This window comes from Coptis chinensis, chromosome 8 (genome assembly GCF_015680905.1).
Source record: "Coptis chinensis isolate HL-2020 chromosome 8, ASM1568090v1, whole genome shotgun sequence".
Taxonomy (NCBI): domain Eukaryota; kingdom Viridiplantae; phylum Streptophyta; class Magnoliopsida; order Ranunculales; family Ranunculaceae; genus Coptis; species Coptis chinensis.
In genome coordinates this window covers 79,563,021-79,682,357 of record NC_141463.1, presented here as the reverse complement: position 1 = coordinate 79,682,357, position 119,337 = coordinate 79,563,021, and the positions used below count along the sequence as shown (strand labels likewise).

Below are 119,337 nucleotides of genomic sequence, written 5' to 3'. Positions count from 1 at the left end.
TATATGCAAGAGCTACAGGTTGAACAAATGAAATGTTTTAAGGAATGGGGGTCAAGATGAAGTAGCGCGCCTCGTATTAATTTTTCTTTAACTGCTGACCTAATGGCACCTAAGCAGAAACCCATTACTTCTGATTGTACGTACTAACAAAATATTTGTAGATAACAGCAGGACTAGTGGACTACCAACCATGGATTAAGATATCCTGATTTGAGAAATTTAAATGAATCATACTTGAAACCAGAACAGATGAGACTGCTTTCAAACAAGAGTTTTACTTCTTCAATATTTATTCTTGATACAGAATGGATAACATCATTTCTAACGTGCAGGAAAGCAGAGTGGAAAGCTAAATGAGAAAACAAAAACATGAATGTGTATATATTAATTCGCTAATAGTAGTCCCCTATAATCCAACTTCTACATGTTCATTGAAGAGTTTATTTGTGACAGGAGTTGATCCATGTAAATTAGAACAGTCAAATCTAATTCTGTGGACTTTACTAGAAGAACCAGAATACAAATATTAAGGTAAGATCACATTATGCAATACGCATGAAATATTTTGAACTGCTAGAATTGATTTCAACTGTTGATGAACAACAGGCCAACAGTACACCTAACACGCTCATACAAACACGGAAATAGAACAGGATATTGTGTAAAACATATTGATGAAGGGGAGATAACCCAGGACAGACTGTCAGAGTCATTTAGATGAGGGAAGCACAAGGGAAACCAAATGGAAACAAAATTAAGAAAAAAAAAAATTGCCACAATGTTTACATCATCATGCATGGAAATCTCAAAGACAACTGTCAAAGCAGATTCAAATTATTTCCCGCCTATCTTCAATTATCTAACTGCTACAACCATCCACAGTCAACAAAAAACTAAAAGAAATCCAACCATCATCTTCCAAAAGGAGGAGTTTATAAACCACAACACAGTACGAAACTTGATAAAGAAAATATGCTCTTACTTAAACTAACCAGCCATTGGGTGGTTAGAGATGTATTCAATAGCAAGGGTACAGGAGTCAATCTTGTCGGCCTCTTTGTCCGGAATCTCCAACTTGAATTCCTCTTCGAGAGCCATTACTATCTCAACATTGTCCAAACTATCCAAGCCTAGATCTTTCTGAAAATGGACATCTGTAGTCACCTGCAAGTTAAAGAAGTCATTGTCAATGAAAATGGACAGAGCGCAGATGAGCAGGCAGGATCGGAAATAGGTAGACACTATCATTTGATATTTGAAACCTGCCCCCAGGATAAAGAAATCATGAACTACTGAGTTTAAGAAATATTATGGGAAGATCATTATGTGAAAGGGAGTTGACAAAAATTAGGATTTACAATCAGACATTCTGCAAATAATACACCAGCTTTGCTCCAAACATTGCATGTACCCTTTGGTATTTTGCAAAGTAGAATCATACCAGCATCAGAAATCTATTTATATTAACAAGGAAATTCTTAAAGCTATTTCATGTTGACACATTGAAGTGGATCAGTGGATATACATTTTAACACTTTATACACATTAGGAGAAGTCAAAGACTTTGTGTCTAATAACTAGTCTGTTCCATCAGTTCCATCCTCCAATAATTGGAAGTAAACACTAATGTGGTTAAAAAGAAAACTGGGCTTGGAATCATCTAATGGGCCTCTGCTTATAACAATTCCAGTGGTAGTCCAACACTCTTAGAAATTAGAGTTGATTTTAAAGTGGCCCATATGTCCAGCCCAATTAGCAATTACAGCTGATTTAAAACTGGCCCATGTTTCACTTTAAATAAGCCCATTAACTTGTGTGAAACTATTAAGGAGAGAAACCCGAAAGCAGCAGCCACCTCCTTCACCAAAACAGCTAGAGAATAGAAGAAAGTCAGTGAAGACGAGAAGACAGATCGAAGAAGAAGATAGATCGAAGAAGAAATCACACTTTTTCTTCCTTCTCTTTCTTTCAACTTACTTTAGGTCGAAATTCTTAGGCAGATTCAGTATTTCTTCTCATCCATCTCTATTTTCTTTTAAGATTATGTGGGAACACCCTGTACAGCCATACCGGGCCCGTATCTGTATCGGTATTGTACCCGTGTCACACGGGTACAAGGCATACCGTGCATCATAGCTTTCTTCCTTTTTCTCTCCATTTTAATATTTTCATAACTACTTTAGGATGACCACATCACCTTATTCCAAATTTTGGGATCAGCTCAACAGTCCAAGTAATATTAACAGATGTCTTTGCCAGAGCACTCTCCTATCCATGATCTCTAACTTTTTAAATAAGAATCAAAGAATCTTGAGTCATCAAGGCCTACTACTTATACCACGAAGAGCAGATAAATCATTCTGCTACTCTCAAAGGTCTTCAAAATATAATCATCGAAAGCTGTCCCACTCCACTCCTTGAGATGCCTAACCCACAAAAAAAAATGGTTTTTTATCACGATGACCTCATGCATCTCAAAAAAAAATTCTCAATATGTTGCTTCTTTCTTTATTCTGATGGGGCCAAAAGAAAACCAAACCTCTAAGAGAAAGCCCAATGAGGCCCAAGATGCTATATTCTCTTGTGCAAACCAAATACACGTAAGCACACTTTGTGTCACAAAAGGGTTGTCACAGATCGTGCCAAAAGGGGGGCTAGGTCATCGGTAACAGTAACCCAATCATTTTGGTTTCCTTGACTTCAAAGTTCCAGGACGGATTTCATTTATTATAATCTCCTTGAAGAGACGTCAGTAATTGATACAGATAGCAAATCCCTACTTTACGTCACTAATCCTTGCCATTGCAAGGGCAATAGCATCTATCACCCAATCTTTTAGATTCCTTCAAACCAAAGGTCCCAAAATGGATTGATATTGTTTTTGAATAATTATATTGACGATATGCTATTTCGTACAAAAACTAGAAAACAGAGATGGGTATCCAATGTCAGGAGATTCACCTGACCAAGTTTCCACCAAAGACAGAAGCATGTCACTCCTACAAAATCCAACTCCATTGAAGACCAGCAACACTTACAATACTAATAGCAATAAAGAATTCTGACCTGACCACTCAGCAACCAAGGTTGCTAGACCGAAATCAAGACACTGCAACCCTTCTTCCAAGGGCACTGCCTTTACTTGCCAAAAAACACTCTATGCAGTGTTTAAAAAACGCATAGAGATGCACGCCTAGGGGCCCTTCTTTGGTCGAAAAAAGCCTTGAGGCTACACCCTCAGAGGCAAAATAATTCAAGACCCTTAAAACTACTTATTAGAGTCAATTCTACTTTTTTCCCCTCCCAAAATGAAATGGACTACAAGTTCCGGGTAGAAAAGTCGATTATCTTAAAAACTAGTTCCCATCACCTGGACACACAATTATAACCCCCGATTTTCCGTCCATCTATAGACTTCCTCAGAATTGCTAGATAGAATTATAACATATAAATCCATGTGATGCCTCCCTGTGACGTCTACATCTACAATGCTTTTGATACACAGGTAGTATGCCCATAGACCAGAATGGTCTATTGGTCTCTAAAATTAAATTATCCAAATTGCCCAACTCCACTCCTTGAAATGCCAAACCCACAGAATTACAAATTCTTGATCACAACGATCTCATGCATCTCAACAAAAATTCCACATGTTGCTTGTTTCTTTGTTCTGATGGAGCCAAAAGAAAACCAAATTTCTAAGAGAAATGACAATGAGGACCCAGGTGTCGACTAGCAAAGTCGGTAAAACCTTTGGGTGATGATACTAGAGGTCTGGGGCTCGAACCATGCCAGCATCAAAGAGTTACTGATCTCATTTTGGTATCTTTGACTCCAAAGTTCCAAGACGGATTTTCATTAATTATAATCTCCTAGAAGAGACGTCTAAATAGCAAATCCCTATTTACATCACTAATCCTTGCCATGGAAGAGGCTATAGCATCTATCACCTAATATTTTTATGTGCATTCCAAGCATGGTGAAAAAGTAAACAATGAAGAAACAATTAGCACTACAACTAGATCTGAAATTTAGTTACAGAGACAGACCTGAGATGGGTCAACTTTGGGGAAACTTTTAACAACAGAAAGAACTCTATCAATTACTTCTTCTCTGTCGAGATGATCGTCATGTGATGACATCCAACGGTTCAATCTGCTCTTCGTCACATTCTGTTTTGTTACAGCTGGTAATACTCGAATGTGCCCCAGTATCGCTGCTCTCAACGCCATCCGCACACACTCTTTCTCCTATTTCTCTCTCGTTTGAAACAAATTATTTATGTCATTCCAATATACCGGCATGCCAACATTGTTAAAGTATCGTCCCGGGTCACGATATTTATGATGTTACCAGCTAGACCACTTTCGAGTCCTAAGAGTAAGTCCAATGGGAGGGCTGCTAAAAGGTGCCACATAGGCCTTTTAGCAGGCCCAGCCATATTTAGCAGCCCAAAACAAAAAAAACTATTCTAATCACACATTTTAGCACGTGTTAAATTCGGGAGACAGACGACAGAGACTCTGCCATCTGTATAGGGCAGTTACTAAAAACGCGAATTTTTTTCTCTTTTCCACTCTTCCACTCCTCTACCACTCAAACAAATCCTCACTCCTCTACTCAAACAAATCTCTCTCTTTCTCACTCACTCGGCCTCCTCACTCAAAGGTAATATTAAAATGACAATTTTCATTCTTGAATTGTTAATTATTTATTGAATGTTTGAATTGAATTGTTAAGTGTTTATTGAATGCTTGAATGTTAGAATGTTGAATGTTAAATTGGAATTGATGTTAGAATGGTTGAATGTTGAATTGGAATTGATGTTAGAATGGATGTTAGAATGTTAGAATGTTGAATTGGAATTGATGTTAGAATGTTAGTTTGAAATGGTTTGAAATTATGTGTGATTGGAATTGATATTAAAATGTTAGAAGTGTTGTTTGAATTGAAGTTAAGAGGATATTGTTGATTAAATTGCAGGTGCCATGCAAAATGAGTAACAAGGGTAAACGATTTTTCGGTCGAAAATCAGTTACTAGATTGACAAATGAGTCGACGTCAACACTAAACGCCGATGAGAATGAAAACGAAGGCTATAATTTGGAAAACCCTCCAGTAATTGAATTTCCGGACCCAGTCGATCTACTAACACATGTTACATTGGTTAGAAACCCAGAAACTCACATCTCTCATCGTGTAAATATGGTAAGCATTTGATCGTTAAATTTGATTTCTTTAACATCATAATTTGTATTTACTTTAATTTTAATGAGTAAATATTTTGAATAAATGTTTAGGGAGGGAGGGGGGAGATGAAATTACAATGTTGTTGGGCATCCGTGAACAATTGGTGGAAGATAATGATTGCCAAAGGAGATTGTTTTGAAGGCATAAGAAATGAAATTTTACAATCTCCGTTTGGGTTATTGTTTCGATGTGGTTATCAAAACGCCGACCTTGGTTTGATATACGCTTTGATCGAGCGGTGGTGAGACACAACTTACACTTTCCACTTTCCACAAGGCAAGATAGGCATCACTCCAATGGATGTTACTATGCTCACGGGAATGAGTGTAGGAAGGGGAAAGACCATTATATTTAGAGAAGGTCGGTTCGTGACTTTTGATTATGCCCAACTAAAATGGCCGAATATAAGGCCGGAGCATTGGGCTAAAGGTGGTATCAAACCTTCCTTTTTTGTGAATGAGTTCATGGAGAAGACGAAAGAGAGTGACGAAGGTTGGTGCCCGACGGGTAATGATCGGGAGAGATATTTGAGAGCATTCTATTTTTAGTTAATCACGCAGTGTTTCTTCCCCACGGGTGATAGTTCATTGAGATTAGGTTGGATAGAGTGTTTGGTTTGGTTAGATTACATGCATCAGTATGATTGGGGTGGTGCTATGTTTGGACCTTTGATTTACGTATTGGATCAAGCGTGCCGAGTCACAGCTAATGTTGCGGATGGTCAATGTGGTGGCTTCACCCCTCTTTTACAAGTAAGTTTTAAATTTTTAGTATTATAACTTTATGATAATATTATAATTTTTAAATTTCGAACAAGTTTGATTTTGATATTTGTTTTTATAATAGTATTGGTGGCATGAGTACGTACCTACCATGGCTCCTCTTCTGAGACCGAACATGGACTATAATATCGTCCCACAGATTAGAGCATGGATGAATGAATTTAAAGATCGCTGAAGTGGTCAAGGACCTACAACATTCACTTAGATTGTAACCAACTCGAGACTAGGTTGACATTGGCGATACAGTGGACACCATGGTTTCATACTCGATATATGCAATTAAATGTTGATGATGTGGAGGGAGATACCATGGATGATGTTTGGTTACGTGAGGCAATTCACCATGTATGTCGTTCGTATAATCTTACAATGCGCCGAATCATCTTTGAGTTTGGAGATATCATCGTGTGGTACCTGGGCGATAGGTGTTGGCACCAAATCGTTGGAACACCTTTCATCCCAAAATGAGCCAGTCAGTGGAGGTCCTATCTTAGAATGCATTAAGACTTGTGGCCACACGCTTCTCTATATTTAGATGTGAATGGTGACTATGATAGCTACTGGGATCGCGTCTCAAGTGGTCCTATATTACCTGCTAACATGTATAGAGCTGCTAACATGAACTTTGTGGGATATAAGGCTATTAGAAGTGATTTGCATCCCACACCCTGTTGAGCCCTACTCTTCATCTCAAGGTCCTTACGAGGCTCTTGTTCCAACTCCTTCTGATCCGGATAACCCATGGAGCTATGGCATAGTTACATCTCAAGGAATGCATGTCGCCATACCTATACCTCATGTTGATCAAAGTTATCTTCCGAACCTTGTCCCGGATTTTGACACTGTAGATGAGGTTAGTATTTGGTTTATATTTTGAAACTTGAATTATATTTGGTTTATAGTGATGATTTTTCTTAAAGTTTTTGATTTTTTTGTAGGCAACACTTAGAGCTGATGTGCCGAAATCACAACTAATGATGCATGGGATATGCGATTTGGTTATGACTACGACCGACGAATACTATCATTATTTGGTGGCCGAGCGAGAAGAGAAGCAAAAGTCACATGATAGAGTCGCAGAGTTAGAAGCGCAGATTCTAGAAATGACATTGCGAGAATCACGGCGAAGGAGTAAATCAAAGAAGAGGCAACCTGGCGAGGGTTCGAGTCGAAATTAGTTTTTTTTTTTTTTTTTAATGTTTGTATTGATTGATGTTTGTATGGATTATATTTAATGAATGAATTGAATTATGTTTGTTTAATGAATGAATTTTGGTTATTTAAATGGATGTGTGGATTGTTGAGTTGTGAAATGAATGATAATGGATTGTGGAGTGAGTGGAATAGAATGAATGGAGTGGAATGGATATGAATTTGTATATGAAAAGAAGAACAAAATTTCTCAGTTTTTGCGTTTGCCAAGTACAGACGGCAGAGTGTCTGCTGTCCCGTCCATTTAATTAAAACAGGAGATAGACGACATAATTTCTGTCGTCTGTACATAAATAACCAACAGACAGCAAAAACTATGTCGTCCGTATCCCAGAACTTATTATGGCAGCTGCTAGCAAAGGTCTTAACTTTGGCTGAGTTTTTGACTCCTTCCAAATTTAAGGCCCTTTTAGCAGCCCCATTGGAATGACATTTTTGTGGTTGGGGTGCTATATTTGACTTTAGCATCCCATATAGCCCCCCATTAGACTTGGTCTAAGTGAACCATCAATGTCGGGGGGTAGGGGGCTGTATACCATACACATGTATACTTAACTAGATTTCATACCCTTTTTCAATGAAATGATTTTTTTTTTGCTAAACATTTTGAATTTACTTAAAAGGGAAGGGATATGCCCACTCCCAGGCCACTCCATTTCATAGCCACCAATATCCCAAGATCATCTCGAAATCTTACTATGGAAATTAAAACAAAAGTAAATAAAGAAAAAATAAAAGAAACCCTTCATCTCGCCCAACAGCAGCAAAAAGCAAAACAAAATTCAACACCAGCAAAACGAAATTTAACACTGGCAAAAAGCAAAATCAAATGAAAACAAAACAACAAAATAAAACAAAACATAATTAAAACAAAAAGAAACCCTTTGTCTCTACCAACCCTAGCAAAAACGAAAACAAGTTTGACAAACATAACCACTCCAAATTCAAATTCTCAAACCAAACCAAATTCTCTACTCACGAAATAGAGTTCAAGCTACATTGTTGTCTTCAGGCTTCCGACAAGTAAAAAAATTCGGTTTCTGCAAGCTGCATTGTTGTTGTTTTTTTGCATTGCTCTAGTTTTTGTTGTTTTGATTATGTAAATGTATTAAATTCAGACCCATTCATTAATAAAGTTATTATTGTTTGGAGAGTGTTGAAATTGGGACTTGGACCGGGAGCTTATTACAAATTGAATTGGTGTTTGGATGGGAGGAAATTGTATATGATTGATTGTATTAGTATTTGATTTGTTTAAGCTATTGAAAAATATGTCAGAACTGAAAATGGCCTACAGTGGCCTATCAGTGTACTGAAAATGGCCAGCTGAGTACTTGAATAAACTCCCAGTACACTGATAGGCCACTGCAGGCCCTTTTCAATTCAGTTCAGTTCAGTTCATTGGGGTTTTAATAGTTATTGCTATTAGTTTTGGGTTTAGTCTTTTGAAATTTGGATATTTTTTTTGCTAGTAGTTCTTCTGTTTGATTCAGGCTCTAGTTGATTTGTTTTGTGCTCATCCATTTATCAGGTAATTTTGTCTTATGTTTTTTTCTTTAATCTTTACCCCATATTTAATTGTTATTTTGGTGATGCAAACTTCGTTTTAGAAAGTGGGTGTATGGTATTGCTAGTTTAGTTATTTCGGTGATGCAAATTTGGTTTTAGGAAGTGGGTGTATGACATTGCTAGTTTAACTGAAAACTAATTGTATATGGGTTATTTAGTGTCAATGTTGTCCATAAATTATTTTTTGTCAATTGTATATGGGTTATTTACTGTCAATGTTGTCTATAAATTTTGAAGTCTGTCTAAGTATTAGGTGTGAAATTTGTCTGTTATGTATTTTTTGTTTTGATTTAGTATGAAGGTATTGAAAACAATTATAAAGTTACACTGAGGTACTTGATATCCATGCATGTTATCTATATTGAAATGGGAGCCCTTGAAATGGGATTATTATGATTACACTATCTATTGTGAATTTGGTTCAGTGTGTGCATTGTCATGACTTGATTTTCGTTGGTGGTTATATTGCATTGTCATGACTAAGTTTGCGAATGAAAAATGAGGTTTCCTTGTGTTATATAGTCAGTTCCTTTTGCCAAAGACGATCAATCCTATTTTTGGTTTTGGGTTTTTTATTAATTGAATTAGTAGTAGAATATACATATCACAGGGAAACTCAGAAAAGAACTGTTGAATTCATACAAAGAAGGAATTGTTGTCATTTTCCTAAGACGACAACTACTTTTTAAATTACCTTGTTACTAATATTTGTTTATTACTATTTTTTGTAGTAATAATGGCTCTTCGATCAAAGAATGTGAAGAGTGTAGTGAAAACCATCTACACAGGTGCTAAGAAATTGCTTAGTGGCGGCAGTAGTAGTTCGGGTCGTGCTGACCTGCCTGAGAAAAAAAGAGGAAGGGAAACGTTGGTATCCACCCGTAGAGGGGATCGAGAAGCCACCGATCCGAGTAATGTAGTAGGTGTAGGTGATTTAGAGGTAGTAGAAAAAAATAAAAGAAGAAGGAAGAAAGAAATAAGGGCTCCTATTGTAGATGAGGACGTAGATTTAGATTTAGATTTAGATAAGGATATAGATGAGGATGAGGATGAGGATGTCGATGTCGATGTCGATGTAGTTCTTCCTTAGAGTTTAGATGGTGGTGATAGTGAAGAGGAGGATGAGGAAGGGGAAGGGGAAGAGGAGGATGTTGATGGTGATGAGGAAGAGGAAGAGGAAGCGGAAGGGGAAGGGGAAGAGGAGGATGGTGAAGAGTTTGGTGATGACGATGAGGAGGGGGATGAAAAGGATGACGATTTGGAGGAGGTTGACTACGATTTGTAAGAGGATGACAATAAGGAAGATGATGAGGAGGAGGAGGAGGAAGCGGTGGAGGAAACAATGGATGCACCGGTGGTACGTCCTGTTCAAACTTTTGTGAGAAAATCAAAGAAAGACAAAGAGTACCAACTAGGCACATATGGTGGTGGCCTGACTAGAGTGCAAGAACGTGTCAAGCACTAGCTTTTGTATGACTATGTTGTGCACATTGCTCGCGATGCTTGGGAGGGGCAGGTAATATTAATATTAATTAGTACTTCAATTTTTTTTTTTTTAACGAAATTAAATCTTCTCCTCATTGACTCTTTGTTGTCTTTATTGTTTTAGGAGCACGGAGTTTTGAAGTGTGGTCAGCACCTAACCAAGTTAACTCAATGGAATCTGAGTCGTCAATTTAAAACTATCCTAGATTTGAAAACGAGCTCAGAAGGACGGGTTTGTATGATCTCGTGATGGGAGTATACGAGTATCAGGATTCAGTGTTGGTCTCTACGTTTGTGGAGAGGTGGCATCCGGAGACCAACACATTTCATATGCTGTTTGGGGAGATGACTATCATTTGGGATGATGTCTTCCAACTCCTAGGAGTCTCGATAAAAGGAAGAGTCGTGCAAGGGAACATTGATATGAAGTTGGAACAAACTCAGAACATTCTTAACTGCACTCTTAATATATCGTTGGGAGCGATTAAAGAGGAGTTGGAAGCCAGCCACTTCATATCAAAAGTAAAGTTACAATTCCTGAAGCATCACATGGTCGGGAAGGTGCATGATACTGTGATTAAACTAAATGGGGGTATGAAGAAGGCATCGACTTTGATAGAGGTACAGCGTGCTGTCAGAGGTTATTTATTATTCTTCTTTGGATGAACTCTCTTCCCCGACAAGTCTGGGACTGCAGTGCCTGTTTGTTACTTGAGGTTGTTGTTGAAGTTTAGCGAGATCAATGAGTATGTGTGGGGTACAACAATACTTGCATACTTGCACCGTGGCCTTGGGGCTGCCACAGGTGGCAAAGTGAAAGGCATTTCAGGCTATTTCACTCAGGTAAATATTTAGTATTTTAATTAATATGTTAACCTTTTATCTCCTCTATCTTATTAGTATTTTAATTGTGTGTGTATATAAATCTAGACGTGGATCTACAAGTACTTCCCATGCTTCAGGCCAATCCCAAACCTGGAGTATGAGTTGACCCAGCCTCTAGCGATGTCGTAGGCACTCAATTGCCGCTCCGCACTATGTTAACACAAAACATGCATTGCAGTGTTTTCGAAAATTTCTTGATGAGACAACTTGTTTGATGGTAAGTATATGAGCTTGTTTAATATTTTATTGATTAATTGATAGTTGGAGTATGTGATTACTGATTTATTTTCTCATATAACAGGTTGAATGGTGGCCCTACAACAATGTTAGAGCTTTACGCCCGGTGGATGATATTGTTTATTTTGAGGGCTTTATATGCTATTTTGGTGTCGTAGAGCTTTATGCTGCTTGTAGGGCGGTCCGTCAGTTGGGTCACCTGCAGCTTATACCCGCCAATCCTCCACAGCCAAATGTCGCGATGAGAACTACCAACGGATGCAGGTACGAGGTCAAATGGAATCTTGCTTCGACATATTGGACCACCTGGGAGAATCATGTGATCCAACCCCAAAATCGAGGACCCCCGGCAAGTTAACTATGGGAGTGTGAGTTTGGCTACATGGAATGGTATGAAATGAATACTTACATTCGAATAATAAATCCTCAGCTTCATATTCATTTCTCCTTGCAGACATTTCCTAGTTCCCTAGGAACTCCACTGGTGAGTTTTGTGCTTTTAGAATTGTAGTTCCGCTCTTTTAAAACTATATATGTTAAATTAGGTTTGCATTTATTTTTATAAAGCAACATTCTCGACGAAACTACTCTCATGCTTGAGAAATGTCTGTAATTGGGTGGGCCTGCGATTCCTGAGGAAGCAAGGAGATTGTTCCACGAAGCGGAAAACTTAAGCCGTTGCAAGTTTATTGGTGGGCGTTACAGTCATGATCGTGTCTAAAGTTGGAGCTTTGAAGTTGGATTAGGGTTTTGTATATAGATTAGGGTTTGGTTGGATTAGGGTTTGGTTAGGGATTAGGGTTTGAAGTTGGATTAGGGTTTGGTTGGATTAGGGTTTGAAGTTGGAATTTGAAGTTTAAATTTATATGTTTGAAGTTATTTTATATGAATTTTGAATTTGAATATGAAAATGTGCGTTTGAATTTGAAGTTGAATTTGAATATGAATTTGAACGTGAATTTGAGTTTGAGTTGGAATATGGTTTGATGTATATGAATATGATTTGATTTTGAACGTGAATTTGAGTTTAAATTTGAATATGGTTGTATGTATATGAAGTTGAAGTTGAAGTTATGTGCGTATATGAATTTGGTTTGGATATGAAATGAACTAAATCAAATAGTAAATTTGCTTTGATTTTGGTCCAAATGACCCACCCAGGTCGTACATCACCATAGAAAACTATCCCCACATACCGTTCATAGACAAAACTGGCCTTAACGACCTCTGCAGATCATTGGCCTATAGAGCCAAACGATTTGATGGGGTCGTTTAGGTCTACATTGAAGCGGTCTGAAGAGGTCGTTTATAGTGATTCCTAGCGGTCTGGCAAGATCGTTTAGAGTAATTTTGAGCGGTCTGACAAGATCGTTTAGAGTGAAATTCAAATTCCGCGTCAAATTCATATTCAACGTCAAATTCATATTCAAATGTCAAATTCAAATTCAACATCAAATTCATATTCAAATTCAACGTTAAATTCATATTCAAACGTCAAATTCATATTCAAATGTCAAATTCAAATTCAACGTCAAATTCAAATTCAAATTGAACGTCAAATTCAAATTCAACATCAAATTCATATTCAATGTCAAATTTATATTCAAATGTGAAATTCAAATTCAAATTCAAACGTCAAATTCAAATTGAACGTCAAATTCAAATTCAACGACAAATTCATATTCAACGTCAAATTCATATTCAAACGTCAAATTCAAATTCAAACGTCAAATTCATAACGAAACCCTAATCTATATACAAAACCCTAATCCCTAATCCCTAACCAAACCTTAATCTATATACAAAACCCTATTGGTTAGTGAGTTTAGGGTTCAACAACCAATCAAGATTGCAAAATTGTCAAAATTGAGCTGGTGTCAGCTTTTGTCAAAAATGAGCTGGTGTCACCTTCTGTCAAAAATGAGCTAATAAAACCTTTTGTATACACCTAATTAAACCAAAACCATCAAGCCAATGCCCACACCAATGGAATTTTCTATAGAACTTACAGATCAAAACATGCATAAAGCAACATTAGATAACAATACGCAACAAAATACGTACAAGCACTAATTACAAATTTATATAAAAAACATATATGAAGATGTCTTACTTACATGAACAAACAACATTAGACATCTCTTACATGAACAGACAAAATAGAGATCTCTTACATCAACAGACAACAGAATTTACATACATCAAACACCTAATTAAGGGTGTTTCTTCAAAACCATCCAGCCAATGCCCACACCAACCAACAAACTCACAATTGAAAACAACACAATTTTGGCAGTAAAAATGTTTTTCTTCATTGAATCATTTTCCTTCTTCAATTTTTCAATACTCTGTAATAGTTTCTTTTCCCTTCTCCGCATACGACTAATATTTCCCTGACATCGATCATTAAGTATCTCCAACGTTTCATTGCAACGTTGAAAATCACTTAATGTATTAGTGCGACTCGCCACATTAGTGAAGCGCAGCTCGTCAAGATGGGACCAAGCTTCAGGTGAGATGTGGCTACACTGACCTGGATTGACAGAGCAATCAGACATACCTATGTTAATTAAAGAGGAATTGACAGAGGAATTAACAGAGGAACCAATTGAGTTCTCTAACAAAGTTAATTCTTAGGGTTTTAAGTTCTAAGAAGCAGACGTTGAGTAGTTGGGTTTCTTTTCGTGATAAGGAATATGTTAAGTGAGAAATACAAATCGAAATCCAATTATAAATATTTGGAATTTTGGTCCAAACGGCCTAGTGAGGTTGCAGAGAAGTATTAGAAACAATATCTTCAGACCACTCATCAACCCTCTAAACGACCCCATAAGATCATTTTGGTCTATATCCCAGCGACCTCTTCAGACCGCTCATCAGCCCTCTAAATGACCCCATAAGATCGTTTAGGTCTATATTCTAGTGATCTGCAGAGGTCGTTAAGGCCAGTTTCGTCTGTAAACGATATTTGGGCATCGTTTTGGATGCTTTTGTGCGACCTGGGTGGGTGTTCTGGACCAAAATCTAATAAAAAATTTTATTTGATTTTAGTTCATTTCATATCCAAACCAAATTCATATACGCACATATCCAACCAAATTCAAACTCAAATTCATTTGATATCCAACGAAACCCTAATCAAACTTCAAACCAAAATCATTTCATATCCAAACCAAGTTCATGCCATATCCAACCAAATTCAAATTAAAATTCACGTTCAAATTTCATATTCAAATTCAACATGAAATTCAAACGCACATAGCCAAAATCCAAATTCATATACATAACTTCTCGACTTCATACATAAATGATTATAACTTCAAATCCCAAATTCAAACCCCACTATACATAACTTCAAATTCAAACACAAATGATTCTAACTTCAAATTTTAAATTCAACTTCTTCACCATCTCTATCTTCGTTGTCTTCATCACCACACTACAAGAGATAAGGGTTTTAGCAACGCTTGCAAGCGTAGCCAATACCAGCAAAACCGTAGCAAAAGCTCATTTGCTTTCGCCTTTATGGCGGCGTTGCCCGTGTCGTCTGACAGACATTAAGCATGAAGCAAAAGCTTATGGGCAACATTATAAGCGTGGCTAATACCGTTTCCTTTGACTACACTCAAAAGCGTTGTTGAAAGATAAAAAAGCGCAGCTGATAATATTTTGGAGTTTGTTTTAGTAAAATGACTAATTATTTAATAAAAATCATTAGCAACACATTGGCCATACTTTGGGGCGTAGCTAAAACTAGCCATCTACAACCCTTTGGGGTGTAGCTAAAGGGAGAACATTGGCCACACTTTGTTACGCGGTGCAAATAAAAGTGCATTGGCAACGCTTGAAAGCATAGCAGGAAATGTTCCATGAGTGTAGCTAGAAGGGGGGACATTGGCCACACTTTCTTATGCGTTGCAAATAGAATTGCATTAGCAACAGTTGAAAGCATAGCAGGAAGTGTTTTTAGTTGTAGGTTATGTCAACTTTTGGCAACACATTGGTCATAGTGAATGATAGTAAGTGGTTGAATACAATAAGCTTTAGCAATGCCTCAAAAGCTTGAACTACTAGTTATTCTTTCATCAGTAGCCACGCTTATTGGCATAACTAAATACTCTTACAAATCTATCTTGCTTTTATTTTACCCTGCTTTTGCAATTCAGAGAGATTAAAACCATCAAATATGTAATCCAACAAAATAAACAGAAGTCATACACTTCATAAGTAAATAATCAGAATTCATACACTTTATAAGATAAACATAAGTCGTACAGAAATCATATACATATACAGAAGTCATACACTTCTCTGAAAGAGCTACCACTACGTCCAAAATGTCACCCAAAAAAGTTATCATCCAAAATGTTGACGTTTGTTAAAGTTGTAATAGAAACTTTGTCCAACTTTAAGGGCCTATTTGTTCTGAAGGAAAGACCAGGGAAAGGAAAGGAAAAGAGGTGTGGTCCACCTTTTCCGTAGTTTTGTAGCTGTTTGTTTGCCCATGGAAAGGAAAACTTGTTGTCCGTGCAGAAACAAAATTGGGGAAACGAAAATGGTTTTGTGTCTGCGCTATAGACCTAAATTTTTTACGGAAAGGAAACAAAAAAAAAAACCCCAAAAAAAAGAACCCAAAGAGAACCAGAGAAAAAGGAGCTGCCCCCTTCTTCATCTTTTTTTTTTGATAGCGAAATTCTTCTATCGTGTTGAATACGAAATATGTAGAGACGATTTAAAAGAGGGGTAGTTGTGAGTTTAGTACTTAATACAACCTGCAAATACTTTACAAACTGCTCGCTTTCACTCTCACTATTAAGTTTTTAGGCTGTGTGGTCAAGCTGAAATATGCGTGCTTCACAATAAACCAAACAATGAAAACCAAACTATACGGTGAATCCCATGTGCTGCTGCTACATTATAAACATTATAAACCAAACAAAAAAATATTATAAACATTCAAAATTGCATACTTTAGTATATCAAAACCATGTGCTGCTGCTACATTTGGACCAACGCTCAACTTGATCAAAGTTTTCCAACCCAAACATACCAAATATGCTGAACAAAAAAATATTAGTAGTTTAAAATTTGGTTTGCTGAATTAGGCCCAGGAACTTCGATACAAAAAACAGTTAACTCAAAAAAAAAAAAAAAAAAAAAAAACAGGAAACTGCAATCACTCACCATGGTGCCCTTGCAAAGTAGCAATATGCAAAGCATCATACCCAGACTTACCCAAATCAGGTTGTTCATCATAAGATCGTACAAAGGACACATTGTGATTAAGTGGGACTTAACTGCACACCCTTATTTACGTATAGGGGTATGTATGATATTCCTCTTCTTCTTTCGCTAGAAGTGCTATAAAATGGAAAAAGTTCTTGGTGTTAAGCTTAGGGGGAAAATTGGTGGTAATTGATTTTGTGTTTGTAGGTAATGGTGGTTCTTGAATGTTGTTGATATTGCGTGGGTTGTTGTTCATAATATGGGTAGTGTGGAAGTCGTGTTTGTTGTTCTGTTTCTCGTCTAGAGTTTCTGATACTTGTAGGTGGAGGAATAGCCCAATTCTCCAATTTCACGAGTTTGAAATCGTTTTATACCGTTGTACTCTGTCAAAGGCATGATTTAGTCAATAAAAATGGACTCATATGTGCTATGTGATCCAAAATTATGTAATTTTAGCTTAGTTCATGCCTTTGAATCATTGGTAATTTGATGCGGTGGAAATTCAATCAAAGCAAATACTGATAAACATATATTGAGAACATTTTATTCCATTCTATAGTACTACTGCAAAATTGTATGTTGTATGAAACTTCTGATACTAATTCAAGAACCTTCTGATATATATTGTATGAAATTGTATGTTTTGATTATGTCGTAGGAACATGGATGATTGCGAAATAGCTGCATACTTGTGTGTAATTGCTGCATATTTTGTAGTGTTACACATTCTTGAGAATAGGCCTATTGATAGGGCTTAATAGAAATTGGGACTACGAGAGACACCTAGCCCTTGAGAGGTCAGTATTGAGAGAATGGTAATAATTGTCATAAAATGCTCCGATTGAATAGAGTGTGCTTTAATAATCTATGTGAACGACTTCAAGAAAGAGGTTTGATTTGCTAGTAGGTGGGTTCCCCGTGAAAGAACAAGTGGCAATGTTTCTTTATATTTTAGGCCACGATACACGCGTGTGGCGCCTACTGCTTGGACTTTGATAAGGTCACAAGAAACAATCCACAGACATTTTCATAAAGTTTTATGAAATTATTAAGGCTTGGGAGGGAATTCATAAGACAGGCAAGTCAAACAAACTCCCCAGCAACAGGAGGTGATCCGAAACCTTGGGCCATGAGATATTTTAAGGTACATCGAGTTGTTAATACTTGCCTTTAAACCCAGCTAGCATTTCTCTTAAAGTACAACGTTATTAGTTTTTAATTAGTTTTCCCTCCCTTGTTTTATGTAGGATTGCGTTGGTGCAATCGATGGTACTTTTATCCCGGCAATGGTACCTATAGAAGACCAACCACGCTATCGTAACCGGAAGGGAAATTTAGCGCATAACGTTCTAATGGCTTGTACATTTGATATGAAAATATCATATGTATTGGCCGGATGGGAGGGTACTGCCCATGATAGTCGGATATTGAGAGATGCTCTAAACCATCCAAGGGAGAGGTTGTTTGTTCCACCTGGTAAATATTACTTAGGTGATGCAGGTTTCCCACTTGCCCCAGGTTTCTTAGTTCCGTACCGAGCAACAAGGTATCATTTATCTGAAATTGGAGAAATGGCGGCACAGAACGAGAAAGAGTTATTTAACTTTAGACATTCTTCACTGCGTAATGTAGTAGAGCGCACTTTTGGACTTTTGAAGCAACGATTTGCTTATTTGAGGATAACCCTTTTTTACAATGTGGATATACAAGTTGATTTGATCATAGCTTGTTGTATACTACATAATTTCATACGAGTGGCTGATCCTAGCGATCTTGGTGGATGGGATGAACCGAATAATGTGGATGAACCTAGAGATATGGACAACCAAGGTCATGATTATAGTGCACTAAGGCCAACTGATGAGTGGAAGTTGTTCAGGACCAACCTTACAGAGAGGATGTGGGCCGAGCGTCATATGTTTCGTAGGCAAAGAGAGTGATCGACATGTATTTGTCTATTATATTATTTTAGTTATTTATGTATTTGATATTTATGCAACAGTTAATTGTTATGGGTTGATTTATGAATCTTTTAAATTCAATTTCTATGTAGTATTTAGTTTTTTAACAACATGTATTGTAGAAATGAATGTGTTATGATCATATAATAACAGGGATGGCAACACAAGAAACACCTCAAACACCGGTACACGATCAAAAAGGGAGATTAGTTTGGACTCAAGCTATGGATGATGTCATGTTAGATGTTTTCTTGGAACATCTTGCTAAAGGTTTAAGAGGAACTGGTGGTTGGAAGAAAGAAATCACATTCTTCGCTGTTACAAAGGCAATGAAAGATAAACTGGGTTTTGTTATCGATATTGTTAACGTTGAAAACAGAATCAAGACAAAGAGGACTGCAGTTAAATCATTCAAAGATTTGCGATCATTCTCTGCTAGTGGTTTCGGTTGGAATCCGGATACAATGATGATAGAAAGTGATGCTTCAGTCTGGGCAGATGCAATCAAGGTAAGTATATTTATACGAACAAGTTTTGTTAGTTATTGTAGTTATCAAAATATGTTACAAAGTATCTTTTGCTTTTGTGAATATGATTAATATGCTATGTAAATATTTTTTATGTCGGCAGGCAAACCCAAAAAGGAAGACCTATAAAGGTAAGCCAATATGTAGGTTGTTGGAGTGGGTCGAAGTGCTTGGAGACAATATTGCTTGTGGTAACGTACAAAAAACTGGTCTTACAGTGGATGAGGACGCTACAGCAACAAATGAGATGGATATGTCATCCACAGTATTATACTCATACTTTGCTCAATGAAGGCATGCATATCGATGTGGATAGTTTTCCGACAACTAATGATAAGGGAGGAGGCTCTCACACTGCTACTTCCCAAACATCAAATCACCTGCCCAACCAAAATTACCTCGAAGAAGAAGCGGAAGAGCACGGAAGGTGGGGGATGATGCTATTGAAGGCATGAAGCTTGTTATGCAAAATGTGGCGATTCTTTCATTGTGAGAGGACTGCCGATTGAGGCTAGCAAGAACAATGTTTTAGCCCTCATTTGGGACCGATTTGTTACGCCATTTATGAAATTGAAGGGTTGGATGTTCCCCAAAAGATTGCGGCTATGGAGTTGTTTTCAAAGGATGGTGCTGAAAACCTGAAGATGTTTTTTCTCAAGATGGATACCGACATGCGTGCTACTTGGTTATTGAAGAAGCTTGCTGAAAATTGACTTGATGGGTTCTTAAGTCTTCTCTTGGAGTTTAAGATGCACTTTTTGATGTTTATTTTAAGTGTTGTGGATGTTTTGAGGATTTAAACCTAGTTCTTTGTTGTTATTTTCTAAATACACTATGAGGTACATAGTTGTAGTAGTTTTATGGATAATATTATGCACGTGTGCTGTTTGCAGGTGTAGAAAAGCTTGTTTATACTCTACGAGTGTTGATAAAACAAGATAGTTTATGTTTTTTTTTTTTTTTATTCTATATGCTGAATTTCTTTTTACAGGTGTCATGTATGATATATGTGCCCAAAATAGGATAGGTCATGCCAAATTTTTTTTCGCATGAACTATGAGTTTAAAGAAAATCGTTAGGTAATATAACGTCTGTTTCCAACTTTCTTTTCCTTTCCACAGTTTTTTGATAACAAACAGGATTATTCATTTCCACAGTTTACCAAACATACACAATTTTAAAACTGTTTCCATTCCATTCCATTCCTTTCCATAGTGGACCACTCTCATTATTTCCTTTCCTTTCCTTTCCATTAGTTAAAATTTAACAAACAGGCCCTAAATTGTGGCATTCATTCTTCCCAGGAACGAACTCCATAATCCTCCCTCACATCTCCAAGACATTAGGCCCCAGTACTTGAACTCTGCAATTGGAAAAGAATTTGAGCATAAGTGAATCTAGTTTGAGCATAAAAGAATGACTAATTAACACAAAGACTATGAGGATACAAAGAGGCAGTATACTAAACTGGTCAAACATCAACATATTAAAAGTTCATTACCTTGAATGGTCAAGAAATAATGAATATCATGCGATACAAATCATACCATCATATATCAGGCTTCACTCTTCAATTAAAGGTAGAGTGAACTATTTTACAGGGATATGTAACTGAAAATGAAGTGTATGTCCATACTATGTACTGCTCAAACAATCAAGATTTGATGGCTGGTTAATATGTGACACCATGTAGGCATTTCTTATCTCACTTCATTCATCAAGATCAGAGAAAGTGAGAAACATAAAATCCATCCATCTTCTAAGAAGAATAAACATTAGTTACTTTGATCACACATATCAAACTCTGCATTGAAAAGAGAAAATGAAATATTTTATGAGCATACCAACATCACTACCATTTCTTCTATACAACTTGAACCAGTGGTCTTAGATTGGTATCAAAAAAATATCTTGAACCAGTAAGCAGCTAGAGTAAGGAGATGCAATAAAGCTCGGGACGGATAGCACAACAAACAAATGTAGAGAAGAATGTATATATATGTGTAGTCTAAGAATGTCATGGTGCTATCCCTCGCTTAAAGCTTAACCTCAGCAAAATATTGGCCACCATTAGATGGTGACTTCATGAGCATTGTTTGGTCATAATTTTCAGATCACAAACCTGATCAATCAATATTGGCTACTAATTAGCTACCTCGCGCTAACTCTTGTCAGTGCATAGCGCAGCAAGTGTCCAAGTTATATAAATTTAGGAGTCCAATGACACGCCTTATTGTGACCAGAAAATGTAGAGCCATATAAGCTCTAAGACTAGAATTCAAAGCTTTAGCATTTAAGTTGTAACCTCTTAAAAATACATACCGCATGAGCACCAGCGAACTGCGACATAAGAAATTCCAATTTGGCTTTAGAAGAAGTTTTCCAACTCTGCAACTCCTCAACCCTAAGGTCAGTATCAAGTAAACGAGCTATGAGCTCCCCGGCACGTTGTTCAGACTCATGTGCATGTCTTTCAGCAACCTCTGCTCTCCTAAGCTCCTCCACTTCAGAATTACAGTAAGCCAAGGAAGAAGAGATTGGATCCTGACTTGATCATCTAATCCTAGTTTTGGATCAGAAGCTTCACACGTTCAATGGGAGCAGTAGATGTTTTGGATACAGCAACAGAGGCACCACCCATGCATTAAGAAGTCAATGGCAAAGTTAGCAAAGCCTTTCTATACACTCGGGGCTTGAACAAAGATAGGTGAGGTGTAGCTAGTAACAGGCGATAAGTCAAGACTAGTTCGGCAGGGCCGCTGCATTCCAGGATACTACAAAACCCCATTTCTATACTGTCCACCACCACCAATGCACCTTTCATACAGACCATTGGTAGACCAACATATGATTCCATACAAAAACCACTTCTAAAACTCAAAGGACATCTAAAAATAGTGCCATCTAAACACACAACCAACATTACCTTTGCATAGACAAGATCATCATATATTTATATAGTAGTTCAAATCTTGATTTGTTTTAAGATACTATATCTCTTATTGTTTTCATATACTATATCTCTTATTGTATACTATATACTATCTCTTATTGTTTTCATTCTTTAAATTATATCAATCATGGAAGGAAATACCACCAAACAATATTATAAACAAGGATGTCTAGCAAGTAATTCTAGGCCACCAAGAGGTTTAGCAAAACAATCATTCATGTAAAAGAAATCCAGTGTGAGAACGTTCCCTCTCACTTAATTACCCATAAGAAATCTATTTTGCTTGAGAAAGATCTAAAGAAACAATTTCTTAAGTAACTAAGGTTCACTCGAAATTGGATGAAACACAAAACACTAGCAATTATTTCCATGTAAGTTTGCATCACATTAACAACCACTAAATCTAACACATTGTATTCTTCAAAACATCAAAATGAGTGTATTCATCAGATGACATATGTAGAAAACAACATCATGGCACAGCACAGATATTGAAATGAAAATAAAGAAAAACAATCCATGGGGATGAACACCATGCATTTTCTACACATCCCTTTCTTCATCAGCAATACCCGCATATATAGATAATTGTAGTCTAACAAATAAATGTCATCAACACACAAACTCAGTCCTTTTAAATCACAAACTACTTACGAAATCAGTACCGACATTATTCATAATAAAATCCCAAACTACTTATAAAATTTGATGCTTTTAAATCAAAACAGTTCAAAAAGAAATTCATACCAAACCCATTAAAACTTCAAACAAATCCCATTAAAGCAATCAATTTAAATTTCAGAAAAAAGTTAATGGGAAAAGGAAGAAGACACAAAACCTGATCTTCTTTGTAGTTCTCGAGCAACTTAGATAACCCAAAATCAGCTTTTGCTTCCTGAAATCAAACCCCGCAATGTAAAAGTTCAAAAAAAGTGCAGCAAGTTTGCAACCCAGTTTTGCTGTGCTGAGTTAAGCGTCTTTTTTTTTTGCTGGAAGTGTGTCAAGCAGGGTTTAGTTATTTCAGACAGGAAAAAAAAGGATAAAAATTTCATTTTTTTTCTTAAATGTTGAGCTGCTGCTAATCCAGATTTCCAAATAAAATAAAATGGGAGATACCCAATCAAATCGAGAATGGAGAAGCAGTATCAAGATGTTACAACACGCACTGCATTTGTTGTTGCTCATTCTGCATATACACCATGTCTTTAAAGAACACTGGTGCTGCTCTTAGTGATTTTGGACGAGGTTAAGTTCAAGACCCTCATCATCATCGCTCTCATAATAATAATGTCCCACTTCATCACCAACCTACAATTCAACTAAATAAAATGAAAGAAATGCATACCTCAAATCAAAAGCTTAGCCTGGGATCCAACTAACCCACCTATCAAGAAAATTTTACAAAATTAGAATCATGCCAAATACAAAAGCTTTAGACTTTAGATATATAAACTCAAAATTCTTCAACATTAGAAAAATATGAACCTTTGGACTTTAGGTGGCAAACAAAAAATGAAGAGATACAATTGACTTACGAGTGAAGGGACCGAAGCACACACTGAAAATAGAGAGCGATGATGGAAGAGAATAGAGTTGGAAGAGAGAGAGACGGAGAGGGTGGGCTGGAAGAGAGAGAGAGAGAGGCGCTTGTATTTTTAGTTAGTTGATTTTCTTTTGGATAATGAATGATAATGAATTTTACAATTAATTATGACAAGCGTGCAAACAAGTTAACCATGAAGTCGCTTTCTCAATAAAGAAATCCTATCTTTCTAAAAACAAACTCGTTAGAAACCAAATTTGTCGTAATAATCTGGTCCATAATCTTCTCGGAAGTCTCTTGATTAGCTTCAATAGACCGTTGTTCCAAGAATCCAAAAGTGTCGAAATTTAACTAATAAAACAATCTTTGATTAATTTCTACAAGCTTCCTCATGCTTCTCCATCTTTCACTGTTCTTTGCCCTCTTAGCGGCTTCTCCTACCTCAAAGTCACCATTCCCCAACCCTACCAACGCGGAGAGACTCTCGTTACATCAACACATGCATGCTTTCCCTCGGACCAATCAGAATCAAGACATCCAGCAGTAGAAGTGTCGATTTGCTCTCATTCGGATCGATGAGAAAGTTAACAGAGCCTCTTTCTTCACTTGTACCCCCTCCAAAAATGCATCACACAAAATGTCTCTAACATGATCATGTCGGTATTTAAAACCGGGAAATGTCTACATGTAATCGCGTGGTCCCCAAAAGCATCTAATCTACTTTTTGGCATACAGGCAAAGACCCCCGTCGAGTAGTCGAGAGGAATCATAAGACGATACCTAAGAATGGCACGATACTCCACCTGTGACATACGTTGTCCAAGTCCCTCTATCGGAATAGCAAGTAGAAAATCTTTTGCATGTTCCTACTGCAAGCATCCCATGACTACTTTCTGACGAGTAGAGAACTCAAACTCCCTCTCAAGACTAGCAACAATCTTACCAGAAAGCTTTTGCCAAAACTTTTTGTGGTTTTGAGGGACGATGCATTCACAACCCGAGAATCAAGGTCAAAATCAAGAAGACGAGAGACGTAATGCACTAGTAGCATCACTAGGATCTCACCCATAGGCACCGGACCACAACTCCTAAGAATGTGGTTCAAGCTCTAAAGTCCGAAAACGGAGGCCACAAAAGCAAAAGCGAGACATCGAGGCACGATGAGATACCTAACCCACTGGCCTTGATGGAAGCGTGCCGCTAAACGCCATTGCAAATCACCGGGCCGGACCATCGAAACTATAATGCCCCCGCAGAACCATGCGAATGTGTTGATCAAAAGTCTTAATAGCCTCTCTAAAAAAAGTGGTGGACAAGTCTGAACTACAAAACCAACTTGGAGAGCCCCAAAGACAAGCTTCGTAAAAGTGCTAACTCACACCGTGGATCCTCCAATGCAATCTAAACGGTCCATCGAAGTCATAGCCTTTTCAACACGCTTTTACGAAAGCAAGACTCATGACAAAAGAAGAATCGATTAAATCGCCTCCAAGTAACGACCCCCCACGAGGACAAGATAAATCAAGGAAACAGACTAGGAATGGAACGACGCGGATCCATTGATGGCCAAAATATCTCGCCTTGGCCACATTAAGAACCAACCCATAAGAAGGCCCTTCTTCCCCGATGATACGCGAAAGTCGCCGCCACTTGTTCTCAGATCCCCAACTAGAGTCCCATAATCTAAATACCAAGCTTGGAGCAATAACCCGACAACTTGACCGGATCTCGTAGAATCGAGGGTGCAACACGGTCAAAAGAGAAGGGGGACCCAAAGGATCACCTTGTTGAACCCCGTAAGCATACCATATGTAATCATCCCCAAGTATAATCTTGCGGTGACAATAAAAATACACCGACCCGGGAAATAAGCGGGCAAATAATGCAAACCTCTCTCAACATAGTAGTTCGATCAACCATATTAAAGGCATTATGAAAATCTACTAGCAACATAGAAAGAGATGTACTGTCACCGTTAGCATATACCATGCGATTAACAGCATGCAAAATTGCCTCTGCTCCTCGAGGGACACCGACCCCATACTGGAAATCCTGCAAGTACCCTACCAACTCTTTGGAAACCCTTTTCATTGCAATTTTGGAAACAAGACGTCACCAAACCATACCTACAGCTATCGGACGAATGCTATTATCCGGCTTAAGAAGTGGAGTGGCGGAGCACTTGCTATGAATTCTGCTAACGACGGGACATTGTCCCCTCAGAACCACGATTCACCAATCGGCCAAGGCATCTAAAAAGTCGACGATATAGCTGCTGCAGCACCACTCATGGCATCTAACAAGTGCTGAGCACGGAGACCATCACGACCACAAGAAGTACCTTTCGGAAATGACTTAATACATGACAATAAGGTGTCTCTCTCTACTAATAAAGGGGGCTCAGCAAAAAGAACAGTTGGTCTCACAAGTGGTTGTCACACCGGGTGTTTCTCCTTTAATGCATGTACAGTCTCTGCATTATTGGAGGCAACCCCTGATGATGATAACACTTGTACCGCTGCAGCAAAATGTCCATCAGCAACTTTCTGTAAGCATCGACGCACATTCTGAGTGGGGACGAATTTCCTGGTTGACTGGATTGAAGAAGGCTCTATTACAGACTTTAAGAGGCGAAACATCCCACCAGGCTCATTCCATGTCGTCAAAGCATGGAGAATCTGTTTCTGGCGAAGATTTTTTCGAAAATACGAGCGGCGTTCCCGATGATTCGCGGGTTGAAAAACTTGCGAGTATACTGGCGCGTGAAGAAGACGAACCCAAGACATAACCGAACCGGGATCAACCGTAATATCCCGTGAGAGCGATTTAAGTGCACCGAAAAAAGCCAAACGACAAAGCGTGGTGGTATACTTTTCACATCACGAAAAGGTATACGGAATGCACTATCAAGTAATGTCTCATCAAGATCGCTGGCAACACCAAGCGATTAGGGGGTATCACCGCACCCCCGTGGTGCCGTGGGTGTAAGATTAAGTAGTGTTGGGCTTAAAGGGTGGCTGCGGTATGCCCACAATAACACATGTGAGTTCTCCACTCTCCATCAAAACAGGTAGTTCTATGGTATCATCTGGGTGACGACTCGGTATACCAAGTGCGTGAATGCAAAGACAAATGCCACAAACCCATTTGTCAACTGACTTTAAGAAGTTCTCTAATGACAAATACAAGTCACGATCATCCTTATATCATCTCGTACCCTTTCGATACTCAACTGGCAATCCAAGTGTTGTTTATCGAAATGTGTGAAAATATAGGGAACAGTAAACCCATTACCATTCACCCCATTGGTGCAGCCATGACGATCCCGGAAAGGGCAATGAACATGTATCTTAGGGGGTGGGGCAGAAAACCCCGAAGAAGTAACTGAGAGGGCGAAACCTTTCTTCCCTCTCATAATTCCCGTCAACAACTCAACAAAACCCAAAACATACCAAAACCAAACCCCAAAACTCGTCAAACAACATACAAAACCCAATACAAACAAATCTCAAAACCTTAATTAGTGAGACGGGGTAACCTCTCTCCTTTTTTTTAGGTAATTTTTCAAATACCAACCAAAAATTGCATTAGAGATACAATCTGGTAATCGTCACCTGTCCACATGTAGGGGGGCCACTTCCAAATTACAACCCAACACGACCCATCAATGCATTCAAGATGCGTCAAGGTGGGGTGTAGTAGTGACCACAAAGATCCAACTCCTTTCGATCAACACTCTAATAATTACTAGAACAAGTGCATTAAATATGCACAATTACACTGCTACAGGGAAACCGAAAATATTCTATGGTGATGGTGGCGGCGGTGGTAGAGTTGGAGTCTTTGCACGGATAGTGTAACACTGGATTTTGTTTTTTTTTTAGAGATGATGGTCGGGTGTTTCGGAGGAGAAGGTCGGGTCCGTGGTGGCGGTGATGGTGGCGGTGGGGGTGGGGGCAGGGCGTCGCGAAGACGAGGAGCGGGTTGGGTTTTGTCTTTTCGGGCCGAGAAGAAGGGCTTTGGGTTTTTTTTTTTTTTTAGAGAGAGGCGGCCGGTTTATTTTTAGGAAGGACTATATACGACCCCCATATATCTCTCAAGGCGACTCTATCTCAAGGCACCCCATTTTTTCAAAGCGCACCACTAAATTTAAAATTATCGTTGGGCACACCCTCCCCCGGCCTCAAAAACTAAAAACTTTATTTTCTCTTTTCATTGTTCTCTTTCTACCTCCGGCTATTCTCTTTCTTCCTCCTCTAAAATACAACATTATGAGCCACCTTTTTTTAAAAAATTCTTCTTCCTGTGTTTAAGACGTTATAATGATGAAAAATGAGTTTTAAAATGTGTTAAGCTTTTTACCATATTTGACTAAAATTGTTGGAACACTTGGGCCCAAATCGCGATCTGTGGAAGTCCTTGAATCATGTTTAAAGGCTGGGTTATCTGGTAATGTTATGTTTATTTCAATGTTGTAATGTATAAGTTTTTAACGTGTTTAGCTGATATGTGGTGATGTTTTATTGGCAGTTGCAAGATTTGATTTTTCTTCATTGAATGACCATTACCACCAGGAGACTCTTGATAATTTGAGGAAACAAAGTGTTTAAGGTAATAAGAACTTTTTTATTACCCATTTTAACTTAACTTTTGTTTAACTGTGCTATCTTATGGTTTGATTCTTTGTTTTTAAGATTTGGGTAATGGGTATAATCTTCATACTTGATTCATAGCTATGTAGTTAGTTTTTACTCGAAGTTTTGTTTGTGTTTACTTAATTTGTGAAGAAAAACGTTTTAGACCTTTTAAAGAAAGACAGAGTAACATACTCATATTCGCACCCATCACCAAATATGCCCCATAGCTTCCCTCAGGGTCGACCAAAATAGGCGGTGCTTGAGAATCTTTCCATTTTTGTTCCATCGGACAAATGCTCGCACATCTCTCATAGTATGTATCTCGTGCCTCACATGCAATTTTAACACTTCTCTGCGGAATGCTTCACTATCTTCTTTTGACAAGCCTTTAGATTCAAACCCCTCAATAGTAGCACATGTGTCACACACAAAAAGATGATGGAATCTTCTTTTTAAAAATATATTACTTACATAACTGAAAAAAAAAATAGACAAAGCTAGCCCAACTACCTGATAAGATGCCGTGAGAATAATATCCGCACCTGCTTCAAGGTAATCGAGGTGTACCTGTAACATAAGAGGTCATAATTACAAGATGAAACTATTCATATGTGAATGGCAATGGAATAAAGAGACATTACAGTTTGGATTAAATGAGGAGAACTGATAAGACACTTGGCACTCCAAAGAGGGTCATTAAGATCAGCACCATGTCGTTCAAGTTCAGTTGCTAGTCCTCCATCAATCAAGGCGTACCCACCCGACTGTTGAAGGAAATTGGACATGCTCGACAATGGATTAACGAGTCCCAACCTCATTTTGATAATTTTATAGGTTCTTGTTTTGGTTAGTAGTGGTCATCTATATTTTTATAGTTAGCCTGAGGCTAGAAGCAAATGGGGTGACCATAATTTGTTTTTTTCAAATGCACTTGCATTCTGCAGACTCTTTTGTGAGAATGTTAATCCTTAGACACAGTATTCTCTTCTATGTTAAAATTATCAAGCCATATTCGTATTATCCTAAGTGCCTAATGCATATAGCTAGGGTAACTTGAAGACACAGTATTCTCTTCTATGTTAAAATTGTTAACAGTTGGCATTTAACTTTTTGTACCAATTTTACTCTTAACTAGCCATCGTACAGTATGTAGTGCTCCCATTTTCCCCAACTTTTTGATTCCGGCATCACTGAACTATGAACTATGATGCTATTATTGATGAAAACCAAGTTTAGGAAGCCATTAGAAGTTATAAGCCTATAACTTCATGTTTGCCCACGAACCGGAATTGGATTCAATTTGGCATCTTGAATGTCAACGTGGTTCGTATATAAAAAAAAGGAAAACATCCACTGTTTCACACACTTCTGAAAATGCACAATGAATGGCATTAATCGTTCTACACACATCCAAGTAGAGTCGAGGGAAGCACATTTGACAAAGACAAAGAGGATTTGTAGTAGTAATATTAGTACCATTTTATAATGTTGATACTAAGCAAGACTTTACTTTCCTCCGGTTTTTCTATCTTTAGCTTAATACCGTGGTGTTCAAAGATTGTCTTTTGCTCGCTCGCTTTTGAGCGGTTTTATTTCCTATCGATTGACGGTGGTAGTTCAAGAGACTACCGGCAAGATTCCATGATCTGTTTAAAACTTGAATCGATGAGTTCTTTCAACACTTTCGGCATGGAAATCCTCGAAATATTTTTTGTAGGTGTAACTTGTTAAGATCATCCGCTCCCGGTATGGCTAAACGATCAATGATTTAAACAAGTGGAAATCCATCGTTTGTTACCAGTGGCTTTGGTTACTCAGCGGGGACTCTATTGTTTGCTGAGTGTTCCATTATTTCCCTTGGTTGGTCACTTGGTCTACAGCCTACACTGCGTGTAGATTTTGTTTCCCTCATGATTTTTTGCATTTGCTATTGAATGTGGCTTTGGTGGGTTATGCACTTATGCCTAGTGTTTTCTTGTGATACAGTTTCCATCTCAGACAACTCTGAGTAGTTTTGTCTGTCTTATGTTGTGATAGATCACAAAATGGATTTGTTTGTTATTACAAAATAGAGGGCAACAATTTTTGCTGCCCTCTGACATTATCGTCTTTTAAGATATTTGCAGCCCCAAGTAATTTTGGGTTAAATCGCAACCGAAGTACCAAAGAGTAAAAACTCAATTGATTCAAACTATTACGAAGACTTGAACAATTTGTGGACAAGCAAAATAAGTACCTTTTCAATACCTAAGTTGTTATGGAGTATAGAGCCCAAACTTTGGAGACAGATGTGTATCACGAGATGGTGTCGCAATACTAGTGTCAGTCACTTCTGAAAATGCACAGAACAAAGAGGAAAATGAATATGCAAAAGACGGTATCACATACTAGGATAGTACATAGTTGCATACACAAAAAAGTCCAAAATAAAATTGCATGTTACCCAATTTCTCTATTTGGTAGCATGAATTGCCCAACCTGTAGTTTTTTTATGATTCTGTTTTATGCGGAATGTGTCTGTCTAGTTTTATGACTTTTATCTCATTTCCTTGCATGTTGTGCTTGGGGTTTCACTTACTAAATTCCTTCACTTCAAAAGCTTGCATTTTCTGTCTTGCATCATAAAGTTTGGGTTGTAATTGAAATTTGACTATTGTTAGCTATTGACGTATTACAGGGATAGTCATGCCACCCCGAAAAAAGAAAGGGAAAGTTGTCTCTAGTCGCCAGCCTTCAGTTAGGGTGCCCCAAATGGCATCTTATCGAATACGAAAAACCAAAAAAGCAATAGTTGTAGAAGACAATATTGAAGAAGACAAGAATGTTGAGTTGGAAGAAAAACATGATGAGGAGATAGAGGTTTCTAATGGGCAAGAAGAAAATTTGCAGCAAGTAGATAATGTTGAGTTGGAAGAAGAACATGATGAGGAGATAGCGGTTTCTAATGGGCAAGAAGAAAATTTGCATCAAGTTGATGAGAACGAGACCGATGGAGAGTTTAAATTGGGAATATATTCCGGAGGCCCTATAGATAACAAAGTTTTGGTCGATTATGAGGACCATTATGCTCGCAAGATTTGGGCTGGAAAGGTATTTTTTTTTACATCTATGCTTAATTCATTTTATAGTCGTGTTATTTATTTATTTATTTATTAAATTAAAATCTTGTTTAATTTTGTAGGAAAGGGGTATTCTAAAACTACACCACCATACCGTCAAACTAGAGCAATGGGACATAAGTGAAGAACCACCTCTTTTCCAAAAGAAGCTAGAAGATACCAGGTTGTTAAACTTAGCCTTGTATTCGTGGAAGAACTTCAATGCAGTAGTGATTTCAGCATTTTGTGAGAGATGGCATCAAGAAACAACTACTTTCCATCTCCCATTTGGCGAGATGGCCATTACTCGATGATGTCACCCAAATTTTGGGGATTCCAATCAAAGGTCTTCTAGTGGAGGGAATCTATTTGTTAAATAAAGGAAAAGCAGAAGAATTGCTTATACAAGGGCTTGGTTTGACGGCCGAAAATGTACCCAAAGTGAAAAAAGAGCATGTGACTCTAGAGTGGTTAAGGAAGACATTCTCTAACACCCCCGAAGATGCTACGGCTGAAATTGTTGACTGTCATGTTCGAGCTTATTTGTTGTTTCTTTTGGGGTGTACAATCTTCCATGATAAGTCGGGAGTTGGTGTACACGTTGCCTACTTGCAGGTGTCGTTGGAGGTTGACAATGTTTCAAAATATGCTTGGGGTGCTGTTGCGTTGGCTTATTTATATAGGGAGTTGGCAAAAGTATCTCTACGAAATGGGAGACAAGTTGCCGGGTGTATGACATTGTTGGAAGTAAGTAGTATTTTATTATTGTAGGGAGTTATCTTATTTTTAAAATTTGATTTGTTCACAAAATACTTTTGTAGGCTTGGGTGTATGAACACTTTCGTCTTCAGAATTCTCCCATGATCAATATGGACTTTAAAAGGGATATGCCTCGTATGAGACGGTGGATGGTATATCCCTCACTTTCAATGGCCACAGTGTCTTCTTTGATCTACCTTCGGGAGGAGATAGACTTATTATCAGCTAGAGAAGTAAGGATATAAGTTTAATACTTTCTTATTAATTATAATTTGTTAGTTTGTAAAATGATGGAAGAGAATAACAATTATGAATTTTTGTGTGTTAGGTTTATTGGGACCCTTACAAAGATGTTCGTGACATCCGACCATTAGATCTATCGTTACTTTTTTTAATGGCATTGTGTGTGCTTGATATAGTGAAGGCTACAATATTGACCGAAGTTCTACGTCAGGTTGGATATGTTCAAAGGATTCTTGGTAGGCCGATTCAACCTAAATATGGTAGTAAAAAAGCAAATGTATGATACAATGTGAGTCAATACACTTTTTCCCGATTGTGGACGTCGGGGGATAATCATGTTTTGTCTGAGTTTGAACGTGGTGAACGTGTTATGGCTTCCTCGGATTGCGTTAATAGATATATAGATTGGTTCAACAATATTAGCCATCCTCGTATGCGGAATCCGAAGCACTTTTCACAAGTTCATAGACTTCCACCTGTAAATTGGGTAAGATGTATATATATTTTTTATTCCTACTCGTATTCGATTTCATTGTGTTTGAAAAATATAATATATCTAATGTTAGTCATATTTGTGATATGCATTTAACTGTCAAATTACTTTATATATAGGAACTTATTGTAAATGAAAGTTTACAAGGTTGCTTAAAGAATCGTTGGACATAGGAGGAACCCAAGATGTTCATGGGATGTTAGCACGTGAGAAGATGATATACAACATTCTCCAATTCAAACAAATCATTCAAGAAAGTTCACAAAGTGGAGGTGGGGGTGAAAATAGTGGAGATGTTGGTGAAAATAGTGAGGGTGGTCAAGATAATGGTGGAGATGGTGGTGAAAATAGTGGAGATAACATGGACATTGACATAACAAAGTCGACCAAACGACAACTTGCAATGAGGCAGAAGAGAAAGAAATGATGGTGTTAATGTTGGTGTTTCTATCTAATTGGGGGGTTTTTTTTTTTTTTTTATCATGGAACATCTAATAGATGCTCTCATTTTGTCTCCTGTCTAAAACTTTTGTCTTTGATGACTTTATACTAGGGGTTTTGTAGTGGGTTGGGATGATTCTTCGGGCTGTGGGATTTTATCTCTTATCATATTATCTAGCTAACTTAACTGTTATTTAAGTGTTTTATCTCTTATTATCTGGATAACTGAACTGTTATCGGGTTGGGGGATTTTATCTCCTAATCCTCTGTTCTTGCTGACATGTTCATTGGACTCAACCACCTGCTAAGTTGGGGAAGTTGTCAAAAACATGTTTTTGTAGGATTGCTTGGAGAACTACAGACGGTTCTGTATTTGTATATGTTGCAGTCAAAGCAGCCCTTACAAAGATTCGATAGAAACAGTTTTAAGCATACTTCCGATTTGTTAGGTAAATCTGAAGAGTTGAGTTTTGAGGATGGGCATGGACCAGAACATATTCATTTGTCGTTTACGACGAAAGATGATGAGATGAGAGTTATGTGAAGTATGGTGAGAAGGAAGGGGAGTTGACTAAGATTGTGAAGAGTGGTGTTGAGAGGTATGAGAGAGAAGATATGTGTGACTGGCCTGCGAATAACGACGTTGGGTGGAGAGATCCCGGGTTTATACATGATGGAGTTATGAAGAATTTGAAGTATGGGAAGAGGTATTATTATAAGGTAAGATATGATTAATTTCTAGTTTTGTTGCTTCATTTGTGTAATTTACTTAATTTCTAGTTTGATCAGTTGAGTGTTCAGTTGGTTTGTTTGCTTGGAATAAAGCAAAGGTTTGTAGAGAAGATTTGGAATGGTTATGTCATATGTGAAATATTGGGCATAGTCTTGTTACATTTCAAAATCGTGGTTAGAGGCTAGTTTAAATCCACATTTTGTAGTTTTTAGAGACAGCACAGTTGTGATTAAGTTTGTGTACCTTGAAACATTAAATCCAAGTTAAACTTGGAGGGTCTGCTAAAGCCCAACTTGCTTTTTGAGGAAAAAATAAAGGCTCCTTGATATGTTGCCTCCTTGAACTTCAAACTTGTTCTCAAATGGAATAGAAATTGGAAGTTAAATGTCGTAAGTGTTTCAAACAAATTTTGGTGGAGAAAGAAATGTGATATCCATCTTTACAGAAATGTGATAACTTACTAATAACTTGCTAGAAAAAATTCCCCAAAAGATTCATGTACGTTATTTTGGTCTCCTGTAATATTTGTATTTAGTTTCAAAGATTGATAGAAACAGTTGATTTTACTCCTTAACAAAAGACATTCTCCACTAAGAGTATCAATTTTAAGTCATCCCTTTCGGTGTAAGACAGTCCAGTCCAACTAACTAAAGCAGAAACGCTGGCCAGTTGAGAACGTCTTTTCACTTTAAGTTAGTTTATTTGAACTAATCTTAATACAGGACTAGCAAAATCTAATCTAAGTGTAAGACAGTCCAGTCCAACCAACTAAAGCCGAAACGCTAGCCTGGTGAGAACGTCTTTTCGCTTTAAGTTAGTTTATTTAAACCGGTTTTAATGTAGGACTAGAAAAATCTAATCTAACTATAAGACAGTCCAGTCCAACCAACTAAATTAAACATGGCTAGCCAACAAAATCTAATCTAAGTGTAAGACAGTCCATTCCAACCAACTAAAGCAGAAAAGCTAGCTTGGTGCGAACGTCTTTTCGCTTTCAGTTAGTTTATTTAAACTGATCTTAATGTAGGACTAGCAAAATCTAATCTAAGTATAAGACAGTCCAGTCCAACCAACTAAATCAAACAAAGCTAGCCAGCAAAATCTAATCTAAGTGTAAGACAGTCCAGTCCAACCAACAGAGGCATAAAGGGATAGTCTAACTGGAACATCTTTGTTTATATAAGTTAGTTCAATTAAACCATTCCTAATGCAGGACCTACACATTTCGTCTATGTATAAGACGGTCCATTCCAACTAACAAAAGGGGGCATAGAGTAGCCCAATGTGAACATCTACTCTTTTTAAGTTAGTTAAATTGAACCATTCTGACCAACACATCTCTCTTCATTTGAAATTTGAAATTTTGACAAAATATTTCGGTACAACTTACTGTAAGGTCGGATTTCAAAATTCAAATTCAAATTTTGGGCGGGTTTCGAGATTTCACCGAAATTTAAAATCCAATTTGAAATTTTGGGCAAAAAATTTAAATTTAAATTTTGTGTTTTGAATTTCAAGTTGGTTTTGTGTTATCACTAACTCCAATTTCAATTCAATTCATGTTTTCATATTGTATTGAACATGAAATGAAGAATACAAACCAAATTACCAAAATATTGTGTTCGAAATTTTACTAAAATTTAAAATTCAAATTCAAATTCAAATTTTAAAATTTGGGCGGGAAATTTCAATTTAAATTTCATCTTCAAGACTTCAAGACTTCATATGAAAAAAATAAATAAATAAAAAAAAACTACAAATCAATTGACCAAAAAATTTGAATCAAAGTTTTCCTTCACTATATATATGCTCTGAACCCAAAACCCTAAATCCTAAATTGAGTCATGTATTTAAATTCCAAAAATAATTTTGTGAGCCAAAATTCAATAATAAATTTTGAATTAAAGAAAAAAAAAATATTGTTCAAATTTAATTTCATTCATCTCTCTCAAAAAGTACAAAACCTTACCCATAAACCTTAAACCCCAACTCGGCTCATATAGTGTAGTGGGGAAGACCGTAAAATGAATATGTAACATTTAGGTGTATAAACAATGGTTAGTAATGTTTTTTAATTATTGTCTTAAAATAAAATTTTTTGTCGATATCGTGGAACCAAATTTGAGTGAATTACTAAAAATTGACCAATTTTGACCAACTAAACGGTTTATAAACCCAAAACCCAAAACTGAGTCGTGTATTTAAATTTCAAAAATAATTTTGTGAGCCAAAATTCAATAATAAATTTTGAATTAAAGAAAAAAAAAAAATTGTTCAAATTTAATTTCATTCACATATTTGTAAAGTACAAAACCTTACCCATAAACCTTAAACCCTGAACTCAGCTCATATAGTGTAGTGGGAAAGACCATAAAATGAATATGTAACATTTAGGTGTATAAACAATGGTTAGTAATGTTTTTTTAATTATTGTCTTAAAATAAAGATTTTGTCAGCCATTGTGAACCAAATTTGAGTGAATTACTAAAAATTGATCAATTTTGACCAATTAAACAGTTTAGATCAGCTATCCAAAACGAGATAGGTTAGTCCAGTCCAACCCTCCAATGCAGACGGAGTTAGCCTAATTTGAACGTCTTTTATTTTAAACTTGCTTCCAATGAACCGTTCTTAAGACAGGTCCAACACAATCTCCTATCTTTCTAAGACGGTCCAGTCCAACCATCCAATGCAGATGGAGTTAGCCTAATCTGAACGTCTTTTATTTTAAAGTTGGTTCTAATGAACCGTTCTTAAGACAGGTCCAACACAATTTCCTATCTTTCTAAGACGGTCCAGTCCAACCATCTAATGCAGATGGAGTTAACCTAATCTGAACGTCTTTTATTTTAAAGTTGGTTCTAATGAACCGTTCTTAAGACAGGTCCAACACAATTTCCTATCTTTCTAAGATGGTCTAGTCCAACCATCCAATGTAGATGGAGTTAGCCTAATCTAAGCGTCTTTTATTTTAAAGTTGGTTATAATGAATCGTTCTTAAGACAGGTCCAACACAATTTCCTATCTTTCTAAGACGGTCTAGTCCAACCATCCAATGTAGATGAAGTTAACCTAATCTGAACGTCTTTTATTTTAAAGTTGGTTCTAATGAACTATTCGTAAGACAGGTCCAACACAATTTCCTATCTTTCTAAGACGGTCTAGTCCAACCATCCAATGCAGATGGAGTTAGCCTAATCTGAACGTCCACTACCAAAAAAATGAGTTTACCCGACAGACGACATAAAGAATACCCGACAGATTCTATCTATAGGAAGTTCCCAACACATTTTGTTCGTCAGGTATAATCTGACCAACAGTTGGGTAATCTCCCTGGGCACCCGACGGTTCTACTAGAGTTGTTTACGGTCTGCATATCTCTTCCCACCGCTAAACAGTTGCCGCGCTATTGAAAAAATCAAAATAAAAAAATTGAGATGTCGCGTTCTCGAAACCTAAAAACCAAAAGTCCAAAACACATCCCCACTCCCCACTCCCAAAAGCAGACCGTCTCCTTGCTTACCCCCACCTTGTCTCTCTCTCTCTAAGATTTCAATGACGAACAACAATCTACCACGAAGAATCCGCAAGGTTTGTTTTCTTTAATTCATTTCTCGATCCATCCTTCAATTTCTTTTTATCTAATCATTTTTTTGTGATTGATCAAGAAAAGCAGCAGCTCATAAGTGAACCAGGTAAACTTTTTTTTTTGTTAATGGTGATATGGGTATTGAAATAGTGAAAATGTTAGAGTTGGTATTTAATAAAAAAAAGTGATCTTTTTTGAAATTTTGTAAAATATCTTTGTAAGATTGACTATGTTGGTAGAGAGTCCATTTATACTTTCTTGGAGACCGACCGAAAGATTATAAGGGACCCAATGGTGAGGGTCCGGATATTTATCCGAAAAAGAAGATTTGAACCATACCGGAGCTCATAAGATTAACAATGTTGTTGCTCAAGCATTGTTGGCTAAGAGGTTGGGGAAGAAACGAATCATTGCAGTAGACCGAGCGGTCAACATGGAGTTGCAACCTGCTCTTGTTTGTGCTAGGTTCGATTGGAGTGCATTATCTATTTGGGGGCTCGGGGATATGGAGAGGCGATAAGCTTAATGTTTTTAAGAAACTTCTTCTCAAGCACTGAGGTTTGTTGTTATTGTTTTGATATCTATTGGTGATTATTTTTGTGTTGTCGGTTAGTTGTTTTGTTGCCAAATGTGAATATTCGGATATTTTCATGAGCGAGTTAAGAGATCCATTCGGGAACCACACACGAAGGATGCAACATCAAAGGCTATAAGGGATTGGGTAACTAATGTAGAGTACTAGAGTCAACTCATTATATTCGGGGTCAGGTTTAAAGGTCGACATCCATATCCCATGATGGTGAGAGAGTTCCATGCAGTGATCGACAAAGAAACTAGGAAATAGGCTACTGAGAAATGGGGTGGAAAACCTGATGTGCTAGTTGCCTGTGTTGGTGGACGTTCTAATATTATGGGTCTATTCCATGAGTTTGTTGATGACAGTGATGTGAGGTTGATCAGGGTGGAGGCTGCTGGTCATGGCGTAGATAGTGGTAGGTATGCTCCTGGAATTAGTGCTTCACCTTCTGAAGAAACTATGCAGTATTTTAATGTCATGATTTTGGGGCCAACTCAGTCTCCTTATGAAGGTATAACTATTTTGTTGCGTATTCGTTAATTTTTTCTTTGTTTTGTGGTGTAAGCTTAGAACTAGCTTGTTAGTTATTCTAATAAGAAGTAATATTTGGGGTTGGAAAAAAGTAATTGAATTGAAGTATAAATGTATTAGCGCGTCATGGATTATGAATGAATATTCACTTGTACAATAAATGATGAATATTTGGGAAATTACATTGTTATATGAATTGCATTTATGTATGTCTAGTAAGAGGTTCTATGGGTTTGATACTTTATTAATGTTATAATTGATGTAGTGTTATTTTTTCTTGACTTAGTCCAATCATTAGACTTCTTAGATGAAAATAATGTTCGGTAACAGTATGTCTTTTGAGATATTATGATCTGATTTAGATAGAACCTGAACTGTGAGGATAGAGGATGGTCCACTTTATCACCCTATAGTAATGGTAAGGGGATTTACAATTATTAGTTTATCTGAGACTATAATATTATCTTGATTCTAAATTGCTAACTCTCATTTCTTTATTCGATCCGTATGGAGACATCATACATTGTGCAATTTTTAAGATGGGGGTTATACGGGATCCCCGAGTGCATCTTATACAGATTTTCCGTCGATTATTTGACACAAAAAGAATTTGACATCACTCGACATCTTTGACTTTGAACACCCAAAAATATTCTAAGGAGGCGTGTGCTAAGATGGACTAGAAGGTGCATATTAACTTATTAAGTATTAACGTGTTGTCTTTTTTGTGATTTGCATAGTTCTCAGCATACTTTCGTTCACATTTGTGAGTTAATGCACTAGGCCACTAGCTGCTTTAATGTGTTTGTACTATCAATAGCTAGCCATTTTATGTAGGGTCCCTCCCCGATTAAATCGTTGAAGTTTCTTGACTCACATGTATAAAACTTCCAAAGGATTGTAGTTGTGCATGCCTAAGCTATCTAATGTATAGTTATAAAACATTATACCTGAAGCCCGATTGCTTTAGTCGTGATCACATGATAGTTATAGATTATTTGCAAAATCTTAATGTTTAGACTTGAAATAGCCACTTAAATTTATTTTTACATGTCGAAGTCCATCTGTGGTCATTGTTAGCCAATATCGTAATTGTTTAGGATTAGACTATGTACTTGGGCATAGTATAATTTTCTATGGGAATGTCTAAGTTACTTCCTTGTAGTATGTATTCGTCAATCTGGCTTGCATTTTACTGTAGTTTTTTCTCTCGCTTAAAGAACTCTTTTTATCTAGTCGATGATTTTTGCACACCCTATAAAATTCTATATATGAGTTTCAGGTGTCCTTTCAACTCACACCAGAGAGTTCCAAAAATGGAGTGGCACGACGAGACTGATAAACGTAAAAAGATTCCTTTTACATACGAATAAAGCGATGAAACTCTAAACGTAAGTAAAACTAAACGATAGTTTAAGTGCCTAATTTATCAAAGATTTCTACTCTCAATCCTATGAGATATAGTGGAGTAGAGTGATTCGTTCCACTCCTAGTCCTTCCGCATGTTAATGTTCTCTAAGTATAAGTATTCAACTCTTAAAGTCTAATGAGAGATTTATGAAAAGGCAACTAGACTACGATGCAACTACCCACAAGGTGCACTAGTCGACTATTAGAACAACTAAGGGAATGCTACGTTGATTCTATGATAAGGGAGTTAGAGGGGATTGATTCCACCTTAACCTCGACTTAATCCTATTAACGATAAAATCGTCAGAATCCGAATTGAATCGCTTGCATAACAATTGGTTCTTCCTAATCCCTAATTACATGGCATTCCTACCAATTTATAACTAGCATGTGAACGATTAAACCCATTCTCATGGTGAACTAATCGTTTCTAGAGTGGAAAGGAAATTACGGCGATTCTACGATATTCGAATCAAGCTTTCATCAAGGCTTCTCAACCCCTCTAATGGAGGTTTAGCCGAGAATCATTACGCAATCATTTCGATTACATTTAAACTAAACATGATATAAAGAATTGAAATTTACTTAATTAAACAATAATGAAATCTAATTTAATGACTCAAATGAAATAAGGACAGGAATTGAAATTAGATCTAGAAATAGAAATGACAAAAATCGAAATTGATAAAAATACTACTTTATTGATCTAATCAAAATGAAGAACAAGATTCAAAGGTTTAATCTAATACAATAATTGAAATGGAACTAAACTTAATTAATCTACATGAAAAACTAGATCTAGAATTCATTAATGGAGGCTACTAATCTAATCTATTTCTAGGTCTAACTATCTACCATTAACAAAGAGCTAAGCTTTGGTTTTTATACTTTCAGATCCAAAAATCGTGCATGGGCTTGGAGCCATGTTTTGGGCCAGAGAATCAGGCCCAAAACCCAATTCTTTCAGTCCAAAAAGGCCTCTTCAGCTGCAGTTGGCTTCAACAGACTTTTCGTCCACTTCTGATCCTCTGATTGGATCACGGCTTGGACCATTGGAAAGCTCTTTCCGAGCCGGTCGTTTTGACATAAGGTAGGCCCTATTCCGAGGTCTGAGTCCAAAGATACGGCCTTCAGAAGTTCTGCTAACTTTGTGTACTGTTTCTGCCCGCGTCGACTTTTCAGCTTTTGACTGGGCTTTAGAAAGGCTTTGTCTTCTTGAATCTTGGCCTTTAATCACGGAACTCCTTAGTAACCGACCTTTGCTCCTTTATCTCACTAAAGTGGCACATTTTAATTACATAATGGACTTTGAAGCCCGAAATGCATAAAATCAATGTCGTGTTAACTCTTAATTATTACTCACATAATTCGTCTAAAAGTATGACTGTTAAAGGGTTAAAACTACAGTTTTGGGCTCTTATCAGAGACCATTATAGTGAATTGAAACAAGACAAAGGGGGTGTTTATTTGTGATTGGTTTCAAAGGGAAGAATTCAAGGTAATATAGCTTACTAGTTAAAGAATCCTTTGTCTTTTGTGTGGTATAACTCTGATGAATTTATGCATCTTTGAGATTCTTATCATTTTATGACAAGTCTTTATTGCCGTCAAATGTAGTAAGAGTACAAAGCTTTGTAAGCAAATCCCAAGCAAGGTCGAGCCGCTTTACACATACGTTATGTTTCATTCTGCTTGCACTAGTACAAACATATAGTCCTGGAAGGCTGGAATGCATACTTTACATATATTATGTGGGAATTTCTCTTAGTACAAGTAGGTCAACCTGCTTCAAACTTTATTTTGTTCCCCTGCTTTTTAGGGTTATGTTGGGTACATTGGCTTGTTAGTACACGTTGATGCAAGAGAAATTTTTTTGGGTAGTCCTAGGTTTGTAGAAGTGGTGCTTTTGTTTCTAATGTATTTTAAGGCCTTCTAGAATAGCTCGGTAAATTAATCTTTTCACATTTTCAAGTTCTTTCTTAGCTTGATAGATTATTTTGTTGTCGTTGTGTGTGCTGTGTAGAGTATCAATTCGATGAAGGAAGGAAAAGCTAGAAGACCAAAAGAAAAAAAAAAACTGCATGCTTTCCAATCTAATGATCATCATTGCTATTTGTGTAAGGTATTATCCAGGTCGCCATCTGGGAATGGGAACGAATATGTACCCTTCATCTGCTCTACTAGGTCAGAACAAGGATGAATCAATTGCAGCCTTGCCTATTGATGATCTAATAGAGAAAGCTGATGGTTTTGTTGGTGTCTTCCCTGGTATGGTTCACTATCATCGTATAAGGTGTCAAATTGTCTTATGGGGCTTAACGTTTGTGTCTCATTGCGTTTTATTGTTTTAGAGCACAAATATGAGATTGTGAAACGCTTGCAAGCGAGGAAACATATATGTGGAATGACTGGTGATGGAGTGAATGATGCTCCTGCCTTGCGGAAGGTCGACATTGAATAGCAATCGCCGATTCAACCGATCATGCTCGTAAGTAGTGCCGACATTGCCCCGACAGAACCTTGGCCTAAGTGTCATCATCATCATCGGTCTTTGTATTGACCAAGAGAGAGCAATCTTTCGGAGGATGAAAAACTATACGGTGATTTTTTATTCTGTTCATGGTCTAGTATGGATTAGCTATACTTTACATTTATCCTTTCGCCTGCAATTTGATTGCCGTTTTTTGTTTTTTTGGATAGTAAATGAAATGAAAACTAGATCATGTTTTGTGTTTTCTTTTCTTGATAACATTTTTGGTGGTTGCATATATATGCAGTTTCCATCACAATTCATATTGTGGTAAGCTTCCTAGTAGTCTTAGGTTATTCACTTGCATCATTTGAGTACTGTAATCTGGAAAAAGAGTAGGCATACTAGATAGGAGTCTTTTTAAATTTCTATCATCAAGTTGTACAGTTCTTGCCTTCTCACCATGATTTTCATTTGACAGTTTGGTTTCATGTTGCTTTCGCTTTCTTACGTGGAAGTTTGATTTTCCACCTTTCATGGTGCTCATCATTGCAATCCTGTGTCATGTGTTGAAGATTGAGCATTGCCAGATGGATTGGAGAAATGGCATATTAGGCAAGGCTCAACAGGAAAGGTGATTTCTAGTCGATTGACTTTCATTCATAAGAAATTATGTTTCCCTCCATGATCAGTAGGTAGATTTCTATTAGAGGCATATCAAATACCTCTCCCAGGAGACATTACTAGTAATCTTGTGATAGTCAAGTGATCTAGTGGCCCATGTCAGAGATCCAAGCTGGTTAGACATTCAATGGTGGCGTTACTATGTGCTTTAGAGCTGACCAGTCCTAATTTTGAATTTCAGCAGGTTGCTAAACCATTGGTGCTTAGTCATTGTTAGGGTACTAGAGATTACTAGGACTGGTTGCTAGACAGATAGTGTGGTGCTGATTTTTGGTTTATGAAGGAAGTAATATGTATACTTAGTGAACGACATGTCTTATTCTTATTTTTTTTTATGAACACATTGTTTCTTTATGAATACATTAGCGTTTGTAGCATTTGAGTAGGAACTTGCAAGAATGTAATTGGTGCAGGAAAGAATGTAATGTTGGGATACCTGAAACAATTATTATAAGAAATATATTTTTTTTAAATAAAGAACTAATACCCGACGGATAAAAACTGTCTAATAGCAAACTACCCGACGGCTAGTAGCTGGCATATCCGACGGCTGGTGATAGCTGGTCTAACCGACTGTTCATAACAGCAGAACTATCCGACGGTTTTTAACAGTAGGAATATCCGACGGTTTTTAGCAGCAGGAATATCCGACGGTCTTTGACAGCAGCAACTATCCGACGGTTTTTGACAGTCGGCATATCCGACGGTTATTAACAGAAGGGAATGTCCGGCGGCAAAGATCTTCAACCCCGACGGCCTGTTTTGACCAATAAAAATCGTCGGAAGCCTATGCCGACCGAGCATTTTCCGACGACCTTGCGGCAGTTTTGGTCTGTCGGGTAATACCTTTCGCGACAGCCATAGTCAGTCGGGTAAAGTCGTTCTTTTTGTAGTGGTCTTTTATTTTTAGGTTAGTTTTGATCAAAATTAAAACTCTAACTAATTTGAAATTTTGGCAAAATGTTTCAGACCAATACATGTAAACAATGAAAGTCGAAACATCAAAATTAAAATATGTAAAATGTTTGGTTCCAAAATATATAAGAAACTCAATTCCATTCTATCAAAGTCTTTACAAAAACTTTTCATTGCAAAAAATGTTTCTTCATGTATCCTCTGTAAAAGTATAAAATATTTCAAACATCTATTTGCCCAACTACACTAATCGACAAAAATTGGATCTCCTTCGAAAGCCTCCGCTTGAGCAATCTCTTGAACATTCAACCCTTAGAATGCCTCCACACGGGTTTTCACTAGAATTTCCCAGTCGTTTGCTATTTCTAGACTATTCCTGCTCCAAAACAACACTATTTTTGGAATTGGGCAACCATCTTCCAAATCTAGTTTAATTAATGATTACTATTAACATAACCGATCCCAAGCACATTAACATTATTTAGATCCACTGGGGATCTCATAGGGAGAAAGGTATAACAATATGATGTAGAGAACTGTACAAGCACAACGTCAAATCTCGACGCAAACAAATACCTAGTAATAAGCATATCCATCCATTTGTTCCTCTTAGCACAAGTTCTCTTCTTTTTCCTTATCATTTTATTTAATCCATCAACAGTTTCCTGGGAAAATATTCTCACATAATGTTCCTCATTTGACATTAACTCACTTAATAACTCTTGTCTCATCCAAAACCAGTTGGTTTCTTTTCTTCCCAAAGCCAAGCAGAGAGCCCTGAAACCACAATTTCCATTGCCGACAGGGTATTCAAAACCAACAATAAACTGTAGAAATTCACATGGAAAACACATTTTATATCCAGATTGAGCAATGGAGCAACTGACATCAAAACTCAGTTTCTTCTTCCCCTTTGAAACATATGGTTTGGCCTTGGGCTTCGTTATAGATTGTGGAGTCACAGGTGGAGCATCTGAAGGATGCTCAATTTCATTAATGGAGCAACCAACATCAACATTTTGTTTCTTCCTCTTTGAAACATATGGTTTAGCCTTGGGCTTCGTTATAGATTGTGGAGTCACGGGTGGAGCATCTGGAGGATGTTCAATTTCATTAATGGAGCAACCAACATCAAAATTTGGTTTCTTCCTCTTTGGAACAAATGGTTTGGCCTTGGGCCCGTTATGGATTGTGGAGTCACGGGTGGAGCATCCGGAGGGTACTCAAACCATGACGGATCTTGGGTAGTTGACCACTCTTCTTTTCTTTGGCCTCTTCTTAATACGCCTCTTAGGGCTGCCTTTTGGTGTAGCATCCTCCTTTGGTGGCTCTAATGATGAACTTTCAGGCGTTGCAAGTTCCATGAGCATCTTTATCATAGATCTCTGCTGGTCTTCAGAAGTCGATCCTAGTCGTTGAATAAATAAATCCATAGCTGGTTTGTAATCAACACCAATGGGATCACTAGCTTTTGGTTCAATAGACAACTTTTTCCAAAATTCATCAATTTCAGAAAGAGGTATTCTGCACCCTTTTTGTTTGAGTATCACTAGCTCATGCGCACACGGCAACCCGTGTGAAGTACTCAAAGTGTGGTCGCAAACATTATCATCTACCCCAATGACATCTATACATCTCATCTCTTCCAAAATCAAATCTAAAGCTCTCTTTGAAATAAATCCTCTGAGCTTACTAAAAAACTCGTCATTGTGCTCGTGCTGAAATCTAGTTAAACTCCTCTTAAAAGAGGTTCTAATTTCGCTCATCTCAATATTGATAACTGGATGGATCAATTTCCACATTCCAAGAAAATCATGTTTGCATGTCCCCTTCAAGCTCGACTTCAGTCGAGCATGCAATCCTTCCACCCTATTCGTCGTAGTGTTTCCATAGTGCTTTTGTTGGTCTATCCAGTAAGCAACAAATGCTTCTTTGTAAGGCAACCATGTTCTACGCAAATATTGGATGAGCACAGGATAGTCTTTCAAAGCTAATTCTATATAAGCAAACTTTCTCAAAAAACCCTCCTGTGTCTTTGACTTTACCACATTAGTCCACATGGCACAAAGTTTATTTATGTTTTGCTCGTCACTGAGAATATTTTTTCCCATTTTCAAGACACATTGGGAAATGTGCCATCGACACAAGTGCTTCTTTGCATTTGGAAAGACTACATCGGATGCATTCTTCAAAGCTAGCTCCCTATCACTCCTGTCAATCAACACTGAACTTCGGGCATGAGTATCTCTCGAAACTTTTCCAATGCCCAAGTGTAGTCATACTCTTTTCCTTTTCCATCAACACATGACATGCAGTGAAAGTCATATTGGTCGATGTCACTCCTGCAATCTCTAACAACTTGAAATGATACTTGTTTGTCCTATACGTACAATCCATGATAAAATTTTGGTTAAAAGTCTTAGCCATTTGGATCGAACCCGGATGGGCCCAAAACAATTCGCAAACCTCATTGCTACCTTCTCGACGTTTACTGTACTCCACATATCCATTTTCCCTTAACAATCTACCCAACTCTTGCAACTGTGTTCTATTTTCCATTTCATCAAGTATAATTCTGTGTCTTGCATTATACATTTGTCTCATGAAGGACGAGTTTAATATATCTCTTGCTTTGACAGTATTCATGACCTCTTTTGGTTTGACTCCAACTCTACTCATCTCAGATACAAGAATCATTTCCATCTTATTAAACCTTCTCATATAAGAGTGACCTTCCATAGTTTTTGCCATCCCATGATTATGACGACCACAATCAACTCTTAGTGTCCATCTATCTAAACTACCACATTCAAAACACGCTTTTAATTTAAAAGGACAATTCATCTTTTTTGTTCCAGTCTTTCTCACTGCCTTCTCGTTTGCTTCTACCTTTTTATGAGATCGAAATTTACCACCACGCTCATATATCAAAATAAGTCTAGGAGCCTTCCCACCAATTGCATTTTGAGATTTCCCAGTAATGATAATAGCTCCCACTTCACTTCCTTTATGTTGTGTCCAATCAATCAAATCTTGACGACTATCAAATACCTATAAATCAATTTAAGTATTCATTAATCCATGGGTAAGAAGGTATTAAATAAAAAAAGTAAGTTTCAAAACATATATTCATCCATGCATACCATGTTGGTGTTAAAATATTCGGTTTGATCTATGTAGTGCTCCTCCGAAGATGCATTTGAATTTTGTGAAGTCCGAAGTGCATCAATTGGTACCTCATTGTGATCAGATAGAGGATCCTATAACATTTACGATGAATTATAATATTAGCTAAAAATTTGTCACAAGAAAAATATGGGATATCTATCAAAGTAACTAAGAGACGGCCAAATTAGATCGTCTAATGCTTCATAAGTCGCCCAAATAGGTAGAGTCTTAGAAAGTTAGTTGGCCCGGACATCTCGAACGTAAGACTATTCTCATTTCCCAACACTCACTATTCAAATCAACCATTAAACGAAAGAGATCGTCCTTATAGATTGAGTTTGCATAAATACTTTGTAATCACATTTTGTACAAGTCGTCCTCATAATGATTTCATAATAAATTGATATTGGAATCATTATGAACAATAGTTGTATATGGAGTTACCTCCTCTTGGTCGCCGTCTTGGTCACTTGATCGAAATTTCTCTTCATTAAATAGTTCATTTTTCACATTAAAAACATCATATACCCATTCCATTTCACTCAATGTCATCAAAAAAAAAATGAAAAACAAAAAGATTGGTTGTAAATAGAAATAGAACAAAAGAATTTGAAAAAGAAGATGAATATGTGTAGAGAAAGAAGAGATGTGTGGGTTAAGTTTATTTGGATTGGAAAATGAGAGGAGTGGAAAAAAAAAGTGTGGGTTTAAGGAAGGTTTCTTGAGAGAGTAAAAAGACAAAACTTGAGTAAAAAGACAAAAGTTGAAATTTATGTGTTTTCACTTTTTAAGTGGAGTCTGCCCTAAGAGATTATTTGGGGACATATCTGGTATTTAATTTTTTTAAAATGGGGTCTGCCTTGAGATATATGGGGTCTGTATATAGCAATTCCCTTATTTTTTGATTTTTCGTAAAAAAAAAGAGCGCACAAATGAAAACTAAGCGGGAGGTAACAAGGCAATGGAGCGCCGAAGGAAAACAAAGGTTGCATAATATCATTTACAACGCAAGGAAAGGTGCGGGATGTCCATCTTGCCCGAAACCCGCCTAAAACCCGAACAAAATACCCGCACCGAACCCTACCCGAACTTGACAAAATCCAAACCCGAACCCAAACCGAAATACATAGGATAGGATTTGGTCACACTCTCTAAATCCGAACTGACCCGATAATTTAGCCCTAAACCCGTTAAAAAGGCTAAAAACCCCGAAACCGAAACCAAACCGAAATCGAACCCCAAATCCAGTTTCAATTACTGAAAGAATGAGTTAGATAAATATTTGGATTATGATCTCATTCATGTTTACAATGATGAGTTATTTAATATATTGGATTATAAAAAAATTGATGTCGAAATTTCCATTTTTTTCAGTAATTGCACGTGATCATGTGTCTATAGTTCATTCTTAGTCCATCTATTTTTAAATCATATCAAATAATTATGTCCGTGTATAGGTGATAATTACTTCTAAGTTCATTAGAAGTTTTATTTTGTTTGAAGGATTGGTAGATAGCTGAAGAAAGAATAAAATATAGATATATATTTCAAATAAAGTTTCTTATTGTCTTTTTTCTTCATTTATACCGGGCTTTAACCTACCCGAAATCTAAACCCAAGCCCGATGGGTACCCGAAATATAGGGTTAGGGTAGGGTTTGGTCACACTTTTCAACAAATATACCCGACTCCGAACCCGACCCATTGAAAACTAGTCCAGGTTCGGGTAACCCAATACCCGTTCAAAACCCGAAAAGTCAAGTTCGGGCCGAGTCGGGTACCCGTTTAGACATCCCTAAAGGTGTCCATAAACGGCTAGTCATCAAACCGGGTAGATGGCCGATCGAGCAACTCACTCAGCTTGTTCTGGGCTCGACTCGAACTCACTCGTTCAATAATATAATATGAGTTGGGTTTGATCACATTTTAAAACTCGAGCTCGAACTCTAGACGCCCGCGCGCAAGCTACTCATAGATTATATTTTTCATAGTTATGTTAACACTTAATTAGAATAATTATTTATGTTAGTGTGTTGAATTATAGTTAATCAACACATTGATTATAATCTTATGTGTACACCTTGTAATAGTTGCTAGATAGTGGTTTATTGTGGTATTAGTGGATTGTAGTTGCATTTTAGTATTTCGTTAGATGGGTTTACCAAGTTATTTTGGTCTTGAGATAAAATTATGTGTTTATTTGTGCACACTAATATGTAGCTTCTGGTTGAGCTATATGCAAAACAAGTCGAATCAAACTCTGGAATAACGTACATATGATCAAATTCTAAATTTTAAGAAATCTAGACTCGTTAAACTATTTGAATACTCGATGAGTCGAGCTTGAGCACAAAATAAAACTCGAACAAAATTTGAGCTTGACTCGAGCCAAGCTTGAACACCCTAAAACTAGACTCGAGTAGATCGATGACCAACTTAACCCTACATGATAAAAAGACATGAGTTTATTAAATTTAACATCTATATCTATATCAACTTAACAAAACAGCTCGCTTTCCTGACTCGCAGCTGGGATTCGATTTCAGCAAGTATAAATCGAGGGTCCGCAATGCGCCACGTTGGATTAGAAATGAAGGGACTCTTTTAGGGTGAAACCTTCGAAAAGCTTTGGTTCTCCTTTCTTCTCTCTCCCAACCCACGAACTTCCCTATACAACTGTTTTCTTTCGCCCCAAAATGCCTCTTCCTCTCACTGTCTTTCTCTTCGAATCGCTACCCAAGAGTCTCAAGTAAGTTTTTCTATTTCTTTTCCCTTTTTTTTTTGTATGTGTATAATTAAAAAGGTTGGTTGCTATTATTTTTTTCTGCAAATTACTTAGGTGTTTATGTTCTTTTGCCATAGATTGATTGGAGTCATCTCAAATCATCGTCCTCTAATCTATGTGTCACTCTTGGAAATCACCGATTTTGATTGGAGTCAAAAGAAGATCAGGAAAAGCAGAAACAAGGTAGGCATAAATTCATAATTGCAAGAACACAACTGCTTATTATATTTGTGATATATATTATTTTCTCGATTTTGTTATCAATCTATATGTCTACTAAAAAAGTAATGGCAGTTATCTTTTCTTCCATTTGCACTTTCAGGGATACATACATATACTTCTAAAAAAGATTTCGGAGTTGGAATAAAATGGTTTACTGGTGGCAAAAGATACTTCTAAAAACGTATACTTCTAAATGGTTTACTGGTGGCAAAGGATAAATGGTATAGTTAGTTGGATACACCCCTTTCTAAATTTGCTCCTTTTTTTTTATGAAGTTGATGATTGACTGAGGTTATTGTGTATTTATATGTGAAGTGTTGAGAAGGAATGGTCAAATAGGATGCATTTTGTTTTTATTATTATTAAGCATTTTGTTAGTTGGTCAGGTATTGAACTTCCTCGAGTTGGAATAAGCTAAGATAAATGATTAATACATTCACAAACTATTTAACGTATCATTTTTAGTCGTCTTTTCTTTCTTTTTTCTTCAAGATTGTTCTTCATTACCTCTCTTTTAAAAACTTTGTGCAGTTTTTTGGAGTTAACCACCATTGAAAGTGGCATTTTTTGGTAAGATTTAGGTTCTTCTTTTTTGGTGTTGTCGTTTATACAAAGGAAAATTAATTGGAAAGTATTTATCGGCCCAATAGACTCAATGTAATTTAATTATTATATTTCTTTGAACTGTGTTTCCAAGGTTTCACAAGAAGGAAGAAGATAGGTTGGTTTTATGAGCAAATAATTCACTGTGGAGGGGTGCTGCTGGTGTGTATGTTCTTTATGTGATACTATGACTAATGTTATTTATTGCCAACATATTTGTTATAGTTTTAGTACTATAGTGATGCATATTTCAACTAATATTTTGAGTGTGTACTGCCACTAGAAATATATCACACCAGTCTAGACACACCTTTTGATAACAACTTAAGGTCAATGTTCTTTGCTCTTCTTTGATAGATTAATTTTATTGATTAAGGATTTAAGGTTAAATGCTAAAATTAAGTTTATTGTTTTCTAATATGTGAAGCTTAGATGTTCAAAGTTCTTAATGTTGATCATATACTTATTAACATGACTTAGTACCATATATTTGAAGTATTAAATCCGTATGCACATTAAAGAAAGAGTTCCTTGATTAAGAGTTGAACCTTGAAAACCTTTCCTTGATTAAGAGTTGAACCTTCAAGACCTACCTGATTTGCCAGATTTTGAAAATGTCCAAATCCTACAGAGGCAATAGCTAGACGCTATTATCCTGACTAACTGGACTTAGACAAAGGAAAATTAATTGGAAAGTATTTATTGGCCCAATAGACTCAATGTAATTTAATTATTATATTTCTTTGAACTGTGTTTCCAAGGTTTCACAAGAAGGAAGAAGATAGGTTGATTTTATGAGCAAATAATTCACTGTGGAGGGGTGCTGCTGGTGTGTATGTTCTTTATGTGATACTATGACTAATGTTATTTATTGCCAACATATTTGTTATAGTTTTAGTACTATAGTGATGCATATTTCAACTAATATTTTGAGTGTGTACTGCCACTAGAAATATATCACACCAGTCTAGACACACCTTTTGATAACAACTTAAGGTCAATGTTGCTGCTCTTCTTTGATAGATTAATTTTATTGATTAAGGATTTAAGGTTAAATGCTAAAATTAAGTTTACTGTTTTCTAATATGTGAAGCTTAGATGTTCAAAGTTCTTAATGTTGATCATATACTTATTAACATGACTTAGTACCATATATTTGAAGTATTAAATCCGTATGCACATTAAAGAAAGAGTTCCTTGATTAAGAGTTGAACCTTGAAAACCTTTCCTTGATTAAGAGTTGAACCTTCAAGACCTACCTGATTTGCCAGATTTTGAAAATGTCCAAATCCTACAGAGGCAATAGCTAGACGCTATTATCCTGACTAACTGGACTTAGACAAAGGAAAATTAATTGGAAAGTATTTATCGGCCCAATAGACTCAATGTAATTTAATTATTATATTTCTTTGAACTGTGTTTCCAAGGTTTCACAAGAAGGAAGAAGATAGGTTGATTTTATGAGCAAATAATTCACTGTGGAGGGGTGCTGCTGGTGTGTATGTTCTTTACGTGATACTATGACTAATGTTATTCATTGCCAACATATTTGTTATAGTTTTAGTACTTATAGTGATGCATATTTCAACTAATATTTTGAGTGTGTACTGCCACTAGAAATATATCACACCAGTCTAGACACACCTTTTGATAACAACTTAAGGTCAATGTTGCTGCTCTTCTTTGATAGATTAATTTTATTGATTAAGGATTTAAGGTTAAATGCTAAAATTAAGTTTACTGTTTTCTAATATGTGAAGCTTAGATGTTCAAAGTTCTTAATGTTGATCATATACTTATTAACATGACTTAGTACCATATATTTGAAGTATTAAATCCGTATGCACATTAAAGAAAGAGTTCCTTGATTAAGAGTTGAACCTTGAAAACCTTTCCTTGATTAAGAGTTGAACCTTCAAGACCTACCTGATCTGCCAGATTTTGAAAATGTCCAAATCCTACAGAGGCAATAGCTAGACGCTATTATCCTGACTAACTGGACTTAGAATATGTGCTTTAAGCTAATTCAATTTAGAATGTTAATTTACAATTAACCTGGGTGCCTAGCTTATGATACATTTCCCGGTATAGGTTTCAAAGTAGATACTCTAAATAGCATCCAGGTGAACTTTTGTGACCTAACACTATAGGTTACATCAATTACTATTTTATATCAACTTAACAAAACAGCTCGCTTTTCTGACTCACGGCTGGGATTCAATCTAAGGGTGGATAAATCGACGGTCCTGCCATAATATGAGAGAGATTGTTAGAAATTAATTAGGAGTTTTAATTATGAAATTAAACAGGAAAAAAAAACCCCTTCGCCTCTTACCTCTTCTTCTTCCTCACATCGTCACTCTAGCATTTTTCTTTCCAAAATCCTTTGGTTTCACATCTTTCCAATTCCTCTCTCTCCAAGAGGTGGAAAACATCTCTTCTGATCAGTTCTTATTGGAAGCTTGACTCAGGTAAGCCTTCTCTCTTTCCTCTATCGGTATGTGTTGTGAATAACTCTTCTTCTAATGAACAAAACATTATCCACTCTTCTCTATCACGAATTTGCGAATCTCTTTTCCCAACCCTCAATACTGCCATGTGTTATTTGTTATTTTATATGATTTGAGTTGTTTTGCTACTATAGTTTCCGGTCGGGGGTGGGGAGAAGACGAGTTCTATATGTTTCGTAGATGTTGATGAAAGTGAAGATCACGGAGAACTAAACTAAGACCTGCCATTCAAGGTATGACTAAGTTTAAGACCTGCCATTCAAGTTCTATACAAATTGAAAGACTGAAGTCTCGAATATAGTCAGAGTTGAGATATGTGCACAAACACTATTAAAACACACAATTAGCATGACTAAGTTAAGCGCCTCACAGATCCCATAATTTTGAAATGTATAGATTAATATTTTGAAATCATCCAGCCAACAATGGTATATGCATCTCCAGCTGCAATTGGAGAATGGCAGCTCAACAAATCATGACTGCCTAACCAACAAATATGGACTGGGGTCCAAAGCCTAATGAAATGGACTGGTATTAGAATAATCCATTCCTTTGTCTTAGACAGAAAATGTAAGTAATGACCAAGGCTCCACAAGTAAGGTCACTTCCTTTATTACCAATTAAACAGGTAGTCAATCCTTCAAGCGGACAAGTGTGTTTTTAATATTTGTGTATGTTTCTGCAAGAATATTCTGTAGTTTAAAGGTGTTTATTAAAGTTTTGTGCGTTTACTTTGTCGCAGAACAATGTTGAAGTGGTTGTAGATGAAGATGAAGGCGTGTCTTACTGTTCCGACCAAGGTTTTTCTCTTTCTCTTTACAAGTTTTATTCTTAGTCCACCTGAATATCTTTACTTCAAATGCATTTTTTGTAAATTCAGGTTCTTTAGTGGTCCTGTAATGATTGGCACATGGTTAGTATGTTCCCCTATCATAGATGTAGGTATGTTCTTTCAGTATCGCTGCTTAAAAGTATTGTTGCTAACATTATTGCTTGAGACCCCTTTAATCTTGGTCTTCTAGCTGGCTCTCGCGCTTGAAATCAGAACATTATTCAATTATAGCCACCTCACAATTAAAAAAATAACTCTTCGCTACTTCGCCTTCTCCAAACTACTTCTTACACTGTATATTCTTTCTTATGCCTCAAAGATCCAAGTTGTTGTCTTCTTCATTTAAGCCTACACCATGATGGTTCTTCATAAATAGTGCCGCCTGGTAAGCAATCTCCACTATCTTATCTTATATTTGTTTTTTATTATCTCGGATCGATTAAACTACCCTACTCCAACTGAGAAGCTTTCGCGAAAAAAAAAAAAGTTTGTACACTCTTTCTTTAGTTTGTCGAAAATTGGCTAACCACCTTCTGAACTATGAACTATGGTAACCTCATTGATTTATTCTATTTGTAGCTATCATTTCTCTCTACAAATTTTAGAAACCAATACCATCAATTACTATTTCATAAAAAATTAAATTGGAAGCAATTGGTGTCGCAGCACACATACGTAGTAATAATATGCCTACAGTTGATTCTTTGGTCACAAAATCGTAACAATGAATGTGAGTTTGTTAATCATGTCACTTCCTTCAGCGTACTTCTCCATTTATAGTCACGCCTACAACATTTGATAAGAGATGTTAAGGCTTTGTGGTTGGAAGTAGTTTTATCTTTCTTTCTTTCTTTTATTATTTTTTTTTTATAATTTAATTTTATTTGATAATGAACACAATTCCCTCTCACTATAGATTGGTAATCTGTGGCTATCTCTAAGAACGTACTCGATTTTATATATGTTTATTATATTTTTCGCCTATTTAGAATCCTATGACACAATTCCTTCTCACTATAGATTGGTAATCTGTGGCTATCTCTCAGAGCGTACTCTGAGCTTTTATATATGTTTATTACATTTTTCGCCCATTTAGAATCCTGAGTAACAAGGAGATCAAATCAGTTTTGGGTTAACCTCAAGTGCTTTTAACACTACAGATCAAATTAGAGATTTTAATTATGTAGTTTGATATGTAGTCTGTTTGTGAAGGTCTGTTTGTATGTGTAGTTTGATATTTGATATTGACATTGACTATTGTTTTCGGACGCCGTACCACACCATGCAAAAAACAACTGTATCGTACTTTAACTAGACAACGAAAAGTATTATACTGTTTTTTTTTTTTTTTTTTATCTCTATTCTTTTTCAAACCACATCTTCTTAGATGTCCTTTTCATTTTATTTCTGTGCTACTTAAGGGCTTTGGTCAATTTTTATTTCTTTCTTCCGTCGTTCTTATTTTTTCTCTTATCACTTTTTGGTTCCTTGGTGTTCATTCTTATTTTGTGACTCCTTATAGATGTATGCTGGACCGATTGGAAGCGCACACGGCCATAAAAGTCTAGGAGTCCCTTTGAGTGTGTTTTTCCCCATAGATTCTCCTAGAATACACACAACCACTTTGAGTACAATTTCTCAAGTGCAATGGACTACAATACATTTCAATGCAAACGTATCGAGATTTGGTTTATATAGATGGGAATTCTGTGATCATATATTTATATCCCCTGCTTAGAGCATATAGCTTGAAGGTTAATTCATACGATTGAAGTAACTTACAAATTGTTTTTTTTTAAAGGAGACACATTTGTTGCTGTTTTGAGTTGTTGGAGCGGTCGCTACTAGAGCTGGCGCCGTGTAGAGAAATGCAAGAGCCAAAGCAACCATTGCGTCTGAGGTGCGGTCCTGCATAGCCTTGAAATCTTGATTTGGTTGTAGTGTAGCGTGTAAGGTCGCAAGGAGCCATCTTTGCTTGCCCATCGAATCTTATCACATTTAATGTTCATTTGACATATGTGAATATGTAAGAACAACTGCATTTCAATGTTTGTGCATGTGTTGCATTGTGCCAAATCTCATGAAAAACATGGTTAAGATATATAAACATAATCTTCTATATTTAGCACCATTTATTGATCTAGAACACGATTGTAATGTTTCACCATTCGGTCAATTGCCCTGCACCTTTTCCATCATGGTAAAATCCACTTACGGAATATAGGTGTTATAGTACTACAAGTAATGGTGATATAACAGTGTTTCTGGGGACAACGTTGTTATCTATGTGTGGTTGTGTGCAGGCAGAAAAGGTTAAGCAAGTGTTCACATGGAAGGAAATGATCAGTTCAGTATTTCCTTGAAGGTTTTAGAAAATGAGGTTTTCTACGTTTTTCACAGGGAATTCTAGGAAAGGCTATGGGAAGAAAACAAAGAAAAGACTTTGGATCCTCAACTACCTCACTCTTGGTCAAGGCGGTATGGCGACTTAATTCATAAGGTCAGATTCTAATTCATGTGATTCCCACTTTGGCACTTGCAAGACCCTTAAGGCCTTAATGATTGTTTATCCTTGATTTATCCAAATGCTTAAGAGTTCGTATCTGAGACGATTTACTTTGACTTTCAGAGAATCCAAAGCTGAAATTTAATAATAATAATAATCTACTTAACAAAATAGGGCTGCTTTTATACCCAACGGCAGGGATTCGATATGAGGGGTATAAATCGATGGTCGGGACGAGTGCCACGATGACAGCCAAGAGTTGGATTAGAAATTAATTAGAGTTTTAATTGTTAAAAAAACCCTTCGTGCTCCAAACTCGGGAATTTATTACTTCGTGCTTCCTTTCGTTCTCAACAGAGAATAAACACCACACATTAATTCTCATCAGCAAAGAAATTTGTGGAAATCTCATTTATGATCTTTTTATCTTGCTTCGCGGTCGGTCAAATTGTCTGTTAAGTTTCTTCTTCTTCCTCCTCAAATTGTCTTTTCAAAAGGAAGAGAATTATATTTCGATTCCGTTTTGTAAGCTTTTATTTCCTTATTCTTTTATTCGTTCATACTCAATGAAGAATTCTTTTGTAAGCATTATAAGAAATTTCTTTTGTAAGCTTCTTCCAATTCCAATAAGACTTGAGAGGATTATTCTTTTGTAAGCACATAAGACTTATCCACATGAAAAAAGACTCGGTAACGTCATTATTCTTCTTATCTATCTTATGTAAATATGATTTGATGACTTTTCATTTCTACTAATTATGTTGCAGGATTTCGCCATGAAAGAAAAGACAATTGCCACTGTAACAGGTGAGCTCACTTTGATTTCTAATATTTATTGCTCATGGTTGTAAAACATTGTTGCTATTGGTTGCTACCTTATATTTTTCTTCTTAAAACTAAACATTATTCATATCGGCTTTGAATGCCACAAAGTGTTGAGACATATATTGCGAATTCTTAAGCTTTCTGTTATGATAAAAGGATCCCTTTGATTGTAAAAATCCTATGCTATAGAGTAAAACTTGAGAAATTATACGAGCTTTTCGTAAACTTTTGTAGTTTATATTTGGCATGAATTTTTTAAGGAACGATTTAGACTATGTACTGTTGAATAGATGTTATGCTCATTCAAATGTGCTAAACTGATTACATGTAAGCAATCGTTTTGATAATGTCTATCTCTATGTCATTGGTGTACCTATTTTAACTCGAGTGTACTCCATCATGTCACACAATGTATTATCTGACATAGTTAGGATTAGCTCTTATCATATCTATTGCTACTTAAATTGTTCATCTTTGTTGTCATGGGCATTACTTGGGTTGTTTGGTTATGTGTAATCCTTTTTGAATAAATGAATGAAAAGATTCCCATGGATGAGTAATTAATTGTTTGACATTAATAATTCCGTGATTGTTGGGATATCGATCTCTTAAGGTTGGCTTTATAAGTTACACATTTTCCCCTACCATTGGTAGAATGGAGGTCAAAGCTAATAGAGATAAATATTCACCATATGCGGGTATGCTTGCTGCACATATATTTATTAATATCGTTATTTCCTTGCACATACATATATGTTCAGAGGCGTATATTTCCCCTTGGTTCTTAAATGGTCTTCTAGCAATATATGTGGATAAGCCGACAATATGTTATGAACATATTCCATGCATGGTATTCTTCATGATTTGGGATGTGGCTTGGACCGAACTCATCTATGCATTTGCCTCCTAGAAGCGTCCCAACTCGATGAAATCCTTAAAAATATTTGGAGGAGATAACTAAATTTAATTCTCATATTTCTTAGGGAAAAAATAATGCTAGCAACTCGAAACGTGAATATCCAGTGCGGATTAAAGTGTATGACGGCACATTATATGTCATTTTTCTTATAATCATTACTTTTTGTTTACGGTGGTGATACTCCTACAGGAGATGCTTTCTCAGCGTAGACTTTTTTAGGTGTTTCAAGTGAAGATAGTCTTGAAAAGTGGACAGGTTTGAGAAATGAAAGAAAACGTTATTGGGAAAAAGTACTTGATCATACTGGGGCTATCCTTAGACAGCAGGAGGACGAACTATCAAAGATTCAATCTGATATTTGTAAAGAAATATAATTAGTAGATGTTACACAGCAACAAACTTTGCCCATGGTCATTACTACTGTTTTTGATATGGAAATTGGCAGAGTAGATGATACGGTAATGCTTAAGTCCCAAGCTGAAAATCGTGATAATCATGATTTAAAGGTGAGCTTCTTTAATACTTCAATCTGTATGACAAAAATTTATGAAACTATTTCATGCCAGTTTGTTCTGAATCCTCTCCTCTTATGTTCTGCAGTTTAGCAAGGATGATGCTTGGTTCATGCAATTTTCTGAATTCAATCGTGGATGGGAACTTAAATTGTATTCTCATGTTGGATCTGATTACAAGGAAATTTTGTACCCTGTTGTCAATGAAGTCATATATTCGGGTATGTATTGATTCACATACTCTTTAATACGTTATATTTGTCATCATATATTTTTTTTCTTTTATTTTAATATAATATTTGCATGTACTTTCCCGAGTTCCTCCCCTTGGAATGTTAGGAAGTGAGGGTGTAAGGAAGTAGAAAGGTATTAGTATATGTAACTATGTCTGAAAGACATCCTAATTTGATGAACTCTTAGACGATTTGATCTGACCTCCATAGGTTGAAACAACAAATGTGCAAATAATTGTGGGATGTTCACCGGGGTCAAATACTAGGCAAGACATGTGTATATGCTTTAACTATTCATAGTCTAGGTGTTCAGTTCTTTTACAATTATTAAATCTGAAACAAAATAAGGGCATTACTACTTTTTATGATTAAGGATCATGGTAGCATCATAGATAATAAAGAAAAAACAATGTAACTATTTTATGTAAGCGTGCCTGCTTAGAATAAGTTAATGAAAAATATTTGAGTCTTATTGGTTCTTGACTATTACCTGATTTTTCTTTGTTATCATATACTTACAAGTTGTTCCTTATGTACAAGAAAATAACAATCAATTCCAAAATCCGGTACAAGTGACCCTTACAAGAACTATTCTCAAAGGAATGTATGGCTTAATTAGGTGTTCAAAGACCTCATTGGACTTCTTAATATACAGTTCAAGCTATGAAGATTTAAAATATATTGGGTATGTATATAAAAAGTGTTTCCATCTCACTTTCAATATAATTATTAAGCTCTTGATGTTTACTGAGATATGATATGGGAATTTCTCACCACAGCTTTCTCTTTTCTTTAGTGAGTAATGGACACCATGATGGATTGGTTGCTGGTGCCGAAGGAAAAACATGTTTACACAATATTAGTGTTTCATCTATAAACGGAGAGAAGTGATTTCTTGGGGTTATATTGGTTCAACAATTTTGTGGTATCACTAATTTTGAAACTTAGTTTCTAAGAGTAAGGAATCAAATGTTATATATCTAACATGGCTATACACAATAAGTAACTTGACCATTAATTTCATGTGTTCAATGCGTCGGTATGCTTTTGTTGAAATATTCATTTGGTTGAGAACTCCTCTCCATTATTAGTTACCATTGAAAGTTATGACTTGCTGAGTCTTTAGGAATACATTAATTCATGATTAATTTAGGAATATCGTCCATTTGCAATTTCGCAATACAATACAATGCCAATAATTTTTTTACAATAATACAATAACATCAAAATAAAAGTAAAAGTATGAAAAAATAAAATAAAAGTCATGCATAAAAAATAAGAAAATAAATAAAAAGTCAGGATTGAAGAATAGGCTCAGAAAAAAATTGATACATAACTCGATTCAAATATTTATGGACAATTTAGATTAAGTTGTACTACATCGACTTCAACTACTCGATGATCAATTGCAAACAACTTTGTTTCAATAATAATTTTATAATTGTTATGTTATCCAATTAGCTATGTTTTCCTAAGTTTCAAGAAAACTACTCTTCCTCACTAAATAGTTGTTATTTTTTAACGCCCATTTTTTTTTTTCGCGTTGTCTACTTCTCAAATTTCCTTTACCATTACAATAAATGCACGTTTAATTTTAAGTCACACCATCATCAATGAGGTCTTTTTATGAAATCCGTGCCGAAGGCACGGGTATTAACTAGTTTATATAACAAAATAGGGTGGTGTCGGACCAACCACACCTCCCCCTAACCTTTGGATTAATTTATGACATGGAGGATCTAAATGATGATATGATGGGGTGGGGTGGGTGTGTGCAACTTTGTTAAGTCACTCCATAACCATTTGGTCAACAAAGGCTACATGGGCTGGGCTTTTAACATTGGGCCCTTTACACTTTGTGAATGGACACTATAACTATTTGGGATGGGCCTTTTATGTTAGGCCTTTTTACACCTTTTGGGCTTTTTAAGTTGGTGGACTTGGGCTGGGTTTTTTGCAACAAATACTAGTTAACAATGAATAATAAAGCGTGGCTGAAGCTACTTTATTTGTAAATCAAAAAATAATTATATAGCATAGTATTTGCTACGCACTAATGCGTAGCAAAAGGCCTATCATTTGCAACGAAACAACAACAAAGTGTGGCCGAAGCTACTCTAGAAAGCATAAAAAAACTAGTCACTATTTGTTATGTTTCAAAGCATGGCGGATACTATTAAAATGAATTAAATATAATTTGCTTGGACTTATCACTTGCAACAAAACAATGGAGTGTGGCCGAACCTACTGTAGAAAAGATCTAACACTTTAATGGGGAAGTACTGGCCGTGCATTTGCCCATAGCAAAAAACTAGTCACTATTTGGTACGTTTCAAAGCGTGCCCAATACTATTAAAAATAAATTTATACCATTTTTTTTTCTTTTAAACATGAAATACCTTTAGCTACGTTTCAAAGCGTGGCCGATACTATTAAAAAGAAATTAATACCATATATTTTTTTATGTTAAATATGAAATACCTTCAACTACGTCAAAAAGCGTTGTCAATACTGCAAATTATCTTGTACCTCTAGAAAAGGTTAGCTACGCTTGAAAGCATTGCTAATGTTTGGTATTATCTACACTTTCTAAGCATAGCAAATAATTTTGTAGCAAAAACCCTGATCTCTTGTAGTGGCATCTCTATCTTCATCGTAGTCATGATCTCTATGATCGTCCACATCCTCAATCTCCTCATCAATAACTGTTAAGTAAGAAAGTGATGACAAATGTCAATTTTACAGTGAACTCCAAACAAGAAAATTTAGTATACTAGGAATGAATGAAAACTATGGATATCACTTTACTTACTTATCCCCTTCTTCCTATTTGGATTTTGAGGACAATTTCGTTTGTCGTGATTAACATTAACCTGGTTACAACTAGTACATCTCCTGCCTGTCTTCCCTTTGGTAGCTTTTGCAATGCCTTTATCCAAACCTCATTTTATTCTAGTACTACTTTTGTAAACCTTCACTTTCTTTTTCCTTCCTTTAGTTTGTGAGATGTTAGGATTCATAAGTAAAACTTGTGAGACATCAATTGCAGGTTGTGAGTTTTCATTGACAGTGTATGAATCGACAACTGAAATCTTGGTCCCATCGTTAGTCTTCTTCATTTTCTTGAGCTCCAGTGATAATGCTTGTAATCTTTTTAACATCAATTGGTAAGTCTCATCTGCTTCAGCCGCTTCATAGACTAATTGATTGGCAACCATATGAAGTTGGGTAGTTCTCAGTACCTCAGAACTCTCACGGCCACTTACTAGTCCACCGTCATACTCAGCTCTATATTTGTTAGCCCTTTTCATCCTTCTCTTTAGAATAAAGTGATCGGGTATCTCTATATCACGACACTGAAAAACCTTTATAAGGTGCCCACAGGGTATCCCTAGGAACTCGAAAAGTTTGCATTCACAGTTACCTTGTTTTGTGGCTGAGTTGAACTTCACCTTCCACTCACGGTGATCACCTTCCACTCGAGACTTGTAAGTGTAGGTCGTGTAGCCATCACTACCCTTTTCATCATCATCCAAGACATACTCAGCGCAAGCTTTCTCACATTCTTTCTTGAAACTATCATACGCATTCCTCGTATACACTTTTGATGCACTCTTCAAAAGAAAGGCACTACTATCAATGATGCGATCCGAGTGTTCTGTAGTATAATCCTCTCTTTTTTCTCTTTGAAAAATTCTACTCAAACACCTATCATTCTTTAACACAAACTCTCTAAGAGTTGTAGTTGAACAGAAACAATTCTTGTAAAAAGAATTCATGCCTTCAGAACGCCCAGTAGTATTAGTGCCAGTATAGAAAGTATCCAAGTGATAAACCGGTGCCCATTTTTCTCGAATCTCATATAGTCCTATGAGCCATTCATTCTCCACCAACTCATTTGTAGACATCAATTCCTTCCACTTCGTTTCGAAAACACTAGGAATATAAGTTTCCCGAATACACATTTTGATAGCTTTTTTGAAAGATGACCTCTTGAAATAAACATGTGGAAGTTTTTCAGGGAATTTCTTCAAAATGTGCCATAGGCAAAATCTATGTCGTGTATTTGGGAAAACCTTCGCAACAGCCACCGTCATAGCTATGTCTTGATCTGTGATAATTGAAGATGGGGCATGCCCGCCCATGGCTGCAAGCCAAGTCTGAAAAACCCACTCAAAAGATTCTCCTGTCTCATCCAATAGGAGTGCACAACCAAACTGGATTGACTGCATGTGGTGGTTTACTCCAGTAAACGGTGCAAATGGCATTTCATATACGTTCTTGCGATATGTGGTATCAAAGAAAAGAACCTCACCAAAATATTAAAACTGCATACGCGAACGACCATCTACCCAGAAAAAATTTATTGCCCGTGCTTCGCTATCCATCTGTATTGTGTAGAAGAAATTAGGGTTTTCTATACTCTTCTTCTTAAAAAAATTTAGCACTGTGGTAGCATCACCTTTGATAGGTTTCTTATACTCCTTCAATGGACCTAAGTGGTTCCAACAATCTCTGTCAAAAAAACCATTTTGTGGTCTATCAAGTATATCAGCAACTTTATTCACAGGTATGCCTTAATCACGGAACGAGTCAATCAACATCTTAGCTGCAACAGACAAATTTTTGCAAGTAGGCATGCACATCCTTTTTGCCAGACTAACAAGGTTGTGATTGTGTGCACCAACATACTTCACCACTTTCCATAATCTACTGTCTTATTTTGTCACTCTCATTGTTGCTAAACACCCGCATTTCACTGTATTCGTGTTTCTCCTCTTGTTTATTACTTCTTTCTCGAACCCTACTTCTTTCTCGGACCCCTCATCTGCTTTTTTTTTCCCACTCATTCTATGTAAGTCCCAAAACTCTCGTAAGTCATTTTACAAATACTGACTTCGTCTGAATGTGAAATTCTTTTTTGGGTACTTCGAGTAACGACACTAAATCCTAATGCTTTTCCGTAGTCTATATAAAAATGTTTCGCACCTTCCAGACTTGTAAAATTCATCCCAAAATACGGAATCTTTTCGCTATCGACTATGTCTATGTCGTCTCGAGTTGGATGAGAAGACGAAGCGGCCTCATTTTCATTTTCCTAAGATACTCCATTATGAAGAAAGACGTTATCAATTGATTCTATAGAAAACACAATAGATAATCAATTGAAAGCTAGAGAAGGAAAAAAAACAAAATCATCTTTCAGGATTTTCATCTGCCAGTTAAAAACAAGTTGAATATATAAGTTGAAAACCCCCAACATCAAAACAAGTTCGGAATCAACATCAAGTAATTTCGAAATATAACTTGGCAATATAAGTAGGGTGCAAACAACTTTGTCAAGTCAATATAAGTATGCAAAAATCAATGTTTGCTCACCTGAATCATTCAATGTTGCCATCGATTCTATCTCTCTTTCTAGTTGGCGGGAAACTGGACTGAGTGAAACTCTAGACAAAGTTTAAAGGTTTGTTGGAGAAGAGAATTAGTAAGAATTGGTTTGCTGGTTTAGTGGATAGAGTTTATTCTTAGTTTTTAGTTAAGGGTTTCAGATGAATCCAATAATATTGACTGTTTGCTATGTGATTGTTTGTTATGTGATTTTTTTTGGTTCAATTATTTATTTATTTTTTTTGGGGCGAAATGGAGAACGAAGGGTTGGTTCGTTCTTTCTTTTGTTTTAAACTAGATCGTTAGATTTCGAGATGATCTCGCGAGTTGAGTGGGTGAGATTGGAAGTGGGCTGGGAGTGGGTCTATCCCTCCCCTACTTAAAATTGTATGCATAACAAAATTTTAAACAATTTCCTTCGTGTGAGTAAGATATATTACATTGGCACAACATTGTTTTCTTTTCTTGATTGAGCATACTGAAAAATTAATAATCTACATGAAATGCGAGTTGAGCTATAATATACCTAGTTTCCGTACCCTTCCTAGAACCAATTACGTCAATGCTCCTGTAGTCTTACTCATTGATGAGTTTACATATTGATATCTTTGTCAATGTGGAGGTTTGCATCTCACCTATAAATCTTAACGTTGAGATGGTTGTTTATATAGAATAGACCAAATGAAATCTTATTATACGCATCTATGTCAACTTAAGAAAGTTATTATAAATGAATTATTAATTCATACATTTTTAAAAAATGAATTATAATAGTACAAGTTTTTAATTAATCTCCCGATGAATGATAGTTTTTTTTTTTTTTTTTTTTTTTTTTTTTTGTGATTGCAAAAGTGAGCCAAAACATCGATAAAGAGGTGCACCATTAACCTCTTATTGTTTTCCCAGGTCCAAGTCATCATTTATACTAATAGTGTCATGCAAAACATTTACAAAATGCTAATACACTCCTGCTACAATAATGACATTCAAAATTGTCAAATGAGAATCATTGGTTTTGTCATGCTAGTTGTGTTCTTGCATTTCAAGTTTTCAATAACTGGATTGAAATAAACAGTTTGAATTTGTAGACCTACACTCCTCTAATCCGCTTCATTCTTATAGGTTTGAATGAATATGTTCCACCCATGAAATGACCTCTTATATATATATATATCACTTTCTTGATATTTCAGACATGCAGTTACCTTTATGGCTAAAGGTGATGGGAAGTTTGGCAAGGCATTGGGGGATCCTATATATGTTTGGATATGTGAACATTTGCATCTCGCCATAGCCCTGAGCACACTCCAGCAGGAAAAAGACCTCTGAGGGAATAATTAAGTGAAGTAATATATATCTCCTAAAATTTGTATAAGAAGAAACATTAATTAATTAATACTACTATACCATGCGCAGAAACTATTTTTAGCTATGCCAACGTAAAATGCATCCTTCCGTTGTTAAGCCCAGGCCAGGGTAAAGGATATGAGGGAAACGGGTAATATGCCGATCATTCACCAAGGTATGACTAAATTATGAAAACCTTTTTATTGCTTTATATATGCCTACTTGATTGTTTCATACAAATCATTGATGTGATATCATTTTTTAGATGACTGAATGTATCCTCAAGGTACAAGAACTCAAGAAGTACAAATAACTAATCTCATCTAAACACATGAATATATGATACTGCTTACCTATCTACTAACAAAATGCTTAAAATTCCAAAGGCAATTGGTCCTAAACATGCATTGGGTCCGTTTGATTGTAATGACTTGAGAGTATATTTGTATGTTTATTTATGCCTTATTTCGGGTGCTCTTTTGGTTATTGTTGCTAGAGGAGTTCTTATAGACTACAAAGCAATTGCTTATCACCTTGAGTAAGCACACTAATGCCTTGTCACTGAGGCGCCTTGGACTAACCATTTCATTCAGATGGCAAAATTTTAAAGTTCGAAAATATTCTAATAATAATACATAAAGTTGCCGCTGTTATAGAATATGGTTACAAAACTATGGCCAAGGGATTCACCTTTTTTAATTGTGTTACAGAGCATGCTTACCGAACTATGGTTTTGTTGTTGTTGTTGTTGTTGTTGTTGTTGTTGTCTTTGATGCATTTTAATGCATCGACTAGGATGCATTAAGAGGTGAATTCATTTTTGTATCTCATGTCCATGAGCCTTTGATTAGAGACATTGCCTCATTCGTGAACGATTTTAACACTCATTCATGTTATGGAACTAATTGTACATTACATTTTATCGTCTTTTGGTGTTGTGGTAATTAAGTAACATTCATGTTATGGGGACTAATTGTACATTGCGTTTGATTGTCTTTTGGTGTTATGTGGTAATTAAGTCGCATTCGGGTATAATGTGGATAACAGATAAGTTAATGTTGTACTTTGGTTGTGTATGATTTTGTCTCTACTTGCAAAGTCAAGCTCCCAAGATTGAAGAGTAGACAAAAATTAGCATGTTATATGTGCAAGAGTCTCACATGCGACCATGCTAACGAATGAACTTTGAGGAATTGTGTTAGATATCTGAGACTTCATATGTCAACAAACATCCAAGTGTATAATGCACATGCACAACATTTGTGAACTTTTCTTGCTCAAATAGCATGCATGTTTTCTATGTGTGCGACCAATGCTGATTTTCTATGCCTAAGCAACTTCCTAATGCTCACAAGTATATGATATTTTGTTGTATTCAGCAACTCTGAGTACTAATTATTGGTTCCCTTTTCACCATTATGTAGGTAGGATCCTATTCTTTAATAGGCGCCAGAAGTCTCAAGCTACATTAGTTGCTTAAGGAGTACAAGATGGAGTGTGCAGAATAGTCAGAACACCATACCTTCACATGACCTTGGGGATTGTTTAACTTTTTGACTAACTTAGATAAAAAAAAGTTGGATTTAATTACTGGGATTTTGTTTATAATGTAATAAGATGGTTATGTCTTGAGAACTTCTTTTCTTTTTTTTGAAAGGCAAGCAAAGTTTTTGAGAGGTCCCTTACCCCTATTTTATTAAAATGAAAGCACTAACTTGGTTACATTGGTTAGAGTCTTACATATATTTTGCCCGAGGCACCATCATACACAAAATGTTGTTGGGAAGTTCTCCTTCTCTCTAATTGTTGTTGTTATATAACTATAGTAACTTCTTTAGTACCCCTTCACAAAATACTATAATGCTATAGATATGGTTTTTTGTCTTTAATTAGTTTCTTTGTACGTTAGTTTTAAACATGTCGTTGCTGCAATGAAATCATAATTGGTAGTTGTTTATTTGTATAACAGCTGAGAATGAGGATCAGGGACAAACTAATTTCCAGCAAAAATTCATTAGATTAATAGTCCAAATATTCCTAATAGATTAACAACCCAAATGCATGCACCATGATCTACGTGTACGTTTGTGTTAAAAAAAGAAAAATAAAAAATAGGGTTATATTGCATAGTTAGGGCATCACCAATGCAGGCCTTTAAAACCTAGGGCCACGTCAGAATTTTGGAGGGCCACGTCAGCGTTTTGGAGGGCAATAAGGAGGAGCTAAAACTCTATATCGATGGGTGTTCCAATGGAGAAGATGACTGCTCTTTTATAACATGTGAAACAAGACCGAAAAATCAAAAAGTGAAGTCACGTGGTGACTTAAGTGAAGCCATGTGCAAAGTTTCAATTAGGCTTTGAGCTTCAAGTCCTTTCTAAAAATCCATAGAAATGAAGACATATATCCAGTATGGTTAAATTGGAGGCCCATTTAGGGGCCACGTTGGAAGCAGTTTTTCGCTAAGGTATGTTAAATTTGGAGATAGAGGCCCGTATCTAGGCCCCGTTGGTGATTCCCATAGGCCCCATTTATTAGCCCCTGGATATATGGAAGAAAAACATAAATAAAAATAGAAACCCTATCGATAAAAAATGCCTCCATAAAAAAGAAAGAGAAAATGATTTGAACAAAAGTAAACACATTGTTTTCCTCAACACTAAATAGCCTGAATTCCCAATTGACACAAAAATGTTCAGTACACGGAGCACACAAAAAATGGAAAAAAAACCAAAATGCAAGTAAAACACATGCTGAAGAAAACAGTCAGCACCTAGCTGCATTTAGTCAGGATCCAAATTCACAAATAGGAAATGCAATGCCACTATCCGAAATCCATATAACAACATGGGTACACACTATTGAATCAGTACCAGGTAAAGGTCCAAAGATAGCTCGATCACCCGGTGCGTTTGCGAAAATAATTAAAGAACCGGGAGCAAAGAAATGTCTATTGAGGTTACCCTCGGGTGTTGAGAAGCTTGTTGATTCTAGATGTCGAGCTATTATTAGTGTAGGTTCGAATCCTAATTATCGTCCACTTAAGCTTTATAAAGCTGGACAAAATAGGTGATGTAGAACATTAGTCGAGTCTGTCAGTGTCATAGGTGTGCACCTATGTTCCCTCTACATGTTATGGGCATGAGCCCCTTAGTTGAGTCTAAGCCCATGGTTGAGTCCATTAATTAGTTGGACACATGTCGTGTTCCTATTGGTTTATGCTTTTTAGGTTTACTTTAAATAACGGGCTTGTAGTTAGGGTTTCAGTAGTTGTATTTATGTGTGTGATTTGTGATTGAGAGATTCAATAAAAGAGTGATTTTTAGGTCGTCTTTTAATTGTGTTTCAATTAAAGTGTAGAATCTATTAAACGGAAGCTTCCGCCAGTAAGATCTACATTACTTGGTATCGGAGCAGATTAATTCCAGGGGGTACTATTCACAGTACTGTTCATCGAAAACACTGTTCATCATATACTATTCACCCAGGTTACTGTTCATGGTGATTTTTTTTCTTGAAAAGTCAAATTTTTTTTGTGTGATTATGGTGAATAACAAAGCAACTCGAGGTCATCCTCCATCCATGGATACTCGCATGTCTTGTTTAGAAGAAAGCATGAAGAACATGACACAGATGTTCCAGAACCTGATGGAAGCAAAGTTTCCAGTCCAAAGAGAGGTGCAACAACCACCTCCACCACCACGAATAATGGTTCGGCTGGCTAAATCGATGATGCATCTCAGGTTGATGGTTCAATCCCTCTTCTGAACCCTTTTGCGCCTACAGATCCAGAAAACAACGGAGAGAACAGAGTTGGCATGAAAGATAACACCAACAGGGAACCTCCTCTCAATGAGGAACGTGAGGGTGTACCCCTCAATGATGGCGCCGCTCGGCTGCCGGCAGGTGTTGAAGCCCCCCTATTGGGCGCTCCACCAATCTTTGATAAGTATGAAGATGAGTCTCTTTTTGATAAGTACGAAGATCTGATTTGGAAAAATTTTGTGACTCACTTTGACAAACGAAGTGATTTGTTTTTCAAAAAAGCACGATTGCAGATTTGGATTTCCTTAAAGAAAGTCACATATGTTGGTGAAGTTACAAGCTTTCAAGATGAGCCATTGGTACCGAAATTTTTTGGTGCATCTTCTGGTTATTGTTTTCATAATCTGTGTGCAATAGCATGTTGTGGGTTACTGATTTTAAGCCAGGGAAGCTGCTACAAAGGAAAAACTCATGGTCGGATTCCTTTCAGCTGGGGTAGGCCGATTTCCTAAAGCTTGTGGACGTGGTTCTCTTTACCTGAAGTTTTTGTTGATTAGAAATTCGATGACGAATTTGTTTTGGTTGGGGAGAGTGATGTAGAACATATATTAGTCGAGTCTGTCAGTGTCATAGGTGTGCACCTATGTTCCCTCTACATGTTCTGGGCGTGAGCCCTTTAGTTGAGTCCAAGCCCATGGTTGAGTCCATTAATTAGTTGGACACATGTCGTGTTCCTATTGGTTTATGCTTTCTACGTTTACTTTAAATAACGGGCTTATAGTTAGGGTTTCAGTAGTTGTGTTTATGTGTGTGATTTGTGATTGAGAGATTCAATAAAAGAGTGATTTTTAGGTCGTCTTTTAATTGTGTTTCAATTAAAGTGTAGAATCTATTAAACTGAAGCTTCCGCCAGTAAGATCTACATTATTAGGTGGTTAGAGATAAGGCCACATGTTCGCGGTGTCGCCATGAATCCAGTTGATCATCCACATAGAGGAGGTGAGGGGCGTACGTCCGGTGGTAGACCTTCGTGTTCACCTTGGGGGAAGCCTACTAAATGTGGATATCGGAGTGCCAAGGTCAAGAAACAGAAAGCTGCTTAATTTTGGTGATTTGAATTTATGTTTCTAGCCAAGTGCTTTTGTTTTTTTATGTCCAGACTACTAACACTTTGCACTTACCCTTATTATATGATTAATCATGCTCTTGTTATTTTTTTTATATTATTTGTGATACTATTATTAAGTCTTATGTGAAGTTGAATGAGTATGATAATGCTATTAAGTTTTATTATGGATATATAGTTAGAAGAGGTGTTGAGCCTAATCATTATACTTTTCCTATTTTAGTTAAGGTTTGTGCGGAACTTGGGTAGGTTTACGAAAGTCCATGGTAGGATTGTGAAGAGAGGGTTTGTGAGGAATGCATCGATTTATATGGTATTTCGAGATTAGGAGAGTTTAGGATGCGAGGAAGGTGTTTGGTGAGAGGTGTGAGTTGGATTTGGTGTCGTGAAATTCGATGATTGATGGGTATGTGAAGAATGGGGAAGTTGGTGTTGCGAGGGAGTGTTTTGATGTTATGCCTGAAAGGGATGTTTGGAGCTAGAATTCGATGATTGTGGGTTATGTTGGAGTTGGGGATATGGAGGCAGCGCGAGAGCTTTTTTAGGGGATGGTGGTTATAGATGTTGTTAGTCGGAACTCTATAGTTGATGGGTATGCAAGGATTGGGAATGTTTCGGTTGCTCGTAGATTTTTTATCAGATGAGAATGTGGTGTCTTGGAAAACCATGTTCGCTCTTTGCCTCTTTATGCACGTAATAAGGATAATGCTGAGTGTCTAAGATTGTTTGATAGGATGATGCAGGAAGGAGAGGTAAAACCGAATGAAGCTAGTTTAGTAAGTGTACTGACTGCTTGCGCGAATATGGGTAAAATCGATAGAGGAAAATGGAAACATTCCTACGTAGAAGAAAATAAAAGAATTGAACTAGATGTGATATTGTCAGCTTCGGTAGTAACAATGTACGCGAAATGTGGGGCCATGGACTTGGCGAGAGAAGTTTTTGATGAGATGTGGGAGAGGAGTGTCGTGTCATGGAACTCTGTGATAATGGGCTATGGCTCGCATGAGTATGGTGCGAAGGCTCTTGAGATGTTCTTGGAGATGGAAAAGAGTGGAGAAACACCTAATGGTGCAACTTTTGTTTGTGTTTTATCTGCTTGTACCCATGCAGGAATGGTGTTGGAGGGTTGGTGGTACTTTGATTTGATGAAAGGGGTTTACAAGATTGAGCCAAAAGTTGAACACTATGGTTGTATCGACTGGGTCGTGCTAGATTGATGAAAGATTCAGAGGAGCTTACACAAAAGATGTCGATGGGGGCAGGGCCACCCTTGTGGGGAGCTCTATTGTCTGCTTGCGAGACTCATTCAAATTTTGAGCTTGGAGAGATAGTGGCGAAGAGACTAATTGAGTTGGAACCAAGGGATGTTGGGCCTTTTGTGCTGTTATCAAACATATATGCTAGGGAAGGTAATGTTGGAATCTCTACGAGTATTTTGAAATACTAGTGTGTGTGTGCAAAGTGGAGGAGATGAACAATGTGTGTTCTCTCCACTTTAGTGCATTGTGGATAGTCCCACATTGGTTAACCACCACTAGCAAGTGAGGTATATGAGGAATTCCTCTACCATAAGGGCGTGCCCTTAGGGTACAAATGCTTTTGTGTTAGGAGGGAAGACTCACCCAAAGTTACACGCATGCGTCTTGTGGCAGACCGCCTTGGCCGAGCGAAGTTTTCCATGTTAGACTTACTGTCTAGTGGGTAGTGGCTAACCAAAAGCCTAAACTTGTTTGAGGATGAGTCCTTCTCCCAGGAAAACCAACTACCTTCCTCTATATAACCCTGCTATGCGTCCACTTCAACAGAACTCGTGATACCAAAGACAAAGACAGACCTTCACCCCACACGAAAACAGAGAAACAGAACTCGACCTCATCCTATTCTTCTTTTTTTCTTCCTGTCAGCCACCAGAGAGAGTTATATTGTTGTTCTAGAGGGTAGTCTGTTCTAGTGCAAAGTCAGACTGCTGTTAACCATTGAATCCTGTGAGGAAGACGCCACTGCTGCCTTTCTGCACCATTGGAAGGGGCGAATCCGCGCCTTGGTTGTTATACTTGTTAATTCTGTCCTTGTCTCTTTATTGTTTTCTTTATTTGCATACAACAGGTAAATGGGATGATGTTGAGAAAGTGAGAATGATGATGAGAGAGCAGGGATTGGAGAAAGCTGCAGGATTAAGCCTAATTGACATTGCTGAGGCAAATAATCAGCATGAATCAATCCACAAGAGAAGCATGGTGTCTTCCATGTTGAGTGAGATGGGTGCACAAATTAAGTTATGTAGTGTTGTGAATAATTAACTGCGGAAACAACGTTACCCACACCAAACGGATCAATCCTACACAAAGATTGATCTTTCTCAATAGACAAGACTTCAACACCCTCCAAGTAATATCCCAACGCTTCTCATTAACAATTTAACAAGCATATAAAGTAAATATAATAATGCAAAAGAGAACCAACCACAAGACAAGGATATATCGTGGTTCGGCAATTTGCCTACGTCCACACTGGCGAGATCCAAGCTTTACTAGAAGTCCAGAGTAACAGATTACAAGAGCTCTCAATTCACTCACAAAGAATGAACACTCAACTCACTAAGAATTTCTCTCTTACAATCTTTCTCTTTCTTTCTTTTTGGAAAAGTCAGGTTTTCCAAAAGACTGATTTTGTTTTTATACCAAAAAACCAAATTTCATGATTCTTGTAAAAAGCCCACGGAGAAAAGAAAAAAGCTCGAAGCGCTGGCGCCGCTCTACTCTGGCCTGGTGTGCTGGCGCGCTTCTAGCGCCGAATTTCGGTCGCGCCAATTCATCGGACCATGGAGCGAATGCGCCCTTTGGCGCTTGGCGCCGCCGCCGACCGAGCGAAAACGCCCTTTTTCTCTACATTCTCCACCTCGGTGAGGTTTTAACACATAAAACCGAGCCGAACACATCCAGCAAGAGCACATCCATCCAGAACTCGCAGTCAACCGCCCCGAAGAGGCCATGCCCACAAAGGGTCACCCACAAAGGGTCACCCACAAAGAGTGTCATGCTCACAAAGAGCCACCCACAAAGAGTGTCTTGCTCACAAAGAGCCACCCACAAAGAGTGTCATGCTCACAAAGAGCCACCCACAAAGAGTGTCTTGCTCACAAAGAGCTATCTTCACAGAGAGTCATGCTCACAAAGAGCAATCACACCCACAAAGGGCCATGCCTACGAAAGGCATCAATCAACAATGCATGAGCCTCCACCATTTGTGGAGTACCCCCAACCAATGTTGAAACTCAACTCCATAGAGAACCTTCTACAACCCAAAACCCTTTTGCCCTTAGGCAATGAAACAAATTCCCAAGTACAAAACTTGTCACGAGCCTCCACCATTTTCTGCATATCCACCGACCAATCTCTGTAATGAGCATCTCTAACAGCTTCCTTGAAGCTATCTGGCTCATCATCTTCAATATTCAGTGCGTAGGCAACCGAGTCCGGTTGACCATAATGCTTCACTGGCTTATCATGCCCGTACTTCATAACTTGTTTCACACTTCTCTTTGGCTTTGATCTAGCCAAAGTTTGCTGCTCAGGTTGTTGTAACTCTACTTCTTGTTGAATAGTTCTTTCACTAAGAACCTCACTCTCTTTAGCATCCTCAGACGCTTCTATCTCAATCACTTGAGATTGTATAGAATCACCACTATTTCCGAAATTTCTCCGGCTGCTAAAAAATAGCACCGAAGTCTCATCAAAGGTAACCTCAACTGCGACCGGGAACTTGTGGTTCTCTAGACACCCGCAATCCGTATCCCTTTCCTCCCCTTTGCATAGCCCAAGAATATTGCTTTCTTAGCTTTAGAATCAAGTTTACTATCATTCATGTGGTAGTAAGCACTAGATCCAAACACTCGCAAAGTACCATAATCAGCTGGTTTCCCTGTCCACACCTCATAAGGTGTTTTGCAGTCTATCGCCGGAACCGGTGATCTATTATACAAGTAACACGCCATGGCCACTGCATCTGCCCAGAACTCTTTGCCAAGATTGGCATTGGAAAGCAAACACCTAGCTTTCTCAAGCAACGTGCGATTCATTCTCTCTGCTAACCCATTCTGCTGTGGCGTGCCCCTCACTGTCCAGTGTCTGGCAATTCCTTGTTGCGCACAAAACTCTTGGAAAGGCCTATAGGTATACTCAGTACCATTGTCAGACCGTAGAGTCTTCACCTTCCTATCTGTGCGATTCTCAACCGCTTCCGCTTCCACTTCTTAAATGTCTCAAAACTTCATCCTTGGACTTCAAGATATATACCCACACATAGCGTGTATAATCATCGATGAAAGAGACATAATATCGGTTACCTCCGCTTAGAAGCCACTCTAGAAGGTCCCCAAACATCCGTATGCACATAATCCAGATGCCTCTCGCCTTGTGCTTGCTTGTACCGAACTTGACTCTGCTTTGCTTGCCATAGACCACAATACTTTCGCGAGAATTCCATACTTGGTTTCTCCAAGTCTTTCAAGTAGAGTAAACCCAGCACAACTCGGACAATCCGCTTTTGGCTCATATGCCCAAGGCGTATGCCACAATTTTGTGCACTTTCGGAATCATCACTACATGTACCCACCGCTACATCACCTATCAACGTACTACCCAACAAAGTATACAAGTTTCCATGTCTTTGACCGCTTCATAATGACTAAAGAGCCACTAAGGATCTTTAGGACTCCACCATTTCCCACAAAATTGTGGCCTTTGGAATCCAAGGTACCAAGAGAAATAAGGTTCTTCTTTAACTTCGGGAACATGCCTCACATCGGTTAAAGTCCTCACTACACCATCATGCATCTTGACCCGTATAGTTCCAATCCCAACCGTCTTACAAACAACGTCATTGCCCATCAAAACGGAACCTCCACTCAAGTTCTCATAGGTAGCAAACCACTTCCTATTTGGACACATGTGGTAGGAACACCGGAATCAAGAATCCACGTGATCGGTCATGTGGTCGCCTTGTGTAGACACCGAAAGACTTACATCATCCCCATCGCTTCTAAGCAAGACTTGCTTCAATAACATCCTCATTCTCAAACTTACCACTCATCTTGTTACTCTTTTCGGCTAGAGCAATCACATAAATAATGCCCTTTTTCTTTGCAATTATAGCACCGTGACATGTTTTAAAGGCTTCTTCGAACTACCGCTTCCACTTGCTTGTGGAAGTCATCTCGTCGACATCACCCTCGCCATCTTTTCTTTTGCTTTTTATCAAACTTCTCTACTTTAAATCTAGCATTTGACATCTTGGGAGCCCTTTTTCAAGTCACACACAATAACCCAAAAATTATCTCACTCGGGAATTTTATCGAACACCTTGTCTACATAAATTTTCGAGCACTATGGTTCTTTACCAAAACTCAAAATCTAGGTCGATATATCCTCGGCTCACGATACCAATTGTTGTGAATAATTAATCTGCGGAAACAACGTTACCCATTAATTCAAACGGATCAATCCTACACAAAGATTGATCTTTCTCGATAGACAAGACTTGAACACCCTCCAAGTAATATCCCAACGCTTCCGTTAACAATTTAACAAGCATATAAAGTAAATATAATAATGCAAAAGAGAACCAACCACAAGACAAGGATATATCGTGGTTCGAATTTGCTCTACGTCCACATTGGCGAGATCCAAGCTTTACTAGAAGTCGAGTAACAGATTACAAGAGCTCTCAATTCACTCCACAAAGAATGAACACTCAACTCACTAAGAATTTCTCTTTACAATCTTTCTCTTTCTTTCTTTTTGGAAAAGTCGGGTTTTCCAAAAGACTGATTTTGTTTTATACCAAAAAACCAAATTTCTCATTCTTGTATCGAAGCCGCGGAGAAAAAAAAGCTGGCGGCTAAACTACTGGCTGGGTGAAGCTGGCGGCGCCTTCTCTTCGAGCTGGTCGCCAAATTCAACTGGACCATGGCGAAGTCAGCTTTGAGCTGGCCTTGGTTCGGCCGAAAAGCGAAAAAAACGCCCTTTTTCTCTACATGTAGAAACGGTGAAAACACGAAGTGTCCCAGCTCTTATAATTTCAGACTGTAGTACTACATATACTAGAGTACTACAAGAACCAGTGGCTGCATCACCAAATGTTGTTATTGTCGTTTACTTATTTATATTTTCCCCAATATTTATATAGAATCAGATCATTTCATAAGGTGCTCAAACAATGTGGCTGTCTTCTCTGTGTTTGTGATTTATCAATCTGTGATTATCAATCTGTGCGAGGCAGATCCCTACTAAATCTTATTGAGACAAAATGGGATTACATCCTAGTGTCCATGCAGCACCATGGAAACATACGGGTCAAAGAGTTGAGAAAAAGGACCAACAAGCATATTTACAAGCTTATCTAGCCAATCGGTTTGCCTGACAAGTCTGCTTTTTTGTCTGGATGCGTTAATGCTTGAACTCCGTACTCACGAAGCTGTTTGCCACCTTGTTTCTTGGAAGAACATTCCGTGTAAGGCACATGGTTTCTCCCACTTACAGAAGCTAGGAACCCTTTCAATAAGGTTGATCTACTGCATTTTAAATATATTAGGCAGTGTCCTACTTTCAGGATTATCATTATCTTTCTTGTTCTTTGTAAGCATTCTTTGTTTATTCCCTGATAAGCCTTTCTGAATATTCTTCCATACCAGTCTTGCCAAATGCTATAAACAGTAGTGCGCACATACACTTACACTTGAGTATTCATGCATTGATCTTATTTTCCATTCAAGGTGTATCCATTCTCTTTTATATTTGTTTGTCTGACTCATACCTATATGCTATGCCACAAACTATGGTGAAGTAATGGTTCCTTGACTTCCTTCTTCCTAATCCAAATTGTCTGGGGGGTCCTTTCTCAATACTCAATAGTGGTGACCTGCAATTAAGGGAGAAGGATCTCGGATAAGAGAACCTTGCTAATAAAAGTGCTCACTTGTTTGAAACACAATTAGTGAAACTTGCAGGGTAATGTAGACTTAGGAAGATCGGGCAACTCCAGCGAGTAATTAGAGATGCTAACACGAGCTGATTTTTGGTTATAACACCTTTTTATTGGAAAGCTCAATGTGTTGTTAGAGAGGGTTGGTAAAACAATAATTGTCAAAAAATTCGCCACGCTTTGTTGTCCAACTGATTCTTAATTATTCACTAATCTATGACAGCGTTGCTATCTTTCTTTCCTTTTTCTTCTTTTGATTTCACAAATTATAAAATAAAATTGCCATTATAGTACAAAATGGCAGTAATTTGTCACAAACTTTAATCACGTTTGCTGAGTTTTCAGAGATCCGTATCAAGTAATATTTTATGTTGGAACTTCATTTGGGCGGTATATGTTCCCTATTATAAAGTTTTGTATTCTTCTAACACAGCTATCGCTATATTGGTAATATATGAAAACCTTTCTATTAAGTTAAGTGTAAATCAAACAAGAAGAATACTGTCACTGTGTCACATACAAGACTCAAGACTATGTACAGGTTGATAGACTCTTTCTCCACCTAAACAATAAATTGTATGAACCAGACTCCAGCAGCTATCCTAAAGTAAAAAATGAACCGAGTCGACCGACGCCAGCAAAGGTCAACAAGAAGTGGCTCCGAACTTGCTATGAATGGATTAGAACAGTTGAACAACTTCACAACTCAAAATGAGACGGAGAAATGAAGAACGCCACCGGGATCAGAAAGAGAACTTCGAAGAATATGAGGAGCCGTCCAAGTGCCTCTAGCTTTCTTGAATGGCTTTTTCGCTTCCGAGCTTCGCCAACTGAGAAAGCAACATGGCATTCACTTTACTCTTCAGCTGAAAGGACAAAGTACGTAAAACTTTAGCTTCATAAATATCTTCCATATAATAAAAAAACAAATAAGTAAATGGAAAAAGTGAAAAACACAACGCTTTCAAGCTACGCCCTTTCAATATTGTTTTCCTTCCCTGTTTTTTTTTTGTTAAAGTATTTGCTGAGCGCCATCTTATTTATGTAATAAACGGATTTCCGATATATATTCCACAAATCTTATCTTATCTTATCTACAAATCTCGATTTCATCATTACGAAACTTATAGTGTTTTGAATGTCAAGATTTGCAGTTTTATTTTATAATTTGAACCTTCTTTTAAGTACCCATTGCAAGTAAATGCCAACAAGCGGGGAGAGTACAAGAAACACTTTGGAAGTATGATGGTGTGTAAGCATCATGTAGAACCAGATGATTCAATTCAATTTAGTGTATATTTACTTAATCGAATTCTAAGAGTTTACAATTTGCTTTATATATAGGTTACAAAATAGGAAACAAAACGATTCGGTGGAGAAAACAAACCGGTCGGCGAATTCTATCTATAAAAATGGACAATACAACTTTCTACACTCTCCCTCGTTGGTGCATAGATGTCAATCATGCCCAACTTGACAACTGAAATCAAAACACCTTGTGGGATATACCTTTGGTAAGAACATCGACTAATTGCTCCTCACGAGGTTCTGAGCGGAAAACGAATAACCTTCTGTCAAGATTTTCTTTAAAAATGGCGATCAACCTCCACATGCTTTGTCTATCATCTTTGGGATTATGTGCAATTTGAATGACGACTTTATTATCACAATGTAAATCCATAGGCTTTTGAAGCTTCGAAGCCCAATTCCATCAAGGCGATCACGAATCCATAACAATTTACATACTCCACATTGCCATACCTCGAAATTCGGCTTTTGCACTCGATCGGCAACAACTTTACGCTTCTTACTACGCTAAGTTACAAGATTTCCACCGACAAAAAGTAAAATATCCCGATATAGACCGTCTATCGGTTTATCACCGGCTTTAATCATCACACATAGTATCCAACAATATCCATGCATCATACTTTCCAAATAGTAAACCTTTGCCGGTGCTTTTCAAATACTTCGGATCTGAAAGACCGCATCCATATGTTCTTCACTAGGACAATGCATAAATTGACTAACCACACTCACAGCATAAACAATATCAGGTCTAGTATGAGAGAGATAGATTAACCTTCCTTCAAGATGCTGATACCTGCTTTTATCAATAGGAACTTGGTCAGAATGAATGGCAAGTTCGTGATTCATCTCAATGGATGTCTCCATCGGTTTGCAATCCAACATCCCGATTTCAGCAAGCAAATCAAGGACATACTTCCTCTGTGAGAGTGAAATCCCCTTTTTAGATCTTGTAACTTCAATACCCAGAAAATACTTCAGTTGTCCTAGATCCTTCATTTCAAATTCATTCGACAAATACTTCTGCAATTCATTTATTTCCTTTGGATCATCTCCTGTAACGATCATGTCATCAACATACACAATTAGAGCTGTAATCTTACCATCCTTGTGTTTGATAAACAAGGTATGGTCGAATTGCTTCTGTTTTGTAACTAAAACTTTCATTGGTGTAAGTCTTCCAAACCAAGCTCTTAGAGATTTGTTTGAGGGCCATACAAAGCCTTTTTCGGTTTACACACCTTCCCAACATCTTTGGGATGGTTCTTCACACGGAGGCATATCCATATATACTTCCTCCTCCAAGTCCCATTCGGGAATGCATTCTTCACATCAAGTGGTCAAGGGCCAATCTCTATTTCTTTGCAAGTGAAATTAAAATCCGGTTGTATTGATTTTTATTCACAGGTCGCGAAAGTCTCCTCATAATCAATTCCATAACGCTGTGTGTATCCCTTGGCAACCAATCTCGCCTTATATCTATCAATAGTTCCATCTACATTAAGCTTCACGGTCAGCACCTAACGACATCCAACAGTCTTCATTCCAACATGCATATCAACTACCTCACATGTTACATTCTTTTGAAGGGCTTCCAATTCTTCATTCATTGCTTTTTTCCATTTTGAATCTTTCAAAGTATCCTGCACATTACTAGGAATAGATACAGTAGACAATTGATTTATGACAAGTGCATGGGTTTTAGAAAGGCTATGGTTAGACATAGAGTTAGCTATAGGGTATTTAGCATTGGCTTTGATGTATGGTTCATATTGTTTCTTAGGAACTCCCTTACTAGCTCTTTGTGATTGTCTAGGTTCAAGACTTTCTACCCCAACATACTCATTAAAGGTTATAGGAGGTACCTGAGGCGGAGCATTCTGATCGAGATCTTCAGTTATTGATGTAGAAAGGGAAATGTCGTGTACTACAGTTTCAAATACATCCGGATCATGTGCTTCTGTCTCTACTATTATAGGATCAATTTCTGCTTCAGGAACTTCAAATCGTTCCTCCAAGTGTTCCAATTCTCCAAAGACATCAGGATTCCCTTCATTTCTCCCCACGGAAGGGAAGACGGGAAACTCCTCTGAGTATCTGGGTCTTACGATTCATGGAATGAGACATCAAGAGATATATACATCTTGGTAGTAATCAGATCATAACACCTATACCCTTTCTGAAACACTGCATAACCCACAAAAATACACTTCTTCGCACAAGGATCAAGTTTACTTCGTTTTGGTTGGGGGATATGAACATAAGTTGTACATCCAAACACCCGAGGCTCCAAGTTAGGCATAGATGGGATGGACAAAAGTGTATGGAGTTTCTGATAAGGATTCTGGAACTCAATTACTTGTGAGGGAGTACGGTTGATAACATAGGTTGCTGATTTCACTGCTTCACCCCAATAGGATCGAGGTACATTCATGCCAAATAAGGAAGCACGAACAACCTCCAACAACGCATTCTTCCGTTCGGATTCTAAACCATTTTGTTGGGGTACCGAATGGAGGTTTGATGATGAATTCCAATTAACCGGCAAAATTTAGACATGAGGCCATTCACAAATTCTCCACCATTATCAGACTGAAAGACCCTGATAGATTGTTGATACTGCGTCGCCACCATTTTATAAAAATCAGTAAACATCCCATATACATCACTTTTGTTTTTCAGTAACGACACCCACGTCATGCGAGTGCAATCATCAATAAAAGTCACATAATATCTAGCTCCAGAAAATGAAAAAACTTTGACAGGACCCCAAACATCAGAATGAATTTTCATAAAAGGAACAATTCATCTATTAATATTTGGTGAATATAAAATCACGGTGGCTCTTGGCGGTTCATAAATGTCCGCAATAAAACTTCGGACTCACTAACAACCGAAAATAAGCGAGGTTGCAACCTTTTCAAATAACTAAAAGATAGATGACCTAACCCTCGATGCCATAACCACACAACTTCTTTTGCATTCTCGACCTTCTATGACTGATTAGCTTGCCCCATAAAATTCTTTTGTTTCTCCGGTTTTTGTCAAATCCGGATAGTCTGAGTTTCCACTTTCTAACACCATAACCAAGAATGCGTAAATTCGAATATCACGAAAAACACGAAAGATGGATAGAATGTCCCGCGGTACATGCAAGTCACGAGGATAATTTGACAAACAGACAATAGGTTATAGGCAAGTGATGGAACAACTAAGACAGATTCAAGAGTGAGGGTTTTAGATAACTCAATAGACCTTTCTCTGCTAACCGGAGTTGGAGTACCATCAACAGTAGAAACAGCGGTCTGAGGTGAAGTTCTAAGACATTTCACAAGGTTAGGGTCATTTGTCATATGGTCAGATGCACCTGAATCAATTATCCATGTACTATTCGAAATAACCTTACCATTCATAGTTGATTGCGCGACACTAGCCGAAGCATTGTCTCCATTCACAACATTAGCAATGGCGGCCTTGCTTAAATTCTTTAGTAGATTCTTCGAGAAGTCCCACCAATCAGGATAACCAATCACTTCATAACATCTCTCCTTGCTATGACCCAAATCTCCGCAAACACCGCACTTTTTATCTGCCTAAGGATTTGATTTACCTTTAGGATGGCGTGGAGGACCGGAAAAAACACAGGTTGTCTTCTTATGAGCGACCAAGACAGAGGATTCAGTTGATCTGAGCTTCCCATAGCCTTTGTTTCTCAGTTGTACCTTACTTAATGTAAGCATAGCTTTGTTTCAAAGAAAATTTGGGTTCTTTCAGAAGGATCTCTCCACGCTTTGATCATACTCTGATCTAATCCACGTAAAACATATGAACACGCGTTCGGACATCATGGGCGTTTCATGGACTCTGCTTCAACATCATATTATTACGAGGTCACCCTCGATCAATCTCTTGGAACATAGCCAGCAATTCGTTGTAATAGGAAGGAATAAGTCTCCCATTCTGCTTCGCTTTAAAGCACTTCGTATTCAATTAAAAAATTTGAGTTTTATCAGAGTCATCATAGAAAGTCTTCTCCACAGCCTCCCAAATATCTTTTGCAGTAGGAAGACAAATATAACGGTTCATAAGAGAAATCTCCATAGAATCAATAAGCCAGCTTTTTTACTTTTTCATTATCTGTTGCTCAAATTTCATATTTGGATGAATTCATAAGCGGTTCAACCTTTGCGCCAGTCAAATAACCAAGCTTTCCCCTTGCTCCAATCCCCATCCGCATGAGAGGAGCCCAAATGGTATAGTTGGACTCATATAATAGAACAGTTTTTGAGAACGCTGAGTTGTCTTGTGGGGTGTAGTGGTGATGAATGATGCTTGAAGAATTGTTGTTAGATCCAGCCATTGCAGAAAAAAAAAATGAAAAATTTGGGTTTTAGGTTTAGGGTTTGAAAAAAATTTGGGTTTAAGATTTAATGATTCAAAGATACCAAAGGATGGTTTGATTAATGGTTGTAATACGCAGCGGATTTCAATGGTTTGACTCTGATACCATGTAGAACCAGAGGATTCAATTCAATTCAGTGTATATTTACTTGATTGAATTCTAAGAGTTTACAATTTGGTTTATATAGATGTTATAAAATAAGAAACAAAACAGTCGGTGGCTTGAGAAACAAAGGCGCTTCGGGTCGCTGTTTGTCTTTGGAGACAAAACGCACGGTCGCTTCAATCTTGGACATCCGGCGCTGGCGAGTCGGCTTTTATACACGCCTTATTTGAGCGCGGGTTGCGCTCTATACATAAAACAGACAATACAGCTTTCTACACATCATCCTACAAATGCTAAGAACTTTATTTCCCTGAGACCATGACTTTATGTCCAGTGTCTGGCAATTCTCTGTTGCGCATAAAACTCTTGGAAAGGCCCATAGGTATGTTCTGATACCAATTGTTGTGAATAGTATAATGCGAAAACAACGTTACCTACAACAAATAGATCAATCCTACACAAAGATCGATCCTTCTCACTAGACAAGACTTCAACACCCTCCAAGTAATATCCCAACACTTCTCAATATCAAATAACAAGCATATAAAGTAAAATAATTAATGTAATGGAAGAACAAACCACAAGACGAGATTTATCGTGGTTCGGCAATTTGTCTACGTCCACACTGCGAGTTCCAAGCTTTACTAGATGTCCAGAGTAACAGATTACAAATTCTCTCAATTCACTCACAAAGAATGAACACTAAACTCACAAAGAATTGCTCCCTTATAATCTCTATCTTTTTTGGTTTTGGTTAAGGGAGGGGTTCTAAGGACATATTTTATCTTGACACGTAAACAAACTCAAAATCGTTAGGACATTTATAAGTTTCAGATTAGGCTAATATTTTGTAGATATGATCTCATAACTATTCTAAATATTGTCACAAATAATCAAAAAAATCAAAAATTTCTAAACTTGCCAAATATAGTATCAAAAATGGTGAAAATGAACGGTCTACAATTAGCCAAATTTTGTAAATTGTTAGCTACATTTGGCAAGTTTGAAATTTTTTGATTTTTTTTTTATTATTTGTGACAATGTTTAGAGTAGTTAGGAGATCATATCTATATAATATTAGCCTAATCTGAAACTTATAAATGCCCTAACGATTTTGAATTTGTTTATCTGTCAAGATAAAATATGTCCCTAGAACCCCTTCCTTTAGTTAAATTAGGTTTTTACGAGGAAAAAATCTATATTTATCGCTCAAAAACTTCAAAGCGATCGTATCCTCTTTGAAATACGGTGGAGTGCAGGTCGCGCCTTTAACCAGACAAAATCGAGCGCGGGTCGCACTTAAGTACCTGGAGGTCGCCAAAGGCATGAGCGCACCACGCGTCTTGTCCAGGCATAAATAGAGCCCGGGTCGGGCCGTTAACATCAGAGAGAAAAAACGTCTTTTTCTCTGCATGGGCCATGTTTCTTTACGATTGCAATAACAAATTGCGTAACTCTAACAACCCACTAGGAGGTATTGTATCGTTTTTGGCAATTCTATCAAAGATCAGAAAGTATGAAGGCAACTGCTAGTCTGTAATGAGCTTCGGAAGCAAATGTTCATCGAGTGTTTGGAGATGACGCTCGCCCAACTAACAATGTGATTGACATCCCAATTGGCGGTCAATGAAAGCAACAATGACGGGACCAACCTCCGAAATTCAAATGCTAGGACCACTAGCATCCTCTGACAAATAGAAATAAACGAATAATATTACTTTTTCTGTGTAATTGATGACATCAATATATTTTGTAGAATGAAGAAATACAAACAAACTGTGACCAGATTATATGTCGACCAGACCATTCCTTCCCAGTACTAGACATTTTATAAATGTTAGAAGAATAAATATTGAATCAATATTAAATGGATTTGTCATTGCCAGTTTGCCACAACCCACATCCTCTCCAGCCTTTGAGTGTCTCTAAAAGAGCCAACCTGCTCATTCCTTCTCATTAGTTCTACGATTCCATAGTTTCTCGTTCATCCTTCCTAGTTTTTCCATCCATATTATGTTGTTCTTCATTTAACCGGCATTCTGCTCCATAGACTTAACATGTCTAAATTCAGTAATGTTAAACTCTCACTTCTATCTGAAATATAAAGTAGCCCTCCATAAACACAATCCCCAATTAAGTGTTTCTATTACAGGACAAAAAAGAAATATGAAAACTGGAAGTACCTGTATACAACTAAAGATGTTTGAGTCCATGATAATCCCAACCGTGGAATCATCTGACGTAGAATGAGGTATTGTTCCGATTAAAAACTTGTGGAATGCACGAAACACCACTGCAGTTTCTGTGCTCCACGGCGGTAGCCATTTGAATGTGGAAACAGATACAAGGCCATCTTTAAACAGATTTACAGCAACAACTCCACTATCCACCCCTTCACCTGATACTCCCTTTGGCTTATTATCCAAGTTTGAGGTATCAAGACATACAGTACAGTAAGAAAGCAAATCTAGCTTCATACTTTTAAGTGTGCAAGAGGATCAAATACAGTAGGGTAAAAACTCGAAACCCTACTAACAACAGAACTCTTCTTCACAACATTCCCTTTCAACGAACCCACACCAACAAAACCAAACAACCAATGAAGCACAAGAAGATGAAAAACCAAATGCTGTTGAACCTCCTTTGATATCAAAACTAATCTCCTCACAATCTCCCCTTCTTGACCATCAAACGAATCCGAGGAGCGTGAATACAACATGAGAACAACGTGACATAACATAGGATCATATGAATAAAGCAGACCCGAAAATTGCACTTTCAATAGAGAAGCTTGCAAGTCCAACGCATTTGCAACACGCAAAATCATGGACATAAACTCCATCAATGCACACGGGGTCAAAATCTCTAACAAAAACGCCATAACTCTCCTCAACTCCTTCAAATTCAAACTCAAACCCGTATTACTCAAATCCCCAAGAACAAACGGCAGGCACATTAAAAGGAACAAGTGGTACCGAAGTAGCAATAATGGACGCATTTGTCTTAAAAGTAACTACATTATCAACAACAGAAGTTAACAACAAAACATAACTTTGTAAAGAATGGGTCCTCTCATTTTGACATAAAGAAACATCAGCTAACAAACAAGGATAAGTCCTTTCGAGCTCTCTTAAACGCTCGCAAGCCACTCCTCTAGTCTGTCGATCTACACCATGATTGCGCCTATTAATAACAGTTAATAACAACTCAGTTAAGCTTTGGAGGTGTCGAATCGCGTGTTTTAGTCCATCGAGTGAGATAAATATGGATGTGTTTTAGTCCATCGAGTGAGATAAATATGGATGTAACTGAAATTAACATTTGTTCTTTGAGTGAATAAGTTACTGATATTCCATCAATTGGTGCTTGTATAAATGAACGTAAAGTTTCGAGTAATTTACCTAGACAGGGTTCGATATCTGGCTTCGAGGAATATTATGAGTGAGAGTTTGAGGTTAGAAATGTCTTTTCGAGTATTGTTGGGTCAACCATTTTTCTTCACGTCCGGATTGGAAGTCTTCGATTAGTGTTTCCTATTCTTGTGAGTTTAGTTAGTGCTTTCTCCATTCCTTCTTCTTCGAAATGCAGACCACTAGATTGGTTATTTGCAGCCGCACGATTTACTACTTGTATCCCAGCCCATCATTCAAAGCCCATAAATTTTGTTTGGGCCCATCCGACATTTCTTGACAACAACATCAGATATATTGAGTTGGTTACTCTGCTGAGGATTGCAATTTTTGTATCAGATTAGTGATGATAACTTCGCGTTAAAATTTAGGTGTTTGGACTGAAGCACATGGGTCGATGTGAGAGAGTAATATCCACATCCAATGGATATCAAATACGTGTCCAGCACAATAAAACTACCAACCGATCTCATATCCTTGTCTTCCGAGCTCACTCCATAGTGACTCGACTCATGACAAGCGACGTATGCAACTCGCGCTCAGAGCGATGTCATCACCAACCAATCTCGGGTACTCGTCCTGCGAACTCGCTTCAAAGTGACTCGAGTAGACTAGACGATCTCACTCAGAAACGATCTCATCAGTACTCACTCTCCCCATCCCACAGCGGATAGTAACGTATGTCTTTATGACTGTCATCAAGACCTGAGCTTTATGTACGCATCACAGTAAATACCCATAACTCGCCTTCATGGCTCGCAAGTGACCTGAAGACTTGGATCTGACCTGACGTGGGAGAGTGGGAGGCGTGGGCACCTTGCCTATATAAAGAGCATGATGAACTACGTCTGACTTGATTTAAGTCTCCCCCCAGTAGAGAGAACTTGATACGTAGGCAGTTCATCAACACGAACTCGGTCAAACCCAATCAAAAAATACTTTCTCCCCCAAATTGCCTACATCAGTAAGGTTAAACGAAACATAACCTTTATATTGGCGCCGTCTGTGGCTCCATTTCTTGAGTTCATAAAAACCTTCAAACTAGATGGGAGCCATGAACGACAGCATCAACCTCTTCAGATAGGAAAACGTCGCACTAAAAAATCAGGTGGCAGCCCAGAACCTAAACGGAGTCACCGCTGAGGACGACATAAATGAGGTGACCAGCAAATCAACGAGCTGTCCCAACGAATCGACCAGAGTACTGTGAAGAAGGATGCCACTCAGATCGTCTAGAAGATGCTGAAAACCTATCGAGCATCCCCATTCACAGCAGAGGTACTTAGTAAACCCTCCCTGCACGATTTCATCCAGCCGCGCTTTGCGATGTATGATGGCAGTACGTGTCCCGATCCTTGTTAGCAATTCGCCGAATTATTCGCGAATAATTTGCGAATCGAATTTTTGAAGGGCAAAACGCATAATACTTTCGAATGTTTGAAAAATTCGTGATTTTTTGCCTTGAAATGTATAGTACGGATTTTGGTGAATTTTTCAAAAATTCAGCTAAAAAAAAATGAATGAAAATTCGGTTGCGCTTTTGTTATTTTTTATGTACTTTATGTCCTCACTCTTACTTTAAGTCCCTAGCTCTTACATTTTTAGTGATAAATTAATCCAAAAGCTTTACTTTTATATTTTTTGGGCATTATTTAAATTGTTATGTCATAGTATGTGTATTTTGAAATTTGAACGGTAATTTCAATCCAAGAACAAATAAATGAAGGTACCTATGTGTACCATTCAATTAGTTTCAATGTTTTTGTAGCTAATTTGTTTAGATATGTTTGTTATGTTGTAAAGAATGACAACTATTATTAATATTTACTAACATAATATCACGAATTTTTGACTTCCGAATTTTGGCAACCAAACGTTTAAAACGCGTTTTAATTAAACACCGCATAATTGCCGTATTGCGAATTTTTGACCGTACCGTTTTTTTGAATCACTGAATAATTCTCGAATTATTTTTGTACCGAATTTTTGCCGTATCCCGAATTGCTAACAAGGGTCCCGGTCAACACGTAGCTCGCTACATCCAGAGCCTCGCATTTTATAGTGCACAAGAGTTTGACTACTTGCAATGCCGCTTGTTTCCTGCAAGCCTGGAAATAGGAGCTCTCGACTGGTTCTACTAATTGGAATCGAACTTCATCGATAGCTTCGAGAAGCTAACCGATCAGTTCGCTAACCATTATGTCCACAACAGACGTAAGAAAACCGACGTCGACTCACTCTTCATGCTGTCTCAGAAGAAAGATGAGTCAATCCGCTCTTTCTTAGGATGATTCAAGACTGAGTTACTATGTATGGATAACAACCTTGGCATTCACCAAGGCGATCCAGAAAAACACTTGGCTATACAGGTCGCTCATGAAGGAGCGTCCTGAAAAATTGGAAGACTTGTACACTTGTGTGTACAAGTATATAAAGCTACAGGAAACTTTAGACCACGAAGGTGAACAAGGGGAAGTCGCAGCAATCTCAGACGCTACCCCATCATCAAAAAAATGACCTAGACCACAAGGACAGAAGTCTGGTACCAGGATGCACACGAAATGCCAGTTTACTGTGCTGACAAGATCTCCAAGCTACATACTGGAGAAAATAAAAACAACGGCCTATTACCGACCTGAGGTAAAACTGCCAGAAGACACGCCAGGAAAGCCGTATTGCGCTTTCGATAAAGCAAAGTGCCATGAGACTAACGAATGTCGGGAGATCAAGCACTACCTCCAACACCTCATTGAGGATGTAGGGCATATCAAGCACTATATTGATATTGCCGATGGCAACCTATACCATAAGCTCATGGCTCGCAGAGAGCGAAGTCGAACCCCACAGCGCAACACCAACAGGCAGCGCTCCTACGCTCGAGGACGCTCAAATGAGCGATCTCGTTATGAGCACTAATTAGCCCCCAAATGTACATTTTATTATCCGTATATTGCTGTATTATAGTCCCTCTTACGCTTAACGAAAAGACAATTCATAGTTTTTATTCTTTTTCAAGTTAAGGAGTATTTCAGACCACTTATCATAAAAGCTGCATCTTAGCACCAAAAGGAGCCTTAATCATGCTTATTATGAAGACCAGTAGCTACTATGGAAAAGTGCTGAAAAAGTCAAGGTCAACCGGTCAAAGTCAAAAGTCAAAGCCCTCAAATCAGAAGACCAGAGATGGAGGCTCTTATCTCAAATTATGAAGACTTTCTCCCTAAACCTACCTTGGTTATGAAGAAACCAAAAAGCAAAAGTAAAAGCAAAAGTGCAAGTGTGAGGTGTCTAGTTTTTAATGTAGAAGGGCAAATTTGTAAAAGACAAAAGTAGGAGTATATAATCAAAAAACAAGGAAGAGAGAACCCATCCATTGTCTTAGGATCCAAAACATTTGGTTTGTTTAATTTCTTATCTTGTTTTTTCAATTTTTGTTTTTATTTTTCTTGTTGTTTTATTTCCTTTCAATCAATTTGTTATTTCTTTGTTCTTTATTTCAATCAACTTGTTATTTACTTGTCTTTGTTTCAATCTTCAATCTTGTTTTCTTGCTTTCATTTCAATGTTTTAATCAATCTTCCCCTTCATGTTTTCAAGTCATTTCACTATAACAATCTAGCTTTCAAGTTTTTATTAGCTTAGAACCATTCTAATCATTTAAGAGTCTACCTTTCTTTTTCACATCTCCCTCACTCAAACTTTAAACAATTTAGGATGAACCTCAACTTCTAATCTAAACTCTTTTGAAGTATACAAACCACTACTAAAACTTCAAATGGTGCCGCCGTCATAGATTGAAGGAGTGAGAGTGATTGGTTGAGAATCTAAGAAGGGAGCATCATTCTCATCTCTCTATTTTTATTTTTATTTTCAATTTTTTGTCATTTTATTTTATTGTTTCTTAGTACTGTTCTACTAAGCGTTGATGGAAACACGCTTGCATAAGACCTTGAGCTCCTAAACGTTGAGTTCTAATGCCATGTGAAGCCCCATGATTAGGGCTTCATACTTAGCTTCATTGTTAGAGGTCGCGAAATCAATGCGAACTGATTTTTCCAAAATCATGCCATCTGGTGATACTATGACTACTCCGACTCCTCTGCCACCTGGATTGCTAGCTCCATCTACGAAGAGTGACCATACCGATGCATCATGGTGTTTAGAGGTCGTGGTGTCGACTTCTGGTTCCCAGTTCAGGTCGTCAACTGGAAAATCTGCTAAGAAATCAGCAACGACCTAACCTTTCTGAGAGGTTCTTGGGGTGAACTCAATGTGGTGTTGATATAAAATAAAATTGTTAGTTTACCTACGAAATGAACGATGAAACTCAAAACGTAAGAAAACTATAACTACTTTATGTTGCCTATATTTTATTAAAGTTTCTACTCTCAATTCTATCGAAATAGAGTGGAGTAACAAATTCGTTCCACTCCTAGTTCTCTAGCATGGAATGCTTGATGGTCTATTTAATCGGTCTTAAGTCTAATGAGAGCTTTACGAAGGGTGTTATACTACGATACAATATGAAATTGATTATGTTGAATTTAAACTACTTAATCTTTATGGAAATATGATTGTTTTGAATCTAGATAAAAGATTAGAGGGAATTGAATCCACCTCGAATCCAACTTAATAACCTAGCATAGATTCTTGTATCTCGATTCTTACGTTCTTCACGGCAAAATTTGAGTTCTAATCCCCTAGTGTTCATGGCATTTCTACCAAATACTAACTAGCATGTGAGGTCGTCCACCCATTCTCATGGCGAATCACGACCTTCTAGAGTGGAATAGATTCTACAACGCTTCTACATTATACCACTAAGTTTTCATCAAAGCTTCATCAACCCCTCTAATGGAGGTTTTAGCATTGAGTCATCAACCCATCATTTCCCATTGAATTATAACTACACATCATATTAAAATTCTAACTTAACTAATTTAACTAACAATGTTTCAATCTACTTAAACTACGAAATGATAATAAACAAGAATTAAAACTAGATCTATAAATTGAAATGACAAAAATCAAAACTGACAAAATAACTATTTTATTTATCTAATCAATCAAGAACAATGATTCAAAGACTTAATCTAAAACAAGAATTGAAAATGGAACTTAAACTTAATTACTCTACTGAAAACTAGATCTAGAATTATCTATAGTTTTAGGTCTAACTAGCTACCATTAACAAAGAGCTAAGCTTTGGTTTTTATATGTTCAGATCCAAAAATCGTGCATGGGCTTGGAGCCATGTTTTGGGCCAGAGAATCAGGCCCAAAACCCAATACTTTCAGTCCAAAAAGGCCTCTTCAGCTGCAGTTGACTTTGATAGACTTTTCGTCCACTTTTGCTCCTCTGATTAGGCCAAGGCTTGAACCATTGAAAATCTCTTTCCGAGCCGGTCGTTTTGACATAAGGTAGGCCCCATTCCGAGGTCTGAGTCCAAATATACGGCCTTCGGAAGTTCTGCTGACTTTGTGTGCTGTTTCTACCCGCGTCGACTTTTCAGCTTTTGACCGGGCTTTAGAAAGGCTTTGTCTTCTTGAATCTTGGCCTTTAATCACGGAACTCCTTAGTAACCGACCTTTGCTCCTTTATCTCGCTAAAGTGGCACATTTCTGCACATAATGGACTTTGAAGCTGAAATGCATAAAACACGTAATCGGTGTTAACTCTTAATTATTACTCACATAATTGGTCTAAAAGTATGATCTATTACTGAGGATTAAAACTACAGTTTTGGGCTCTTATCAAACCACCCCCAAACAGCATTTTGCTTGTCCTCAAGCAAAGATGAGAAATTAGAATAAGTGACCAAAAATGGAGTTTTATCTACTCTCGTTTCGCTGAGTGCGATTGCATTCACCATATGCAACAAGGCCTTAAACCACTAGGAATTACCTAGTGGACAAGTTATAGCCTCATGAGAGTTTTCTAGTGAAGGTACTCACACACTTCTTCTATACTACAACGACTAAGAAATAAAACTATTGTTTCCTTATTCATGCTCTACTTAACTATACCTCTCACTAGCAATGCATATAGAGTAATCAAGTCGAAACCTAAGCTAATATATGCATAATAATCAATCAACTACAATAACATATATACAATGAGTAATACTATGAAATGTCTAGCAGGTTCGTTTATGAAACTCGGGATAGCGTCCTTAAGTAAGTTCTCACAATAATAGTCAAGATCTGACACTCACGATTTTTCCACTCAAGTTTATTTACTCCGATTAATGCGGTGGGCACACTTTACCTTACAATCTCAATGACAACAAGGAAGCGGTCGATCAAACACATCTGCCACTTACTATCACACTAACCTATTCCTAATTGAGCTAGAGGTCTTTATTAGGTGTTCGCGGGATTAGGAGATGGTTTAAGAAGGAAGGAAATGGATATTCAAAAGGACAAGTCTGAGATAATAGAGTCTTCATATTATGTAACTAGAAAACCTTGTTATTTACTTTTGCTTCTACACTTTGTTTCCATCCTTAGCCATATTTTTTTTTTTTTTCTTTGGCTTTTGACTCCTTTTATTCTATTTTTTTTGGAGTTTTTATTTTATTTCTATTTTTCTTTTTTCTTTTCTTTGGATGGAAACTTCTTTTCTTTATTTTACTCAAGCAATTAACTAACATTTGTTTACCACGGGTTTTTCTCTTCTTCTTTCTTCCTCATTCTATTCTCGGACTTATTCTAGATTGGGTAGGTTGATTTTTTTTTATTTTTTATTTTGTTTTGTTTTGTAACAGGGGTAAAAGGAATTGTGGTTTATGGAAAGCTAAAGAAAGGCTCGGAGGGCTACTAGCGAGAAAATAATTCATAGGTTTGAATTTACGGCTATATCGATCCAAAGAGGGCCTAAATTCTCGCTTAGGATATGGTTTAGTGATCAAGCAAGTGGGCGTGTGATTTCTCTATCCGGATTTTACTTCTCCCTTGTGTCATTTCTCAAATGTTTCACTCTTATAAGGCTTTAGGCTATATTCTCCACGGGATTTGTAGAATAAGTACTCTAGCCTAGATTTGAAAAACTTCTTGCTAACAATCATAGATACTCATGTAATATATTTTTTAGATAGATGCAAATATTATTACCTACATATTAACCTAAGTTTCTAAAATTATTCTAATGCAAAAAGCTTCATTGAGACTTCTAGATTGTTAAGAGCATAGAAAAAGAAAACAATACCAATATTCCTAAGTGTATAGCATAACTTATTTATTTATATTTTTGAATTTTTGAAATTTTAACTAGAAAACAAGTGCATATTATACATATCTATAACCTAACAGAAGCCTTAATTACACGTGTTTCTATGCCCACCCCTAACCAAGAAGCATGCTTTGTCCTCAAAGCATTTAAATAAAGAGGGTAGAAAAATATCATGGAAACGCGTGAAATTCTGGAACATCTGCAAAACAAAGTTAAAACATACTAATATAAAAACTGACTCAACTCTATAAGAGTTCCACCCATTATGGGGTTAACAGAATTAAATTGCTTGGGACATAAGCAGACACTAAATGGAATTAAAAACTTACCTTATCTCCCGGACATGCATATTATCTACCCAATAGCACCATGGGTCTTGTATTTCAGCGGGCATGGCAAGTCCAAGAACAAATGCTAGCAAGAACCATAATCGGTTCCCAACCTACGTGTGTGATCACCTCGCGAGACCAAGCACCATAAGTAGTGCTTTAGAACAAATCTTCGAAAGACTGTTCCGGTATTATTGTAGGAGATGTCATCTCGAAACTACGCTCTGGAACAGCTGCAAATGACCCAGGAACAACCCGCAGAAAACTGGAAATTTTCTGGTCTACGGAAGTCAGTATGCGCTCCCCACTTGCGCGTGGGTTAAACTCGGTGCTAAATTTCAGAAAAATGTGTAGGAAATTTCGTCGTCTCTACTTGCGAAGCGCCCGTCGCTCGAGGAGTCTTGATGGTTGAAAATTGAGACGAACAACGGGAAACGTGGGAGTGAAAGATGAGTGATGGAAGTTAGGTGTAGTGTGGGTTGTGAGTGTAGAATGAATGAAGTTTATATAGGTTTTAAGTTGCTAAAACGAATCGGAAAGTTGCCAAAAAGCTTTTCCGGCAATTTCCGGAAATACTAAAATTTCCGAACCCGAAAATGGAAACAACTCATATTCTTGATTCTAAAACAACCCTAATATCTTTTAGGTTGAATTTAGGATAGAACCTACCTATTTTATCGAGATTTCATCCTACCATGATATTTATTCATAGATATGCCTATTCGGCAATATTCTCACCCTGACTTCGAAATAACTTCTAAAAAAAAAGGAGGTCATATAAAAATCATGCTGGACTACATAATACCACCCCCAAACAATTTGGGAAAGTGGGATCAACATTAAACAACCACGCAATGATGAAAATAACCACATTATATTAATATTGTCATTCAAACAACATTTCACTACAAAAAGTCAAAATTAACTACTGAATTTTAACAACGTAATATCCTATCTACTAAATATAATAAAAAACAACATCAAAACAACAAACAAGAAGAAATCTAGCTACTCTTCAAAGGGGCGAGGTGGGGGTAAGAATAGGAATTTGAGTGATCAAGAATGGAAAAAACACCCCACCCCAAACAAATTTTTGAAAACAAGTTTGTAAAATTTGTTTTAAAAGCGTCGGGTCTTTTAAAGTCAGATTCGAGACTTGCTAGATTACTATTTTTTTATAGCTTTAAACTTTTTTACTTTTTATGAATTAGGTTTAATATAAAGGAAAACAATAAGCGATAAAGACATAATTCACACCATATAGAAACATGACTCAAAACCAAGAAAACATGCAAGAGTGGAAAACGTGAATTATTTGAAATGTGGACTTAGGATCCGGTACTTACAGCCACACACTCCATAGGGAGGGCCGGTTACCTGAATGGTGTATTCACCAATATATGGAATTGAAAGGAAATGCACCAAACACAAAAATGAGTGGTTTATAGTCGGATACTTTCGAGACTTTATCTAAACATATGTATGAATATGCGGTTTATCATATATCAACAACCCGAAATAGTTGTGGATCGTTCCATAAATAAATATCACAGAAAACATATCCAAACACAATCAAGCACCAAGATTTCCCTCTGGCCTTGACTAGTGGAATGAAAGCGAAGTCGGATAGACCTATAACATAACCGAGCATGCACCTTATGTTTCATCTTTGAGCGAGAGGGTGTCCTAGTGAATAAGTATGGAAAAGTGAATGGTTGTGTAAGATATGGTGGATTGGGATAAGTTTTAGAGGAAAGCATAGAAAAAATGAGGATGTGGGTTTAGCACAAAACTTCATTCATGGTGTAGTTAGGGAATTTGTCTCAAGTCCGAAAAATGAAGGTGTCAAGTGGTTTATCCTTGGGAAGTATTTGTTTACTAGGTGGATTTAAAAATCATGAAGCGGGGAGAAACTAAAGGATCGAGTGCAAACTTCGAGGTTCCTTTGAAAAGGTGGAGGGTGGGAATATTGGTGATGGAAGGTGAATGATTCTCAGCTAGAGCTCTCAAGTCCATATCATCAAAAATCTTGATATATGCAAGACATTCCTCAATAGGTGGGTCAAAAGGATCACTGGGATAGAGATTGAAAAATTCATCTTCCGTCATAGCATCAAGGGATGAATGGTTGTGGCAAGGGGGCTCGTGAAGTGGTAAAAGCGGTCTGAAAAGAGTTCGAGGAATTCTTCTTGATTTAGTCTACTACCATGGAGTCATTGTTAAAGTCGAATTTCGAAGGAAAGGGATTTGTTAATCTGTTTCTCGGAAACATGTTTTTTGAAGTAATCTTGAGCTAAGCTCTCGATCATGCTAACCTCTCCATTTGTAGATGAATCGGGATCTTGTGTCCTCGTTTTGAAAACATTTATCTCAACGAAAAAGATGGCCAAAAGGACAAGGACATCGAACCATCGCGGCGGTTATGGCTGGCGTTGGCGAACCAAGAAGGGGCCCCTAAAATGATAGGTACAGTAGTCGTTAGTGACTTACGTGGTCGAGGATAACGAAGTCGGTTGGGTAGTAAAATTTTGGACTTTAACTAGCACGTTTTCAACCACACCCCTTAGGATACTTAATAGACCGATCGACTAATTGCAATGTCATTTTAGTAGGTTGCATCTCCTCTAGACCTATTTGTTTATACAAATAAAATGGGAGTAAGTTAACACTAGCCCCCAGTCTAGTAGTAGCCTGATCGTCGTGTGAGAATCTCTAAGGTGCATTATGCGATAGGGCGACCGGGTCCTTGTATTTAACAATTCCATTATTTTTCGGATAAAGTTGGGAGCTGTTCGGTTAGAAAGGCGTCTTTAGGTATGTTGGTATTATGCCTAGTAGTGCACAACTCCTTAAGAAACTTAAGCGTGGTTAGGTAGCTTTTTATAGCTTCGAGAAAAGGAAGGTTTATCGTTAGATTTTTGAAAACGTTCCTAATCTCCTCAAAGTTAGTATCCCCGGTTAGCATGGCTAATTTACGAGGAACGGTGGTTTAAGCTATATATTTAAGCGTATGGCTCGACTTGATGTGTAACCTTGGCTTTACGTTTCTTAGGTTGTGGTTTTAACCGGTACCTCTACAATGGTAGGTTCTTCATTTCTATTTGGTTATCTAGTTAGATATCCGTGTAGGGAATCTTGATGGGGTAACTATAGGCATAGTTACTTTGTTATCAACCACTCTTCCAGCGAGTGGTGATGGCATTTAGCTTCACCCTCGATTGTAGTTTCCATACTAGTATTACCGTTTACCTCAAAGGCTGTGTTTGTTTGTTCTAGGGTTGGGTATCGCTTGGCACGGAAACCACGCCTTTTGGTTGGACTTTCTCTTGGGCTAACTGTTGGTTTAAATTATTAACGGATTGTAGAATGTGTTGGTTAGATTGAGCCATGGTTTGGAAAAGTTGTTGGCTCACTTGTATGAAGGTGTCAAGGCGATCCGTTTGTGTGGGTGTAGTAGTCACGGGTGGTGTATTTGGAACTATCTCGCGTTGATTATTTATGGGCGGATTGTGATAGTTATTATTTACCTAGAACGATACCTCTATTAGCATTATAATTATTATAACTACATTGACCTTGTGCTTGACCTTGTCGAGGTTAAGCTTGGTTGTTATAATTATTATAATTACCCCGATCTGTCCTTGTTGTGGTGGAGCTTGGTTATAAGCGTGCGTTGGCCTAACATATTGATTATTGTACCACAGGTGTGTGACTTGTTGGTTATTTCTCCAACCGAAGTTGGGATTTTGTCTCCAAGTTAGGTTCACTATTAATGGAACAAGAATGTTCATAGGCTATAGGGCCGATTAAGTCGAGATGCTTTCGGGACTCGATAGAAACTACATGGATTTGAATTTACATTCATGACGGGGATAGGCTTTTGTTGTACAGAAATGGCCTCTACCTTTTTTGTGAGGGATTCAATTAGAGTTTTAAGCTCAGGATCTGATTTAACCTCAAACATACTGGTAGCCTTAACTGTTGAAGAAGAACTAACTAAGGGCGGGAGTAATCATCGATACCCCCATTATTATTACGCTTTAGTCGATCTTCCAAAAATTTATATGCCTCGTAGGCTCCTTTACTTAGGAAACTACCCCATTCATTATGTCTAGGACTTCTTTATGGTGGTGTATAAGTCCTTTGAAAAGGCCGCGAACTAACGTGTCTTTGCTAGGTGATGGTGTGGATACTCTATAAGGAGATCGGTGAAACGATTCCAAGCCTCTGAAAATGATTCATGAGGATTACCGAAAGAAGTGAATCTTGGAAAGCATTTCATCCGTCTTTAGGGGTGGGTAAAAATGTTCCATAAACAATTTGAACAAGTTTGGCCCACGAGTCCACGAAATTAAGCTTGGGCAGTTAACCAAGACACCCTTATCGGCTAAAGTGAAAGGGAATACCCTCAATTTAATTTGTTCCGCACCAACCGTAGGATGGTGGAATGTTATAAGGACTTGTTCAATCCTACGTGTCTTTGATAAGGTTTTTCATGGTCTAAACCATGAAAAGCGGGTAAAAATTAAATATATTTGGGGGATCGAAATCCCCACCGGTCTACGCTAGAACGATGCAAGATTTAGGGCTATCGCTCAAGGCTTTATAAAAAGTCGAGAGAGGAGTCTTTTTCTTCACCATAATATCGGTGGTGTGTGTGAAATAGTAGCTAGATGTGTAGTGGGTGGGAAACTAGATAGACTTGTTTGTTGGCGTTGTGTAATTCGTTAGTTGTTTTTCTTCGACCGGACCTTAATCTCATGCAAGACTAAGTCGAACTTAACTAAACATGCAACACTCCAAACAATTACGATATACTAGTAGAAACCTCTAACGGAGATGCGAGGTGTGGAAGAAAGGAATACGATTAAGGTCCTTGCTTAAGCTTATGAATATCATCTTGTTTACGCTTATTAGGTGTATATAACAAGTTAAAACACTGAAAAACTTGAAAAATCGGTTTGAAACAAACACAGTGGAAATTTGGCAAATTTCAGACTTAGGCGCGGTGCGCTTCGCTTAGAAGCCATGATGTCGGCGCTCAGTGTAACTTCAAGTTACAGTATTTTAGGGCGGGTCGCGCTCAAGGTTCCAGGCGTTTGGTAGCGAGTGCGCTCCGTTTGAAGCGCGAATGTGCTTAGTGTAATTTTGCGGAACTTTTCAACGCTGAAACGGACAACCACAGTATGAATCAAACAAGGGTGGGTGGGTTTAATGGGACTTAAAAATGACTAATTATACTATGAAAACAATGCTAAAGCGAAACTAAGATGGCAGCGGCGCCATTTGATATAAGATAAAATTGTTAGTTTACCTACGAAATGAACGATGAAACTCAAAACGTAAGTAAACTATAACTACTTTATGTTGCCTATATTTTATCAAAGTTTCTACTCTCAATTCTATCGAAATAGAGTGGAGTAACAAATTCGTTCCACTCCTAGTTCTCTTGCATGGAATGCTTGATAGTCTAATTAATCGGTCTTAAGTCTAATGAGAGCTTTATGAAGGGTGTTATACTACGATACAATATGAAATTGATTATGTTGAATTTAAACTACGAATGCTATGGAAATATGATTGTTTTTGAATCTAGATAAAAGATTAGAGGGGAATTGAATCCACCTCGAATCCAACTTAATAACCTAGCATAGATTCTTGTATCTCGATTCTTACGTTCTTACGGCAAGAATTTCGAGTTCTAATCCCTAGTGTTCATGGCATTTCTACCAAATACTAACTAGCATGTGAGGTCGTCCACCCATTCTCATGGCGAATCACGACCTTCTAGAGTGGAATAGATTCTACAACGCTTCTACATTATACCACTAAGTTTTCATCAAAGCTTCATCAACCCCTCTAATGGAGGTTTTAGCATTGAGTCATCAACCCATCATTTCCCATTGAATTATAACTACACATCATATTAAAATTCTAACTTAACTAATTTAACTAACAATGTTTCAATCTACTTAAACTACGAAATGATAATAAACAAGAATTAAAACTAGATCTATAAATTGAAATGACAAAAATCAAAACTGACAAAATAACTATTTTATTTATCTAATCAATCAAGAACAATGATTCAAAGACTTAATCTAAAACAAGAATTGAAAATGGAACTTAAACTTAATTACTCTACTGAAAACTTAGATCTAGAATTATCTATAGTTTTAGGTCTAACTAGCTACCATTAACAAAGGCTAAGCTTTGGTTTTTATATGTTCAGATCCAAAAATCGTGCATGGGCTTGGAGCCATATTTTGGGCCAGAGAATCAGGCCCAAAACCCAATACTTTCAGTCCAAAAAGGCCTCTTCAGCTGCAGTTGACTTTGATAGACTTTTCGTCCACTTTTGCTCCTCTGATTGGGCCAAGCCTTGGACCATTGAAAAGCTCTTTCCGAGCCGGTCGTTTTGACATAAGGTAGGCCCCATTCGAGGTTTGAGTCCAAAGATCTGACGCCTTCGGAAGTTCTCACGACTTTGTGTCTTTGTTTTACGCCAAGGCCGACTTTTCAGCTTTTGACCGGGCTTTAGAAAGGCTTTGTCTTTTTGAATCTTGGCCTTTAATCACGGAACTCCTTAGTAACTGACCTTTGCTCCTTTATCTCGCTAAAGTGGCACATTTACGCACATAATGGACTTTGAAGCCCGAAATGCATAAAACACGTAATGTCAGTGTTAACTCTTAATTATTACTCACATAATTGGTCTAAAAGTATGACTGTTACAGGGTTAAAACTACAGTTTTGGGCTCTTATCAGGTGTTCACCAAGTTCTTCTGCCCATACTGCCATGCGAGTTGTTTTGTTGACTTTAAGAAGGATCTTCTTTAGTAGGAGGTTGGTGAGCACTTTGATTGGATGTGCTTGGAAGTATGGCATGAACTTTCTTGCTGAGTAAAGTAATGCAAGTACTGCCTTTTCAATGTGGGAGTAGTTCTTCTCAGCTGGCAACAATGTTTTACTTGTGAAGTAGATCGGTTTCTCTGCATTTTGTTTCTCTTTGAAGAGAACTGAATCAATAGTGAAGTCAGACACAGCTAAGTACAACCCCAGTGTTTCACCATCATTTGGTTTTGCCAGCACAGGTGGTGTTGACAAGTAGTCCTTGAGAGTAGAGAACGCCTAGTGGCATTGCTTGTTCCATGAAAACTGTTCACCCTTCTTGAGAATTTGCAGAAAAGGTCGGCATTTGTCTGATGTTATCGATATGAATCGGTTTAGAGCTGCCACCATTTTTGACAGTTTCTGTATCAGCTTTTTTGTTTTTGGGTTGGGCATGTCCAAGAACACTCGAATCTGATCTGGGTTTTCTTCTATCCCCCATTGTGAGACCTGATACCCTAGAAATTTCCCAGAAGACGCTTCAAATAGGCATTTCTCAGGGTTAAGTTTCATCTGAGTTCGCTGAAGTCTGGAGAACGCTTGTGTGAGATGATCTAAGTGATCTCCAGCTTTCTTGCTTTTGACGACCATGTCGTCTATGTAGACTTCCATGGTGTCACCTAACATGTCTTGGAAGGTGACGAGTCGCTGGTAGGTTGCTCCAGCATTCTTGAGGCCGAACGGGAGGACGTTGTAACAGTAAATTCCTTGCTCTGTTATGAATGAGGTTTTCACTTGGTCTTCTTCTGCTAGTGGGATTTGGTTGTAGCCATTGTATGCATCCATGAATGACAAGAGCTTGTGGCCACAAGTCTGGTCCACAAGTCGGTCGATTCTTGGTAAGGGGAAACTATCCTTAGGAGCTTCCTGATTTAGGTTGGTAAATTCCAGGCAAAGGCAAACTATGTCATTCTTTTTTGGGACTGCTACTATGTTAGCGACCCATTCAGGGTAATCAACCTTCCTAATGAAGTTAACTTTTTTGAGATTTTAGACCTCTTCATTGATTGCTTTTTGAAATCTAAGGGATAACTTTCGAGGTCATTGGCGAACTAGTTTAGCATTTGGGTTAACATTTAACTTATGACATGTAACATTGGGATCAATTCCAGGCACATCAATATACGACCAAGCAAAAATATCTTTATTTAATGATAAAAATCTTACAAGTTGTGCCTTGAGAGTAGGATCAATGTTAGCTCTTACATAAACGAACTTAGGGTCATCCTCAGTTCCTAGGTTGACCTTTTCTTTCAACTCGGGCTGAGCAGCCACCGCAGTGGGCTAAGCAACCTCTAGGGTCTTGGTCTCTTGCGGTGTCTCCTTGACCTGAAGGGGTGGGGCGACCTCTGGGGTCTGGGCTTCTAGAGGGACATTTTTTACCGATCCCCCAGTGTTCTCCTTTGTCAATTCACTTTGGGGGGTATTGGTCAGGGTCTTGCCTCAGAGATGAAGTCTTCTACCAGCTTGGTTTTGGCGATCTCTCCCTGGTTTTTGAGTGAAGCCCCAACAAGCTTGTTAACTGAGAGAATCTGGTTGCAATTATGAGCATTGAGTTGGTTGCTTCTGAGCTCTATCATGCCTCTGGGGCCAGGGAAGTGTAAAACTTGATGGAGTGTTGATGGCACTACTTGCATCTTGTGGATCCAATGACGTCCTAAAATAGTAGTATAAGATGAGTTGACATCCAGAATGCTGAATCGCATGTTGATGCTGACTTTATCTTTGTGTGACCCAACTGAGACAGGTAGAATTATGTCTCCAATTGGGTCAGCTTGAGATCCATTGAAGCCATAGAGGGGGGCTATTGGATCAATCATAACCGACCTAGGCAAGTTCATCTCTTTGAGGATTTGATAGAACAGGATGTCGCACAAACTTCCTGGGTCGATGAGGACACGCTTGACTGTCCAGTCACTAATTTTGAAGTGGACAACTAGGGCATCATTCTGTGGGAGGCAAACCTTGTTGAGGTCGGTCTCAGTGAAGGTTATGTCTCCTGAGTTGTGGCCAGCTGGTTGTGGAATGGTGGTTGCTTGGGAAGAGAACTAGTATACTTCTTGGAGAACGCCAACTCTTCTCCTCTTCTCCCTGGAGAATGTTGATCATCCTGTTATTATCTCTGTCGGATGAGTGCTGGCGGTGCTTGAAGTTTTAGTAGTGGTTTGTATACTTCAAAAGAGTTTAGATTAGAAGTTAAGGTTCATCCTAAATTGTTTAAAGTTTGAGTGAGGGAGATGTGAAGAAGAAAGGTAGACTCTTGAAATGATTAGAATGGTTCTAAGCTAATGAAAACTTGAAAGCTAGATTGTTGTATTGAAATGACTTAAAAACATGAAGGGGAAGATTGATTAAAACATTGAAATGAAATCAAGCAAACAAGATTGAAGATTGAAACAAAGACAAGTAAATAACAAGTTGATTGAAATAAAGAAAAAGGAAATAACAAGTTGATTGAAAGGAAATAAAAGACCAAGAAAAATAAAAACATAAATTAATAAAACAAAATAAGAAATTAAACAAACCAAATGGTTTGGATCCTAAGAAAATGGATGAGTTCTCTCTTCCTTGCTTTTTGATTATATACCCCTATTTTTGCCTTTTACAGATTTGCCTTTCTCCATTAAAAACTAGACACCTCACACTTTCACTTTTGCTTTTGCTTTTACTTTTGCTTTTTAGTTTCTTCATGACCAAGGTAGGTTTAAGGAGAAAGTCTTCATAATTTGAGGTAAGGGCCTCCATCTCTGGTCTTCTGATTTGAGGGCTTTGACCATTGACTTTGACCGTTAACTTTGAATGGTTGACCTTGACTTTTTCAGAACTTTTCCATAGCAGCTACTGGTCTTCATAATAAGCGTGATTAAAAACGCAACTTTTATGATAAGTGGTCTGAAATACTCCTTAACCTGAAAAAGGCAGTAAAAGCTATAAGTTGTCTTTTCGTTAAGCATAAGAGGGACTATAATGCAGCAATATACGAGTAATAAAACGCACATTTGGGAGCTGATCACCACCCCCAAAAAGTATCTTGCTTGTCCTCAAGCAAGGATGAAAGAAAAAAACTAAGATCACAAATGAGTGTTTTATTATACGTTATACTAATTTTGTTTCGCAGAGTGCGATTGCATTGACCATATGCAACAAGGCCTTAAACCACTAGGAATTCCCTAGTGGGTGAGCTTTAAGCCTTGCGAGAGTTTTCCAGTGAAGGTACTCACAAACTTCTTCTATTTAGTACAAAGGGTCTTGTTTCCTTATTTATCCTCAAAAGTTCATACATCTCATTAGCGGTGAATAAGGACAAGCTCCTTTGAACTTAGAATAACATATGTACAGTAATTTAATCATCTAAAGATAAATGCACAAAACATGAGCAATGAAATGCAAAAGTAGAGTCGTTTATGAGGCTTTTGGAGAGCTTCCTTAAGGTGGGTTCTCACAGGGGTGTGTTGCAATTACAACTCTCTGATAGATTCACTCAAGGTTAATTCTCTCAAGTGCAGCAGGCACTTATATTCCTCGCATACTTAAATGATGTCCAAAGGAATCGGGGTCAATTGATCACGCTTGCCACTTACTATCACACCATCATATTCCTAATCGAGCTAGAGGTGTTTTATTAGGAGTTAGGGGGCAAGGGTGATGGTTTAGAAAGAAAAAGGAAAGGAAAAACAAAATCTGATAACTCGAGAAACTGGGTCTTCAAAATACATGCAACTAAAGAAGAACCTCGTTTTGTTCTTTTGCTTCCGAATTATGATACATTCTTTTAGCTCTTTGGCTTTGTGACTCCATATGATTTTGAATTTTGGGAGTTCTAACTTTGCTTTTGTTTCTTTTTGTTTTTGATATCGTCTCTTTTTTATTTTGAACTTTTGGGAGATTTGATTTTTGACTCCTTTGAATTTTCTTGGAGTTTTGGTTTTGGATGGGTCTTTCTTTTCTTTTCTTTCTTTTATTTTCTTTTTGAAACAAATAACTGTTCTGTTTTTGTACAATGTCTTCTCTTCTCTTTTTTTGATATCCATCTAGTTCTCAACTCATCGGCTAGGTAAGCTTTTTTTATTGTGTGTTATAACGGGTTAGGAATTATTGGTGAAGAAAAAAAAGTCTTTTAGAAAGGGTGAAGGCTCAAGAGGGGTAATTAGTGGAAAACTATATTTTTGGGTTTTTAACGTTTATTTGGCTATATCGATCCAAAAATAGCCTAAATTCCCTCATAAGATATGGTGTGGTGATCAAGCAAGTGGACGTGTGGTCTTTCTATCCGGACATCCTTTGTGTCATCACTCAATAATCATTCAGATGAGGCTTTTGGCTAGATTCTCACAAGATATAGAACTTAATTGTTCTAACCTTGGCTTCAGAAACTCACTGCTATATACAAACAAATGTTGATGCATGTCATTCAAGAAAAGATGTAGAAACTATTGTGCATTATATTAGTCTAAAATCTGAAGAACAAGTCCATTACTCTCTATTGCTATAATGAGACTTCTAAACTTTTTATTCATCATAGAAAAAGGAAACAAGACTTTTTAATACTAAACGGAAAAATAATTTTGGTCTTTTTCGGAAAAAAATTTAGAAAGGAAGAAATATACTATTATATCTACTATATAAAATATGTCGAGTTTTTGCAAAATGTTACTATACCAACCCCAAATAGAACTATGCTTTGTCCTCAAAGTATGAAGAGATAAGGAAAGAGATTGCCATAGAAACATGAGCAAAAACGGTGATATACATGTATTCTGTTCTTCATGATGAAAATATGCCACCCCCAAATAAGTTAGGGGTGTAGGTTGTTTGATATAGAACGAGAAATACATGGTTTATTATACTAGGGATATTTATTCTACTATAAAATCTTTTGGGTTTTTGTATTTTTGAAAACATATATGAAATGCATGAAATAAAAATGGAAAATGTAACATGCATGCATGATTATGATTACACTAAAAAGTTAGAAATGTAAAGTATGTAAACAACTATCTATACAGACACATATGAAATGTGTGTGTGTGTGTGTGTGTGTGTGTGTGTGTGTTTTAGAGTAAATATTTTTCTCAATCTAAATGTATCTCTAACCATATAGAAGTTTTGACAAGAAGATAAAATTATACATGAATCCGGTATCATTTTGGTTACTCCGGGGCGTATAATTTTTTATTTTTATATCCTTTAGTTTTGAAAATTATGGAGAGATGTTTTAAGATACTGGTACTCAAAAGTCGTGATTCTTAATGCTAGTTGTTAAAACAAACCATAAGGTGATCTCAAGCAACTTTTGTTCGGCTCTTTATTGAATCCAATCTAGTCAGACTGTGGCTTCAGTTATGTGTGTTGGGGATTTACTGCGCAAGATATAATGAAAGGGTTTAACTTATTGGACACTAGTGGGTGGTGGAACTAGGTCTCTTTGCTAGATTTTGATCGTTATAGTTAAAATGGGATGGGAACCAATGCTCTGTTATGATTGTTGTAGGTACCTTGTCCTTATCTGAATGTATTTGATGGTTGATATGATGATATGTTGGTTAACAAGGGACAATTGGTATCTATATGGTTTAAGTTGAGACAAAACGTGCATGGTGATATGGGCGACCTTAGTAACACATAACTGATCCTCAAACTGCCCTTAGAAGAATGGAGATTGCGTACTTCTAAGGGTTGGTCTATGTGGAATCCATTGCCCATTTTATTTTTGGTTTTAGAAAATCACTTAACTATTGATGAATCGAGAATCATCTATTATGAGAACGGAGAAAAACAACTATTTTGAAAAAGAATTGCAAAAGAAAGAAAAATAAAATTGTATACTCGTTCCATAGGGTCACACTTACTCAAACAACGAGTAAAAGTGTTTTACAAAGAATATGTGAGATATACATTGACTAAGGCTCTAGCATTTACAACCACACACTCAAAGTGGAATAGTCCGGTTACCTTTAAGATGCACTCCCATGGAATGCATCGAGAAAACATAACATGAATCTTTTATAGTCAGATATTCAAGACTATATGTGGGGTCGTTTTAAGTAAGATTCCCCAAGACTATGCATATGAGATGGATGATATGTTATTAGTTATATACTAATAATCTAAACAGTTGGGGATCTTTATTGAAAACCATATGAAAGCATATACCCCCAAACAGAATGAAATGATGCATTTGGAGTGTAAGATGCAGAATGATAAGATGATGCTTGTGTAACCCATCATGGAACTTGTGCAATAACCCACCATGTTTGAATTGTCCAAAAGAGTGAGAGGTTGGTAGTATATGTCATTTCATGAGACTCAGATGATGGGGAATATGACATATCAGGTTTCTCAACTACTGAAATGATGAACTCTTGTGTTTGTATATTGGATGAAGTCTATTTACTGGGAAGGTCTAGAAAATTATGAATGATATCAAAGGCAATTGGCTTAAGTGCGAATTTATGGTTTCTTTGAAATGGTTTCGTGGTGCAGTCCTTAGAAATTGGTTGATTTTTGATAAATGGAGATTAGATTTCAAGAGGTGTTAAATTGGGATGGTGATGGTTGGATGGTGGTTCTTCACATGATCTCAAGGACTCAGAGAATTCTTCATTGAGTTTTCGCATTTCCACAAGATTGTGATTCATATCTGCAATAGTAAGGATGTCACAAATTTGTTCCATCGATAAGTCTTGAACGGCCAAACTAAATTGTAATCCAATTTCCACCATAGATTTAATTTCCTATTTTCCAAGCACTTCATTTTCTTTGTCCTCTCTGCCTAAATCTTCATAAATTTTCTCGATGCCATTGTCCAAATATGTCGAGTCCAATACATGCTCTTGAGTTTCTTTTTCCGAAGTTTTCTCATTTATGGGTGATGATGCATTAAGGCATGTGAGAGAAATTATGACTTCAGGAAAATAGTCATCGTCATAAGATCTTGAATTCACACGATAGTCAGGTGGATGGTGATAGGATTTTAATTGGTCATTAATAAAAGGATTGGCTTTAGCAATGGGCCTTGTATAGTAACACCTTGTTTCTCTTTTTCGTTATGTTCTGGACTGGTGGGAAGAATATTAGTCTTAGATGTGGCATTATTTAAATCGTATTGGAGAAAATATAAGGTAGTTGTTATTTGCTGAGTTAGTATTGTTTGTTTGGCCATTTCCTGATAGAGTTGGTCTGTGATGGATGGTGTAGTGGAATATGAATTTGATATGGATGGTGATGTTAATGATAATGGGTTTTGGGTGAAACCGTACTTTGACTAACTATAGAGATAGATGAATGGTGGTTGACTATTTGTGGTGGAACTCCATGAATTGTCGACATGACTAGAAAACTCTTGAGTGCATGGGGTACTAGGGAAGTTTGAAAATTGAAGTTCATAATCGTAAGGATTTCCCGTAATAGACTCGAATTCGGTATATGATGGACAATGAGATAACCAGTGATAAGGGCTACCGCAAAAAGAACAAGGTTCTAGGCTTGTATTGTAATTCCATGATGATTGCAATGCATATTGATAAGACATGAATGCTCAATCAATGACAATGCACAAATAGTAGAAATTCATTTTTTTGGATTTTTTTAAAAAAAAAACTTTGCTTTGGCCTATAATTTACTATGTCCTATTCAGAGGAACAATTGGACGCGAGACTAAGATGGCTCTACTACACATCTCAGAAGAGTAGGCAGTCACTTCACCAAGAATCTCACTCACAATGAATCTGGGGGAGGGGAGTGAGGAAGGTAGTTGGTCCACCGGAATCTGATAACTGATTACTCTAAATCCTCGTTGCTATATTTTTGTCCTTTTCTGGAGGAGCATGACTACCTTGGGCTCTAGTTGATTTATTTTAATTAATTTTTTTGGTCTAGGGCTTTCAAGAATCAAGCAACATCCAATTTACCTACATTGGGTAATGACTTCCCAATGGTTGTTATGTGGCTCGGGTTCAGCCTTATGCACGAATGTAAATTGCAGTGCAGAAAGTAAATTTCAAACAATCATGTAAGCATGCTTGAACACACAACTATCCTCTTACTTGGGCATCGAGGAAGTTTAGAAATTACCTCTCAAGCCATGCTTACACGCTGCTTGAGGAGAAGGCTATGTCGGTTGGCACTTGATCTGAGAATCAGGCCCAACCTTTTGAGCTTTACCCTATTTTAAGTTACAATAAAGACCCACTTAAAAAGTCCACAAGTTGGTTTTTTGTCAATTTATACAACTTTGCCTTCAAGGGCTCAAACTTAAAATTAAACTAAGATTATACTAATCTAGTTAACTAGTTTTAGATTAATTACCTAGATTAACTATAGTCGATTGGACTTAGAGTGTTGATTACCAAGTTGATTCAAAGTGTGTGAGCTATGATCCATAATTTGCCTCACACACTTGAACTTCCCAAGGCAATTAAAACTCTAATCCTTTTGTAAGTATTAAACTTAAACCAAGTTTAACTCATGTTCATCATAAAAAATCAATCAAAAAACCAATTTTTTTTTTTTTTTTTTTTTTTTTATCACTAACTATTACAAACAAGTTCCACTGTTTTCTCCTACTCTATTACAAAATCCGGACTCGGACTATAACTGTTCGTCACAAATCAACTGGGATACCAAAAAATCGGATACACTTCACTAGAGGTGACTGGGTGGTCACCCTCACCACGCCCGTGCGGTCTCCCACTGGCGCCGGTGAACCTTTCTAAGTATCTTCAACGATGGAGTAATATTCACATCAAATACGGATCAAAGCTGGGGACCCAAACATGACAGAATCGAGTCAGAACGGGCATCAATGCTTGTGAAGGAGTAATATTCACATCCAATGAATACCACATACGTGTTCAGCATAAATAGAGCTACCAACCGACCTCAGGTACTCTCCTTGTGAGCTCGCTTCATAGTGACTCAACATAGGCAGGCGATCTATGTAGCTCACTCCCAAAGCAACCCCAATCAACCTACCTCATCCACTTGTCCTACGAGCTCGCTCCCAAGCGACTCATGACGAGCGGGTGACCTCGTCCACCCCGTTCCATAACGGCAAGTAACGTATGTCTTTACTGTAGTTTTCATGACCAAGACTTCAGTTGCGCATCTCATTAAACCTCCATAACTCACCATTATGGCTCACAAAGGATCCAAATACCTGAACCTGACCTGACGCGAGAGAGCGGGGAACGCGGGCATCTTGCCTATATAACGAGGATGAGGAACTACGTCTGACCTAATTTAAGTTTCCCCCCAGAGTGAGAACTTGATACGTAGGAAGTCCGACCACACAAACTCGGTCAAATCAAATCCACAATCTAATGCCATTTACTTGATTGTAGAACTAATCACCAAATACGACCTTTACATTGGCGCCGTCTGTGGGGACTTTTCTTGAGAAAACCACAACAAATCTTCAAACCAACAAATCTCAAGCCCATAAAGCATGGAAAGCCTCCAAGAACAGGTGCAGAAACTGGTCAGCCAGATTGGTACGATGAGGATGACATGAACGAGGTGAATCAACAGATCAACAACCTCTCCCAGTGGATCGAACAGAACACGGTGAAAAGGGACGCCACTCAGGTCATCCAGAAGATGTTGAAGACGTACCGGGCGTCCCCTTTCACAACTGAGGTACTTAATAAACCCTCCCCCCAGGATTTTATTCAACCAAGGTTCGCAATGTATGACGGCAAAGATGCGTGCCCGGCTATGCGTAGCCGTGTTACATTCGAGCCTCGCGACTCTACGATTACGGGAGTTTGACCATTTGCAATGCCGCTTGTTCCCTGCAAGCTTGAAGGACGAAACTCTCGATTGGTTCTACTCACTAGAGCCGAACTCGATAGACAACTTTGAGAAGCTAACTGATCAGTTTGCTAGCAAGTACATCCACAACAGATGTAAAAAAGTAGACCTCAATTCACTCTTCTAGCTGTCCCAGAAGAGTGATGAGCCAATCCACTCCTTCTTAGGGTGATTCAAGACTGAGCTATTGTCCATGGAGAGCAACCTCAAGGAGTCGTTTGCCACCTTGGCCTTCACTAACTCGATCCGGAAAAACACTGGGTTGTCCAGGTTGCTAAAGAAAGAGCGTCCTGATACACTGGCCGAGCTGTATGCCCCGGGTGGACAAATATATTAAGTTGCAGGAAGGCCTGGAATGCGAATGCCTAAAAGATTAAGAGGAGGTCGCCGCGATCTCAAATGCCGCCCCATCTTTTAACAAGCGACCCAGACAACAAGGTTAGAAGCCCAACAGCAGAAATCACACAAAGTTATATACTGGAGAAAATTAAGAAAAACATCATATTACCGACCTGAAGTGAAACAGCCAGAAGACACCCCAAGGAAGGCGTATTACGTCCGTACTGCGTTTTCTATAAAGCAAAGTGCCATGAGACCAACGAGTACCGAGGGCTCAAGCACTATCTCCAAGATCTCATTGAAGCAGGGCATACCAAACACTATACTGATATTGCCGACGACGATCTCCGCCACAAGATGATGGCTCGCAGAGAACGGAGCCGAACTCCACTTCTCAGCAACAACAGAGTTCGCTTTCAGGTTAGAGGTCGCTCCAGAGAGCGATCTCGTCATGAGCGCTGCCAGTATTCCTATGACACCGACAACAATAGAACCATCAGCATGATCACCTTCCAAGACGATTTTGTCATGTCCTCTAGGGAGAAAAGGAGAGGAGTAGGCGCCTTCCAGGAAGTCTACTAGTTCTCTTCCCAATCGGCCCCTATCCCACACAAAGCTGGCCGTAGCCCGGGAGACATAACCTTCACTGAGGCAGACCTCAACAAGGTGTGCCTACCACACAACTACGTCCTGATTGTCCACGTCAAAATCAATGACAGGACAGTCAAACGTGCCCTGATCGACCCAGGCAGCTCGTGCGACATCCTATTCTACCAGACCTTCAAGGAGATGAACTTGCCCAAGTTAGTTCTCATAGATCCAATTACCCCCCTTTATGGCTTCAAGGAATCTTGAGCTGACCCAATTGGAGACATCATTCTACCTGTCTCAGTTGGATCGCATGAAGACAAAGTTATCATCAACACGCGTTTCAGCATTCTGGATGTCAACTCGTCCTACACTGCCATCCTAGGACGACATTGGATCCATAAAATGCAAGCAGTGCCATCAACGTTCCATCGTGTTGCGCTTTCAGAGCTCATATCTCGTTAACCTGGACTCCGATTTCGGCAAGTAAGCTGCCTAGATGATCATCACAACTAGCTCTACCTTAGGCCAGAAATTACAGAATTCGACGTCCGGACCCACCAATGGACATAGCACATGGACCCACCTTTCGAGCCCACAAGAAGAGATGAGTCATCAATCATGGAGCATGTCAAGACAAAAGTGCCAAATTATTGGTGCAAAGTTGATACCTTGCATGTAATTAAGAAGATTAGGTGTTAATAGTGAAAAAAAGCAAGGTGTCACTTTGTTTTAATGTGGTGGATAAAAGTGAATTAAATGTGGTTTGGTGTTTCACGTGGGAGGAAATGAGATTTCTCTCAAATGGAGAAGAAAACAAAACAAGGGGGATGCACTCTATTTACTCCCTTGACTTCTTTTCCTTTATCATGCATTACTTTTTTAGTTCCTTAGTCTTAATCTTAGTTTTGTAGTTTTTAGTTTTAGTTTTTAGTTTTTATAAGAAAGCTTGTAATAGTTTTAAGGTTAAATACAGAAATATGCAACGTACTTAGGTCCTATTAACACTTGTATCAACATAAATTTTTTTTTCACAAACGTATCAATGTACTATGCCCGATTTCACAAAAATAGCAATCCGTTAGGATCCGTCAGTTAAGTGATGATGTGTCATTGTTTTTTCAATTTCGTTTTATTTGTATTTTTCACTTGCCATGCCACATCAGCATTTCCACCTCAGCGTTTTTTTTTCATATTACTTCTTTTATTTTTTTTATTATATATATTTTATATTATATATATTTTATATTTCTTTTTTTATATATTATATATATATTTTATTTATAGTTAAGTGACTTAAAAATAAATTAATAATTTTTTTGAATTAATAAATATATAAAAAAGAATAAATTAATAATTATATAATAATAAAATAATTATATAAAAAAGTAAAGAAATATATAAATAATATATTATTTTATTTATTATATATCTTTGAAAATTATAAAAAAAAAAAATAAATTATATAAAAAAAGATTATAATATAAAAAAAAAAGAAATAATAAAAATATATAAATTAAGATATATATAAATAATATATTTTATTATATATATATATTTATTATAATCTTTTTTTTTTTTTATTTATAGTTTTTTTTTTTAATTTTCAAATATATATAATAAATAAAATAATATATTATTTATATATTTCTTTATTTTTTATATAATTATTTTATTATTATATAATGATTAATTTATTCTTTTTTATATATTTATTAATTCAAAAAAAATTATTAATTTATTTTTAAGTCGCCTAACTTTAAATAAAAAATATATATTATATAAAAAAAGAAATAAAAAAAATTAAAAATTAAAAATATATATAATAAAAAAAAAATAGAAGAAGTAATATGAAATGAAAAAAAAAAAAGGCTGAGGTGGAAATGCTGAGCTGGCATGCCAAGTGGAAAATACAAATAAAACGAAATTGAAAAAACAATGACACATCATCACTTAACTGATGGATCCTAACAGATTGCTATTTTTGTGAAATAGAGCATAGTACATTGATACGTTTGTGAAAAAAAATTCTATGTTGATACAAGTGTTAATAGGACCTAAGTACGTTGCATATTTATGTATTTAAACCTAGTTTTAATGGAAGAAACTTTTTGTTCTTCTTGTTCTAAATAAATCTAAACTTCTTAATGCAAGTGAGTTCTTATATAGTTTCTTCTTCTTTTGTTCTCTCTCATTTTACATTTATATTTTGCACTTTTCATCTTTTATCCCAAGGATCATGAGCTAAAACCTTCCCTTTGTGGGGGGTTAATGATGCTCATGTGAGGGATAACCTTTGTGATGTGATTTTAGTAAGTTGTTTAGGAAGAACAACTAGACCTACATCCTATTCTAAAATGGTAGTTCGTGTAGAGTCTAGCTAGGAATCAAAGTGATGAGCTTAGAGATAAGTCATTGCTTTGGTTCTGCATGCTAGCAATATGATCTTAGAGATGAGTCATAGTGTTAGGGATCAAGTTAATCTTTATTAGGACTTGTCTATGAGTTCTAGGAAGATTAAGATGCAAGAACTTAGAATCATACAATAGAGGTTATCTTCACATGGGGAGAACTAACTCTCCACAATATTCTAGAAGTCAATTTTTATCTTTGTTTTAGTTGCATGTTTACGTAACTTAAGTTTTTATTTTGTGCATTAAAAGAAACCAAGTAGTTAGTATTAATACAATCATAGCTAAACTTACTCACTAGTTTCCTAAAAGAGCATGATCAAGTTGTAGGTTGTCCTAGTATTTAGGTTGGTTCGAATCCCTACTCGAGCAAAACGCACGAACACGTGAGTAAGGAAAAATCTTTGAATTCGCATTTTGTTAAATAAGAGATTCAAATATCTAAGATACGCAAAAGGTGAACATCAAAATAGCGCCACTGCCGTTCTAAAGACCAAGGACTTCTTGTGCTACAAACTGGAAATTGCTCCAAGGGAACCCCCCCCCACTCTAATCCTTCCTTCATTTTTTTTTTTTTTTTTTTCTACGTTTTTTTGGTTTTGTTTCATTTTTTTTTGGCCACGCAAAAGACTTGAGCACTATCGAATTTTTTGTTGTACTTCCAGGAACAAAAGGTTAGGACTGGGAAAGTAAACTACACCATAATATAAGGTTGCTATTAAAATTTGAGCTCTCTGTGCAAGAATCCTGCGCGTGTGACACTGCCTCTTTTTGTGTGTGTAGGTGATGTAGATAGATGATGGTCATTGAACAAAATAGAAGCGTATCAAAACCTAATTATCCCTCAATAAGTAAAGGATGAGTATGGTATCGTTTCACTTTTAAGTGTATGTTATGTGAAGGACATGACTGGAAAGGGGGTTTAAGGGATTAAAAACTATGATTGTAGAGATTTTAGATTCTAATGCTAAACTAAACTAAATTAACTAAACTATTGAGAATTTATAAGAGGGGAATTCAAAGAGATTAGAATCCACCAATACTTTTAATCTATGACCTTCCTGGCTTCATGGTTGTTCTTACAAGTAGACTACAATTAGGCAATTGAGGAAGTGTCGATGCCCTCTTGGGAAAAAAACATCGTTAACAATTAACTCTACTTAAGGTTGTTCCTATGTTTATGCTATTAATATCTTATTTTCTTTTATGTAAGCTCGGGCAACCATTCAATGTATTACCGAAAGCAACATCAAAGAGTACTTCCAAATAGGGCGGCCATTTAATGAATCACCACTTAAGGCAAACACAAAGAATACTTCCCCTAGGCAGCCACTCCCTAAGCTACCCCTTCTGAGGCAACACAAAGAATACTTCCCTAACTCTAAAGAACTATACTACTAGAAGAAAAGTAAAGAACACTAGCATGATATTAATATTGCAAAACATAAACCCTATTCTATACTTCCATTCCCTGGTGTGGGCAATGGAACTAATAACTAAAAACATAAAGAACTAACCTGATTGAAGAACACCATGAACCAGAAGAATCATTAAACCTTAAGCATCGGCCATCTCTCCTCCCTTGAAGGAGAAGATTAGCCTTCCATATAGAGGGAAGAACACGAAGAACGAGAAGAAGAAGAGTCGAAGAACATAAGACTAGAAAGACTAATTTATTAAGACTCAGCTAGTTAAAACCGATCTTTTATTATTAATCTTTCTCTGCCTCAAGTTATGGGGACAAGAATATAAGTGAATTGGCAAATTACATGAGGCACTTAGGTCCTCTATTTATAGAGGTTACAATGAGCTCTAGAAGCATTCCAAACCGTCATTTGTTTCCTAATACAAATAGACTTCTTTCAGAGTCCAACTTCGTCTCCAAAACTGAGAAGGAATTGGCTACAGTGTCCTTTCATGTGTCTGAACGTGCGATTCATGCGTCCCAGACCCGATCAATGCGTCCCAGACGCAAAAGTCTATTTTGTCTCTTCTGCTCTATCTTTCTATCCTCTTTTGCAGGCTTTGGTCCAAGCAACGAATTTTTTTGGCCTTGGGCTTCCAAATAGGCTTTAAAATAGGTCCAAGTCACATCTTTAATAACTTTAATTCCTTGGCCTTCTCCATGATTGTCCACGGGCTTCCCATGTGATCTTTAATGCTCCGAATTGCTCCGTTTTACCCATTTTTCTCTAATATTCTACAAAACTCTCTTTTTCACCTGTAGAATCTTAAACATAACTTACAAACACTATTAGTCCACTAAGATGGCTAAACAAGAGGCATAATCGAGGGTTAAATTACACTTTTTGAGCACTTATCACAACTCCCAACTAGCCTTTTGCTAGTCTCTTAGCAAATAAGATAAAAAATATATAAGTGATCAAAATCACATCCTAATAACAAAAATAAAATCCTAACTCACTTTCAAGGGCATCATCGATTGCATTTTACCATATATGCAACAAGGCTTTAAACCTTTAAGTTCCCCAAAAAGGACGAGTTATAGTCTTGTGAGGGTTTTCAGGTGATATGCCCACAAAATCAATCAATAGCATGTTCAAGAATGTTAGTATTTTTCAGAGAGAGAAATTCCTTACTCACTTAGTGCTTACTCCAACAGACGATTTCCATTGCTAATTACATTGCTGCAAAGACTCAGATTATGATAGGAGATAGTAAAAATTGACAAAATTCTAAATCAATGCTTATGTGTGTACATAGTCAATCTCCTATACTCTCCTATCCAAGAAACGGAATCCCTAGTTTACCTTTAGACAGATAATCTTGACTTTTAATCCTCACCGGTCATACTCTCATAAAAGAATCTCTCAGAAGATGGTATACTATTTTACCTAATGTATGCGGGGAAAAGAATAATGCATATGAACATCCCACATACTACCTTGAAAAACAAACTTCTGAATAAAAGTAGTCTCATAGAAAGAATGTCAATCACATATGAAGTGTCGGGTCCTTCACTTTAGCATCCTCTCACCTATTCTAAACTTCGTATCATACTGTAGTGATAAGTCATGGGTTGTAACTTGGCTTGGGTATTGGTTTATGAAGGAAAGGTAAAAAAGATTCTAAGGTTGTTTCTAAAAACACTAAGGGTTTTGCTTCTTTCTTTGGAAGATTTCTTCAATTCTGTATTGCAGAGAAAATTCTTCATTTGTCTTAGCTTTTCCATCCATTCTATTCAACTTTTTTTTTTAGCTCAGTGGTATGTCCTTGATTAGTATTGGATATGTTTGTTTTCCACTAGCTTCTTTCACTTAGAACAGAATGATGGTCTTCATTGTATCTCTCTGGTATTTCCTTGTAATATTCCTTTTGTGCTTTTTTATAACACCCCGTGTTTTTCTTATACGTATTTTTCTATTTAATTAATTAATTTAATTGTTTATTTTAAAAATTCGTCGGATTGGACTCGGGATATGTGGGCTTGGTTTTGGGCCCGAGTCGGTGTTGGGCTTGGGTTTCGGACCCAAGTATATAAACACATTGTTCTAGAGAATAGGGTTTTGGGAAGATAATAAAATATAAAAAAAAATGAAGAGAAAAAGAAGGTTTCTTTGGAGAGGTGGAGCACCGACGATTCGGGCTAGGAAAAATTCATCGAACATTAGTTAAGGTGAGTAGCTATTTTGCTATTTCACGGATTTATTTTTTCGTTATCACATGTATCTTGCCTAAGAGTTCTGGCGATTGATACCGCATTTATTATCCTGTTTTATTATTCGTCCTGCGTGTCGTATTTAATAAACTTTGTTAAATATCAAAAATTTTATTGAACCTGTTAAAGCTTTGGAAGCTTGAAGCTTCGATGACGTTAATGGCGTCGACCGCGTTTTGTTTGTTTTAAATTTATTCCGGCTTGTATGGGTTATTGTTGTTTTGTTTTGATTGAAACTTCATGGACGCGAGAATGACGACGATCGGATCCAGGGACGACCCTGCGATACTATACGGTGGTAGTGTTGATGTTGTAGGTTGAACGGTTATTTTGTACTGGGGATGATTTGGTGCTAGAGAAAGGGTTCTGTCGAAGCTTGAAGCTCGGCGGTAAATGTGCTTGTGGAGGAAGGGTCGATCCAATTTATGGGGTGGTTGTTTTGGTTATATGGAAATTGATCGTTGAATGTTAGAATTTGGGATGGGTGCTGCTAATAGGTGCTATTAAAACTTAGGAAAGCTTGGAGAGGCCATTAATGGCGGTGGGAATAATTGTAGATCTAGTTTTGGGGAAAGATTGGATTTAAGGAGTTGGGGTTTGGTTTTGTTAATGTTGTGGGGGTTTTCCCCGAGCAATTCGGGTAGATTGGGAGGAGTGGCGATCGGTATTTGTGGTGGCGGTTGGTGGAAGAGAGTTGGAAGATGACCACTGTTCATCTTAGTGGGCTTGGGCACGGGTGATTTCTTTGGGCTGAAATTGATTTGTTTAGTTGGGCCTTGGACCTTAGCAAATTTTGAGTTGTGTTGGGCCAGTTCATGTCTATTTGGTTTGGGCCAAATTCTTTGAGTTACTTGGGCCCGGTTTGTTTTAGTTGGTTTGGTCCATTTTCTTTTAAGTC

At 37.3% G+C, this 119,337-nt stretch overlaps 6 protein-coding genes, 6 long non-coding RNA genes and 1 pseudogene across 17 annotated transcripts; 5 read left to right on the top strand and 8 right to left on the bottom strand.

Annotated features, from left to right (window-relative positions):
• Positions 1 to 734: 734 nt before the first annotated feature.
• LOC147483346 (acyl carrier protein 1, mitochondrial-like) lies at positions 735 to 4,281 on the bottom strand. The gene is made up of 2 exons (XM_086580996.1): positions 4,050 to 4,281; positions 735 to 1,164 (listed from the first exon to the last, which is right to left on the bottom strand). Exons 1-2 carry the CDS (start codon positions 4,230 to 4,232, stop codon positions 988 to 990), a joined length of 360 nt encoding a protein of 119 aa, XP_086437122.1. The 5' UTR covers positions 4,233 to 4,281; the 3' UTR covers positions 735 to 987.
• Positions 4,282 to 10,888: 6,607 nt separating this feature from the next.
• LOC147483345 (uncharacterized) lies at positions 10,889 to 12,296 on the top strand. The gene is made up of 4 exons (XR_015205883.1): positions 10,889 to 11,141; positions 11,229 to 11,400; positions 11,485 to 11,904; positions 11,988 to 12,296. It is a non-coding gene; the product is annotated as an uncharacterized LOC147483345 (long non-coding RNA).
• Positions 12,297 to 20,112: 7,816 nt separating this feature from the next.
• On the bottom strand, positions 20,113 to 22,919 carry LOC147483344 (uncharacterized). The gene is made up of 2 exons (XR_015206153.1): positions 21,457 to 22,919; positions 20,113 to 20,497 (listed from the first exon to the last, which is right to left on the bottom strand). It is a non-coding gene; the product is annotated as an uncharacterized LOC147483344 (long non-coding RNA).
• Positions 22,920 to 23,203: 284 nt separating this feature from the next.
• On the bottom strand, positions 23,204 to 23,778 carry LOC147483343 (uncharacterized). Its single transcript, XR_015206154.1, has 2 exons — positions 23,623 to 23,778; positions 23,204 to 23,471 (listed from the first exon to the last, which is right to left on the bottom strand). It is a non-coding gene; the product is annotated as an uncharacterized LOC147483343 (long non-coding RNA).
• An 8,291-nt stretch (positions 23,779 to 32,069) lies between these two features.
• Positions 32,070 to 32,499, top strand: LOC147483342 (uncharacterized). The gene is made up of 3 exons (XR_015203488.1): positions 32,070 to 32,112; positions 32,187 to 32,357; positions 32,453 to 32,499. It is a non-coding gene; the product is annotated as an uncharacterized LOC147483342 (long non-coding RNA).
• A 9,065-nt stretch (positions 32,500 to 41,564) lies between these two features.
• Positions 41,565 to 42,597, top strand: LOC147483341 (uncharacterized). The gene is made up of 3 exons (XR_015203508.1): positions 41,565 to 41,639; positions 42,165 to 42,409; positions 42,493 to 42,597. It is a non-coding gene; the product is annotated as an uncharacterized LOC147483341 (long non-coding RNA).
• Positions 42,598 to 44,644: 2,047 nt separating this feature from the next.
• LOC147483340 (uncharacterized) lies at positions 44,645 to 46,321 on the bottom strand. The gene is made up of 2 exons (XM_086579539.1): positions 45,496 to 46,321; positions 44,645 to 45,303 (listed from the first exon to the last, which is right to left on the bottom strand). The coding sequence occupies exons 1-2, from the start codon at positions 46,319 to 46,321 to the stop codon at positions 44,645 to 44,647; spliced, it is 1,485 nt and encodes a 494-aa protein (XP_086435665.1).
• Positions 46,322 to 46,428: 107 nt separating this feature from the next.
• LOC147483339 (uncharacterized) lies at positions 46,429 to 47,915 on the bottom strand. The gene is made up of 4 exons (XM_086579537.1): positions 47,823 to 47,915; positions 47,354 to 47,470; positions 46,677 to 47,261; positions 46,429 to 46,590 (listed from the first exon to the last, which is right to left on the bottom strand). The coding sequence occupies exons 1-4, from the start codon at positions 47,913 to 47,915 to the stop codon at positions 46,429 to 46,431; spliced, it is 957 nt and encodes a 318-aa protein (XP_086435663.1).
• A 2,019-nt stretch (positions 47,916 to 49,934) lies between these two features.
• On the top strand, positions 49,935 to 59,315 carry LOC147483338 (uncharacterized). Of its 6 annotated transcripts, XR_015204925.1 has the most exons (13): positions 49,935 to 50,126; positions 50,240 to 50,345; positions 50,485 to 50,605; positions 50,916 to 50,954; positions 52,415 to 52,482; positions 53,632 to 53,730; positions 54,240 to 54,297; positions 55,852 to 56,004; positions 56,131 to 56,229; positions 56,730 to 56,829; positions 57,603 to 57,642; positions 58,769 to 59,085; positions 59,180 to 59,315. It is a non-coding gene; the product is annotated as an uncharacterized LOC147483338 (long non-coding RNA). The 6 variants fall into 6 exon arrangements; XR_015204923.1 differs by lacking the exons at positions 52,415 to 52,482; positions 53,632 to 53,730 and adding an exon at positions 51,749 to 51,816 and having other exon boundaries at positions 49,940 to 50,126; XR_015204921.1 differs by lacking the exon at positions 55,852 to 56,004 and having other exon boundaries at positions 49,942 to 50,126.
• A 2,951-nt stretch (positions 59,316 to 62,266) lies between these two features.
• On the bottom strand, positions 62,267 to 63,592 carry LOC147483337 (protein FAR1-RELATED SEQUENCE 5-like). Its single transcript, XM_086579536.1, has one exon. The coding sequence runs from the start codon at positions 63,590 to 63,592 to the stop codon at positions 62,267 to 62,269; it is 1,326 nt and encodes a 441-aa protein (XP_086435662.1).
• Positions 63,593 to 71,055: 7,463 nt separating this feature from the next.
• Positions 71,056 to 73,256, top strand: LOC147483336 (pentatricopeptide repeat-containing protein At2g20540-like; annotated as a pseudogene).
• Positions 73,257 to 85,445: 12,189 nt separating this feature from the next.
• On the bottom strand, positions 85,446 to 87,024 carry LOC147483335 (uncharacterized; the record flags this gene model as incomplete). Its single annotated transcript, XM_086576201.1, is given in 4 exon segments — positions 85,446 to 85,846; positions 85,936 to 86,238; positions 86,241 to 86,688; positions 86,690 to 87,024. Coding segments are annotated over 4 exon segments (1,104 nt in total), but the record flags the coding sequence as incomplete, so codon positions are not given.
• Positions 87,025 to 103,042: 16,018 nt separating this feature from the next.
• Positions 103,043 to 103,453, bottom strand: LOC147483334 (uncharacterized). The gene has a single exon (XM_086579535.1). The coding sequence runs from the start codon at positions 103,451 to 103,453 to the stop codon at positions 103,043 to 103,045; it is 411 nt and encodes a 136-aa protein (XP_086435661.1).
• Positions 103,454 to 119,337: the final 15,884 nt, after the last annotated feature.

Bases quoted from the DNA above. Each gene is read 5' to 3' on its own strand.
- LOC147483346 (XM_086580996.1), bottom strand. From the start codon at position 4,232: ATGGCGTTGAGAGCAGCGATACTGGGGCACATTCGAGTATTACCAGCT. The intron at 1,165-4,049 runs GTCTGTCTCTGT...TTTAACTTGCAG, and splicing joins CCAAAGTTGACCCATCTCAG to GTGACTACAGATGTCCATTT.
- LOC147483340 (XM_086579539.1), bottom strand. From the start codon at position 46,321: ATGGGAAAAAATATTCTCAGTGACGAGCAAAACATAAATAAACTTTGT. The intron at 45,304-45,495 runs GTATTAAGAAGA...AACATCCTCCAG, and splicing joins AAAAGGCAGCCCTAAGAGGC to ATGCTCCACCCGTGACTCCA.
- LOC147483339 (XM_086579537.1), bottom strand. From the start codon at position 47,915: ATGGAATGGGTATATGATGTTTTTAATGTGAAAAATGAACTATTTAAT. The intron at 47,262-47,353 runs GTATGCATGGAT...ATTGATTTATAG, and splicing joins AATATTTTAACACCAACATG to GTATTTGATAGTCGTCAAGA. The intron at 46,591-46,676 runs GTTTGCGAATTG...TTGTACGTATAG, and splicing joins GTCGAGAAGGTAGCAATGAG to GACAAACAAGTATCATTTCA.
- LOC147483337 (XM_086579536.1), bottom strand. From the start codon at position 63,592: ATGCCATTTGCACCGTTTACTGGAGTAAACCACCACATGCAGTCAATC.
- LOC147483334 (XM_086579535.1), bottom strand. From the start codon at position 103,453: ATGAACTTGCCTAGGTCGGTTATGATTGATCCAATAGCCCCCCTCTAT.